Source organism: Peromyscus maniculatus, chromosome 20 (assembly GCF_049852395.1).
Source record: "Peromyscus maniculatus bairdii isolate BWxNUB_F1_BW_parent chromosome 20, HU_Pman_BW_mat_3.1, whole genome shotgun sequence".
Taxonomy (NCBI): domain Eukaryota; kingdom Metazoa; phylum Chordata; class Mammalia; order Rodentia; family Cricetidae; genus Peromyscus; species Peromyscus maniculatus.
The window spans coordinates 48,525,127-48,652,329 of NC_134871.1; the positions used below are offsets into that span (position 1 = coordinate 48,525,127).

Consider the following 127,203-nt stretch of genomic DNA (forward strand, 5'->3'; position numbering starts at 1 on the left):
GTGTGAGGCCCTGGCCTACATCTCCGCTTTAGTTCGGTGAGCGTGTGTTGTGACTCAGGCACACTTCACCCCACGCTCAGGGCTGTGTGAGACCCCTGGAGGACCACACACAGAAGGGGCTAAGGGCAGCATGGGCTGGGCTGACAGGGATAAAGGCAAGGCCTCTCCCGCTCTACCTTTAGCTCATTTGTGGGACAAATCAATCAGCTGTCCCAGGGAGTGCAAGGTGAGGGAGGGGCTTGAACAGTCCTCAATGAGGGACTCCAGACCACCCATGCCTCAGCCTACCTGTGATGAGATGTGTCTCTGGGCCTTGGCACATCTGTGGGAAAAGCCCCGGTCTAAAGGGCTTGGATTCAACATGGCCTCCAGTCTGCTCCATCTTTCTCAGGCTCATTTATCAATCAGGGACAAGACTTCAATTTTTTAAAAGTATATTGTTGTTTATGTTTAGTATAGTTATTGTCATATAGATTTTGTCTTTGTTTAAATTTTTAATTTTTTTTTAATTTATTTACATGTCTGTGGAGAGGGGCATCCATAGAGGGTGTATGAATGACTCTCTGGAGCTGGAGTTATAGGCAGCTGTGAGCTGCCCCACGTGGGTGCTGAAAACTGAACTCAGGGCCCCTGGAAAAGCAGGAGGCTCTCTTCCACACTAGCCACCTCTCCAGCCCTTGTTTTTTTTTTTTTTTTTTTTTTTTTTTTTTTTTTTTTTTTTTTTTTGGTTTTTTCGAGACAGGGTTTCTCTGTGTAGCTTTGCGCCTTTCCTGGAACTCGCTTTGGAGACCAGGCTGGCCTCGAACTCACAGAGATCCGCCTGCCTCTGCCTCCCGAGTGCTGGGATTAAAGGCTTGAGCCACCACCGCCCGGCCCTTGTTTTATTTTTAAGCCATCTATCTGATAGTCGAGTCCACTAAATTAGTGAAAAAATTCAAATGTACCACAACACAAACTCCACGAAGGTTAACATTTGACCTTGTCTGATCTATCTATATTGTCCTATCATTTTCTTTTCCATTCTTCTCTGTGCTCCTGTAAGACATGCACAAGCACACACACACTACACATGGGCACACACACTATACATCAAGAACACACACACTACACATCATGTACACACACACTACACATGCGCGCACACACAATATATATATATATATATATATATATATATATATATATATATATATATCACTATATATACATCATGCACATACACACTACACATCAAGGACATGTGCTGAAATAAATCTTCATTCCCCATGATTTGGCATCTTTCATTAAAGCAAGGCGCTCTTTTACCTAATTGCAATGTAATTATCCAATATCAGGAAATCAGCATTGCTGCTGGATAATCTACAGACCTCAGTTTTATTAGTCATCAGTTATCTTACTAACATCCTTTACAGCAATGCTGCTTGGACCTCGTGTGATGGTTGCCAGGGTTAAATAGATGTCCTTGACACGGAAGAGCCTATTCAGGACAGTGTTGACATTATGGCTCCTTGCTACCCTCCCTGTCTCCTCCATTCTTTCCCAGGGTCCCCACCATGCCTGTGGGCACTCCTAAGATCCAGACAGGACTGTGGCCATGCCCATCTCCCCCGACAGACATCAGACTCCTGAGGGTGAGGAGTGAGTGGCATTCTCCTCTGGGTTCCACCAGCTTAGCACAAACCTGACACCCGTGACTTTGATAAGTCCCCAGCCTGGCTAGGTGGCTGTTCCTCCTCATCTGGTTGCCGCTTCCTCATGTAGGATGTGGGTAGCTTCTAGAGTTGCTTCTAGCCCCCAAATATCCATGTCTCAAACCTGTGTCACCACCCCGCCCCTAGACAAGCCCCCACCACTTCCTGGCACATCAATGGCCTCACTGTTCTTGAATGATCCAGGCATGAAACTTTCGAATTCATCACCCTCATGGCTGGTCATCAGCCTCAACCGTTTTTTTCCCTCAAGCCATTGTTCATATCCACCAACCCCTTCCGAGGGCTCTGGTCCCCTCTTTCTTGGACTCTGTTTTGGTCTGAAGTCTGGAAGCTTCTGTCCACTTTCTAAACGGCCAACTCCAGCAGAGCACCAGGGGTCATACTGGGACCCACCGAGACGCACACAGCATTTTCCTGGCAGGAAGTGACTTAACATCCATGAGTGTTCCCACCCTCAACCACCTCTGAGCAAGGAACCTTGCTGCACCCTGGAGGCTGGGGCCCAGGAGAGGCCGGGGACACTGGCTCCTGGGATTAAACCTGGGAGAGGAGGAAGGAGCCCTAAGGGGCGTGTGCCGAGCACCACACGGAGCTTTGACCATTCAAGAATGCCCTTGCCTCCCAAGCTCATTCTCACCCACCATCAGCCATCACCACTGCTCACGCCCTCTGCCCACCTCCACTGGGCCCTGCCCTTGGTCAGACATGGGGTAAGGACCCAATGATGCCACACACTGACACCATCCACGCTGTGAACACACACAAGGGGCGGCAGGTGCCACTCTTCTGGGATCTGGAGCTTGGCAGAGGACAGTGGAGCTGAGCCTTGAAGAATGAGCAGGATTCTGCTCGGAGCCAGACCCGCCCGGGCAGGGGAAGCGGTGGGCACCGAGTTAGGGACTTGGAAGCGTCTAGGGGTGCTCAAGCTGGGAGAGGTGAGGTGGCCAGACTGGGGGACAGTGAAGCAAGGTTGAGAAAGGCTTGTGGACTAGGGGACTTCTGATCAGAGATATGTGGCCTCGGGGACCCTTATTGCCATCCACAGTTGCTGTCTTCTAAATGGGGTCAAGCTTCTCCAGTCTGGGATCCCGGAAAGCAAGAGGGTATGGGCTGAGCACTTGCCATTTTGCACAGAGCCACGGAAGAAAGGACTTTGGCCAGCGTGATCGTCTGTCTTTGGGGAGAAGCCAGGCGGGCCATTGCCCTGAGTCTAGGGGGTTGCGGCTGAGGGAGGAAGGGGTTCAAGCCCGGTGCCCCACGTTCCTTTGAGGAGGACGGGTTGGGTGATAGGGCTAGCTGCTGGGAATCCTGGGAAAGAGCCACAGTGCCCACGGGGCCTCGCCAAAGCAAACCAAGCTGTGCTGGCTGTGCCTCCCCTGTGCTGGAGGGTGGGGGGTAGGGGGGTGTCTGGCCCCGGGGGAACGGGAGGAACCGGGTGGCGGATTTGTGTTTCCACTTGATTTCCTCGGTTGTTTTCCAAGCGTGGTAGCGGTATCCTGAGGGGCGGGGTGGAGGCGGAGAAGCCACCGGAAGGCGCCATAGCCCCACGGCTGCCTGCCCCCCATGTGACTTGGCTGACGACAGTACTGCGTGGAAAGGCCTAGAGGCTTCCGTCCTGGGCTGCTGGACAAGTGGGTGGCGTTGACCGAGGCACTGGGCCCACACGGGCCGCGCCCCGCGTGATCCGTTGTCTCCAAGCAGGCTGCCCCCCCACTTGGGTCGACCCTTTGATCCCGTGAGTTCAGAGTGATCATGTTGGTGGCTGACCCCCAGTCTGTGTCATCCTGGGGGCCAGGTACCCAAACAGGCCTGGGGCGTACATAGCTGCCTTTGTCTCCCTCGCTTCCTCTTCCTGCTCCCGCTGCCGCTGGTTTGTGGGTCCACCGTTCTGGGCCTTGCTGCCTGCCCCCCCCCCCTCCGGACTCCCCATTCCAGTTGGTGCCTCTGTTGCCTTCTTGGGCTCCACGCCCTGGTCACTGCCTCAGCGGTGGCCTTACCCTTTCTACTCACCCCTGCTGGCTCTGACCTCCTCCCTCACCTCCGGATCTGCTCAGACACTGCCTGGTTGAGGGGTAGCCGACCAATCCCAGCCTCTGTGAGGTTTTCCGCTGCTCCGCTGAGCAGTGGGATCGTTCCAGAAGAACCAAGGACCTTCACCCCACCCCAGTGGGTTGGTGGGGTAGGGTGGGGAGAGGTGGCGGGGAAGGGCTGTCTCCTAATCCTAGCTAACAGTCCCCATGGTTACAGCAGCTGTGCAGCCTGGGACATTGCTCTGAGACTCAGTTTCTCCCTCTGGAAAATGAGAATGATAACAGTACTGGCTTCCTGGAGAGGTCGCATCAGTGAATCAGGATAAAAACCACAGATACTCCTGTCTCATATCCCAGGGAAGCACAGGCCACAGGCCGAATGGGAGCGTTAACAAAATCAAAACCACACTGAATTGTTTACTTATTTATTTACTTATTGAGACAGTGTCTTACTATGTGCCCCTGACTGGCCTGAAATTCTTGTGTAGACCAGGCTGGCCTCAAACTCACAGAGTTCTACCTGCCTCCACCTCCAGAGTGCTGGCATTAAAGGTGTGCTCCACCACACCTGGCTGGGTCATTTATTTTTAGTAGGAACTCCCAGCATCAGGCTCTGTAACTAAATTGAAGTTAATAATTAACTAAATTATTATTGTTGTTGTTATTTTGTAATGCCTCCTACATGCCAGGCCAGGGATTCACCGAGGGGCCATCCTCATCCCTGGAGTTTATTATTTTACTGGACAATCTATGAGAAAGGCACTAATATGGTCTTCATTCTACGGATGAGAAAATAAAAGACTTGGCGTGGTCAGGGCTTGCTCCAAGGCCTGTTTTAGTGAGAGGGTTTACATTAGAATGTAGACAAGAGTCTTCTTACTGCGCGGTCCTCCCTCTGCCGCTGTGAGTCCTCCCCTGCCCCCCAATCCCTGCTGCCCACCTGCCCCCCAAGTCCTTCTGTCTGCCGCTCTCCTGCCTCTGTCTCTCAGTGCCCCCTGCACAGCCTGTGTGGCAGGAATCCACCTGCTGGATTGTTGTGAATTGTGCGCATGCCTGGACCCCTTCTGTTTCCATCCGCAGCCTTCCCCCGCACGGGCTCTTCTCTTGATGCTATCCTGAGGGCTTGAAGTGGCTGCTACAGACAGATAAGGGTGCCGGGACCTGGGGCTGCCCAAGGGCCCATAACATGTCACATGTCACCTCTCTGCAGCTACTACCTATGGCTTCAGGCCCCCTGACTCATGGGCAGGGGCCTTGCAGCTTGCTGCTAATGCCCAGGCCTGGCCTGATCCCCCCACAGCTGTGTCTCAGCGAGCCGGGCCAGTAGGCTCGCTGAGTGATGCTGACCTCAGATGAATGACCTCTCTCTGCCCTCTGAGGAATGAATTCATATTCTCTCTCTCTCCCATCCCCTGCCAACCCTTTCGGAGACAGGGTTCTAGCTGTCCTGGAACTTACTATGTAGACCAGGGTGGCCTTGAACCCAGACACATCTTCCTGCCTCTGTCCCCCAAGTGCTGGGATCAAAGGCGTGTGTCACAATGCCTGGCTGGGTTCTCTTTTTTAATGTACCCACAAACCTGCTGAGTGGCTGAGACTGTATACATAGGAAAGCGAAGCTTCAGAAGGCCAGCGACCAGCCTGAGATTGATTGGAGGCCCAGCACTCAAGCTCTGCTTTTGTGGGCCATTTGTAGCGAGGTGCCATAGCCAACTGGGACTTGGGAGATGGGTGTCCTTAGAAACAGTTCAAGGGGCAGGGGGGTTTTCATGCTATGTAGCCAAAGCATTGTAGATGAGGTTGGCCCTCTAGAGGTGCCTGTCACCCACCCACCACCAGGGAGCTCACCTTACACACCTGATAGGAACAATTCCCACTCTTGACACTTAGTAGGCATTACATAAACATTAACTGCAAGAATTGGATGACCGCAGGACAGGCCTAAGGACGGGCCCTACACTCCAAAGGTGTGGCCTGGTCCTTTGAGGCCTCCAGTTTCTATGCTTGAGACCCCTGGGAAGCCTTACCCATGGACAGCCCAGACCACCCCTTCTCCAAACCCTGGTGGACCCGGACTTGTCCCCTTCCTTTAGCCCTCACAGCTGGGCTCCCGCCCCTCAGTGTCCGACCTCTGCTCCCTCATCTCCTTGGCTCTGTCTGCTCCTGCCCTGTTGGCTTCCTGCCTGCTCCTAAGCTCAGCAACACATTCCCTCTTGGGGCCCTGGCATGCGTTGATCTCTCTGTCTAGAACATTCCTGTCCTAAATATTCTTCCCTCTCTCATTCAGAATCTCAGCTCAATGTCATACTCTTTGAGTGGTGTCTGCTCCCTCTCTTCCTCTCCCCTTCTTCCTCCTCCTCCTCACCCTCCTCCCTCTCCTCCACCTTTTTCTTGACAGGGTCCGACACTTCTTCTGTAGCCCAGGCTGGTCTAGAACTTGAGATTCCCCTGCCTCATTGGAGTCCTGGGATCATAGGTGCACACTGTCACATCGGAAGGGACTCTGTTTCTCCCGTGACCCTCCCTCCCCGGTCGCCCTCTACCCTGCTTTATTTTTCACCACGGAGCTTAAGATACGCTGATATCGGCTCCTAGGTTTGCTTATTGCCCATCTCCCTCACAGGAACATGAGATTCGCAAGGGCAAAGGGCAGTCCATTTGTCCATGGCTAGAGCCGGAGGGCTGGAACGGGGCTGAGGACGCAGTAGTGTTCTGTCAACCTCTGAAGAAGAAAGGAAGGAGGGAGGGAGGCAAGGAAGGAGTGAAGGAGAGAGAGCAGGAACGGAGGAAGAAGGCGACGAGAAAAGGGAGGAGGGGAGAGGGAGGAAAAGGCCCTTTTGGTGTCCTGGCCCTGTTATCGGATGTGGCTTCGAGAAGCCTGGACACCAAGCCTAGTCCGTAGCAGGTGGGGTGGGAGGAACAAGCTGGGCTGGGAATAAAGAAATCCAATTAGCTCGGAAGAACTTTCTATAAGACAAAAAAAAAAAAAAGGCACAAAGATGGTTGTCACGGAGAGAGGCGTTTCCCCGCGGTGGGAAGCAGCCCCGAGTCCCAACAGCCTTGGAACTGGGTGGCCCTGCCGTGGGACCTGAACCCAGAAGATGGGAGGCATGGGGGGGCGTTTCCCCGGAGGTTGGGGGACCGGTGAGGCCCGGGGGGACGCGAAGGCCCTCATGGCTCATCCGGCTGGGGCCTAGGCAGGCAGAAGCCCGTCCGTGGCTCGTCCCCGGGCCGGAGGCGGCTGGGCCTGGGCCAAGCGGCCATGTTGGGAGCCGGGTTTGGGGCTCCGCGGAGCCGGGGCCTGGGAGGCCGCACGCACAGCTCGGTTCTTCTGGCCGCCTCTCCCCACCGCCCGCGGGGGGCCTCGGGGTCCCTGCGCCCGGCCCGCGCCCATGGGGTTAAAAATCTCTCCCCGTCTCCCTGGGCCCCGCGTTGTTTTCCCCGAGCCGGGGCAGAGAATGGGTCTCTTGTTACCAACATGGCTTCTGGGCATTGGGTAATGCGCTCCCTGGGCTCCCGCCCGGGTCACAAAGGGACCTTTTGTTCCTCTCCCGGCCCTTCTCTCTCCTCTCTCGGGCTCTCCTCTGCCCCCCACCCACCCCAGCTCCCTCCTCCCCACGCCTCCTGCCCGGCTCCGCGGCTCCCCGGGGGAGAAGGGCCCTCGGCGGCCATGGCGGCGGCCATTTTGAAAGCGGCCCTGCCCGGCTCCCCGCGGTCCCCCGGGCGAGCCTTAGGGCGCAAGGTGATGGTGTCCCGCGGGCCCCTGTCCGCCTCTCCCGGGCTTCCAGCCCCGGCAGCGGCGTCTCTGCACCGAGACACGTCTCAGGCAGCTGTCTCCATCTACACAGCAGCCTCCCGGAGGCCCGGAAGTTGCTGGCCCTGGGAGGGGGGAGACCGGGGCTCAAAGGGTGGACGTTGGCGTCCAGGCCTCGGGGTGCAGAGGCTGCGGTTGGGGCCGAGGTTCGGGCCGCTCGTCCCCCCAAGAACCTCCTCTAGAGGGAACAAGCAGCATGCACACCAGGTCTGGCCTCTAGAGAGGGCGCAAATTTCCCCGGAACTTTGCAAACTACAACCCAATGTGTCTGAGATGGGGACGCCAGGAAGCCAGGCAGACAATGGAGCCAGCGTCTGCTCTCTGAAAGTTTTTTGCCACGGTCCCCCTCCCTCAGCCACCCTGCCGCCATGGGCGGCAAAGGGCTGATGATATCACTGTTTAAATGAGGGAACTGAGTCACAGGGAAGCTACTCAGTCGGGTCTTGGCTCTCACCCCCACTGACTCCAGTTCTCTTGTTCTGTCTTCCAGGGCCACTGCCTGCCCACCCCAAAAGGGCCCAGAACCCGGAAGGAGATGGACAGAAACATTTAGGTGGATTATAGCCACCTGGCCACGTCTAGAATCACGGAGGCCATCGTTCTGAGGAGGCTGGACTCAGCCACCAGAGCACTCAATGACTGCTCCATCTCACCCACCCACGTGGACAGAGCACTACGCATTAGCACGTCCCATCACGGGCTGGGAGGATGTGGTCTCATCTCTCTCTGCTCTGCTGGGCCTGCATCCCCGGGAGGCAGAGGCAGATACCAACTTGAGGACTTGTGGATTGTGTGTGTGTGTCGGGGTAGGGGGTGCGTGGGAGAGTGGGGAGAGACTCTGAATTGAACAACTTCCCCTGTGGCCCTCAAAGAGAGGAGTCTCAGAAGCTGCAGGTCAGGGTGCCTGGACACATTGAGGGCTCTCCTACTTCTCTCTGGAAGCTGGGGGTAAAAGGCTTCCAGAGATTAGGTCCAAATGAAGTCTGAGGTAAAGAACACGGAGGAGCTGCTGCTGAGGAGAGGCAGGGAAGGAGATGGTGTGTGGGAGGGAAGAGCCCCATGGCCCAAGGGTGCTGAAGTGGGGTGTGGCGGGGAGAGCTGCTGTGTGAGCCCAGAGGGCTGAGGGTGGCTGTTGAGAAGACACATGGATCCTGAGGGCAGAGGAAGACCTAATGATCTGGTTTTTATTTATATTTATTGATTTATTTATGAGACAGAGTCTGTCTGTGGAGCCCTGGCTGCCCTGGAACTCTATATAGACCCGCCTGCCTCTGCCTAAGTGCTGGGATTAAAGGCGTGCGCCACCAGCCCCAACTACTCACTGAGTTTATAGAGTCAGATTTATTTTGTGTTCTAGGAAGATCTCTGCGCTGTTGGCTAGGTCTGTGCCAGCCAGCACCTAGCACAGTGCCCAGCTTATGGGAAAGGTTTTGAATCAGTGGGTGGTGCAGGCAGCAGCCATTGAGGCAGTGGTTCTCTCTAGCTGTGGCACTGAGGCCTCAGTCTCGTCATGGGTAAAATGGGGTGACAGGTGCCGGCCTTGTGGGCATGTGGCAGTGGTTGGAGAAACGTGGCAGGCTGACCTCCATGTCCTGTGGCAGGCCAGCACTCCGCTGTGGGGGGTCCTTCGGGGTAATGTGGAGGCACTCAGTTATCTAAGCAACAGAGATCATGACAACAGTCTTCAAGGCATAAAGGTCTTCACATGGCCCCCAGAACAAGCCATGAAGAAGGAAGGGCTGCTTTCTCTGTCCCCTCATCCAATGAGGCTCATGTGGGAACTCGGACCTGACCAAGGTCCCTCCACCTCTGAGTGGTGAGTGGAAATTCACTGGATGCCGGCTCATACCACGTGAGGATAGGGATGGGTAAGACTTGAAGACACAGTGCAGACCAGTGGACCAGATGGTGGGGGACAGACACAAGACGGGAGGTGTCGAGAGCAGCCCACCCCTCTGTTTTTGTAGATGGATCCATTTCACAGCGAGGCAGAAAGGTGTGGGTACTGTGAACATGTATGTGAGGAGATGCTATGAGGTCTGGGGGGCCTCACAGCTTGGGACTGGGAAAATAGTGGGGCAAGGTGAAGGCCCCCCATCCTAGAGCGAGGCCAGGGAGATGTGTGGAAAGGTGGCAGATCCCCTGGGCGTGGAGAGAGGAGAGGAGGAGGAGGATGCTGGCTTGCACTACTCCCACAGGGGGTCTTAGAGGTCAGGTGACCAGCAGTGTGGTCTGGAAAGACAGGAGAGGCCTTCAGAGAGACGGGCCTGGGCACTGGACCTTCCCCAGAGCAGAGGTGGGTGTATTGGGAAAGAGGACTTGCTGATGGTACCTGGGGCAGCACCAGCTCCCTTGGGCACGGGAGGGGGATATGGAGCCACAGTCTGGAAGCATCGTTCTCTACAGGGTGAGAAAAAGGAGGGATGAGGAAGGAGAGATACTGAAGGTGCAGGGGGAGGGGAGGGAGGGGAGGCTGACCATGGAGTGGCTTGGAAGGGAAGGGAGGGTCTGGAGGCAGGAGCCATTTGTTGGTGGGGGAGGGGAGGCTGGAGACTCTGTTCAGTGGCATTTCCACTCTACAGGTGGAGGCTGGGTGCATAGAGCTTGGGGTGCCCTAAGAGCTGCCATCTCCAGGTCTGGAGAGGGCAGGAGGGTACACGGAGCCTGGGGTACTCTGAGAGCTGGCATCTAGGGTCTAGAGAGGGCAGGAGGGTACATGGAGCCTGGGGTACTCGATGAGAGCTGGCATCTAGGGTCTAGAGAGGGCAGGGGGACGTATAGATAGAGCTTGGGGTACCCTGAGAGCTGGCATCTAGGGTCTAGGGAGGGCAGGAGGGTGCACGAAGCTGGGATGCCCTGGGAGCTGGCATCTCCAGGAGCTGCCAAGCTGCCCTTTTTCCTTCTTGGTGCTGGCCACATTCCTGGCCTGGGAGCAATGAACCTGTCTACACCTGTGCCATTCCGGACGGTCTTGCAGAGGTACCTCTCCTGGCCCTGGGTGGCTGTCATCACCCCACAGTGTGTATCAAGGGGAACAAGGGCTAGGCAGCTCCAGAGGGGTTGGGTGGTCTCCAGCCCCGTCCCTCCGTGTGAGCCTCCCCCTCTGCAAAGCTGTCGCCGCACAGCCTGGCACCAAAGCACGTAGCGGGACTTCAAGAACGTTTGCCCGGTGCTTGTCTGCTCTTGGCGGAGTTCAAAGCCCTGACCCCTGCCTACTCATGAGGCTACCTTACCCAACACCACATTCCTGTGAGGGAGAGAACAGGGCCCCCTGCTGGTCTGCAGGGGAGGGGGGTTTCCTCTGCTATCCAAACCAGACACTTCATCTCCAGGGAACCCCATGCGCCTCCCAGACCACTCAGACCTTGTCATAGACATCGGTCATCCTTGCTGCCCAGGTCCCAGGACTGGAGCAGCAGGACAGGCGACCGGTCAAGGTGCACAGGAGCAGGAGGGCCCAGGACCTGGCGGGTAGTCGTCGAGGTAATCTAAGTTGTCTCCACTTTGGCAGGTTTCCTTCACGAGGGGCCGCAGGGTCACCATATGACAGCCAGGACACACCTGCTGCCACTGCTGCCCAAAGGACCGTGTGCCAGCCCAGTCTCTGTGGTGACTTGGTTCCGGGGAGGCTGCACCTGACAACAGACCGTTAAAGAAATGTGTCTGTACAGATCTCTGCCCGAAGATGCCGTTGCAGTGTGTGTGTAACAACAAAAGCCTCTGGGACCTTACCACTCAGGAGCACAGGCCAATTATGTTCACACACACACACACACACACACACACACACACACACACACACACACACACACACACACAAAACCCATTATGGTGGTAAAAATGGCATTCATGCAGGATTTTTTTTTTTTTTTCAAACAGGGTTTCTCTGTGTAACAGTCCTGGCTGTCCTGGAACACACTTGTAGACCAGGCTGGCCTTGAACTCACTAAGATCCGCCTGCCTCTGCCTCTTGAGTGCTGGGATTAAAGGTGGGCGCCACCACCGCCTGGCTTCGTGCAGGATTTTAATGATGTGGGGAAGTGTCTATGGTGTCAGCTTACGTGAAACCATGGGACGTCAGCAGATACATGCATTCAGATAACTTCAATGGGGAGCAACGAGGTAAAAATCAGCAGTGTGCCCTGCGTGAATCAACTGCATTTAAACACGTGTAGAAAGAAAACAGGATGGGCGAGGAGAAAACAGGACAGGTGGGGGAGATACTCAGTGGGTAACGTGCTTGCCATGCAGATCTGAGGACCTGAGTTCGATTCCCCAAACCCACATGAGAAAGCCAGGCGCGCTATCACAGTGAGCCCCTGTCTCAAATATAAGGTGGACCGCACCCTGGACTGGCACCCCAAAGTTGTCCTCCAGCCTCCGTGTGCATGTGTGTACGAGTTCTCCGGGGAAGGTGGGGAGATTGCGTGCACATGCTCGCACACATGGAAACATTTCTCAGAATATAATAGAGGGCTGGAGGGATGGTTCGGTGGTTAAGAATTTGCTGCTCTTGCAGAGGACCAGAGTTTGATTTCCAGCACGTATGTTGGCAAGCTCCCGGCCACCTGTTACTCCAGTTCTGGGGCATCTGACCCCTCTCTGGTCTCTTTGGACACCCACACGCACATGTATAAACACTCATACACATAAACAAAAAAAAATTTTTAATTAAATCTGGAAAGACAACAGAAAAAAATTGAACCTTAATTATTCTTGGGATTGTGGAACTTAGTGAGTTGTTTATTTTACTGACTTACTATTTTTTTAGACAGGGTCCCACTATGTAGCTCTGGCCAGGCTGGAACTCTGTATAGACCAGACTGGCCCTGACCTTTTGGCAATCCTCCTGCCTCTGCCCCCTGAGTGCTAGGATTACAGTTGCATGCCACTATGCTCAGCTGAGTTATTTTTTAATTTGTAATTATTTTTAATTACATTTTATTCCATTCCTAGCCTGTGAGCCCCTTGAGAGTGATGAGCATGTCCACTTCTCCTTTGCTTCCCCGGCGCTGGTCCTAGCCTGGCATATGGAATAGGAAGTCACAGGACCATGGTCATGTTCCTGACAATGGAAGTCATACCTCAGTTTCCCCAAGAGCTGGGCATTCCCAGATCAGTTTTGAGGACCCACTTGTCCAGAAGATGGACATGGCTGGTGTGGGACAGCCTGGTGTGTGTGTGTGTGCGCGCACGTGCTGGTCATGGGATGCCGGTTCCTGCCACATCCTGGTAGCCCATGATGGTGGGGAACTGGTATCTGCAGGGCAGAGGAGATGGAGGGCTTTATCTGGGGCCTCAGCAAAGCAGACCTCACCAGAGATGATGGCCTGGTGTCCCCACTGTGTACAGTGACCTGATGGCAATTAAGGGCCAGCAGGGACTCCTCCCACCAAGAAGGATGGATGGGAAAGGGGAGGGGTTCCCCTGGGGCTATGAATGCTTAGATGCTGCCCCTGACAAGCCGGGCTCTCCTCAGTCCTGAGCACAATATGGTCATTAACCCCTGACCCTGGCCCCTACTTAGCCACTTCCTCTGCAGGAGGAGGGAGGGCAGGATTCCATCATGATGCTCTTTTCAGTGAAGTTTGGGGGTCACAGCGCGCTCTCTGTAGGCTCCTCTGGAGCTTGGCCCTCAGCCTCTCCAGCTCCATAGCTACTTCAGGTTTGAGCAGGAGAGAGCATCTTACACTTTGGCACCCTCAGGAGGGTTCATGGGGCAGAATGCTTCAAGCCAGAGCAGCGTGAGAGGAAGGATTGGAAAAGCCTGAGACAGAGACAGACAGGGAGACGGTAGATAAAGGCTGCTCTTGGCCCCTCTACAGTATGTTCAAAGGCAGGCAGAGAACAAGCCTGCTATGAAATGAGATGTCGGGTCATACTCAAACATTAAAACACTAACACTCCAAAATAGGTCTCAGCATCACAGATCCAGCGAGCCAGAAGGACATGCACACATCCTAGAAATTCGAGCCTGGCTTAATACTTGGAATCTGTCAACACAATTCATCATTGAATGAATGAATTCAGGAGCCGGTCCCATGGCCATCTTAGCCCTGGAGACACATTTCAGCAACTCCCTGGGATGAACTGTCTTAGACCCACAGGGTGGGGGCGGGGAAGGAGCCTCCGAGCTAAGAAAGATCATTGCTGAAGCCGCCCAGCACAGTTTCCAAAGGGGCAAGAGACCCATCCCTTCAGATCGGGCTCTCTGTATTCGCCACTCATCCAAGCGTCTGTCCAGTTTATATCCGAGCTCCTAGCCAAAGCAGTTGGCCTGTACAGTAAACTTCCAGAACAAAATAAAGTGTAAGGATTGAAAAGGAGGGTGCAGACTGACATTACAGAGCCACAGTTGCCTACACAAAACCCAAACCAGTCCACAGGAAAATGGCTACAAAATGAAATTTACCCAAGGGAAAACATCCGTTAGAGCACTACGAAAGACTGGCTGCTGGGCCAGTAAGACGGCTCAGCAGGTAAAGGCTCCTGCTTCAGAGCCCGATGACCTGAGTTCAACCCCAGAATCCGAATGGTAAGAGAACAGATTCCCATGGCTTACCCTTTGACCTCCATATCTGGGCCTGTGCACGCACAAGGGTGTGTGTGTGTGTGTGTGTGTTTAATTGTATGAGTGTGTTGCCTATGAATGTGTATTAAGCATGTGCCTGGTGCCCTCAGAGGCCAGAAGAGGGTATTGGATCCCTTGGGACTGGAGTTACAGATTGTTATGAGTCACGAGGGGGGTCCTGGAAATTGAACACTGGTAACTACTGAGCCATCCCTCCAGCCTGCTAATTTTCTTCTTTTAATTGCAAAGCCAAGTTTAGTTCAATCGAGTTGAGGGCAATCTCAGCACTCAAGAGGCAGAGGCAGGGGCTGGAGACATGGCTCAGGGGGGCTAAGAGCACTGGCCCCAGAGGACCCAAGTTTGATTCCCAGCACTGGTACAGGGGTTCACAACTGTCTTTAGCTTCGGTCCCAGGGTTCCGATGCCCTCTTCTGGCCTCCATTGACATTACACAGACATATAACAATGTGTGAGCAAAACACCCATACACATAAGGTTAAAAATGAAGGGGAAAAAAAAGAAGCATGAGGATTGTTGAAAGTTCTAGGATAGCCTGGTCTACATAGTTCTTCGCCAGACTGGGCTACATAGTGAGAGAATGTCTTTAAAAAAAAAAAAACCACACAAATAAAAAACAACAAAACCATGACCTTGCAGCATTTGAAAATATGCTCAATGAAGGAAGCCAGTTACATAAGTACATACATTAAATTATTCCAATTCTTTGAAATTCCACAACAGGTAAGCTATGAGGCCACAAGCAGAGAAAGACTGGGGAGAGCTGTGGAAAGAGGACCAGGAAGTGAATGTAGGTGGGTAAATGTTTTTTTTGGAGGGAGGAGTATGATAAAAATATTTTGGAATTAAACACTTGTGTAACCTTGCAAGGGCCCCAACAGCACTGGATGGGTGCAGTAGACATTAATGTGAATGTGTGTGGTGTGTGGATGGTATTCAAACTCAATCACTGCATCTAACATCAAAGGTAACAGAATAAAATTTCCCTCCTTCCTTCCCTCTTTGTTTTTTTTTTTTTTTTTTTTTTTTTTTTGAGACAGGGTCTTACTATGGAGTTCTAGCTATTCTAGAATTCACAAAGATCCCCCTGTCTCTGACTCCTGGGTGCTGGAATTAAAGATGCAAGTCACTATGGCTGGCTTGTTTTTATTTTGTATTTTGGTTTTTTGAGACAGGGTTTCTCTGTGTAGCCCTGACTGTCCTAGAACTTGCTTTGTAGACCAGGATGGCCTCGAACTCACAGAGTTCCTCCTGCCTCTGCCTCCTGAGTGCTGGGATTAAAGGTGTGTGCTACCACAGACTGGCTGACTTTTTTGAAATAGGGTTTCACTATGTAGTCCAGATGGACTTCACTCATGATCTTCCTGTCTCAGCCTCCTGAGAGTGGGGATTACAGGTGTATGTCTGCCTGGCTGGCTCTAAAAAAGATGATTTTTACAAAGCTTCCACTTATAATAACACAATTAAATATAATAAAAGATTTACGGTGTTGCTGAAAATTTGTTTAGTGGTTTCTTTTTAAAAATTCAAGCCGGGCGGTGGTGGTGCAAGCCTTTAATCCCAGCCCTCGGGAAGGCAGAGCCAGGCGGATCTTTGTGAGTTCGAGGCCAGCCTGGTCTACCAAGTGAGTTCCAGGAAAGGCGCAAAGCTTCACAGAGAAACCCTGTCTCAAAAAACAAAAACAAAAACAAACAAACAAAAAAATTCAAACCGTGGGGCTGGTGTGAGGGCTTGGTGGATAACAGCACTTGCCACCTGAGCTGGAGAACCTGAATGGGAACCCTGGGTACCACGGTGGAAGGAGATATCCTGTTCCTTAAAGCTGTTCCCTGACCTCCATGAGTGAGCCTGAACACATACACACACCACATTCAATTAAACTTTAAAAATAAGTAAGATAACAAAATATATTTACTGCAGGGTCCAGTGATAGCATCCCAGGCATCTGTCTGAAAGAAATGAACACATGGAACCACAGAACACCTTGTCCGTGATTGTCAGGAAAGTTAGTTGGAAAGGTTTAAAAGTGAATGCTGGAGTCTGGCACGGTGGCCCCATGCCTTTGATCTCAGCACTTGGGGAGGCAGAGGCAAATGGATCTCTGTGAGTTCAAGGCCAGCCTGGTCCACAGAGTGAGTTCCAGGACAGACAGGGCTATACAGAAAAATCCTGTCTTGGAAAAACACAACAAAAACAAAACAAAAAAGAAATGAAAGGGAAAGATACAAATCAGTGCCCGGAGGCAGCCATTAACTCCCAAGGAGAGTCAAGATTCCCACGTCTTCCCAAACTGCATCTATATTCAGTTCAACACAGTCGATTATGGGAATCAGCGAGAGCCCCAGATACCCGGCAGAGGAGAGGGGCCTGGAGTGCTGAGCACCAGTTAGGCCAGTGGGCTCCCTGCCGGACAGCTGGACCCTGAGACCAAGGTCGCACCCAGGGGACACTGCAGGACACATCTGTCTCCACCTGTCATCCTTGGAGCCTTCTTGCGAGGCTGCACTCACTCCTGCATCCCAAGCTACATGTCACTTGAGGTCACTGCCTGAGAGGGGGCCCAAGTCTTCTGGCTTCATCCTAGGCCCCTTCCAAAGTGAACCCCAAGCCAGATGGCTGATTCAGAATCTCCGGTGCACAGTGGGGTGCCTCGAATCCGCATGGGCAATAACTTCCCAGTGGAATTTGGAAGAGGAAGAGAGAGGGAGGAGGGAAGGAAGAGGGAGAGAAGACACAGAGGGAGGGGTGGGTAGGGAGGAGGGACTGTCTGAGACCTAGTCCTCAGTGGCCAGTAGGGATGGGGAACAATTAGACACTGTCTCTCTGCTCCCGCCCCCAGTCTTTCATCACTGACCTAACCCAGAGGGCAGAGTGCTGGGGGGGGGGGCAGGGGGCAGGGGCAAGTCAGAGGTCAGCCTTTGCCTGCTGAGCTGAGCCAGTGGTTGGAGGGACTTCGGGCCCCTCTGAGGTATACATCCCACTGCTGGCCTAGTCAGCTGACTGGAGACAGTGGCTGAGAAGAAAGGTTTGCCAAAGTGGTGGGATCACGACCGTTACTCATTTATCCAAACAGACCTGTGGGGAATGCTGGGCATGGACTTGCCACCTTGCTAGGAGTTGGGGATGGAGGGTGATTTGATTACAGTAGGCTGCAGACTTTGGGAGCTTACAATAGGGTAGAAGGTAGAGAGGAGAGAGATATATAGACATAGATAGATAGATGATAGATAGATAGATAGATAGATAGATAGATAGATAGATAGATAGATATAGATAGATAGAGACAGAGAGATTGAGAGCACTGGTCAGTAAGCAAATATATACACACAACCACAAACTGTCACATATGAACACACAGTGGCCCTGCTGGCCTCCTGAGCATCTCATGTCACCTCCCCAAATGTATTGGTGTGCATTTGCCGCAAGGACTCTCTGCTGGGGTCTCTGCCAGCTGCCTCCTCACTGGCATCTGCAGTGTCTCCCCAGAGATGGCAGGAATAGAGCCAGCCACCTTTCCCACCACGTCCATCTTGGAGTTAGCCTGTCTCCTCCCATCTTGCCGGCCAGTCCCACTGGCTCCTGAGAACTCGTCAGCAGTACGCCCCACTTGTCTGCCTCACTGGATGTCCTTCTGGCTGGAGTTGGCAAGTGCTCAATAAATATTTATAAAATGAGCTTAGGAATGAGTGCGTGGGTCAGACCCACCCCTGACTTCTTGACCTTCACGGTGACCTTCAATGCCTTGGAGAGGTCAAAGAGTGAGGAGTGTAGGCCTCGTGCTGGGTCACAGCAGCAGCTGAGGGGTAGAGGGCCGGGCACAGCCTGGCATTCGAATGACCAGCCTCACCCACAGCCCACACACTGCAGACTCCACAGACTGAGTCAGCAGGCTGTGACCCCGGGGAATGGCTATTTTGGCACTCCTAGGCGGCAGTGCTAAAATTAGCCACCAGGTGGCGGCACTTCCTCGGGAAAAGGATGTGGCTCTGGGGATTGAATCCGACCCAGGGAACCACAGAGGTACAAGCGGGGTGGACCCAGGCCTAGAAGGGGCTACAACTCGCACAGGGTCACAAGCTTTAAGTGGCAGGGCTGAGATAGAAGAGAGGTCGGCACCTGCTTGGAGAGAATGGGAAACGGGAGGCTTGTCCAAGAGGGAATGAACTGGAAAGCAGGGCCCGAGCTTGTCAGGGAACAACCTGAAATGTGCGGTTATCCTCACTCTGTTAGACCCCAGGAACACAGCTGCCCTTGATGAAGAGCCTAGAAGTCTCTATGAGATCTCTGCTGAACACTCTGCATATGGGGCTCACTCTGTGCTCCCATGAGACATGCATGGCAGCCTAGTCCTCCAGTCACTGTTCCCAGCTGTCTCTCCTGCCACATGGATTCTCTGAGGTCAGACACTGTATCCCCACAGCCTGCCTCTAGAAGCCTTCACCCTCCTCTCTTCCTCTGCACACCTCCTGTAGGACAGAGAGCCCCTTCCTCCAGGAAGCCTGCCCGGGTTAGAGCACTCCTCTGGACCCACACGGCATCCTGCTCTCCAGGGATGGAGAGGTCCCTGTTCAGGAGTGTTGGTGACCTGAACAGCCCTGTCCCATATGTAGACACTTCTGGGCTTCTGACATCTTTGGACAACACACACAGAATTGTGCCAACCTAGCCTGGTCTGAGAAGAGCTCAGGAATCCGAGTTCAGGACACTTCCCACATGAGTCACACACAGACACATACGTACTGTAAGGCCCTTTGGAGGCCCTGCCCTTTGAAATGGTTAGACATCATCATCATCATCATCATCATCATCATCATCATCATCATCATTATTATTTTGAGACAGGGTTTCTCTGTGTAGCCCTGGCTGTACTGGAACTCACTCTGTAGACCAGGCTGGCTTGAACTCACAGAGATCCGCCTGCCTCTGCCTCCCGAGTGCTGGGATTAAAGGAGTGCGCCACCACTGCCCATCGGACTTCATTGTTGTCCTGTGAAGCAACATGAAACCTCTGCCATCTGTGTGACAGAGATCACTCACAAAACACAGTCACATTTCATCCCCCTTTATTGGCCGTCTTGGGAGGATGGTCGATCTGCAGGCACCCAAGGCCTGTAGAAAAATGGTGATTGCCTAAGGTCCCCAGTGAGATGGTGGGACTTGGACTTTTGCTGTTTATCTGGGAGCTGGAAAGGTGAATTTGATGCAAATTCTGGGCTTGGAGGATGTTCCTTCACTGAGCCCGGTTCAGTACCTAACACTGGCCTGTGACTCCAGCATGATGGAGGAAACTCAGGCCACTGCTGCTGTCCTGGTCACTTCTCCCTGAAGATGTCCAGCCCTCTGGACCTCCTGAAGCCACGCCAATTGTCTTCTCATGGTCCCATAGAGAACCATATCAATTCTGCAAGCATTTGACTCCCAGCCAGATGTGTGCCAGTGACTTGCTCCAAATTCCCGCTCTAAAATGACAGAGCCTGAGTATGAACTAGGGTTGTGTGGGGGAGAAAAGCTGAGGGAGCCCTGAGTTGGATCCCCAGCTCCATATCAACTGGGCAAGCAGCCCTGAGGAGGAGGAGGAGGAGGAGGCAGGAGGTTAGAACTTTAAGGCCATTCTCAGGTAGTGAACTTGGGCAACACAAGATCTTATCTTCAACAAAACAAAAACAAATAAACAAAACCCCCCACTGGCCTGGAAGCAGAGCTTGGTGGAACCACACTCCTGCCACCGACCCCATGTAATAGAGGAAGACGCCTCTCAGAGCCCACTCCCCACTTGCACGGGGTGGCCGCCAGTACCTGTTCTGTCCTCACGGGGAGAAGATGGACTGGGATTCTCCGTCAGTGACCTGAGCTGCAGAGCAGTGGGCAGAGGGAAGGTGGCTGCCATGGTGGCATACAACACACTTGCTGAGACTCAGCTCAGCTCCCTGCAGGCGATGGGAAGGCCTCCGTAGGCTATGTGGATAACCATCCCGCACCCCTGCAGGGGTCTCTGTGAACACCCAGGCCAGCAGAGTGTCAACCCAAGAGAGGCAAGATGGCAGTTTGATTCAACATGACTCAGTAGTTGGTGTTGGTACAAACTTTTTTTTTTTCATTTATTTTTTTTTCTATTATCAGCTTGATAGGGTACAAATTCTTATCCTAATAGTGAAATTTTTCACTAAAGCTTGCAAAGTGATTGGGTAAAACCAAAACTTATTATAAACCACAGTCATCCCAGGGTCCCCCCTGCTATATAGCTTCCCTGGATCTGTGGGTTGCAGTCTGATTGTTCTTTGCTTTATATCTAGAATCCACTTATGAGTGAGTACATACCATGTTTGTCCTTCTGAGTCTGGGTTACCTTACTCAGGATGATATTTTCTAGTTCCATCCATTTGCTTGAAAATTTCATGCTGTCATTGTTTTTCTCTGCTGAGTAGTACTCCATTGTGTATATGTACCACATTTTCTTAATCCATTCTTCAGTTGACACTCATCTAAATTGTTTCCAAGTTCTGGCTATTACGAATAGTGGTGCAAACTTCTGAGTCTGCCCCTGAGGCATTATTTTGGGCTTATTTAAGCACAGTAAAAACATTTTTTCCGATAAAAAGTTTCCTGGTGATCATTGACTCAGTCATGTGCTCCGGACATGACTACACTGAAACTTTTTGTAAAGTACAAGTGATATCTTCCATAAAGATGGGTTCTATAGATTAACTGAGAAAGCAAGCTCAAGATGAGAATCTGGGGAAGTATCCAGTGTGGTCTCAGCCACGCAGATAGTGCAAAGATCACCAAGCAATTAACCACATCCATTCCCAGTCTTCTGGGCAGAAAATAGGTTATACATCTCTCCTTTGGAGAGACAACCCTGTGTTGTTAACATTCCTGGTTCCCCTAGTGCTAATCTGTGAGCACAAGGGACTTCGTGCCTCCTAGATGCACTCTCTAACAGCTGGGTAGGGACACTGGTCTCACTCTGCCTGGATGAGGTGGTTGCCAGCACTGTGGTCCTAGCAGGGCCATTCTCCTCCAGCAAATTTACTTGACATATCGTTGGCAGCAGGGGTCGTGGGCGGATGAGATTGGCCTTCCCAGCTGGGAAGCATTGATGGTGTTTGTTGAGCCTCGGGGGCATGAGGGCTGTATCTTCAGTAGGATTCCAGGTCCCTCAGCACTAAGGAAGGAGGTGGTGTGAAGGGTCTTTGCCCAATTACCACAGAAACATTTACTGAGTGCTAATAGTATGTATGTGGGGAAACTGAGGTACTTGCAGGAAAGACAAACCAAATCTGTCCTTTAAAAGCCCACTGAATAAAGCCAAATCTGTCCTTTAAAAGCCCACTGAGGGCTGGAGAGATGGCTCAGCGGTTAAGAGCACTGACTGTTCTTCCAGAGGTCCTGGGTTCAATTCCCAGCACCCACATGGTGGCTCACAACCATCTGTAATGAGATCTGGTGCCCTCTTCTGTATACATAATAAATAAATCTTAAAAAAAAAAAAAAGCCCAGTGAATATACCTCTTGTGGCTTCGAGTTTAGCGCAGATGTTAAAAGGACCCCAGACTGGCGGTAGGGGTTTCAGGACCAAGATCTGGATCTTATACCAACTGTAAGCATCTCTGAACAAAGTTACTCCCTCCCTCAGGTACTTAATTTCTTTCTTTGTGAGACTAAGATCTCGCGGGAACCTTCCGGCCCAGACGCTCTGTAGTAGAGGAAACACAGGCTTTCCATATAGGAAGCGGCACTGAAAATGGGAAAGCGAAGATCTTGAGGTTTGCAGTTCACCGAACTTCGCCCGGCCCCAGGATGCTTCCGTTGCCCTAGCAACCGCCAGGCTAGAGTGGTCCCCAGAGGGCAGCTAAGGAAGCCGGGAAGAGCCCCGCCCTCCCCAAGATGGCTGCACGGCCTGGGGCGGGCCCCGGGGCCGCCAGCAGGTCTGGACCTTTCCTTCCTTCCCCTGTCTTCTCACACTCACAGCGAACTTCCATCACACACTTGTTCTTTTTCCTGGTCCAGAGAGTCGGGGAGCGGAGAGAGACGGGTTGCCTTCAGGGATTGGGGCAAACACCCACCGGGGGAGGCGGGACTTCCGCGCCCCGCCGGAAGTGACGCGACAGTCGCGGTCGGCGCCAGGTGGAACGGCAGGTGGGTTCAGGTGCCAGCCTGGCCGGGGCCCGGCTGTGGGACCGACTCTCTCGGTGAGCGACCGAAGCGGCTCCCAAGGGTCTGGAGACCCTGGGGCGGACTCTGGAATCCGAGCCCATCGCCCTGGCCTGGGGTCCTCCCCGGTACCAAGTAAGAATCACCTGCCCCGGCTTCCAGCCCTAGGCTCCCCGCCCGGTCCCGAGCGGAGGGCTGGAGGCCCGCGCTGTCCCGGATGGGGCAGGGTCGGAGGGAGCTGGGGCTGACATCTGGGCACTTCAGTTCCCTGGAGCCCCGCGTTCTTTTTTTCTCCCAGACCCAGTTCCCCATTCCCCTCCCGAGCTGGGCAGTTAGCCTGTCGGCCCCAACTCTCGGAACCATGTTTGCGGACTTGGACTATGACATCGAGGAGGATAAATTGTGAGTGTTCCCCCCACACACACCCCAAGACCTGGGAGCTGAGGACCCAGGTCCCTCGTGTCCTTGGGTGTCTCAGCTCCACGCGTTTCTACTTCTCAGTGTATGGAAGCAGAAATGGATCCGAACATTCTAGTAGTTCTTCACTTGTTGGGGGCGGGGTGGGGGTGGGTGGGCTTGTGACAGGCTAACAGGTCATCACGATTCAGGCCCTGCGAGCCCCGATGGCATGATCCAGCCACAGCACAGCAAGTGGAGCGGTCCTGCTGGGGTGGCCTGGGAAGGTGTTCCAAAGGTGGCCACAGAGCCAGCTTGCAAGGGCTGCCTGGGAATATCACAGACCTTCTTCCCCAGCATAGATGATCAGTAAGGTAGACTTTGAAAAATTAGATTTGTCTGACCTTTAGAAAGTACTCCCAGAGTGAGGAGTAGATGTCATGGCCTTGTGTGTCGTTAGTCCTTAGTAAGGGGTGAGCAGCCGTTGGCTGTTAGCAAATCAGTCTTCAGTAACCAGGTTGACACCTGAGCCTGTTCAGCACAGGACACACCTAAGCTCATTGATAGTGAACGTCGCCGGGTGGTAACTGAGCAGTGTCATTGGAAGATGGCTGGGGATAGTTGACTAGCTTTATTCTAAAGGGAAGGTGGTTATAACATCCTGCGTGTGCCTGAGAAGGGGGCAAGGACGGAGCCTGGCTGAATCTTTGAGTGTGTTTCTTGGAGTTGCCTGCTCTGGACTAGGATGGGGTCCATGCACATTTCTTGTAAGGTCTCTGACCAGGGAGCCTCATTTCATGTTGGGGGTGAAGGAAAGAGAAGCAGAGGAAGTGCCTGACCTGAGTCCCAGAGCAGATTATGGCAGCTCTGGGCTTTGAACCTGCAGCTGCTTGACTCTTGACTCTTGAGCGTGTTCTGGTACCGATGCTCTTTCTGGCTCAGGAAGGAAGAGGTTATTTCCTGTGGCCTTCTCCTTCCAGTCATCCTTTCTCCAGATTCACCTCCACCTGCTTCTCTTTCCAGAGGAATCCCCACTGTGCCTGGGAAGGTCACCCTGCAGAAGGATGCTCAGAACTTGATTGGGATCAGCATTGGAGGAGGGGCCCAGTACTGTCCCTGTCTCTATATTGTCCAGGTATGAGGCACGCTTTGGGCGGGGGCAGGGGCCTGAGTGGAGTGAGTCCCCTCCCTTCTTGGGTGTGACAGAAGGAGGTTCTCATCTCTCCACTCTGGAAGAACTAGCTCCGGGCTGGGGCGGCTCAGCCGGGAGGATGCTTGCCGTGCAAGTTTGAGTAGCAGAGTTCAATCCCAAGCGCCTGAGTAAAACACTGATGGGACAGTACGCTCTTGTCACCATAGTGCCTGGGGGGTGGGGACAGGTGGGTCCCTGGCTTCACTGGCCAACTAGTGTAACCTAATAGGTGAGTTCCAGGCCACGGAGAGACACTGAGTTCCCCCCCCCAAAAAGTGGTTGATGCCCGAAGAATGAAAGCAAAGAGCGTCTGACTACCACACACCTGCGTGTGTAAACATACACACAGAGACAAAGGTCTGTCTTGTTTCTTTAAGATTTTACCATTGGTTTTTGCGTTTGGTGTGTGTGTGTGTGTGTGAGTATGGGTGCCCTCAAGTCATGGCGAACATATAGAGGGGACTACTGTGAGATCCCAAGTTGGAAATCAGGCTAGCAGGCTTGCGTAGTAAGTACTCTACCTGCTGAGGCATCTCACCAGCCTTCCGTGTTTCTGAGGTCTGTTCTTAGCCAGACTGGCCCCCGCTCTAAGAGGGGCTGCCCTGTTCCCTTTTCCACCTGCTCTTCGCTACAGCTGTCCTGATCTGGCTGTCTGGCAGGCTCTTGGCCTTACACCATGTGTGTTGGACTAAGTTAATGCTGGTCCGTGTCTAGCATGTAACAGACATTCAGTGAAGGTCTCTAATGAATCTGCTCGCCGACCGAAGTAGGAAGGCTATGAAATAGTAATGTCCTTGCTGGAGGAGGCAGCATGCACCTGTGATCCCTACACTTGGAGGTGGAGGCAGGGAGGATCAGCGATTCTGAGTCATGCCCAGTTGCACGCTGAAGGAGTTAGAGGCCAGTGTGGGCTACTCGAGACCTTCTAAGCAAACAAACAAAAGGAGGTAGTAGCCCAAGATTCACATGAATGTCCCCAATTACCAGTGAGTTTCTTATCCACTCTGGGTCTCAGTTTTCTGATCTGGAAAGTGGGGGTTTAAAATATGTAACCCAGGTTTGGTTCCCAGCACCCGTATCAGGCAGTTCACAAACCACCTGTAACTCAAGGTCCATGGGATCTGATGCGGCCTCCAGTCCCTTCACGCATATGGTGCACATACATCACACACATCACATGACATTTTTAAAATTAAGTAAATGTCCTGGGCTCCATGAGACCCTGTTTCAAAAGAAACAAAACCAAGGACATTAATGAGATAAAGGATGCAGGCACAAATGTCGTTGAGTTCTTGTGAAAATGAAGCCGAATGGCAGAGTGCAGGCCAGGCACTTAGGCAGCTCCTCTGAGTCACCGCTGCCCTGGTCTCTGACAGCTGTGCCTGTCTTCCTGCCCCAGCTGTCATGCTGGTGTTGGAGGGCAGCTTCATGGTTTCTGCTGAGGAGGCTGTCCTGGTGATGTGTCCACTGCGATGCACGGCTCCGGCAGCCGGTCATGAGGCCGCCTTCACCAGGTGCCTGAGCAGTCAGTGACATTCCTGTGGCCTTGGAGGGAAGGATCCAGACTGTACCCTGTTGGGACACCCAGCAGAGTAGGCCTCAGGGGCAGACGGCACTGAGTCTCTGGGAGGATCATCTGCTCTGACCTCTACCTTCAAGGGTGATTTGGTCTCTTCTGCCCCAGGAGACTGAAGGAGACCTTTCTGAGTCCCTCCTGACCATGTGCCTGCTCAGCCTCCCAGCCACTCCCCTTGGGCCCATCTGTTCAGGACCCCAAGGGCATGTGTGTTTGAATGAACTGCATCAGAACATGATGGGATTTGTTTTGTTTGCATATAGCAAGTGCACAAAGGCCTGTGTCTACCCGCAGTTCCTGCCCTCTCTGTCTCCTCCTCTTCAGCTACTGCTGCAGATAGGACTCCTACTTGCCTTGGTTTTACTATTACAAGTGAGTGTGTGTGTGTGTGTGTGTGTGTGTGTGTGTGTGTGTGTGTGTAGATGTCCATGCAGAACAGGCATTTGTGAGCTGCTTGCTTGACATGAGGGCTGGGGACTCAGGTCTTCTACAAGAACAGGATGCACTTTTTATTTATTTATTTGTTTGTTTGTTTGTTTATTTATTTGTTTGTTTTTTTTGAGACAGGGTTTCTCTGTGTAGCTTTGGAGCCTGTCCTGGAACTCACTCTGTAGCCCAGGCTGGCCTCGAACTCACAGAGATCCGCCTGCTTCTGCCTCCCGAGTGCTGGGATTAAAGGCGTGTGCTACCACTGCTGCCGCCGCCACCCCCCCACCCCACCCCCCGGCCAGGATGCACTCTTAATTGCTGAGCCTCCTCTCTAGCCCTCCTGGTTTTGTTTCCTTGATCACTTGTTCTTGGTTCAGGAGAAGGAGTTCAGCTCTTCGAAAACCACAAATCTCCCTCTTACCCCATCTTCCCATCACAGTCACTGTCTTGACTCAGTGTTAGCACCACAGGCAACGTTTGGGGAACAGTTTCCAAATCCTGGTCAGCTCTGGAGGCCAAGGAGACAGAGAAGGGACAAAGGCAAGGCCCCTTCTACAGCGCTTGTCTTGAACTTTCTGATGAACTGGTGTCTTCCATCCCCCCTCCCCCCTCCCCCCTCCTCCCTCCTTCCTTTCATTTATTGTATGTGTGTGGGTGTTTTACCTGCACGTGTGTCTGTGCACCACATCTATGCCTGGTGCCTGTGGAGGCCAGCAGAGGGCGTCAGATGCCCTGGGACTGGAGTTACAGACAGTTGTGAACCGCTATGTGGGTGCTGGGATTCAAACCCAGGTCCTTTGGAAGAGTGGCCTGTGCCCTTAACTGCCCAGCTGTCTCTTTAGTCTTGAATCGGTGACTTTTTTTTTTTTTTTTTTTTTGAGGCAGTCTCATGTAGCCTAGGCTGGCCTCAAATTCCCCATGTAGCTGAAGCTGGCCTTGAACTACTGATTCTGCAGCTACCTCACATGCTAGACTTAGAGGCATGTGCCCATGCTCAGCCCTGTTTTCTTCCTAGCAGAGCCTCTCAATGGTATTTCCTGCTCTTTGCCCGTGCGATCTTGCTTTCTCAGTAGACTTTCCCTCCTTGTCTGTCCTCAGTCTAACCCCTGGGGGCCTCTGCTCTTCATTCTCAGTCCCAGGGCCTTCTTTATGGCTTGGTCCCCATCCGGATGGAGCATGTCCTCTGGCTTTCTGAGGAGGGACAGGTGGACAGTATACAGTCTAGAGGACTTTTGTCTGTCACTGGCATTCCCTTATTTCTGAGAGATAACGTGAGCTCAAGTTCAGGAGTGAAGGTCAGAGGGCCAGGGTGGCTCCGTGGTAGGGCACGTGCCAAGAGTGACTGAGGCCCTGGGTCCGTCCCCAGCACTTAAAAAATAATACTAGGTTTGGAAATAGATTTCCTCCCGAACTTTGGATAGATTTATGTATTTTATTTTATGTATGTGAATGTTTGCCTGCACGTGTGTCTGTGCACCACATGCATGCCTGTGCCATGGAGGTCAGAAGAGGGCGTCAGGTCCCCTGGGACTGGAGTTGCAGATGGTTGTGAGCCACTGGATGGGTGCGGGGAACTGACCTCTGCAAGTGCAACAAGTACCCTGGACCACCGAGTCATCTTTCCAGCCCTCATTTATTTATTTTTTTCAAGTTTTTTGAGACAGGGTTTCTCTGTGTAGCCCTGGCTGTCCTGGAACTTGCTTTGTAGACCAAGCTGGTCTCGAACTCACAGAGATCATCTGCCCCTGCCTCCTGAGTGTTGGGATTAAAGGTGTGCACCATCACCGCCTGGTTTACATCCCCTAATTTTTATTCTGTAAGTGAATAAATAAAAATGTTTAAGGCTGGACTTGGTGGCCTACCAAGTATCCCAGTGCTAGAGAGGCAGAAGCAGGCAGGTTGCGAGTTCAGGGCCACCCTGGTCTACAAATAGTGAATTATAGGACAGCCAGGGCTATGTAGAGAGACTCCGTCTTAAACGATCAATTGATCAGCGAGGACTTTTAGGACCCACTTATTTAGTGGAGGGGCTCCTGTGTCATGGAACGTGTGCGGAGGTTGAAGTGCAACTTGTGGGAGTTGCTTCTCCTCCCACCGCCTAAGTCTTAGGGTTGAACTCGGGTCACCAGGCTTGGCAGCAAAGCCCCTTTTCCTACTGAGCATCTCACTGGATTTTTACCCCCCAGACAGGGTTTTTCTGTGTAGTTTTGGAGCCTGTCCTGGAACTCACTCTGTAGCCCAGGCTGGTCTTGAACTCACAGAGATCCACCTGGCTCTGCCTCCCGAGTGCTGGGGTCAAAGGCATGTGCCACCACCGCCCGGCCACTGTCTTTCTTATTGGGACTTTTACTTATGTGTGCCTTATTCTTATCTATCAAGCCTTTGGGGAACTGGTCATTCCTGCGTCTCAGGTGTCGGGGTGACAGCTGTAGGCACAGCCTTATTTGTGGCTGTGCTGGGTCCTCAGAAAGGGGCATCATCTGGGCCCCGGGAGTATATGAGCGTCTCATATATCACTCTTACATACACCCTGCCCTGTTTTCCAGTTGTCACAAACACACATCCCGCAGAACTTACCCACCTACCCATTCTCGGGCATTAAAATACACTCGCCACGTGGTGCAGCTGTCACCACTCTCCAGCCTTTAAAACTGACTGGAGATGGCCTCGCTGACTTCCCTCAGCCCCTGCAGTTCCCATCCTCCTCTCTGTCTCTGTGGCTTTGACTGTTCTAGGGACTCTTGTAAGTAGAACTAGGGATTTATTTTGCTTAGTGTGATGTTAGAGTTCATTGTATTGTAGTTTATTTTTTTTTCTTTTACTTTTTCTAATTTGCCCAGGCTGGCCTCAAACTTGTGATCCTCTTGCCTCCGCCTCCTTCAGCAAATCCTACCGGCGTGCGCCACCACAACCGGCTTATTGTAGTTTATTTTTAACTCAAAATGTTGAGTTACGTTTCTGTGTTCTTGCCATGGGTCCTGCGTTCTCCAGACTGACCTTTGTCCTTCCAATGTTCTTAGCACTCGTCAGTCACTTGTCTGTCTATGCAGGTTATTTCTAGATCTCTAGTCCAATGACTCTAGCTTTGTAGGAAAATTTGAAATCAAATGTGAGTCTCCCAGCTTTATTATTCTTTCTCAAGATTATGTTGGCCTTTCAAAGTTCCTCGATATTCTGTGAATCTTAGGTCTTTAGTCTTTCCATCTGTAAAAATGTCCCTGGGGTATTGTCAGGAGTTCACTGCGTCTGCAAATTGCTGCAGACAGTACTGCTGTCTTCCGTCACGTCTTCTCATCCACAAATGTGGACCATTGCTCTCACTTCTGTGTCCAGATACCCAAGGGGAACAGTTAGGGGAGGGATTTACCTTGGCTGGGTCACAGGTTTCTGTCTCTCAGTGCAGGGAGCTCGTGGCTGAGCAGTCACATCAGAGGATCCAGAGAACAGGAGCATGTGTGTACTGTGCAGGCCGCCTTTCCCCTTTCCTCCTCTCCTCCAGGCTCCAGCCTATGGGATGGTGCAGCCTGTGTTCACACACTCCTTAGGTAGTCTCTCTGCAAACATCCTCACAGACCCACATAAGGGTCCTTGGGGTTCCTAGGACACCATGTGACAGCAAGGTGCATTTCTCAAGTCCAGTCACTGGACTGTCAAGATCTTGTCAGCTTGACACCCACTTTAAACCACAGCATCCACCCTGGGTCCTGAAAGGTTCATATTCATCTTACATGCCAAATGTATCCAAATGTATTAGCTATCTTTAAAGATCCCCATAGTCAGGCCGGGCGGTGGTGGCGCACGCCTTTAATCCAGCACTCGGGAGGCAGAGCCAGGCGGATCTCTGTGAGTTCGAGGCCAGCCTGGGCTACCAAGTGAGCTCCAGGAAAGGCACAAAGCTACACAGAGAAACCCTGTCTTGAAAAACCAAAAAAAAAAAAAAAAAAAAAAAAGATCCCCATAGTCTTGTTTTTTTTTAAACATTTATTTGTTTGTTTATTATGTATACAGTGTTCTGCCTGCATGTATCCTTGCACACCAGAAGAGGGCACCAGATCTCATTACAGATGGTTGTGAGCCACCATGTGGTTGCTGGGAATTGAACTCAGGACCTCTGGAAGAGCAGCCAGGGCTCTTAACCTCTGAGCCACCTCTCCAGCCCCCCATAGTCTTGTTTGACATTAATCTGTTTTGACATTAATCTGTTTTGCATGTGTGTCTGTGCGTGTGTGCACACATGGCATGGCACATGAGTGGAAGGCAGAGGGCAGATTGTAGGAGTTGGCTCTCTTCCGCTACACCAGCTCTGCCCACTGGGATAAGTTTACCACATTATCTGGGGCTTCTCCAGCCTCACCGCCCAGCTTTCCTAAATGTCCTGTGCACACCAGGCTTCAGGACCACATGACTGTGCTGTCACAGCAGCGACCTCACCTCTTTAGTACCCATTTTCTGTGTTGGGCGTAATCCTTGCCGTGACAGCATACCTTTCAGAAATCTTCGAGGAAGCACTCAGTTTGGGTTCGTCGTATTCCGTGGCAGGAGCAGAGCAGCTCCCCTGCTGACGGCCTGAGAGCAGAGAGAGCGTCTGTGCTAGCAGCCTTTCCTCTAACCCTCTCTTGCTAGCCAGGCCTGTGGGGTGGCACTGCCCAGATTTCAGGCAGGCTTCCCCCCTCCCCACTCAGTTCATTCTCTTGGGGAAACATCTTCACTGACATTTCCAAGAGGTGCTTCACCAATCTGCATCTGCACACGGTGGCGGTCAAGTCCAGCATCGCTTCGGTCTGATTATGCCTGCTTCTCTCATCAGTGTTCCATAGTTCCTGTTGTCTCCTGGTCGCTTCCCCCCCCCCCAACCCCCCACCCCCCCACCCCCCCCACCCCCCCCCACCCCCGAGACAGGGTTTCTCTGTGTAGTTTTGTTGCCTGTCCTGGATCTTGCTCTGTAGACCAGGCTGGCCTCGAACGAACGCACAGAGATCTGCCTGGCTCTGCCTTCCGAGTGCTGGTATTAAAGGTGTGTGCCAGGCCGCCCTGGCTTCTTGGTGGCTTATTGTGATACTTGTAACATGATCTGAAGGCTGATAAATGTCTACCTTAGTTGCTTCATTTTTCCTTGTAACATTGTAAAACATATTACAAAGTATCCTTTAGACATGGCTTTTTCTTTTAGAAAATTTAGAAACTAAAGATAACACAGGAGCCAGATATGGTGGCTGGTATCCCTGTTACGAGGTAGAGGAAGGAAGTTTGCTAGTTCAAGGCCCATCTGGGCTACAAAGTTAGATCCTACCTATCTCAAAAACAAGTTTGAAGGTACAGAACCACTGCTGGCAAGTTTGATGTCTCTAGTTACTCTCTGGTCCAGTCTGTGCTCCTCCATCTGTGTGTGCCCCTGCGTCTGTATGTGCACACCATGTCTGTGTGCACACCATGTCTGTGTGTGTGTGCCCCTGCATCTGTGTGTGCCCCTGCGTCTGTGTGTGGACACCATGTCTGTGTGTGTGTGCCCCTGCATCTGTGTGTGCACACCATGTCTGTGTGTGTGTGCCCCTGTGTCTGTGTGTGCACACCATGTCTGTGTGTGCACACCATGTCTGTGTGTGCCCCTGTGTCTGTGTGTGCCCCTGTGTCTGTGTGTGCACACCATGTCTGTGTGTGTGTGCCCCTGCGTCTGTGTGTGCACACCATGTCTGTGTGTGTGTGCCCCTGCGTCTGTGTGTGGACACCATGTCTGTGTGTGTGTGCCCCTGCGTCTGTGTGTGGACACCATGTCTGTGTGTGTGTGCCCCTGCGTCTGTGTGTGCACACCATGTCTGTGTGTGTGTGCCCCTGCGTCTGTGTGTGGACACCATGTCTGTGTGTGTGTGCCCCTGCGTCTGTGTGTGGACACCATGTCTGTGTGTGTGTGCCCCTGCGTCTGTGTGTGGACACCATGTCTGTGTGCACACCATGTCTGTATGTGTGCACACCATGTCTGTGTGTGTGTGTGTGCCCCTGCGTCTGTGTGTGCACACCATGTCTGTGTGTGTCCCTGCATCTGTGTGTGTGGACACCATGTCTGTGTGTGTGCACACCATGTCTGTGTGTGTCCCTGCATCTGTGTGTGCACACCATGTCTGTGTGTGTGTGTGCCCCTGCGTCTGTGTGTGCACACCATGTCTGTGTGTGTCCCTGCATCTGTGTGTGGACACCATGTCTGTGTGTGCACACCATGTCTGTGTGTGTGCACACCATGTCTGTGTGTCCCTGCATCTGTGTGTGGACACCATGTCTGTGTGTGTGTGCCCTTGCGTCTGTGTATGCACACCATGTCTGTGTGTGTGTGCCCCTGCGTCTGTGTGTGGACACCATGTCTGTGTGCACACCATGTCTGTCTGTGTGCACACCATGTCTGTGTGTGTCCCTGCATCTGTGTGTGGACACCGTGTCTATGTGTGTGCACACCATGTCTGTGTGTGTGTGCCCTTGCGTCTGTGTGTGCACACCATGTCTGTGTGTGTGCCCCTGCGTCTGTGTGTGCACACCATGTCTGTGTGTGTCCCTGCATCTGTGTGTGGACACCATGTCTGTGTGTGCACACCATGTCTGTGTGTGCCCCTGCGTCTGTGTGTGGATACCATGTCTGTGTGCACACCATGTCTGTGTGTGTGCCCCTGTGTCTGTGTGTGCCCACCATGTCTGTGTGTGTGTACCCCTTGAATCTGTGTGTGCACACCATGTCTGTGTGCACACCATGTCTGTCTGTGTGCACACCATGTCTGTGTGTGTGCCCCTGCATTTGTGTGTGGACACCATGTCTGTGTGTGTGGACACCATGTCTGTGTGTATGCACACCATGTCTGTGTGTGTGCACACCATGTCTGTGTGTGTGCACACCATGTCTGTGTGTGTGTGCCCCTGCATCAGTGTGTGGACACCATGTCTGTGTGCACACCATGTCTGTCTGTGTGCACACCATGTCTGTGTGTGTGCCCCTGCATCTGTGTGGACACCATGTCTGTGTGTGTGCACACCATGTCTGTGTGTGTGCCCCTGCATCAGTGTGTGGACACCATGTCTGTGTGTGTGCACACCATGTCTGTGTGTGTGCACACCATGTCTGTGTGTGTGCACACCATGTCTCTGTGCACACCATGTCTGTGTGTGCACACTATGTCTGTGTGTGTGCACACCATGTCTCTGTGCACACCATGTCTGTGTGTGCACACCATGTCTGTGTGTGTGCACACCATGTCTCTGTGCACATCATGTCTGTGTGTGTGCACACCATGTCTGTGTGTGTGCACACCATGTCTCTGTGCACACCATGTCTGTGTGTGTGCACACCATGTCTGTGTGTGTCCCTTGAATCTGTATGTGGCCCCCATAGACAGCCATCTCCTTACTGTTACCAGTAAACAGCTGGTCTTTGACGGAACACCTCCTGACCGCCAGTGAGCACAAGTCCTGTTGAAGGGTGGGCCTGGGAAAGGGCTCCCGGGCATAGGGCCCTTGCTCAGCCAGAGGAGCTGTGCAATTGTTAAGAAGTGCTTTGGCTGCCGACAGCATTGTTGGAAAAGCCGTGGAAGGTAGTGACTGCAGAGCAGGTGTGAGGGCCGTGAGGGCCAGTGTATTTGCTGTATAGACAACAGTCTGAGTGCTGGGCCCCACAGCCTGCTTCTCCCCCCTTCCCAAGAATGGGGAGCTTTCCTCTCGTCTTCCCTGGCACTTCCTGAGTAGAGGGAGGGCCTGCCTCGGTCCCCGGTCCCCCTCATTGTCCTCCACTTCCTTCACATGACAGGTATTTGACAACACACCTGCAGCCTTGGACGGCACGGTGGCGGCTGGGGATGAGATCACCGGGGTCAATGGCAGGTCTATCAAAGGGAAAACCAAAGTCGAGGTGGCGAAGATGATCCAGGAGGTGAAGGTGAGACCCTGCCGGAGCAGCAGGGAGGAGCTCGCTCTGGAGTGGGAGGCGGAGCCTGTCAGGTTCCTGCTGAGCTACCCAGGCTGCCAGGGGCCTAGCCGGCTTAGGGTCACCGTCTGCTTCTTGTATCGCAGTATGAGGGACACATTGGAGTCTCCTGGACCCCGTAAGCTCCAGAAGGCTAAACACTCAGATGAGCTGTGATGTCCCTGGTTAGAGCTCAGAGGCAGCTAGATGCCGACAGTGACCTCCCTGGGTCAGTGAACTCCAGTGACCACAGCTGGGCCATGTTTGCCCTAGAGTTTTGTTGTGGGAACTGCTTCCTGAGTTTCCCGGGGACTTGAGGCTGTGGGGAGCCCTAAGTTCAGGCATTTCCAGTCCAGATGTAGCCCGCATCCCTTCCCTCCTGCTAGTTCCCCACCCAAGATGTTCCACTGAGACCCTTGCTCTGCAGTGTCCATTCGGTCAGGACAAACACGGCCTTTCTGCCGCTCCCCAGCAGTTCAGCACTGGGGAGCCTTGGGAACTGTAGTGAGCGAGCTCCCTGACGAGTGCAAAGTCACAGATGACAGGCAGTCCCGGCGTCCAGGGTGGGGTCCAGCTTGTGTAGACTTGGGCCCTGAGGCCCCAAACCCCAGCCAGGCCAGTGCCTTCCCCTTCCTATGCCGTCCTCCAAGGCTCCAGACCAGCCCTACTACCTCTACTTTCAAAAATATTTTTATTGGATTTATTTTATTTTTATTTATTTATTTATTTATTTAAAAGATTTATTTATCTTGTATACAATGTTCTGCCTGCACACCAGAAGAGGGCACCAGATCTCATTACAGATGCTTGTGAGCCACCATGTGGTTGCTGGGACTTGAACTCAGGACCTCTGGAAGAGCAATCAGTGCTCTTAACTTCTGAGCCATCTCTCCAGCCCCTTATTTTATTTTATGTACACAGTGGCTACAAGTACGTGTGTGCACCACATTTGTACCGGAAAGTCGGAGGGCGTCAGCCCCCTGGCGTTGGAGTGACCATGGCTGTGAGCCACCATGTGGGTGCTGAGACCTGAACCATCTCTTCAGCTCCCACTGTCCCTTCTTGCTTCCACTCAGGCACACACCACCCCGGCTTCCTCTGGTCCCGTACCCGAGTCACATTGGTACTTAGTCCTCACGAAAGAGAGGATGACCTCTGTAGCTCTTCCTAGTACCCCTTCAGGCATCGGGCAGACCAAGGAGGGGCTCAGGGCCATGTCAGTCCCCAGGGAGCCCTTCACAGCCTGCCCCTAACTGACGGCATCGGTTCACTTCGTCTGTGCTGTGGGTGTGAGTTTTCAGTCCAAGTGGGATGTGAGCAGATTCAGCCCGTCTCAGAGGCCTTAGGACTGCAGAGACTAGAGTGACCACGGTGGCCGCCTGTGGTCGGACGCCCTCCCCTGTCCGAGTCACTCAACCTCTCCTGCTGGATGGAGTCCCCAAAGTCCTGCTCCTCCCCTTCTGGTTGGTGGTCTAGGGCGGGTTGCAGACGATAGTCTGGGGGGGAGGGGAGGGCCGGAAGTCCACCACCGCCCTGACTGACTGCTGCTCTTGCAGGGGGAGGTGACCATCCATTACAACAAGCTGCAGGCGGACCCCAAGCAGGGCATGTCCCTGGACATCGGTAAGCCAGGCCAGAGCAGCCATGTGCCGTGGGCTCTGGCTTTTTCTGTCCAAGCTGATCCAGAAGGCTCGGAGGAGCCAGGTGCCCCCCTTGTAGCATTCCCAGGCCCCGGCCCTGCATTCCCACCACCCTGTATCACACCCCCCCCCTCCCACGCCTCCTCTGTGGCCTCTCCTGCACTGTACTTCCAGGAAGACTAGGGTGCACACTAGACCTTAGGGTGTGCTATTTGGAAGTTGCCTGTGCCTAGAAGGGCAGGACCTTGCTTCTGTAGAAGCCTTGAAACAGCAATAATTAGCTGCCACTTCCTCTGGATCAGCCACGTGACAACGGTGGGAGGCAGAGTCTCCTGGCAGAAGACCCAGGTCAACCCACGCTCACGTACCGCCCACAGCCCTGGGGGAGAGAGGCTAAGGGCAGACGAGCTCACCAGTGGTTTCTTTGAGTAGCCCTGGCTGTCCTGGAACTTGTTCTGTAGACCAGGCTAGCCTCGAACTCAGAGATCCGCCTGCCTCTGCCTGCCAAGTACTGGGATTAAAGGCGTGCGCCACCACGCCTGGTCTGACATTCCTACCCTCTTGAGCCCCGTGACTCCAGCCCAGGACCCTTCTGAGACCTTAGCTGGGTATATGCAGTGACCGGCGGCCAGTGGCAGTCATGATGCCCACTACTATGATGTAATCAGCTTAAGAACCCCTCCAGAGCCTTGCCGTGCCACAAGCCATCTCACGTGTTGGCTGGAAGAAAGAAGGGACGAGGCCTCTCTGGCTGGCCTGTCAGCCCTTGCTTAGCACGGACAAGCTCTGGGCTCTCAGTGACCAGCGGCAGATAGCAGGGCTCAGTCCTTGTGCCGAGCGCTCCGTGTTCACCTGTTTGGCTCCTCCGATCAGCGCTGTGTGGGACAGGTAGCTCAGGACACTCTGCTGAGAGCCACGGCTTCCCGACCACTCCACACACCAGACCCTGGGCCATCTCCCCCGCCCGCAGGCACGGCCTGCTCAGCAGCAGTCTCACTGGCCTTTTCTCTCCGCCCCAGTGTTGAAGAAGGTCAAGCACCGCCTGGTGGAAAACATGAGTTCAGGCACAGCTGACGCCCTGGGCCTAAGCCGAGCCATCCTGTGCAATGGTAAGTGCCCCTTCCGCCAGCCTGGCGGCCGGCTCTCCGTCAAGCTGCTGGGTCTGATAGCCCTTCGCTGCCTCAGTGAGGACAGCCAAGTCACACCTCTGTATCCCTGGGGACCCCAAGAGCTACTACAGCTGCCAGCTGTGGGCTCTAGGTCACTGTGGGGGTGGGGGTGGAGGGCAGCACAGACCTGGGAGGGCGGGTGCTCCCTTCCAGCAGGGATGCCTGAGCAGAGTGAGTCCCTCTCCACCGCATGCACACCCCTGCACGCCCATGCACGCCCCTGCACGCCCCTGCCCCTGCACAGCTACACTGTCCTGCCCGTCCTGTCCGCCTCAGTCCTGCCCTTGACCAGGAGGTGGCGCTGCCGCCCTTGGCGCCTCTACCTGTGCTCAGAGGAGCCATGTGCGGCCGGCACTCTACACACACTCAGACACGCGCACTGGATGTCTCCCCAGGAGGCCGACGGAACCCGTGGTCCCTGCCACCGCCAGCCCAGGCTTATAAATAGCAGTGCTATGCATGTACTCGGGGAGGATAAAAATACCCATGTAAACCGTGGGCTCAGCTGGGCACACGGGCCTTATTGGCTGGGAGAGTGGGGGTGGGGCCTGAGCATGTTCCAAATGGGGTACAAAGTGGCGGCTGCTATTTTCAGCCCCGTGGTGCCTATAAATCCTTGTTACTGTAGTCACCGTGCATTGAGATGAAATTAGAATGGGTTGTTGTCTCCCCCGAACCTTGCAATTTCCCTCGCTGTAAATAGGATTTCTAAAATTGAAGCTGTCATGATGTCCCATGACCCAGCTAAAAACAACCGGGCCTGCTGGCCACGTGCTCATGCTCTAGGGAGCCAGGACCTGGAGGCCGTGGGCCACCACAGCCTCCCGAAGACCTCTGCGGTGTCCACCCTCCCCCATTCTCCCACTCAAGGCCTTTCCCACAGCCGGCTTTCCTGTCCAGGGAAGAGCTTCAGTCTGTGCCGTGTCCCTGTCCTCCAGCTCAAAGCCCCTGACTGAGTAAATTCCACCCCAAAGCCAGGAGAGGCAGGACCTGCCCAGATAGGCATGGCTGCATGACTTGAGGCACTTAGCCTGCCACTCAGCCCTCAGCTTCCTCTGTAGAAGAGGTTAAGCGGTCCCTGCCCACAGGGCCAGGCTGGAGAAAGCCGGGGTTGTCAGGGGCTTTCAGTGTTCTGCAGGTGCTTCCAGGCCTAGTCAGGGCCCAGAAGCCCTCACCGGGTCATGAGAGGTATGTGACTCCACCCCCACAGGTGGGGGACATATCCAGAGGTGGGGAGCCCAAGGAGGCCCATGCTTCCTGCACTCCCAGGCCTGTCTGTAATGCTTTCCACCCCTGCCAGTCAGCCTCCTCCCAGTTCCAGCCCGGCTGGCCACCCGAGCTGAGGTGACCGTTCCCTCCCCATCCTGTTCCTCACTGGCTGCTGGCTGAGCGCCTCTGCTGGGCTTGGAGCCCAAGGGCAGGACCTGGATCTTCGGTTTACCACAGTCACTCCCAGACCTAGTGTGGTCTTGCGTGACCACACTCCTTCCTTTCTTTCTTTCTTTCTTTCTTTCCTTGCGAAGGCAAACATTTCATGGGGGGGGGGGGGCACTTGCAGTCAGAGGTTCAGTCCATGATCATCTTGTCAGGACAGGGCAGCAGGCAGACAGACATGGCGCCGGGGAAGGAGCTGAGAGTTCCACATCTTTTTATTTTTATTTTTCCATTTAACTTCTTTATTGATTCTTTGGGAGTGTCACATCATGCACCCCAATTCTGCTCACCCCGTCCCCCCATATTCTCCCCTTGTCCCTGCCACACTCCCTCCCAAAAGACCACGAAACAAAGTAAGCATGTGAGTCAGCAAAGCCACAAACCCAAACCGAGACATCAGCAACAAACCCCTTCACTTCTCCTTCCCCGCCTCTCCGGCACCTCCCCATCCGTCCTGGTGACGTTGGGGACCTCGGTGTGTCACCCGGCGTCTATACCCTGTGTCACCCATCAGCTTTACTGGCACATGCTGATTGCAGTGAGTCACTGGTCTGGTCAGGGCCTCAGGTTTCGGACACACCGTCCTCACTGGATCCTCACCAGAACTCCTCTGGGGTGCCCTGTGGCCGCCCCAAGTCGTGGAGAGCCCGTGGGCGTCATTCCCCAGGACCAGTCCTTTCAGGAGCCCCGTCAGGTCCTGGAGGGGGAGATGCTAGGGAGGGCCAACCACAGCCGACTGCGGGCCTGGGCGGTGGCCGAGCTGGTGACAGAACGCTGCCGTGAGGGGCCACAGCACAGTCTGCTCACCCCAGAGGGGGCCACGCAGACCCAAGTCCCACTGGGCGGACCAGGGGGTTTTAGTGGGGCCGCTCCCAGGAGTGCAGGGAGGGGTCGCTCAGGAGTGTGTGTGGGGAGCTCAGGAGTGTGGGGGGGGCCGCTCCCAGGAGTGTGGGGAGGGGTCGCCCACAGGAGCAGAAATGACTCAGACAGCTGCATCCCCAGCGCTCACCCCAACCCCGGGGACAGCTCACACAGCTGGGAACCTGGAGCTCACTGCACAGCCTGGCTCCACGGGGCGGGGGGTGGGGGGGGGTGGTCCTTTCCAGGGGCCTCAGTTGTCCAAGCCTCTTCCAGGCAGCGCGGCTGGTTTCTACTTCTCCAGCAGCTGCTCTGGTCCCTGTCTTCTGCAGCTTAGCTCGGTCTGAGAGGGACTCAGCTTTCCTTGCATTCTCTGGCAGTGAGGGGTGGAGTGAATCTGGTCAGTCTGAGGGAGAAATGGGCACTTACTCTATACCTGTTGGGCTATTGGCTGTGATCAGCAAATTCTAGTGTGAGCCCTTCCTCTGAGCCCTTCCGAAGCTCTTCCCCCATACCCTAGCCCGTCCTGTGCAGTTGTCCCACCAGCCCTGGCCATGCTCAGAAGGCTCTCCTCCACTCTGGCTGCTAGCCCGCCCAGCCAGGGTCTGCCTTCTGGGCCTATGGGAAGCCGCCCTGGGGCCTGCCTAGGGAATACCACCCTCAAACCCCCCTGCTTTGGGAAGAGCCTGTACTGGAAGAGCGTCAGCCCCTGGGCTGCCCCAGGGCCTGGCAGGACTCCTGAGCCAGCTCTGCTGTCTCTTACCTCTCTGGGTTTGCTGGGGAGTTGATGAGTAAACCCTGAGGCCCAAACTCCACCCGAGACCTGTTTTTGGCAGAGGCTAGCCTCTACCTTTGCCTGGCCTCTGCTGGGCTGGTGCCCCCGGCTTGCTGAGGCTACAGCCCCCTGTTCTTGACCTCCACAGATGGGTTGGTAAAGCGCCTGGAGGAGCTGGAACACACTGCTGAGCTGTACAAGGGTAGGTCGGCCGGGAAGTGCCTACTGCCGCTGTCTGTCCTGGGGACCCTGTCCTAGAGAGTGTCAGTGGGCCAGGGGAGCTACCTAGAGAGTTTGGGGAGCAGTAAATGTAACAGACGCCCCTCCAATTCCTACACTCCCAGAGAGATCCCCGAGGAGACTGTCATACATAATCCCAGCTGCTGGTCACATGGGATCCCCATAGAGGGCCAACTCAGCCTTCATCCCCAGGCCTTGGGGAAAAGCCTGGGGACCTAATGCCCAGTGAGGACCTCAGGTGGACTGTGAGGCTGGGGGGCCAATGTGATCCCTGGTTTCGGTCTCCATCTTCTGTCACTTGGGTCTCTTCCGACAGGGATGACGGAACACACCAAGAATCTCCTCCGGGCCTTTTATGAGTTGTCACAGACGCACCGGGGTAATGGCATCCCCAGATACATCACGTGACCCTGCAAACCCCTGTCCCTCGGGGCTTAATTACACCGAACAGTGCGGTGTGGCTTGTTCCTCTCTGGGGCCCTTCTCATCCCTATGCCAAGGCCAGCGCCCAGTTCTGACCTCTAACCTTATACCAGGTGGCAGTGACCATGGGGCATCTGGTCCAGCTGACCTTTGGGGGACGCCACGTACCTCACTGCTACTCACAGTGCAGGCAGCTTCTCTTCTTCATTCTGGTCTCTTCGGTCCCATGTGGGCAGGAAAGACAACCTTCTACTATCCAGGAAAGGAAGCCCAGACAGGAAGTGGGCCCAGAGCTCATGGTGGCAGAGCTGGCATCCAAACCCAGGCGTCCAGATTCTCGGCCTGGTGCTCTGCTCTTGCCTAGCTTGACCACCTAGATTTTCACTTAGCCTTTTGTCTGGTCACCTGGGGGACAAAGGCTAGCTCCCCTGGGAGCCTAGGCCCAGAATGAGGATGCAGCTCCTTGGCAGTACGGTGCAGGCCTCTTGAAAATGTACCTCCTTGGGATGTAGACCTTTCGAGCAGACCGTGGCTCTCTGCTTGTCAGGCCCCTGTCCTGCTGCCCAGCAAGCCCCTGGCTTCTCCATTAGGGGTCAAGTCGGGGCTTCAAAGCAAACTTGTCATGCAGCCTTTGGGGACGTGTTCTCTGTGATTGGGGTGCGGGAGCCGCAGCCAGCAGCAAGTGAGGCATTCGTGAAGTTTGCTGATGCACACCGCAGCATTGAGAAGTTTGGCATTCGGCTACTGAAAACCATCAAACCGGTGGGTCCCTCGGCAGGCAGCATGCCCACTGGTCAGAGCAGGAGGGACAGCTTAGCACAGGAGGAGTTCTGGGCTGGAGTCAGGTGCCATGCAGACACTAGGTTGGTGTCACCTCTATGGCCGGCCATCAGTCCCTCTGCCTCCCTGGGTCCCTGTTGACCTTAAGACACTGCAGGGTCACAATGTGCCCTTGGCCTGACATAGTCTTCTAACCTTGACACAATGCCCTTTGGCTGATGCCCAAGTCCACTGGGAGGGATGATACATGTGTGCCATTTGTCACCCAACCTCTTAGATGCTGACAGACTTGAACACGTACCTCAACAAAGCCATCCCTGATACGCGCCTCACCATCAAGAAATACCTGGATGTGAAGTTCGAGTACTTGGTGAGTTGGGTGGTCTGCAGTGTGTGGCCAGCTGGGGTGAGCCCACCCTGAGGCCAGCCTAGGCAAGCAGGCAGGGTGGGGCCAGACCCACTCTGTTGAGTCAGGAGTATGGGATTAAAGCCTGACTAATCAGAAGCAGCCTAGACTGCATTCCTACACACTGCATTCCTCCTATTCCAAGGAGCGCTGAGTTACCCAGAGCCTGGTGAGCAGGAGAGTCCTCATTCTCTGTCATTGCTGTTCCTGGGACTTGTCACCTTTAGCAGCAGCTCAGACTAGGTCTAGGATTCTTCCAAGGACCTTCAGAGTCCTAAATGATAATCTGATTGTCAAAGAAGCCAGACAGTGATCTGTTAAGTGTTCAGGTTTCTTGCTGCTCACCTCTCAGGGCCTTAACTAGGCTTGTGCGCAGCATGTCTTCAAGGAGCCCCGAGCTATTTTGCTCCACCAGCAGTACCACCACACGCAGGACCTTTTGGTTTTGGTTTGGGATCTTTGCTATTCTGGAGATAGAACCCCAGGCCTTATGCATGCTAGGCAAGTGCTGTACCACGGAGCCACACCCTCCAGTCCCCAGAGCATCTCCTAAGACTTGAATTTGGTCCCTTTTGGATGTCTCCAGCCTTCAGGCCTTGACACCCTCCCAGAGGAGTGCCTCATCGCTCTGCTGCCCCTTTCCTGGGCCTCTGTCCATGTCGGCTTCCAGCCTTTCCCGGGTGGTCCAGGGCTAGGTGGCCTATGTGGTCACTGCTCTCTTGGTGTGTCCAGGTTCCCAGGTGACCTGAGGGATAGGGAGGCATGACAGGTGGGGCTAGAATCATGAGGGTGGGAGTCCAGGAAGTTTGGCTACTGACTTCCTGGCCTCACCCATCCCATCCCATCCCATCCAGTCCTACTGTCTAAAGGTGAAGGAGATGGATGACGAGGAATACAGCTGCATTGTGAGTACCGAAGGGGCCCCGGCTGGTAGTGGGAAGGCGTGGGGTGCCCACACTTCCTCTTTAGAAGGCCCTGGGTCTGCCAGAGGTTCTGGGTGGTGTCAGGCACCCTGGGGTCTTAATTGCTGGAGTTTGGGGCTGTCCGCCCATTCTACCAGCTCCTCTGGCTTGGAGTACCAGCTAGTGTGCCATGAAGTGACTCCTCTAGGCCAGGTGCCCCAAGGTTGTGAGGCTCCTCTAAGAAAAAGCTGACTGATTTCACTTCTGACCTATGCTTTGATTTAAAAAAAAAAAAAAGTTGGTGTTTTTTACTTTTATATATATATATATATATGTGTTTTGCGTGTGTGTGTGTGTGTGTGTGTGTGTGTGTGTGTGTGTGTGTGTGTGTCCGTTCGCATGGCTGGTGCCTGTGGAGGTCATAAGGGGGTGTTGGATCTAAAATTACACAGTTGTGAGCGATCGTGTGGGGCCGGGAACTGAACCCGGGTCTCTGCGAGAGCAGTGAGTGTTCTTACCCACTGAGCCGCTCTCCACGCCTGGTTGTTGTTTGTTGTTGTTGTTGTTTCTGATTTGTGATTTGTTTGCAGTCAGGGTCCCTCTTTTAACCAGTATTCATCTATTTCATGTGAGCTGTATTCGTGTTTCTGTGGCTGATTTTTCTCCCTCCAAAGTTACTGTTTTGAGCTTCTGTCCGTCACTGGCGTCTGGAAGCCCATTGTGGTAGAGCTGTGAGCTGGGCCAGCCCTGCAGCCTTCCAGCCCCATCTGTCCCCGGGAGGCCCAGGTCCACCCAAGAGAGCTGACAAGCTTGCCTGCCCCAGGCTCTAGGAGAACCCCTCTACCGAGTGAGCACAGGCAACTATGAGTACCGCCTGATCCTGCGCTGCCGCCAAGAGGCTCGGGCCCGCTTCTCGCAGATGCGCAAGGATGTGCTAGAGAAGATGGAGCTGCTGGACCAGAAACACGGTGAGGGAATCTCGAGCCTGTGCACCCCCTGACTCGGTCCTCTCCTGGCGCTGAGCCCCAGGGTGGTGCCGTTCTCTCCCTAGATCAGAAATGAGGCCTAGAGAGGGTAGTCTCCCCGAGGCCTCAGGACCAGGCCCTGGTAGGAGTCCACTCAGAACCTGGCTGGGTTGGGGCCCATGATCACTCACTCAGGCTGCCTTCTCTGTTTCCTGAGCTAGGAGTTTGGAGGACTAGGTGGCCAACTAGGCAGGGCCAGGCAGCCTTGGGCTGTGCCACCCTTCCTGAGGCCTGGGGCCCAGGAAGTGTCCCAGCAGGAAGAACAGGCCAGCTCCAGGTCTTCCCTAGGAGGAGGCAGCTGTAGCCACTGGGCCTGTCTGCTCACCTCCTGCCCCAGTCCAGGACATCGTGTTCCAGCTGCAGCGCTTCGTGTCCACCATGTCCAAGTACTACAATGACTGCTATGCGGTGCTGCGGGACGCCGACGTCTTCCCCATCGAGGTGGACCTGGCACACACCACTCTAGCCTACGGCCCTAACCAGAGTGGCTTCACTGATGGAGAGGATGAGGACGAGGAGGAGGAGGACGGGGCAGCTAGGGAAGTGTCCAAGAATGCACGTGGGGCCACTGGGCCCATGGACAAGGGCGGAAGCTGGTGTGACTCCTGAGTGCCCTCAAGTGGACCTGGGGCAGGGCAGTGGGGAGGACCGCAGCGGGGCGGGGCGGGGCCGCTGTAGGGCAGCGGAGGCATGTGGTGGCGCATAAAGGCCTGCTGGCTCGGCGCCTGCCTCCCTGCTCCTCTGTCCTCGCACAGTGAACCCGGGCTGCAGCCTGGGACCTGGACTCTGGCCCCCATCCTTCCTTCCCACCTCCCAGCGAGGGAGAGCTGGGCCTTGGACAGAAAAGAGGAGGGGCTGGAGCAGGCAGAGCGCAGGACCTGTCCCCATGAGTACCTCGGTGGTGCCAAGTCTGCAGGGAACGGGAGCTGGGTGGACATCCGAGGCTGGGGCCAGCGTACCAGGCTGGCCCTGAGTCCGTGTGCACACCTCAGCAGCCTATATTTATTTGTTCCTGACTTAGCCTCAAGGGCTGGATGCTGGGCCTGTATTGAATAAACAGAAACCCAGACAGAACGGATGGGCTCCTTGCAATGGCTCAGACCCTCCCCTGCAACCAGATCTCAGCTGCTTCCTGGGTCGTGAGGGAGGGTGGGACAAAGGCTTAGGCAGTTCTCTGTGTCCACTGCTCATGTCGCAACACCCGCAGGAGCAGTTTTCTCCCATAGCCTCTGGGGTGAGAGGCGCAGGGTGGCATCTTGCTCATGAGTACACGTGGGAACACTGGGCGCTGATCTAGACTGTCACCTGCTCCCACTGCTTCTGGCATCATTGAGCATTCTCCCTTCAACCCTTCAGTGTTTCTGGCTGTGAAATAAACCGTTGTTTGGGCAAGGGGGCAGAAGAGGTACTGGTCAGGGTGATGCAAGGCTAGGAAGACTACTCCAGGAGCGCCTGTTCAGTTCAGGGCCAAGGGGGCGCTAGGGAGATGCTGCCACCCGTAGGCAGTAGTCTGTCTGCTCCCTACCGGGCTGGGTGTGGTACACACCTGCAAAGCTTTTACTCTGAAGGCCCTTTAGGACAGGATATGGCCATCTGGGGAGCAGAGCAGGCAAGGAGTGTGCAAGGTGGTAGGCAGGGTCCAAAATGGAAAAACACTTTTGCTTGGTAGCTTTGAGCTCTGCTGTCCTGCAGAAACTCAGGTGGGATTCTCAGGCTGGAGCTGGAGCTGGAGGGAGATAGCCTGTCACCATCCATCCACATGGGACCCAACAGAGCCGTCTGGCCACACTGCATCTCTGAAGAGACATCCAGTTTTGATGGTCAAGGGCACAAAACCTACAGCTTGAAGCCGGGCATGGTGGTTCATGTCTTTAATCCCAGCACTTGAGAGGTAGAAGCAGGTGGATCTCTGTGAGTTCAAGGCCAGCCTGGTCTACAGAGTTCCAGGACAGCCAGGGCTACACAGAGAACCCTGTCTCAAACAAAACAAAACAAAAAACTACAGCTCGGGATCCAATAATGGCCTCTGTAACCCTGGGCTGATTTCTGCCCTCCCTGTGCATGTTGCCCTGTCTGAAGTGTGGATAAATTCTACCTCATTGGGTTGTTAGGAGAATCAATACACCAACATTCATGAAGGGCTTAGACTACTGCTTGGCCAAGTAAGCACTCTTAGGTAAATGCTTAGATAAAATGCTGTCGCATCAGGAGTCTGAGAGCCACACAGGAATGTAAGTCAACCGAGCATTGCCTGGGTTCCCCAAACCTTGGATGGAAAATGAGGCACAGCTGGGGCCAGTAGGTGAGAAGGGGCCATTTGTGGGAGGGACTCTGCTGAGCTCTAGCTAGAGTTGGGAGTGAGACAGGCAGGTCGTCAGTCACAGGTCAAAGTGCAAGCGTTGGGTGTAGGAGGACATGGGCCGTCCTAGCACTTGGGTGGCTGGATAGAATCTCTGGTTGAGAGAGGTCATGGCCCACAAGTCCCTGTGGTAGAGAGCAGGTGCTCACAAAGCCACAACAGTCTCCTCAGGAACAGGGTTCTGACCACAAGTGACGGGTCACTAGAATGTACCCTCAAGAGGGGTGGCAGCTCAGGGCAGTGAGGGGACATGCACACCTCGAGGGCCTCTGGGTTTTGCTCCTGACCACCTGGCTCCCATGCTCTTTGGAACTGACTGAAGCCTACATGTGAAGAAGACCCTGACCTTGGACCTTGTGCTTCTGTGCAGATGGCGGCCAAATGTGCTTCAGCATACAGCATCCCCACCAGCCCCCAGTGTCTCTAGCTGGGGTGCCCCCCACTGTTCCTGCTGAGCTCCAACGGCTCAGAGGACTTCATGGGGATCCTTCCGACTCTCCCTGGCCCTCCCCAGCTCAGGTGGCCCGAGCCCTGGCAGAGGTACAGGAGCAGAATGTATCTTTCAGTAGGCTTTTTATCAGCTTGTGCTCATCAGTTCACAACAGCTTCACTGGGAACGGCCTGGCCGATGGGGTACCCAAGGGGTCACCCCAGGCTGCCTCCCCATGTACCAGGCCCTCAAAGGGAAAGCCATGTTTTCATGCCTGCTGGCCACCTGCCTGATGTCTACACAGACTCATGACCCAGCCCAGGCACTGCCTCCACCTCTGGTTCTGGTCCTGGGGACCCAGCCCGGGGTCTCAGCACCTCCAGAGTCTCAAGGCTGCCAGGCTCCTCGGTGCTGGCAGGCATTGGCTCCGAGTCCCTCTCAGCCTCCACATCCTCGGTGTCACTGGTTCCTCCTGCAGCAGCTGGGCCTGATGGGGCGTCCTTACCGCGCAGGCAGCAGTAGGTGACCACTGCCATGAAGACTCCGGCCAAGGCCACCTCAGAGCCAGCAAGGTAGAAGATGATCTCATAGTTCTTCAGGGCATCCACCAGGCGGCCTGGGGGTGGGGGTGTCACAACCTGTCAGGGTTCCCTCTACACTAATTAGATGGGGCTTACTGGTGACACATGTTCTTTGTTTATAAATGCAAAACTCCACATGAACCCTTGCTTTTGAGACCCCAAATTCACGTCCTCTCCCTGAACCTCAGTCTAATGCTTCTGAGGACACTGTTTTTATAACGTACAGGGTCCCCCCTCCACATCAGTGCAAGCCCACTTTTGGGTGTTAGGGTCCAGTGGGGCTGGACCCAGCTCAGGGGGCTAGGACTGAGGACTCCCCAACTCTCTCTACATAATCTGCTCTATATGGATTTGGCTCAGCATCCTCATCAGGAGCTACCAGCCATCCGAACCGAGCTGGTGAGGTGCCTCAGCACAGGCTGGGGGGTGGGCTCTGCCTGTGCTCCAGGAAAGAGGGCTCATTTCCTTCCATTGCCCAGGTCCCTTTCCTGGGCACAGTATTTCCATGTGTGGGGAAATCTCTAGTTGTATTGTGGGCGACTGAACCCAGGGCGTCACACATGCTAAGTATGTGATCTGCCACAGTTACATCCTAGTCTCCACTGTGCTTGCTTCCATGGGCTTCACTCTAGAGTGTTCCTGTGTCCACACCAGGCTGTGGCCTTCAGGAAGTTTCCTGATGACCATCACTTCACCCTATCTAAATGTCTCTGTCCCTTCCCTGTCTCTGGCTATACTCAGCTTTGGAGTGCCCTTCACTTTCTCGCCGGGTCTGCCTTCTTTCCCTATTAGATCCACTTGGGCTTCCAGGTGGGTCAGCTTTGAGGCTTTTTGGGTGGCGGGCTTGAGAGAGGGTACCCACACACTGGCTCGGGGGCTTTGCCTTTCTTATTGGGTGAAGCAGGCAGACAGAGCTTGCTCAGAACACTGCCATGTGGCTGGCTCAGAAGGAAAGGTGGTAGCTTACTCCACCTCTGCTGCAGCCTGGGCTCCATCCAGGCTTCCTCCCGCTATGCATTCCCGAAGCCTGACTATGGCCTCTCTCACTTAAGGTTGCCTGGCTCCCTGATGCCTCAGGATAATCAGACAACTCAGGAAGATCTCGGTGTCCCCATCTCCGCCTTTCCGATCTTAGCCCAGGCCTCGCTTGCACGGTGACACTTTCCCAAGCAACCCCCAGCCCTTCGCACTCGCCGGCACCTGCAGAGCTATGCCAGGATGAGCAGAAGGCCTAGCAGTCTGCGCATGCGCGGGGGGGGGGGGTCACCAGCACCTCTCCTCTCCAGCACCCCTTCTCTGCTCCTAGCCAGGGCTGGTTCCCTGTTCTGCCTTACAGGCTGGGGACTGAAGCATCCACACACATTCGGTCCAGGTTAGCTCTCCGCAGGGGCAGATCCGGGCCCACAACTCAGGCTAAGCTTCCGGATCTAACCCCCTCCCGGCTCTACCTCTCATGCACAACACCTTCTAACTAACTAACCGCGGTTATCATGCATGCTAACTGAGAAGGCCGACATGCCCAACACGGCTGGCTAGACGGTTATTTGTGTGTTTCTCCTTGAGACTGACCTCTAGCTTTTCCATCCTCACCCCCCGGGGTGGTCCCTGATTTGGGGAGGAGCTACCTGGCCATAAAGGAGTCCACCAACCAGGCTTTTCAGCAAAGGGGCCTGACTTCCCCTCCTCCCTGGGAGTTCTGTCTAAAGGGTTGCCCTTACACTAACAGGCCTCAGGGTTAGGCACCCTTCCTACGGTGCGCACCGGCAGAGGGCGGTCCAATGAGCACAGCCACGGCCTCCACGAGCAGGACCAGGCCCAGCGCACTGGGGAAGCGGGGCGCACCCACGGTCGCCATGAGCACCTCAAACTGCAGCGCGCCCACCATGCCGTAGGAGAGGCCGAAGGCGATGCAGAAAGCCACGAGGGTGCCATAAGTGCGCGCACGCGCGCTGATCAGGTCCGTGAGCCCGTTGGCCAGCAAGGCCAGGCTGAAGAGGTAGGGGACGTGGGGTCGCAGGCGCGCCAGACCCGCCAGGGCACCGCACGCCGGCCGCGCCACGATGTCCACGAAACCCACGATGGACAACAAGAAGGCGGCCTCGGCGTCGGGCACGCCCGCGTCCTTGGCGTAGTTCACCAGCAGGATGGCGGGCACGAAGAGCCCAAGCGCCATCAGGAACTTGGTGACCACGTACACCACGAAGGCGCGGTCGGTGCACACCGCCACGTCCAGCAGGCGGCGGCGAGCCCGGCCACCGGAGGGCGCACGGTGGTCCTCGGCGGGGTCTGGGCGCGGTGGGGGCGGCGGCCCCGGGGGCGGCCGCATGACCGCCCCGCAGGCACAGCAGTGCAGCAGGAGGCCACCGAACAGCAGGAAGCCGCCGCGCCAGCCGAAACGCTCCCCCAGCAGCTGGCCGAGCGGCGACAGCGTGGACAGAAACACCGGGCTGCCCGCCGCTGCCAGCCCGTTGGCCAGGGGCCGGCGCCGCTCGAAGTAGAGCCCCAGCATGATGAGCGACGGCTGGAAGTTGAGGGCCAGGCCCAGGCCTGCGGGCGAGGCGACGCGGCTGGCTGGGGTGCCCCTTCTGGCCCCAGCAGCTGGGCCAGGCTGGCCCGGGACCCGGAGGATAAGCCCGAACCCGGGATGCCGAGCCAGATGACTCGAGGGCCGCCCCTTTGGGGGAAACTGGGAACTGAGAGACTTGCAGTAGGGACTCCCGACCCGCACCCACATCCCTGCCGGGGAGAGACATGGGTGCCCTCACCTGTGAGCACCCCAGCTGTCAGGTACAGCTCCAGGAGGCGTGAGGCAAAGGAAGCCAGGATCATGCCCGCGGACGCCAGGAGCCCACCAGCCAGCATCACCCGGCGACAGCCAAAGCGCGTCACGAGGATGCTGGACAAGGGGCCTGTGGGCAGAGCAGGGTCACTGTCGAGGTTAGACCAACCTCCCCTCCAGAAAATGCGCCAAGCCTTGTACCTCTGAGGTCGGAAGGACCTTGACGGGGTATTTACTCCCCACTCCCGCCCCTTCAGAGATGAAAGAGGGCAATGTCTGGTTGAGGTGTAGTCCCACAGCTGGACTGGGCAGACAAGGTGGAGTGGGGGGAGCGTGGCCACCCATCCCTAACCCCCTCGAGGACCCAGACCCAAAGTAGGAAGGATGGCTTCCACTCTCCATCTCCGCGTCCCACCAGACTGCCATCCTCCTGAAGGTTCCCACCCTCTCACAACTCCAGCGTTAGGGCTGTGGGGAGCTGGAATGCTGCTTCTCCAGCTTCACGAAGCCCAGTGTGGGTTTGTTGATGGAATGAACCCAGTCCCTCCAGGCCAGCAGAAAGGAGCAGGTTTCCATTTCGATCTATGTGCCCTACCCACTCTTTCCTAGGGCCGGGGGTCCGGGGTGGGGGATGGGGGCGGCACGGGGCTTCTTTGGGCTCTAGATGCCCAACCCCAGATGCTGGACCCCCGGAGGCTCTGGGGGAAGTGCTGACCCGTGCCGTAGAGCATGGCGAGCATGATGGAGGACACCCACGCTGTGTCGCTGTAACCTGCACCGAAGTCCTGCTTGAGCTCTCGGAAGAAGACGCTCACGGCCTTGGGGAAGCCATAGGCGAAGCCAGTGATCACGAAGCAGGCGCCGAGTACCACCCAGCCCCAGCCACCATCTGGGGGACCTGCACCCCGTCGCGGGCCGCCAGCGCCCATTGCCTCTACCTTTGCTGGGGAAGAGGGGGACAAAAGGCAGTGGTGGGTGCTGTAGAGGAGTCAATGGAGACCTGCAAGGAGAAACAGCCCCAGGCCGCCCACTGAGCCCTTTGAGGTTTATAAAGCCAGCGAGGTAGGAAGGTCACCCCAAGTCTTGCCTCCTTCCTGCAAAGGCCTGTGAAGGGTGAATGGAGACTTGACTTCAAGGATTCCTCACTAGGGCTCCTCTCCTCCGGGGACCTAGGGGAAGGGGTGCAGTGAGTGCCAGCGCCCAGCAGCCACTGTGGACCCAGAGGGTGTGTGTGTGTGTGGGGGGGGGTGTGCGCGCGTGCATGTGCACGCGCGCGCATGTGCGTGCATGCGCACACGGGGGTACTGTCAGTGTCCGCCATGAATACATGTAGGTTTGTGGGCAAATGGGCCAGTCACCCAGTGGGCAGATGCCAGCCGCAGTGACCCTGCACCTTGTTCCTAACTTTTCTCAGTGACCAGGAATAACTCATGACTAAAACCACAGGGGATCCTGGCCTCGTCTCAGCAGCCTTTGGTCCAGCTTGCGCCAGTTCTGGAAGGAGTTTGCCCTGTAACTTGGACAAGCCTCCTCTCCAGTTCTCCTCACCAGTAGGATGGCTGATGTACACCAGCTGGAAACCTTGGGGAGGAAGGAGAGGTCTGGACCTCATGGGGAGGTGGCGACCTTGGAAGGGGCTCTGGAAGAGAGACCCGAGCCACAGCAGTTCATAACCTAGGCCCTCCATCCCTAGGCAGGGGTTCCAAAGTCCTACTGCACCCTCCAACGAAGAGGAGGGTGGGAAGCCCTAAAGGCCCTGGGCTCTCCCTCCAGGACCTCTCCCCGGGGACACCTGGGACTCTGCCCTCCCCCAGTTCCAGGTTCTGACTTTCCTTGCCTGCCCGCCCCCCACCCAGCATGACTATGAACACAGGGACGAGAAGCTGGCCCCTGGCAGCCCCCACCACACACTCACCTGGACCTGAGTCTGGATTTAGGGTCCAGCCTCACATCTCCCGAGGCCTTCAGGGAGGGGCCAGCAGACACCAACAGCCTTGGCTACTGTGGCCGCGCTGCTGCGGACTCAATCCTTCCCCAGGCCTGGGGCTTAGCGTCCCTCATCCCACCCCTGCTAAGAGGCTTTTACCAGTAAGGGAGTCGGGCACAAGGGACCATGAGCCAGCGGGGCGGACATAGTGGGACAAGGGGCAAGGAGACCCCCCTTTACTTCCTGGGTCCTTCTGACTGGCACACAGCCCTGCCTTGAGGTGGGTTGTAATCTGGGGCTGGGGGGCACAGTGGTGCCCTGGAGAGACCCAGGCTGCCAAGTCAGTTCTGTACACCATTGTCCCACCCCAGCCCCAGGCCACATTCCAGGAGGGGCTCCTGGCTTCCCTTGGATAAGGCTAATCCAGGCCTGAGCCTGGCTCTGAGAAGGTGGAGGGCCGCTGGAACAAAGGGAGCTGTGTCCCAGCTGAGGGGACAGGCACCATTCCTTGGGGTGCCATTTGGAGATGGGGGGATGAAGGTGAGAGCCTCAGTACAGCCTTAAAGACTTCAAAAGAAGAGTCCTGAGGGGCTGGCGGGGGGGGGGGGCAGATCCGAGACTCCATTCACCCTAGAGGATCCCCACCTCCAAGGCCCTTACCCTGTCCCCAAATCAGACACCCTGGCTCTCACTGTGCCCACTTCCTTTATTTTTTTAATCAGTTACAAAAGTTAAGCAGGGATGTATATGGGGCAGGGATGGAAGAGGAGGCACAGGCGGGAAGATGGGAGGCGAGAGGCTGGGTCCTGGGGAGAGACTTGGGGTCCCACAAAGCAACAAGTCGCTCTGTGCCCCACCACCCCCTTGCTCCCGGCTCCATGTGGCAGGCCCAGCCCTCGGTGAGCTCCTGGGCTGCGGGCAGAGGGTTGAGGACGGTCCCCTGGGTATCAGCGCCTGGCATCTGGGGTCCGCGGCTGCTGCTGTTGACCGGAAGAGCCCTGGGCAAGCGTGCTGGGCCACCTCAGGCCCCGGTGGAGGACATGGCCTCAGCGGATGAGGGGTGCTGAGCGGTCGTTGGTGACGGTGGGACGCAGCTTCACGGTGGCAAAGGGATTTGTACCCCTGTGGGGAACAGGCCGGCGTGAGGGGGGCAGAGACCCCCTGTCTGTGCGCCTAGGGAGAGCGGCCAGGCAGCTGGCCAAGCGTCTGCTTCTCGCCGCCCGCCTGTTTCAAGTCACCTGCTACCCTCTGGCTTCCTGCCCACTGGGACTCACCGTGGAAAGAGCTCTGGGGGGTGCTGTTCCCAGGACATAAGTTTCTGCACGAAGGGAGGGCAGGTTCAGGGGTGAAGGGAAGACGGGGGTCCCACCCCTCGCCCCAAGAGAGCACAGGACTGGGAGGTCTAGGCCTTGCAGGGTCAGATCCGAGGACACTGTGCAGCCCAAAGTCCAGTTTCAGAGAAAGCTCCAGGCTTTGCACAGTGCCACGGCCTGGGGCCGGCTGCCCCTGCAAGGTAGGGCTGGTAACCCCGTGGCCCCAGCCCACTCCTTCCCCGCCACTCCCACCCCGGATCCCCAGCCGAAGAGTGGCCAAGGTCTCCCTTGCTGGGCTACTCCATAGGTCGGGCCAGGCTGAGGACAGGTGGGGCTGACCTTGACGTCGGTGGCTGCCCCCATGCTGCCCACACTGCTCCGCCTGCTGCTGGGCAAGGGTGTGGGTGCGGGGCTGGGGGCGCGGCTGGGGACGCGGCTCGGGGTCCGGGAGCGGGATTGGCTATCCCAGTAGTCTGATGAGGCTGCGGGGTTGCCTGGCCTGTCCAAGAGGTCATCAAGGCTGTGGCTGCCCCGGAGGGGGTAGGACCTGAGTCAGAGAAAGCAGCCAGACCTGGTGCTCCCTCCCACCTGCTGGGCCTGAGGCTGGGGACAGGGAGGGACTGTGAAGGGGCCCTGACGGGAGGCACCCCGCACCCTTCATTAGGAGGTGGGAAATCTGGGCCACAGCTCTCCAGAGGCCGAAGAGGCCAGACCCATTAGATTATCTCATAGATGCCTCCTGGAGGGAGGGAGGGACCAGAACACCCTTGGGGCCCCACCCCACCCCACCCCACCAACTAAGGTACCTGGAAGGCAGTTCATTCATTGGGCTCATGGGGGCCATGGAGTTCATGGGCGTGACTGGGTTCATGGAGTTCACTGGTATCTCCTCCAAAGGTTTCACATAGGCCTCAGGGAACCAGCCACTTCTGTAGGGCAGACAGACATCAATGGCCCCTTAAGCAGGGCGGCAGCCAGGCTGGCTCTCAAGACACTACAGACTGTGGCCTGGCCCACCCCACCAACATGGCTTTCCTGGCAGTCAAGGCCTAACAGTACCACTTAACTTCATGTCCCCCCAGGGGCCGAGGCACCCAGGAGAGGAGTTGGCAACTAAGTCAGCAAGCAGGCTGTTCCGGGACATGCAGAGATGGATGCCCTTCAACCACAGGCCCTCTGGTCCTGTCTCCGTTTCACAGTGCTCGGCACCCGTTTGGAGTTGGCCCAGGCCGGTGAGCGGCACAGTTATGGGCGTCCCCAGCCACCAGGCTTGGTACCCCCCTTAATCTTCCAGAAAGCCCACGGGGGATGGGCAGTAGATGCTGGGAGAATATTCTCCCAAGAGCATCCCTCATCCAAAAGGGACTGACATAACAATCCGTGCCCAGTGAGGAGACACTTTCCCCGACCTCCGCCCTGCTGGCGGGTGGACAGTTGTATCTAGTCGGCTTCCTGTCGGGGCTCTGTAAGCTGTCTGTGGTGTGGCGTGGGTCTGCATGGCGGCCGCTGCATGCCTACAGCTCAGGCTGTCTGTCAGTCACCTCTGCTCCTGGTTCACGGGGCACTGACTTCCACCTTAACTAGACGCACATTACCTCCCTCAGGTCCCACCTCTGCTCACCCACCCATAACTCACCTGGGCAGCCACCCATGGCCGCTTCCAGGGCATCCACTGGGGCACTGGTCACCCATCAGTCCATCCCCCATCTACTCAGTCCCACTCAGGACATGAGGTGCTCACACCCCACATCCTCCTCTGTCCCCACCACCTGGTTCCCCTGTCTTCTACTCCTGCATACTTCCGCCTGGACCCCCAGACCACCCCATCCACTCCCTGTCCATCATTGACCACCCCCGAGTCTTCTGTGGGAGGGTTCCTAGCTGTCGCTCTTGGCCCTCCAGGGTTCTATCTACTCTTCCTCTGAGTCCTGGGAGAGTTGCAGGCTGAGTCATACCCTGCCCTCCCCTTCCCCAGAGCCCTGTACACTCCCTAGAGGCCACCAGTCTCATTTGTGTGGACACTCAGGGGTGTCTGGCTCTCCCCACTCCCCACTGGGGTGCAGACCAGCCCGTGTAAGTTCCTGGGGGCTGTGAGCTGTACAGTGCCTGCAGGGCGCGCGCGGGGGGGGGGGGGCGCTTTCCCTCCACCTCCGTCTCAGCTCCAGCACAGGAGGACGCGGGGGGGGGGGGCACACAGAAGGCAGTGGGGTTTGCCCAGTCCCTCCTTTCTGAGAGCCCGCTGCCCATCCCATCTGTCCCCCTTCTCCAAGGTCCCTACTCGGCTCTCTCAGCCCCCGGAGCGGCTGAGTAGACGGAGGCGGGGCGGAGATTGGAGAAAAGGGAGTCGGAGGCCTGGAAACCTCGGTGGAGCGCAGACCCTGGGGCTCCACTCACGCGGACGAGCCTTCCAGCTTGCCGTAGAGCCAGCCATTCTGAGCTTCGGGCACCAGCACCTCAACGATGTCTCCAGCCGAGAAGCGCAGCAGCGTGTGGTTGGCACCTTCCGAGTGGGAGACCAGGGCGCGGACTCTCCTGGCACCCGCGCCGCCCAGGCGCTCGCCGAAGGAATTGGACCGTGAGCGCTGGGTGCTGCTGGCGTAGAGCGAGGCTGCGGGGATGAGTGGAAGTTCTCCCAGCAGTCCATCCTCCTTCCCTCCTGCTGCAGCCCCGGCCCCAGCCCCTTCCCGGCCCGCCCCCTGCACCTCTGTGCGCGGGGTACCCACAGGCCGACGGTGTCCGGGGCAGTGATCGGCGATCTAGCTCCAACTGGGACGCGGACCTCGCCTCGGCGGGCTCGGGGCCGTAGGAGCTGGAGCCTTGCCGGCTGCGGGGGGAGCCATACTCTCCCAGGGACCTCGGGGGCTGCGAGGGGAGAGGGCAGGGGGGTGGGGCGGGAGGGGCGGAGCCTCGCTAGCCCCGCCCCCAGCCCCAGTCCCAAGCGTCGGCGTAAGGGTTGGGGACCCGGTGGGGCCACCACGGGGGTGCAGAGGCGAGCCCCCGGCGCCAGGGCGCGAGGGGTGCAGCGTAGAGCGGGGGCGCGAGGGGCGGCGGGCTCCAGGCGCAGGGCGGCGGTGCCCAGGGCCCAGCGAAGGGCGGCGGGGGCGCGAAGGGCGGCGGGGGCGGCCAGGGCCTCACCATGTCCAGCCGGGTGGGCGTCAGGCGGCCCGAGGGGTAGGGCGGCCCCAGTGTCGGGCCCAGCAGCCCCGGGGAGTGGGCACGCGACGGGCTGCGGCTGGCCTCCGACTGCTCCTTCCACAGCAGCACGCGGTTCTGTAGCATCCCCCGGGCCTGGCCGGAGACACTGGGTCAAGTGTGGCCCGCCGACTCTGGGGTCCCACAGGTGTCACATCTTGGAGATTAGTGCTAAAGACACCACTCCTTATCTGCGATCCTGACTTTCGTGTGCAAGGGCCCGCACACCAGCCTCTTGCAGTGAACGGCTGGCACACGGGCCCTGCCTGTCTAGTTTAGAGGGACCTTTCCCGAGGTTGAGAGGCCTTCGCCAGGCCTAAAACACCAAGGCTGGCCTGGCATCGCTTACTTCCCCCAGTTCTGCCCAGTCCTGCTAACCAGCACCCAGGGAGAGGCAGGGTGGGATTCCAAAGCCAGGGAAGACACCTTGAGAGAAACTAAAAGTACAGAGGTGGGTGGAAAGGGATTCTCGGATGGTGGGAGGAGACGGCTCAGAGGGCAAAGGAGCCTCACGACCCAAGGAGGAAGCCTGATGCTCAACACTCCTGCAGCGAGATGGGAGGTGGCGACGGGAGACTCTCAGGTCAGCTGGACTAGGGTACACAGTGCACCAGCAGCAGTGACCCCGTCTGGACAAGGTGGAAGGCAAGAACCCACAGACCACACATTCACTGTGGCATGTGTATGTATACACACAAATAGATAATTAAAAAAAGAAAAAGAAAAAGTTGCCAGGTGGCGGCGGCTCACGCCTTGAATCCCAGCGCTTAGGAGGCAGAGGCAGGTGGATCTCTGAGTTTGAGGCCAGCCTGGTCTACAGAGTGAGTTCCAGGATAGCCAGGGATACACAGAGAAACCCTGTCTCAAAAAAACAAAACAATAACAACAAAAACCCAAACAAATGAAAGAAAAAAAAAAAACAAATCAGGGCTGGGGGTGTCATTCAGTTGGTGGAGTATTAGCCTAGCATGCACGAAGCCTTGTGTTCCGTCCCTGAACTACATAAACCAAGCATGATGGGGAGTGTTTTAAGCGCGGCACTGGGGAGGTGGAGGCAGGAGGATCAGGAATTTAAAGTCAGGGGCGGGGATAGTCTACCATGGTGGTCGCTGCTCTCCTATAATCTCAGCACTCAGGAGGCAGAGGCAGGAGGATGGCTGCAAGTCTGAGGCTATCCTGGGCTGCATAGCAAGTTCCAAGCTAGCCTGGGCTATTACATAGTCTTGGGTCAGCACCAGGGGTTCTCCAGAACATGGGAAGTGTCTGCTGGTGGGCTGGGACCCAGCTCCAGGGCAGGCAGGCACCCAGCATGCACCAGATCCTGTGCTCCACCCCTGCATTGCCAGGAATCAACACGAGGACCCGGGAGCTGGCTCAGGGGATAAAGCGCTGAGGATGGGAGTTTGAACTCCCCAGAACCCCTAAAAACTTGGAGGTCATAGGTCCCCTCTCAAGCTGGCTAGCTAGCCTGGCCAAACCAGCTCCAGTGAGTTCTGGGTTCAGCAAGAGACCTGGTCCTCGAGACTGACAGGAAGCTACCAGAGGTCAGCCTTAGTCTCTACTGCATACATGCATGGGCATGAACAACACATGGAAATGAAACAGTTTATAAATTAATAAGCACCATGGAAGAAAAGATTGTGCTGTATCCCAGCGAAGAAAAAGGACTCTGAAAATGGAAGAAATGCCAATCTCACTTATGAAACTCATACCTCTGAGGGGACAATCCACAGAGAGGTTGTTTTACTCTCTGATTAGCCAGGATTAAAGAAGCAGCCCCCAGGCTATCATTGAGGGGCCAGACACGAGTGTCCCATGTACTGTGGGCGGAAGTACACGTCAGTGCGGTGAAGCCCGTGCCCTCGGGCTCACCCACTCCATCTGCATCTGGAGACGGTGTGCTGGCTGTCACACAGAGGAGCTGGGTGAGGTCGGAGAAAGGCCTGACCAGCAGAGAGATGGGACAGACAGTCTCCAGGGTCCAGGCCCTTTTACTTTTCTTCACATCTTGCTCTATGCTTTCTGCTCCTTTATTGTAGTACAATATGGTGGGTAACATATGGCCAACAGCCTTAGGTCATGAGGAATCGAGGCGGGCTACACTGGGCAAGAGCCCCAAACCGTAAGGAATCGCTTGGCCCCAGCCTTCCCACGCTGCTTCACCCCTAAGAAACAATACGCACGGGTACAGAAAACAACCCGGCTCCCGGTCAAACCACACAAACCAGCTGTAACTTCCTGGCAGCTATGACCAGATATCTATAGGTGCCCCCAGCCCCTCTAAATGCCTGTGGGAGTGTGGGTTCCTCACTGTTCCAATAAAGCGGCCTCAGTCCGAGTGCTTCTCTGCTTCATTCTTACATCTGGTGCTGAAAGCCAGGACCCTCTTAGGGTCTTCTGGGCAGAAAGTTCCCTCCCCATTCCCCCAGGGTCATTCCTTTGGAAGCACAGACATCCTCTATGCTCACTATACAGGCATACAGTCACCGGTCCAACCTGAGACCTCTGGTCTTTGTGGCCTCTGTCCCCATGAGTAATGTAAGTCCCGTGGACAGAACCTCAGTTCTGACCTCAATGCTCTGCTCTCCTCTGAATCTTCCCATCCATCTTCATCTGCCTTTTCTCCTAGACCCACAGCTGCCAGCCATGCACCCAGATTCTTTCTTTTTTGTTGTTGTTGTTTTGTTTGTTTGTTTATTTGGTTTTTTTTTAGTTTTTAGTTTTTCCAGACAGGGTTTCTCTCTGTAGTTTTGGTGCCTGTCCTGGATCTTGCTCTGTAGCCCAGGCTGGCCTGGAACTCACAGAGATCCACCTGGCTCTGCCTCCCGAGTGCTGGGATTAAGGGCGTGCACCACCACCACCACCACCACCACCACCACCACCACCACCACCACCGCCTAGCCATGCACCCAAATTCTACAGGACAAGGTAACTCAGAGGTGCTCTGACTAGACACCAGGGGCTTCCTATTCCTCCAAATCACAGAAGCTCAGAGGTTCTGGGAATCCCCCACATGTAACTCTGTGATTGCCCCACGTCTCAGTGGGGATGCCCCCTCCTAATACTTGGATCTTTTAATCCCAGCACTTGGGAGGCGGAAGCAGGTGGATCTCTGTGAGTTCAAGGCTAGCCTGGTCTACAGAGTGAGATCCAGGACAGTCAGGGCTACACAGAGAAAACCTGTCTCAAAATAAAAGAAAGGAAGAAAGAAAGAAAGAGAGAAAGGAAGAAAGAGAGAAAGGAAGGAAGGAAGAAAGAAAGGAAGGAAGGAAGGAAGGAAGGAAGAAAGAAAGAAAGAAAGAAAGAAAGAAAGAAGAAAGAAATTGGAGGACAGCAAGACAGCTCTTTGTAAAGGAGACTGCGGCAAAAGCCTGACTGATGATCCGAGTTGAGTCCTGGAAGCAGGTAAAGGTTAAAAGAGAGAACCAACTCTGACCCATAAATACATGCCCTGCATATGAAGGAACAAATCATGAGTCAGTAATATCCGCAAATGAACACAGAAACAGAGTTGTGAGGTTGATTTCGACTCAGATGAAGAAAGGACAGGAAGAGAGAAGGAAGGAGCTATGGGCAGGAAGGAGCCTGCTTCCTGCCCACAGCTGGCTCAGGAGGGCAGAGCTTGCTGCCCCCAGCCCCACTCACCCGGCCCAAGAACTGCAGGAAGGTGCTGGACAGCAGCAGGTGCTTCTCAGCCAGGAAGCGGTAGCGACGCTTCTCTTCCAGCTCGGCTGCGCGCTTGCTCTCGGACACGAAGGCCTGCATCTGTGCGTGCAGCCGGTTCACGCTCTCCTGGGGGTGGAGGGAGAGGGTTCTAGCCGGAGGCCTGAGCCCTGTCCTCAGAGGCCCCCTCTCCAGGCCTCGCCTGAATGCATGGTTTGCGCCTGCAGCCTGTGTCCCTGCATCTCTGCTATCCTGCACAGGGCGAGTGCAGAGGTGGCCCAGAGTCTGAGGCAGGGATGGCAGCCGGGAGTGCCCCGGCAGGGACTGGGTGCCTCTTTTCAGGCAGGCTGGGGGTGGACCCATTTTTGCTACCCATTCAAGAGCACAGGACCAATGGTCCCCTTTTCTCAGTGAGCCTGAGGAAGAGAGAGGTGTTGAGGGTGGCCCTTGGTGACTCTCCTCTGCTGTGCTCCCCACAGCTGGGATCATTTTGGGTGGAGGAGCTCACCAGGGGGTTAGGGTTTCCCCAGAGACCCGAGCCCAGCCCCTGGGCCTTCACACCTTCATCTCCCGGGCATTCTTGTCCCTCTTGCGTTCCATGCGCCACAGCTCAGACATGCACTTCTCCAGGTTGGCCGCGCGGTGGCGATACTCAATCTCATAGTGCTGGCAGCTCTCCTGGGGGAGGACAGACAGACATGGGGGCCGGGGGTGAGGTGGGGTGGGTCCCACAACAAAGAGGCCAGGGCTCAGAGTAGTGGACAAGGAACCAAGGGGCCCAGAGGGGACTGTACAACCTGGGGCAGGTGGATGCTTGGGGCTGGCCCAGCTGGCCCTCTCCTGCAAGGTGTGTGTGTGTGTGTGTGTGTGTGTGTGTGTGTGTGTGTGTGTGTGTGTGTGTGTGTGTGTCCTGTCTGGGAGGGGCTGGGCAGAGGGACAGACTCACTTTGATGAACTGCATGTCCAGCTTGGTATTCTTCTCCATGTGCTGAAGCAGGTCTCCGTGGAATGTCTGCACCTGAGTGGAGCACAAGTTGGGGGTGACCAGGGTGCCCTTGGACCCCAACAATGCTGCCCACCTTATTCCTAACACACCAGGCCCCGGCCCACATAACAGATAAACGGGGATGGTAAGGTCCCGTGGCTGGAGGGAGGCTTGCATAGTTGACCAGGTGGTTTCCGGCTTGGAATCCTTCAGTGAATGTGTTGAAGGCTCCTGGGCCTTGTGCATTCTGTCCCCTCAGCCTGTGGTTTCTGATCCATCTCCAAATGCTGCTTTCCTGCCCCTCTGCTGAGAACCCTTCCTGCCTCCCCAGGCGGAATCCACAGTCCTCCTTTGTTTCTAGAACGCACACACATTCCTTTGCTCTTCCAGCCACGGGGAAGAATTTACTGCAGTTCCCTGTCCACAGGCCACTGGAGCTGCAGTGAGTGTGAGGAAGTGCAGCTCTGGTCCCCAAGGCATTGCAGGGCCTGCCCTGCAGAAGGGTCCAGAGCTGCAGAGGCCTGGGAAGGCGGAGGAATGTGGGGAGCCCCTCAGAAGCATCTCCTGGGAGGCAGGAGAAAGCGGCTGAACTGAAGTCCAAAAGAGCTGCCTATCAGCCCTATTCTGCTTCCGACGTGCTTTGTGACTTTGGGTTAGGTGCCGTTCCTCTCTGGGCCTCGGTTTCCCCGGGGCTTGGTCTGATGCTCTCTAGGAATCTGAGGAGTTCTGATGCTGTGGGCTGGGTAGGGCTAAACCCTGTGTCAGCTTCCCTGAAGCCTCCTGACGCTGGGAGGAGTCAATGGAGGAGCCATTGGGTGTGAGCTGCCTGGGAACAAGATTACCTCCGCCCCCCTGACATGCTCACTTCTGCCAGCTCTGAGTGCCTTTCCTGTATCCATTCTTCACCTGTGGGAGGCTTCCTGCTGCCCTGGGCCCTTTCCATGGGGCTAAGGTACCACACACAAAAAAGGAATGCTGGGAACTTCCCCATGCGCAGAGAGTTAGTATACTAGAACATTCTTAAAGTTCTCCCACGGTTGTTCCTAAGAACTTGTTAGTGGCTGGTCTGCCGGGAACCTTGAGGTTCCTTTTTGTACAAGTCAAACCACAGCCACTGTCACCAGCCTGTGCCTGGGGATGCTTATAAAAACCGCAAACAGAAATGGGGATCATTCTAGAACATAAGGTGAGTGTTCCTACTGGATGGGACCACTGGATAGGTGTGGCCTCACAGCGCTCTGTTTACATCTGACATCCTTGTCCACCCTGCCCTCTTCATGATGCTCACTCACACCAAAGAGACAGTCCAGGATTTCCATGCAGACACATCCGTGTGTTCCCCAAAACCCCCATCTTCTACACAATCTGCCAATATAAACCGGAGCCTGGGGAAGGCGTGGGGCTCCGCCCATCCTCAATCAAACCCAGCCACTCTGTGACCAGAGCATCGGTAAAGACAATGAACGGTAGTTATGTAGTGATAGCCTTGAACCCCCACGGAAAGCTATAGCACATTCTAAGTGTACCAAACCAACAGACCGGACACACTCGGAATGCTTCGACTGGGAGAGCCTGCCTGTGGAGACCGTGACCTAGAGGACCCAGAACTTCAGGGCGGGCATGGGAAGTAGAGCGGCCTGCCCTGACGGCTGTGCAGCTGAATGCCCTTGGCATTTCCCTCAGGCACAGCCTGCAGAGCTCTCCAAGGCAGAGGCGAGGCTGAGGGTCTTTGCTGCCCATGTGGGCTTTCCCTGTCCTCCTGTCTCGGCTTCTGTGGGGGGCAATATGGTTCCCGCTGTCTTCTGTCCTGTGTGAACTGAGGCACACATGCCATGGACAAAGACAACAGGACAGGACAGCCACATCTCAGTCTCCCCCACGCTGAGCATGGCTGGGATGGCCAACTGCAGCAGAAGACACAGGCTAACTCCTCAGGTGGGGGTCAAGGGTCACAAGGGAAAGTCTCCCTCAAGCTGAAGTGGTCCTAGAGCCTGAACTGAAGCAAAGGTCTCGCTGCAGAGAAACCAGAGGAATGCCTGTGATCAGCAGGTGGCTTAGGCCACAAGGACGTCGCCAACCCCAGGGAAGGCTAAGGGACCCCCTCTTGCTGTTGTTACGGGGCATAAAAGGACCCTGTGAGGTCCTGGATACAGACACAGGAAACCGAGGCCAGCCGCACAGTGCAGATCGCGAAGCCCTGGGAGGGGCCGGCAGCCCAGAGAACCCTCTTGCCATGTAGGCCAGGACTCGCTCTGCCTCTCGTTGCAGCGCTGAGTGTCAAACCCAGGGCCTAGCTCTACCACTGAGCTGCAGCCTCGGCTGCACGAGGAGCCTCCTGAAAGCTGCCTCGACGGAACGACCCTCGCTCCTGCCCCCTCAGCCCCCGGCCCAGCCATCCTGCCAATAACAGCGCTTTTCCAACTCACCGATGACAACGACCCCACACCACCACACCACTCCATTCCGTGCCAGCCTGGGACTCCTCACCCCACACGACTGGCACTCACTCCTCCCCAGGTGCCTTCCCTCAGCTTTGCAGCTGAGCCCGACCTTTACTCTTCTTCCTCCCCCTGACCCCTCAGGGTGGCCTCCTGACCCCGGAAGGGCAAACTCTGCTCCGGCCGCACCTTGGTAAGCTCCTCAATGCTCAGGTTGATAATCGACAGGTGCACAGCCCAGGCCCCACCCCACCTGACTGACTTCCCAGACCTCTGATTCCTGGCTACAAAGCACCTCGGATGAGAGCAACCGTGTAGGTCTAGTCTGGTGGTTCTCAAACTGTGGGTCGTGACCCCTTGGCGTCGCAGATCAGATATTTACGATTCATAACTGTAGCAAAATCAGAGTTAGGAAGGAGCAATGGAAATAATTTTACGTTGGGGGGTCACCACACCTTGAGGAACTGTATTAAAGGGTCGCAGCATTAGGAAGGTGGAGAAGCACTGGTCTAGTTGATAGCCTGGATGGCATCCCACCTTCTTCCTCCATCTCTCAGAAAATCCCTCATCTTCTGCCCTCCATCTCCCTAAGTCTGATTTCTTCCCTGTACCACCACCACCACCCGGCCACCTCTTCCCCAGCCACATCACCCTTCCCAAGAGACTGCAGCCACCTCCGGCTGGTCTCCCGACTTCTGCCCTTCTTCCCTGTACTGAAGCCTCTTACTATGGGAGCAATACTCATCCTATGAGAATATAAGCCAAGCAATGAACACCCGGGTTGTTCTGTTTTGCTTTGTTTCTCTTTTTTTTTTTTTTTTTCATTTAAAAAATATTTATTTGTGCTTCAGGATGGAAAAGGAAATTTCCTGATCCTCTGGGACACCTTGCATGGACATTTTTCCTTACACAGCTCAGAGCTGCTATGGATGCCAGATCTCATTTTTTTTTTTTGTGATATATATTTTTTATGTTACAATACCATTCAGTTCTACATATCAGCCATGGGTTCCCCTATTCTCCCCCCTCCCACGCCCTCCCCTTACCCCCAGCCCACCCTCCATTCCCATCTCCTCCAGGACAAGTCCTCCCCCGAGGACTGTGATCGACTTGGTAGACTCAGTCCAGGGAGGTCCAGTCCCTTCCTCCCAGACTGAGCCAAGTGTCCCTGCATAAGTTCCTGGTTTCAAACTTGCTTTGTTTCTCTTGAGGTAGGGCCTCACTACACAGCCCTGGCTGGCCTGGCACTTGCTATGTGGACTGGAGTAGAATTTATTCACAGAGATCCTCCTGCCTCTGTCTCTCAAGTACTGGGAATAAGGTGGGACATACAGCATCTTTTTTTTTTTTTAAGGTTTATTTGTCTTGTATACAGTGTTCCGTCAGCATGTACACCTGCAGGCCAGAAGAGGGCACCAGATCTCATTACAGATGGTTGTGAGCCACCACGTGGTTGCTGGGAACTGAACTCAGGACCTCTGGAAGAGCAGTCAGTGACCCCAACCTCTGAGCCATCTCTCCAGGCCACAACTGAGGTTTTATTGAGACAGGGTCTTGCTACACAGAAACCCTGTCTCAAAAACTCAAAATAATAATAATAATAATAACAACAATAATAATAATAAAATAACAGATAGATGATAGATAGATAGATAGATAGATAGATAGATAGATGATGGATAGATAGATAGGTAGATAGATAGATGATGGATAGATAGATAGACAGACAGACAGACAGACAGATAGATAGACAGATAGATAGGTAGAAAGATGGAAAGGGGTCTCAGCAGGCAAATGATCTCAACAATGAGAAGAGACATTCTTAGCCCGCCTGGTCTGAGAACTCACCCTCAACTATGTGGGGGATGGCATGGGACCAGCCTATGGACAGAAAGTCAGCAGGGAACAGAGCAAGAGCCCAGACATGCTCCCCGCTCCGGGTGCCACTAGTCAGTTTCCAGCCAAGACTCGTGTCTGTCAATGATTGAGGAAAACTTTCTCCAGTGGTGTTGGGATATCTGATTAGCTATGGTGTGTGTGTGTATGTGTGTGTGTGTGTGTGTGTGTATGCTTCTCTACATACAAGGGCGGACTTTTTGTTTGTTTTTGTTTTTCAAGACAGGGTTTCTCTGTGTAGCTTTGCGCCTTTCCTGGAACTCACTCTGTAGACCAGGCTGGCCTCGAACTCACAGAGATCCGCCTGGCTCTGCCTCCTGAGTGCTGGGTGCTGAGTGCCACCACTGCCCGGCTCCAAGGGCAGACTTGTGAAGGATCAGAAACAGATGTAAGGCCTGGAAGACAGAGTTTCCAGAAGAAAACAGAGCAACACCTTTGCCATGGGGCAGCAAACGTTTCTTAGACTAGATGTAAGCACAAACAGTTACAAAAATTGAGAATCCCTGCTCATCAAAGACTGGTCAGGCTGGAGAGGTGGTGTGGGGGTAAAAGTGCTGGCTGATCTTGCTGAAGACCTGAGTTCAGTTCCCAGCACCCACATAGTGGTTCATAATAATCTAGAACTCCAGTTTTAGGGGATGAGACACCTTCTTTTGACCTCCACGGACACTGCATACAAGTACACATATAGGCAAACACTCATACACATAAAATGAATAATTTTTAAAAAGACTACACTATATGTATATAATTTCTTGTTAGAGGATTTCTCTGTGTATCCCTGACTGGTCTGAAACTCACTCTGTAGACCAGGCTGGCCTTGAACTCAGAGATCCTCCTGCCTCTGCCTCCAGAGTGCTGGGATTATAGGAATGTTCTACCATACCTGACCTAGTGGACAGAGGAACTGGAGAGATGACTCAGTGGTTAAAAGTACTGGTTGCTCTTCCAGAAGACCTAGGTTCAATCCCCAGCACCCACATGGTGGTCCACAGCCATCTCTAACTCTGGATATCTGACACCTTCCTCTGGTTTCCATGCTGACAAAACACTCATACAGATAAAATAAAATAAAATAAAATGAATAGATATTCAGTTATGGCACCAATAAACCATAACATCAACCAGCCTGGCACGCTAGCTAGCCCTAAGGGTTCAGTAGCGGCGTGCATACATTGGTGGTAACCAACAGCTCTTTAAGATCTGCTCAACAAGAGGAAAATGGTGCCTGGGACTGGAAACCTAACCAGCTACTCAGTGCTAGTGACGTCATGGATCTTGGAGGAGCACCTGCAACCACTTTAAACCAGCAGAATCCCTAACTACACTCTAAACATTTGTCCTTGGACCCACAGATAAGTGTGGTCCTCACCCCTCATCAAGGAGACTTCCCTTTGCAATGGAGACCAATACAGAAAACCACACAGAAAACCACAACCAACGCAGAGTTGTGGAGCCCAGCACCAACGGATTCATCTCTCAAACAATCCCGCACCCAAGACTCAAGTGTTCACCGAACACCGTGGAAGAGGGCTCTGGGAGATTGCAAGAGCCAGGGGAACGGGGAGTTTGCGGTGAGATTGTGTCTCCGCGTAACATCAGAAGCTTCGCCCATGCTCTCCCCAACATGGTTCTCCAAACGTTAGCTGAACAAAGAGGACACCAACAGACACGTCAGTGTGGGCAGGGGGAACCCATGAGGCCTCCCCACCACACAAAGAACCACTGGCCACTGCCAAGAGTGGGAGAAACAGTCTTTCCTGGGGAAGAGCGCCAGCTGTTTACCCAGCACCGAAGGGTCAGCCCTGAAAACGTACATATGAGGAACATTATACAGACCTAGCCGGTCATAACTAGAAATATATACGTACGTACATACATACATATGTGCGTAATTAATGAAAATTATTTATGCAAATAATTAATGAGGCCATGAACTTTAAAGAAAGCAAGGAGGAGTATTTGGAAGGATCTGGAGGGAGGGAAGGGAGGAGGGGATGATGTAATCTCAAAAATAAAAGAAATAAGAAAAAAGGAAATAGAAAGAAAACAGACAGACGGTTAGACAGCTGGGCACGGGGTTAGTGTCCGGAATTTGCACACATAAGGCTAAAACAGGGAGACTGATGTGAAGTCAAGGTCAGCCTGGGCTACACAGTGAGACATTGTCTAAAAGGTCCATAGAAAGAAAAAGAAAAGACAAACAGACAAGCTGAGACTGGGGAAAAGTAGTCACTGAGTATGTACATCTGACAAAGGGCTTATGTTTTGATTATACAAAGAACTCCTATAGGCTGGGCATGGTGGCATTTTCCTGTCATCTTAGCACTTGGGAGAAAGAGGCAGGCAGAGGTCTGTGAGTTTGAGTCCAGCCAGGGCTACATAGTGAGACCCTGTCTCAAAGAAATGTCATCAATAAGTACAGCCCAGTAAAAAGGACAAACACTAAACGAATGCTCGCAGGAGACCACACACAGATGTCCAGCGAGCCCATGGAAGTCACATCCATCCAGGGTGTACGAGACAGCTACAGTGAGGAGCATTCCATGACCAAAAGAGGGCAAAACAAAATACCGTTGACCACGCAAGGGTGCTGCCAACGAGCTGAGAAGTGTTTGCCCGTCATGGTGGGAACTCAGAGGTCACAAGCTCCAGAAATGTCTTTGGAGTCCCTTCCAAGACCAAACATATGTCAGTTCTCTGACCCGAAGATTCCACTCCCAGCTGTTCAACAGAACTGAAATCACAGACCCACAAAGGACTTCCACACATTCTCAGAGCTAACAGCTGTCGGCCGGAAAGAACCACCTGGCGACATGGGGCTGGAGAGGCAAGCTGTGGGCACACACAGCCAAGTCACTAGGCACTAAGACAGATGGAGCATCGGCACACACAACACGCGAAATGATAAGAGGTATAAAGTAGACACAAAATAACAGCAATAATAACATAGAACTGGGTGGCCTGGGCTATGACTGTAACCTACCAAGCTCCCCTTATTAAACCAACATGTTCCCTCGCCGGTGGTGGGGCACGCCTTTAATCCCAGCACTCAGGAGGCAGAGGCAGGAAGATCTCTGTGAGTTCAAGGCCAGCCTGGTCTACAGAGTGAGTTCCAGGACAGCCAGGGTTACACAGAGAAACCCTGTCTCAAAAAACCAAAAAACCCAAAACAATAACAACAACAAAAACAAAGAACAAACACCCCCCCCCAAAAAAAAAACCAACAGAAAGTGCCAAAAACCCAGGAAGAAAAGACTAATTTTTTAAGATAGGCTATAAAGGTCTAGTGTACAGATAACAGGAGCCCCTGAAGAAACAGTGAAAAATAACTCCAAAAATGTAACTCAAGGCAACTGCTTGAAGTTAAAAAATAAACTTGAAGGTCTGGGGAGACAGAACACTGCCTGTTCTCCTAGAGGACCCAGGTTCAAATTCCCAGCACCCACATGGCAGCTCACAACTGTAACTCCAGTTCCAGGGGATCAACACCCTCACACAGACATAGAAGCAGGCAAAACACCAATGCATATACAAAATAAGAACAAATAAATCATTAAAAAATAAACCTGAAATGACATATTTAATAAGCAGGGGTCTGAAGAGATGCTCAGCACTTGCTCTCTAAACATGAGGACTGAGTTCAAATCCCTGTGTGTCTGTAACCCCAGCATGGCGGGTGGACAGAGGCAGGTTCCATGAGCAAACTGTCCAGCCAGCCTGGCCAAAACCTTGAGTTTCTGGCTCAGTGAGAGACCCGTCTCTAGGTGCTAAGAGAGCAATAGATGCGGACAGTGACATCGTGCTCTGGCCTTTTGTCCAGGAGCATGCATTATGCATAGAGCCCAAACCAAGAGACGTCAGAGAAGATGAGGATGAGCAGGACGAGGAAGAGGCCTACAGAGGTGGCTCAGCAGATAAGAGCACTTACTGGTCCAGTAGAGGACCTGAGTTTGGTTCCTAGCATCCACACGGAAGCTCCTGTCTCTAACTCCAGGTCCAGAGGATGCCCTCTTCTGGCCTCCATGGGCACTGCACACACATGGTGTGCAGACATGCATGCAGGCAAAACACCCAGATGCATACAATAAAATAAAAATAATTTTTGAAGAATTACACCTCAAGCCTGGGTAGGTGGCTCCGTGGTAACATGCCTGCTGCTTAAATATGAGGGCCTGAGCTTGGATACCCAACACCCACATAAAACATTGGGCATGACGGTATGCTCCTATAACCCTGGTACTGGGGGATGGAGGCAGATGGATCCCTGGTACTCACTAGCCTCCCAGTCTAGCTGACTTGGTACACTCCAGGTTCAGTGAGAGACTGTGCTTCAGAAACTAAGGTGAAGAGAGATAGAAGTTACTGATGTTGACCTTTGGTCCACTCACATATGAGCACACACATGCACATGTACACACACACACACACACACACACACACACACACACACACACAGAAAGAAAGAAGTACATCACATAATTAATTGAAAATAACCCAGACTGGTCAATCTCAAAATGTATTGTCGAAAAAAATATTAGTTTTTAGAAAATGAAAAAGGGAGAAAATCACACATCTAGGCAAAAAAAGAACAAGTGAAAAACTGGATAGTCAGACTTTTCTATAGCAGAGCTCAGAGTTCTGGTCCAAAAGAAGAACACTCAAGCTATTCCAAGAACAAGAAGAGAGGGGAGAGGGAGGAAACGGAGGGAGTAGGGGGTGGAGCAAGAAAGGATGGGGGGAGGGGGCAAAATGGTCTTTTTACTGTAACAAGAATAAACGCCACCCAGCAGCAAGAACTCAGAGAACATTGTCCCAGGATCCCCTTCCTGTGGGAGCTGTTGAAGGATGGCCAACATGACTGGAGTCACACTGCCTGGTGGGCGCTGCCTGGCCACAGCAGGAAGATGAACTCGGAGAAAGCTGCGGCAGGTGTGGCACGCTCTGCTGATGGTGCAACTGCTCTCAGGATGCTGCAGACTGCACACAGCAGGGACACAGCCCATTTCAGCTGCTCTCAGGATGCTGCAGACTGCACACAGCAGGGACACAGCCCATTTCAGCTGCTCTCAGGATGACAGAGACTGCACACAGCAGGGACACAGCCCATTTCAGCTGCTCTCCAGAATGGCAGTCAGCATCGCTGTTCCAAGGCTGCCGTGTGGAATGTGGGATGCAGCGGGTGTGTGTGTGTGTGTGTGTGTGTGTGTGTGTGTGTGTGTGTGTGTGTGTGTGTGTGTGTGTGTGTGCTGCAGGACATTCTAATGTTCATTCTCCACATGCTCAAGAAGAGGGACCCTTGATGGGGGAGGAAGGAGACAGGAGTGTGATGGAGAAGCTGGTGGAGCACTCTGGCTGAACTGGAAGCTCCAGGCATTTTATCCTGAGGTCGATGTGTGTCTGTGTATAGCTATGTGTATCTACATGCATGCAGATATGAATGTGTGACTCTCCATGTGCTTATGTATAGCACAGGCCACTGAGAGAGACCAGAACCAATGATGAGTTTTAGAGCATTCAATGCTCCCAGTGCCCAGATTATGGTCTCAAACTACCACTTGCCACAAAACTTAAAAACATCAGAGCCAAAACAACATCGGGGCTGTGTGGAGAAACAGCTAAGTCCACATCTAAAGCAGGAGCAAAGGAAGAGGTAAGGCCAGAGTCCTGGAGCCCACAGACTTCTATGATCCTGTCTAAAGGGCACAGAAGCTGGAAACCCAGGCTTCCCTGGCTAAAGATCTTCCACAGAGAAAACCACTGCTCAGGAGCAAACAATGCACGAGAGGCTGAAACCACTGCCGCCAACAGCAGCAGGAGACACAGCAATAACGGTGTAGGAGAAAAACATCAAGTCAGGAACGGGGTGGTTAATGCTTGCTGCTCTTGTCAGAGTCTGGCGAGTTTGGTTCCCAGCACTCACATGGGGTGGCTCACCACCCCCTCTAACTCCAGCCCCAAGGGATCTGACACTGTTTTCTGACCTCCAGAGGCACCCGCATACCTGTGGCATACACACATAAATAAAAGTAAAAATAAATCTTTCTTTTTTTTTTTTTTTTTTTTTTTTTGGTTTTCCGAGACAGGGTTTCTCTTGTGTAGCTTTGCGCCTTTCCTGGATCTCACTTGGTAGCCCAGGCTGGCCTCGAACTCACAGAGATCCGCCTGCCTCTGCCTCCCGAGTGCTGGGATTAAAGGCGTGCGCCACCACCGCCCGGCTAATAAATCTTTCTTAAAAATCAAATTAAAACTGGAGAGATGGCTCAACCTTTAAGAGCACATACTGCTCTTGCAGAGTACTAGAGTTCGGTTCCCAGCATCCACACTGAGCGGCTCTCAAGTGCCTCTAACTCCAACATCAGGGACTCTGATGCCCTCCTCTGGCCTTCACGGGCAACTTCATGCACATGAATATACCCCACTCAGACATACACTCATGTACTTTAATAATTGGGTCATCTTCAGAGGAAGATGGGGGAGGGACTCATTGTCTTGAGACCCGAGGGGAGGGGAGGGCAGCGAGGTGTTCTTCTGCCTTCTGCAATGTGAGGCACATGGTGGGTAGACATAGAGAGAGGAAGCATCTCTCTATAGACATTGTGGTGGTGTGAATAGGATGGCCCCACAGACTCATGTGTTTGAATGCTTGGCCCATAGGGAGTGGCACTGTTAGGAGGTGTGGTCTTGTTGGAGTAGGTGTGGCCTTGTTGGAGGAAGTGTGTCACTGTGGAGGTGGGCTTTGAGGTCTCATATGTTCAAGCCACACCCAGTGCAGGACACACGGTTCACTTCCTGTTGCCTGTGGATCAAGACGTGGAACTCTCAGCTCCTTCTCCAGCACCATGTCTGCCTGCACACCACCATGAAGATAATGGACTAAACCCCTGAAACTGTGAGCCAGCACCAATGAAATGTTTGCCTTTGTAAGAGTTGCTGTGGTCACGGTGTCTCTTCATAGTAATAGTGGCCCCAACTAAGACAGACATATTCAGGTAGCCATGCCCCCCCAGAGAACTGGCAGTGCTAGGGAACCCCATTCATTCATAAATGGCTCTACACAGCAGGGTGCCCCCAACAGAAGGACCCAGATCAAGCCTAGGGTGAAAGACCCAAAGCCAGAAGAATCCACCAGACTGAGCCAGGAGCACGTCAGAGACCCCCCAGGAGTTAGGGGGCCAGACCAACGGGCCCAGGCGTTCATCAGCCAAAGGAAATAAAGGATACAAATGGAGAGGAGTCAGCAGGTTTAAAAAAGGCCTGAAGAAATCTCACCGAAGGCTGGGTGAGGTGGCGAATGCCTTTAATCCTGGCACCCAGGAGGCAGAGGCAGAAAGATCTTTGCGAGTTCAAGGATAGCCAGGACTATGCAGAGAGACCCTGTCTTTACAAAGAACAACCTCACATTCTAGGTCTTGGGATCGAATTTGGGGGACAAACTAGGAAGAAGTGCCAGCTTAGACACCCACTACTGTGAGGGTAAGGGGGGTGGAGGCTGTGAATTTGATGGTACACAAGAGGGGCCCCCCAGGGCTGGGGTTTAGGGACAGACTGCGTTCTAGACCTGGGAGCTAATGCTGACGCTGGGCTGGGCCATCTTATCACGAGACGTTCCGTACTAACATGTCTGGTGTGATATGCTGTACTTAGTTTTACTTTTGAAATTTTAAAAAGTTTTTAAAGAAATTTAAGCCAGAGCCTGTGAGCCTGTCTCTTTTTCACCCAAGAGCCGCTGACGGTGCCCCTTCCCGAGAGCAACGGCCACCACGGCCCTGCTACTGGCTGATCTGCTGGCTCCTGATGCCTGCAGGAGCCTGGGTCCCTTGCCCCTGGGGGGCTTCCACAGCTCTCCCAGGCTCTCCTCAACCCCCCCCCTCAGCATGGCTTCCTTTGCAGCCCCTCAGACACTCCCTGCCCTGTACCCTTTTTCTCTAGCACGAAGTGCGGATTTACTGTGGGACACCCAGGGTCCCTGGCCAAGCCGTTTGGTCTCGCCCCTCTGTGGGAGGGCGAGATTTCAGTCTGTGTCCCAGCCACCTCAACAGTGCCCAGGATCCGTAGGGACCGGAGCACCAAAGAGTCAGCTTGTGGTGCTGCTCTACTTGGTGTGGTTCTGGCTGGGGGCCCTGCCCAGTTATCACAGCCAAGATGTTGGTACCTGGAGAGGCAGCTCTCCTTACAGAGTGGGCCTGGGTGACACTTGTCCCTGCCCAGCCCGGGTGAAGCACAGAGACACCCAGAGCCAAGGTCCATAACCGACGACAAGTCCAAGCATGTGCTGGGGGCTGAAGGCTGTGCTACCAAGTGTCCATGAAGTCCTGGTGCCACAAGTGCTATTCCGCCATGCATAGTACCGTAGATATTTCCCACCGGGAAAACTGATCTCTGTGTCAAACAGAGCCCCAAAGAACATCCTAACATGCAGTCCCCCACAAGACGGAAAGCAGGGACTGCCAGTCTAGATCCCCTTCTGAGTCTTCCGAGGCCTCGTCACCATCAGGGCACACCCACCTCTCCACTCTGCCTGGCTTCCAGACTCAGGTCTGCTTCTGCCTGCTGCTGTGCCCTCTGGGAAGCTCTCTCCATCTCTCTTCCACCTAGCAAGCTCCACTCCCTTCCCAAGGTCCCCTCTCCCTCCACACCGGGGGGAAGCCCTACCTAGAGCCCACAGGACCTGGAGCCACAGAGCAAAGCAGATCCCTGCCTTTGCGGGTCCTGAAGCGGAGAGGAGCAGACATAGGCAAATTAAGATCTCATTAGCCCACAGCCCGGCTCAGGAACCCAGGGCTCTCTCACCCTGCCAGAAAAAATGGTTTCTTAAGACAGGGTCTGGCCTGGCGGTGGTGGCGCATGCCTTTAATCCCAGTACTTGGGAGGCAGAGCCAGGCGGATCTCCGCGAGTTCAAGGCCAGCCTGGGCTACCAAGTGAGTTCCAGAAAGGCGCAAAACTGTACAGGGAAACCCTGTCTCAAAAAACAAACAAACAAAAAAAGGACAGGGTCTCACACTATGCAGCCGGGCATGACCTTGAATTTCTGATCCTTCTGCCTCTACTTCACAGGTGCTGGGATTCTAGGTCTACCCCACCATGCCCATTTTATGTAGTGCTGGGATTGAACCCGGGGTTTCATGTGCGCTAGGCAAGAGCTCTACCATCTGAGCTACGTCCCCAGGCCTAGGAAACAGCTTCACCTTGATTCACTCTACCTCCTCCTCTTCCAGAGAACCCTATCAGGAAATGTGATTATCTCCATTTTTTTTTTAAGGTAGGTAAATTGAGGTCCAGAGTCCAGGGGCACCAAAGCCAGCCAGTGCTGGAGCCAGGCTCTGAGCCTGAACCAGCTTCCTGCCTTCACTTTCATGTGCTAGGGAGCAAACAGAGGCATCTGCTGGCACCAGGAAGGGAGGGTGGATGGCACCTGCTGGGGGAAGGGACACCCGTGCCAGGCCGCAGGAGGAAGGGCTGACAGTCCCAGGCCACGAGACCAGCAGGACAGCAACCATGACCACACGTGCAGAGGGCCGGCTGCTCAGGGTAGCAGCGCCGGGACTCCGGAGTGGACAGGGCTGCTGGGTGTGCCGGGCCTGAGGCCTTTGCTGAGGTGCCTGTATTTGCTCTTGATGGCGAGGGAGGCGTGGTGGCTCCTATACTTGGGATGTCATAGTCAGAACCCCACGGCTGCAACTAGGGAGGTCGAGGGAGGAGCTGGGGTGGGGAGGGACTATGCCCTGGGCCTGGTGCAGTCGACCTTTCTCTTCCCAGCTCCTCTGCTCATTCTAGAGTTGTGGGCAAGGACACCTAGACCCCGAGACTCAGCTCCTTGATACAACAGGACAGAAAAGGTGGCGGCAGCTGGGCTTGCTGAGGCTTGACCAGGCCAACTTGTCTCCATGTTGTCAAGGGCCAGTGGAGCCTAAGAGGTCGTCCCTAGATCTCTCTCTCTCTCTCCCTCCCTGGTGTATGCATGCGCAGGTTTGTATGTGTCTATATGTGGGGGGCATGTGCACGTGTGTGTGCATGCATGCGAAGCTACAGAGTGACAGCCGGTGTCGTCCTTCATGGCTTGCCACCCTGCAGGGTCTCTCGCTAACTTACAGCCCGCTGACTCACAAGACGATCTGGCCAGCAAGCCCCAGAATTTTCCGGTCTTATCTCCCCGGTGCTGAGATTACAGGCGTGTGCCACAACGCTTGGACTTCTCCATCGGTACTGGGGGTCTGACCTGAGGCCCTCGGGCTTGCCCAGCCAGCTCTTTTCCACCAGAGCCTATCTCCTCGGCCTCTGGGCCCTCATTCTCGAAGCGCAGCCCATCTGCTTGAGTGATTCTGGCCTCGGGGCCTGATACTCACCACCACCTCCAGGTCTGAGTTCAAGTGCCGCTGAGTGTCCGACATCTGAACCAAGATCTCACCTGGAGGCAAGAAGGGCTGCCTTTAGTGTGGAGAGCCTGCTCCATCTGCCTTCCTCCTGCCAGAAGCCAGTCAGGACATTCCTGGCTGGACTGGGAACCCAAGTCCAAGGATTTCACACATGGCTCTGACTCAGGACTTGGTAACTCTGGTCTATAGGGACGGATAGGGAAGGACTGGGGTACATGCAGGAGAGATGGGGCTCTGAGCACTGGCCACAGGCCTGTGGTGAGGTGGGGGCTTCTAGGAAGGCACATGGGCAGAAGGAGGCCCCAGAGTGCGGGCCACATTGGTCTAGACCTGAAGAGACAATAAGAACACAGGTAAACCATGTGTGGTGGCACATGCCTTTAATCCCAGCACTTGGGATGCAGAGGCAGGCGGATCTTTAAGTCCGAGGCCAGCCTGGTCTACAGAGAGAGTTCCACAATAGCCATGACTACACAGAGAAATCTTATCTCAAAAAACAAAAACAAAAACCAACAATCACAGGTAAAGGACCCTGGGCTGGAACAGTAGGCAGAGGCTGGGGGGTGGGGGTGGGGGTGGGGTCAAGAGGACAGAGACTCACCCAGGATCTGCGATGTGGAGCTCTGCAGGGCCTGCTCCCCAATCTTCTGGATGGCGCTGAAATACACCTCAGCCGCCTCGGAGAGAGCTGCAGGAGAGGCGAGAGTTCAGGCCCAGCGCTCAATCTGTGCTACCCTGATGGTGCGGAGGGCACGCTGGGCTGTGGTGGGATGGGGAGAGGTGCCCTCGGGTGATGTGTGAAGCTTGAGACTGCCAGAGAACAGAGAGGCGCCTGCCCTGTCTGCTGCTGAGGAAGACCTTCCTGTGCATCCCGTGGGAGGGAAGGAGGGTGGCGGGCACCTGTGTGCTCAGGGAGGAGCGGGTGGGTGTACTGGAAAGCTAAGGGCAGAGCGCCTAGCGAGGAGCGGGCTGTGTGCAAAGGGTCTAGGAGTGTGTGGAACGCAGGTGGGTTGTAGCACTGAGGGCTGAGGGTGAGCCCGGCAGCCAAGAAGGAGTGCTAAGCAGTGGGATGCAGCCTCAGTGACAGCAGGGGCTGAGTCCCAGGGTGGACACTCACCGTGGAAGGCTCGGAGGTAGTTGTTACCCAGGTACACGAGATTCTCCAGTGCAGGGTTAAACTGCTCCATGATGCTCTGGACCCGAGGGCAAGGGATGCAGGCCATAGTGGTGGAAAGGAGAGATGAACCTAAGTACCTAGCCCTAGGAAGCCCACCTTGACCTCTGAGGCCACCAGAACCCTGGCTCCCTCCTACAGATGCCTCAGTCCTGTGCCAGGAGTCCCTTGCAGACAGCTTCTGTCACACGCCTGCCCCAGGGAGGCTTGCTCCCGCCTGACACGACCAACCTCAGAGTTCTCTTGGTCTCACTGGCTGAAGGAAGCCTGTCTATCGGCTGCCACCCCGCTGGGCACAGCTCAGCCCGTCCTGTGCCCCGGCCTCACCAGAATAGATTCTGGGGCTGCTGACATCACCTTGCACACTGCCTTTTTCAAAAAAAGACCCCTGGGGTCGATGATGGGGTCGGGTCCCCACCCGGGCCGTTGCCAGCTGGGAAACACCCTGGGCAGTGGAGGCAAGCCTGCCGCTTTGAACTGGGCTTTGACTCCAATCCCAGCGGTGCGTCTCGCTGACCTCGAACAAGCTCTCTAACCTCTGTGGGCTCGGTTTCTCATCTCTCCAGCAGGCTGGCTGTTTCCTACCTCACAGGGGAGGGTGTGCCAGGTGTGCATGGGAAGGGTCCTAGAGACAAATCCCAAGGATCCACACTCCCACACCTATAGCTTAGCCCAGCCTAGGCTCTCTCCCTCTGCCCTGGAGCCAGCCTGGCCTCTCCATGCTGGCCACGGCCCATGGGCTCACCTTGTAGATGGCCATGGTAGACCTGTAGAACTGGTCCATTTCGGGAGCCATGGAAGGTGGCGCTGGCACCGAGGAGGCGGGTGGCCCTGGCAGGGCTGGAGTCAGTCTCTCCCGGTGCCCCGTGCTGTGCCTCCCGGGCAGTGGGCAGCAAGGAAGCTGGAGAGTGGGACCTGCAGATGGAGTCCTGGCTGGAAGAAGGTGGCTGCTTAATTATTCACCAGCCGGGGGGGATGTCAATGTGATCTGGGGCGTAACCAGACCCTGTAGGGAAGGCATCCTGTGACGCAGGCAGGCTCCTGTGACCTGCCCTTCAATTATTTACCCTCTGGGCGTGGACTGGTGGGCATGCGTGGATGAGCCACTTTCCCAGGTCACCTCCGGGAGCCCCCAGGCCTTCATCTGTCTTTATATAGCCCTGCCCACCCTATAGGTCTGGACCACACACCCTCCTGCCAGAGCAAGCTGAGGCACCCTGGAGGTAAACCCATGTGGAGGACTTGTCTGTTCTGACAGGCTTCTGCTCTGCTTGGGACCCGACGCCTTGGGGGGGACCCTGGCCCCCGTGCCAGGGATGGACCACAGCCTCATATATACCGGGCAAGTACTTCACCACTGAGTTCCCCGCCCCTAGCCCTAATTCCCCACCTCCTAACGCCAGAGGAGGGATGACATGAACCCCAGTCCCACAGACCTGTGGCAGAAGTGTGATCCTCTTCTCCCACCACCCAGCCCTTTGTCCAGACCTTCTGCCCCTGCCAAGTCTCAAATGAGGCTCCCACAGGCTCACCTGGGCAGGTGGGCCTGGCACTAACTCTGCCTACTCTATTGGCCTGTTATCAGGGCCAGAGGAGAGGTTGTACCGATCATGTCTGAAGGAGCAGGGTTGGGGACAGGCCACACGCACACTATGGCACACACTGCACAGGTGGACTTGGGTCTAAACCCGTTTATTTCACAGCTGAGGCGGCCCCAGCCCCTCCCCTCTCTCCTTGCAGAGAAGAGAGCACGCACAGGATCGACCTTTGGGAGCTGGGAGGGCTGAATTAAGGTGGGGTGGCTGGCAGGTGCAGAGGGGCAAAGTCGAACAGGGCTGGATTTCAATAGCCTGGACTTCACCAGATGATGAGGTGGAATCCCGTTTCTCTAGTCTCTGACTTCAGGAAGTGGGAAGAAGGGGTGGGCTGCAGTGGCCAGGGAACTTGGGAGGACCCTCTGGGCACACTGGGCACCTTAGTGTTGGTCTCACGTGTATCTTATATGTGGGGCAGTTGACGGAGCTGGTTTGTCCTTCACAGTCGGCTAAAGGGGCTGAGGGAACTCCAGGCTTTCAGCCTCGAGTGGCAAAGTGCAGAAGGGTCAGGAGAGGTGCCTTGTGGGGAACCTGTCTGTGCTCTGAGGCCAGTCCTCAGGTGGACACGGAGCTAGCTGCCCGGCCCCGCTTGGCCCTCAGTGTGCTGGTGCATCCCTGGCAGCAGGGCCTGGGCTCAGGGCGACAGCAGCAGCTGGACAAGCTTCTGGAACTCCTCCCGGTGCTCGTAGATGTAGACCTCTGTCTCCCAGAGGGCGTTGACCAGCACCGCGTCACTGACCTCGTCCAGCATGATGTCTGATCCTAGTTGGGGGTTCAGTCTGTCGGGAGGAAGGAGGAGAGGGTTACCCAGGAGGCTCAGCCTGGGTGGGGACAAGAGCCTGGGCTGGGGAGGGCCTGGGGAACAGAGTACTGTCCTGGTGCTGGGAAAGACCACATCAAGGGCTGGCGGGCATGTGTGTCAATGAGTCTCAGGTCGTACCTGAGGGGCAGGGACCTCTGTTGGTGAGATGGGGTAGGTGAGGCTCACCAGGCCTGGGGGGGGGTCAGGCCATACGGAACCTTACCTGAAGTACTGGATGCCGACCATCTCGCACCAGGCCCGGGCCCGGTCCACGGCCCGACCATCTGGATCTGTGCACTGAGGGAAGCAGTCCCCATAAGGCCAGGCCACAGTGCCCTGCTACCCACCCTCCGAGATCCCTGGGTTCTAGCCATTTATTAGCGGAGTGACTCTGAACAGGTCTGTCTGGGCCTCAGTGCCTGGCCTCGCTGGGCAGAATCCATTCAGGATCTCTGAATGGCAATGAGTGTAGTGACCGAGGGCCACCCCCTCCTCCCAGTTACAGATTTCGTCCATATGCATTCTGGCCTTCCACATGGCTGTGTGGAGACAGAGATGATAGTCAAAGAACGTTTGAAAACCCGGTGGGACCCGGTCAGCCTGGAGACTGAGTCTGGGCTGTCTCCAGAGGAGACAGGGACAGGGACGACACAGCCGTGCGGAGGCGTTGGCCAGAGGTAGAGACCCTGAGGGAACAGGGCCCAGGAAAGGATAGTGACTCACACAGTCCACCACCATCTTGCCCAGTTCCTTGGCTCCAAAAACGGTCTTGGCTAGTTCCCAGGGGTTGCTGGGGCGGAAGACATCTACACAGGTGACAGGCACTTGAGGGGACCTTCCTGTCCCCAGAGAGACGACTATGGAGAGTTTCTTCACCTTGTTGCCCTGGCCCTGTGATGAGCAGGACAAAGGTAGTCAGAGGGAATTTCCACGGGTAGGAATCGGTGGGTCAGAGAGAGGCCAAGGCCAGGTGCAAGGCTGTGAGGGGCAGAGACTAGGCCGTGAGCAAGAGCACCCCAGATTTGAATCCTGGACGGCCCCTGCAGCCGCTCCCTGGGCCAGCTGGTGTAGGCATGACAACCACCCCATCAGGACAGAAGAGGTGGGGGAGGTGCTGAGGCTGAGCTGATGGAGGCCGCCTTGGACTTGCTCAACCATGCTGGGTGACCCTGATGGAATTCCTTCTCACTCAGGGACCCCGACTCCTCATCCTTCATAGGCCCTGACTTCTACTGGACGTGCCTGAGACTGCCTGATCTCCTGCGGGAACCCACTCTATCTGCCGGGGGTGCATATCAGTGCTCCGGGGCTGCGCTGGGACTTCCGGGACTGGAAGGCGGCACTGGACACCTGGCTAGGTGCCCTTTGAGCATCACACAGACCACGGCATCCCGAGTCCCCAGGGCATTCCGACAGGCACCGCTACCAGCTGAAGGTCGGGAAACTGAGGCAGCATCGGCGCAGCCATGGTACTACTCTACCTCCCTTGGCACACGGGCCTTGTTACTCTGTTCTAACAACTTGGGTAAGGGCCACGGCCTGCCCTTGGATCACTGCCTCTGCACTGCCCTGGGCCTCAGGATGGGTGCCCAGTTCAGGAGTCCTTCCCCAGACCTCCGTCCTCCCCCACGGTCCTCCTCCTGCCTCTGCAGGGTGCTCTCCCAGAACTGACACATACAGGAGACTCTCCAACAGGATTGTAAGCGCTGCAAGGCGAGTGTGTCCTGGCTGGGTGGTGGCAGATGTACACTGCCCTCCCCACTAACATCGGGTGCGGGCCACTGATCACAGCCTTCTCTGTGCTCAGAGTGGATGGGACCACAAGTCTCCCAGCACAGACACTGCCCGTCAGATAGGCTCTGTGTGAGATATGATTGCTGCCAGAGTGTTGTACGAACGGGCGAGGACACGTATCGAAGCAGTGTATGGTCACGTCCAAACTGACCTGAGAGGGTTCTCACCTTGCGGATCAAGTCTTGATTGTACTCATGGATTTCAGTCATGGCATCCAGTGTGGGATTGTTGGCCAGCAGCCCACCGTCCAGGAAGCGCCCATTGGGCCGGAAGTAGGTTGGGGCTGCCCCACTGCTCCGGGCTGCCCGCCATACCAGCTGGTCTAGGGGTGGGAAAAGAGGGGGGCTCAATGACATCAGACCTGTCCCTTCAGATCTCAGGTGCAGGGGGGAGTACAGGAAGAGGGGGACTAGGAAGTCTCTAGAAACAGGACCCATAGGGCCTTGCTGCTGGGTCTTGCCATCCTGATGAAAGGTTGTCTGTCACTGTGGATTCCAGGGGCCTCTTGAACTCTCCGAGGCCTAACGGCCTCCAGCAACGCTTGCCCTTAGCCAACCAAGACCTGGGCAGTGATGCGGGTGGGGAGGGCGTCCAGTGTCTGGTCTGTGACCCCCCATCCCCACCAGCCTCGGCTAGCTCTTCTCACAGACACATCAGATACACGGCTCTGACCTGCGGGCTGAGTTGGGGGCTTCAGGTTAATGTTTTGGTTGAAGCGAGGTTCCCGAATGGCCTCTGGAGCATCGTAATTCCGGAAGAGGTGGAGCTCCGCTGGCTGCCGGTCAGACAGTGTTCCCGTCAGCATCACCCTGTAGGGAGGACAGAGGAGAGCTGGCCCAGACACCCATCATCTCCTCGCCAGGTTATGCCCTGGACCCCTGCTCTAAGTGGGCTTCTCCTTGTCCTCCTACAGACATCTCCCGTGGACCTGGGTGGCTTCACGGAGGGACTTTGGCGTTTCCCTCTCTCCAATAACCCATTCTGGAAATCCACCCCAGGTCACCAGGGCAGGAGACAGGCCACACAGCCACCAATGGCAGCACCCGTTATTAGATGACTGGGACAACGTCACTGTCCATCGGCAAGCCAGCTGCCATAAAGCGTCACTCCTGACTCCGAGGGTGGCATGGCACTGAAGAACAACTGAGGTGGCACTTACTGGGGGCAGGAGTGCCAAGACACAGGGTACACAAGGGAAGTAAGGCTCAGGGCAGGGCCTCCAGCACCCTGTCAGCTGTTAAAACAACAGGTGTGGGGGGCTGGAGAGATGGCTCAGAGGTTAAGAGCACTGCTTGTTCTTCCAAAGGTCCTGAGTTCAATTCCCAGCACCCACATGGTGGCTCACAACCATCTGTAGTGAGATCTGGTGCCCTCTTCTGGCCTGCAGGGGTACATGCAGACAGAACACTGTATACATAATAAATAAATAAATCTTAAAAAAAAAACACACACAACAGGTGTGACTGCTCCCCTCTGAAGGGCCCCTGAGAGCAGTGAGCAGACTGCAGCTCCAGGACATTGCGTGGGGGTGGAGTGGGGGGTGTGTCCCCACTGTGACCTTTGACACCTTCCTTTCATTTCTTCTGTCATTCCAACAGCCCATTATAAAAGGCCTCCCCTCACCCAGGATGTGTGTATGGGGTGGGGGGGCTGGAGAAACAGCTCAGCAGTTAAGGGCACCTGCTGCTCTTTCAGAGAACCTGAGTTCGATTCCCAGAACCGACAGGACGGCTCACAACCATCTAGAACTTTAGGCGCAGGGGATCTGATGCCCTCTGCTGGCCTTTGCAGGCACCAGGCACGTAAGTGGTGCACAGACACACGTGCAGGACAAACATTCACACACACAAAATAACAAGGAAGAAGGCTCCTCCTAATCCTGGGACACAAAGGGGCAGACACCCTTACAAACTAGAGTGCGTTCAGATCTTTGCACAGCCCTGGTCCCGGGAGCTCCAGCCGGAGAGGAAGTTCATCCTGCAGGAGCTCTCAGCGGTGACGGCGGCGGCAGCTAATCGCCCTGTACAGCTTGTTACAGAGGCGATCTAACCGCAAGAGCAGCACACTGTGTCAGTGAATGAGGAGAATTGAACCTAGGTCCTCTGGAAGACCGCTGACTCGTCCCTCCAGCCCCCGGTTTTGATCGTAAAAGCCTAAGAGGAGCTGAGAAGAAGGCTCAGTGGTTAAGAGTGCTTCCTGTTTTTACAGAGGACCCAGGTTTGGTTCTCAGGAGCCATGTCAGGAGGCTCATAACTGCCTGTAACTCCAGCACCAGGGAGGCACCCCCACACATGGGCATACACCACATACACAGTGAAAAATAAACACTGTTCAAAAGGACAGGGCAGCTGACAATAAAGGAGGGCAAAAGCCCACCAAAGATGAGGTCGAACGGGGACTCTTGCTATATTGGGTTGGGACTCCAAAAGGTTATACTCCCAGGATAAAAACAGGCCAGACACAAACGCGCCCCTTTGTTTAAAAAACTTATTATTTTTAGCCAGGTGGTGCACACCTTTAATTGCAGCACTTGGGAGGCAGAGGCAAGTGGATCTCTGTGAGTTCGAGGCCAGCCTGGTCTACAGAGTGAGTTCCAGGACAGGCACCAAAACTACACAGAGAAACCCTGTCTCTAAACAAACAAACAACCTAATTATTTTTCTTTCTTCTGTGTGTGGTGTTTCTCCTGCATGCATGTCTGTGCACATGTGTGTCACCACCTACAGAGAACCAGAGAGGACATCGGAGCCTCTAGGACCGCAGTTACAAATGGCTGGGAGCGGCCAAGTGGGTTCTGGGAATCACACACCCAGGTCCTCCACAAGAGCAGCCCATGCTCTTAACTCCTGAGCCATCTCTCCAGCCCCAGCATGCACCTTCCTTACCCTGGAGGTCACAGGGAAAAGAAACCCTAGAATGGACCAAGGATGGAGAATGTGCGGCTGGCCTGCCTGAGAACTTCCAGTTGGTGCTCACATCATCTGGGCAAAATCACAACGCTTTCATGACAACAATCCCATGCAGGTGGCAGAGACGGTGACAAGTCTGCACACCTGGGGGACGGCACGAAGCCCTCTGTAGGAAGGGGCTATTCCTACAGAGTTTTAAAGAATCTCATTTTCAACACCAAGAACAGTGCAGACAGTAAACAGAGAAATAGGGCAGGGCACACAGGAGAAGTCACCACGAGAGCTGGGACAGAGCTCAGTGACGGAAGACCCCCCCTGAGTCAAGGCAGACTAGAGACCGCCAAACCCCCGCCCAGGCTGCAGCAGACCCAGCGCAGCTATGTGCGGGACAGCTAACAACAAATGCAGGCTGGTAACAGCCTTGCTGTCTGCCATGCTGGAGGCACACTGAGCAAGCACTGGCGCTGAGCAGGGACTGCGGAGCAAGCCCTGGGATATTTCCAGGGGACAGAGGTTATTGGTAATGACCCTGAAGACCAAAGAGTGTTTCAGGAGCAAGAGTATACACACACCCATCTGTCTATGTTCGTGAACATTCTTTAAAAAATCAACAGAGAGGCTAAATAATAAAGCAACAGAGAGATTAGTGGACTGAAAAACAGGTAAGACATTCTCCCGATGGCAACACAAGGAGATCGAACAGCAGAAAGCAGGTATAGCAGCGCACGTGGGAGGCAGAGGCAGGTGGATCTCTGTGAGTTCGAGTCCAGTCTGCCAGGAAAGCCAGGGTTATATAAAGAACTCTGTCTCAAAGAAAAAGAAAACAGGGGGAAAATTTTTGAGAGAGGGCTGGTTGGTTAGCTCTCAGCAGGTAAAGGCATTGGCTGCAAGTCCTGACGACCTGAGACCGAGCCTCTGAACCAACGTGGTGGAAGGAGAGCATCCTGAAAGTTGTTCTCTGACCTCTGTTCTCTCTGCCTGTCTCTCTCTGTCTGTCTGTCTCTGCCTGTCTCTAAAAGCAATGTTAACAATTTTAAAAAGAAAATGCAAGAGAAGTTAAAAGATCTAGAGGAGATAAGCATGCATTTAATATGGGCTTAACTTATGTGCAGAGGAAACGCACACACAAGGAGAGAGACGGGCGATGGGGGACGAACTAGAGAGGCAAAAGTCAGAACGATGACTCCGGATTCTAAAACCAAAGAAAGAGGCTGGCAGACACCACCCAGGCCCACCAGAAGAACCAGGTGGTACATGTGAGCATCTAACGCTGGGCAGCAACATCCAGCAGGCAGGCACCCGGCAGAACCACACAGAAGAGACCCAACGCCTCCAGGGGAGCCACAGACAGCAGTTGTGTGCCAATATTAGAGCCCCCAACTTCATAAAACAGACGCTGAAAGACATAAAAGGCCACATAGGTCCTGAAATAGTAATATAGTGGGCGCTGCAGCGTTCCACTCTCATAGGGAGGTCTTCCAAACTCAAACAAATGAACTCCAGAATTCAATATACTATGTGTCTTAGTGAAGGTTTCTATTGCTGTGATAAACACCATGACCAAAAGCGACTTGGGGAGGAAGGAGTTTATTTCAGCTTACAGCTCTCAGGGAAGTCAGGGAGGAACCTGGAGCAGGAGCTGAAGCAGAGAACATGGAGGAACGCGGCTTACTGACTTGCTCAGACTGCTTTCTCATGTAACTCAACACCACCTTCCTGGAGGGGCTGTGCCCCTCTACATCAGCCATTAATCAAGACAATACCCCACAGCCAGAGCTATGCAACAGAGCCCGTCTCAAAAAAACCAAAAAGAAAGAAGGAAGAAACAAGCCCCCTGCTGGAAAAAAACAAACCCTAGGCTGCTGGGCCTTGCCTACACTCCACTTCCTCCAGGCAGTCCCCTTTCTCTTGCTCCTAGTCACTCAGGAGGGTGACAGACACTGTTCAGTGGCCTGTCTGCGTTAGAGGCCAGGGCTGCAGAGAACAAGGCTGGCACACTCCTGTCTTTTTAAGCTCATAGCCTGGCCAAGAATATGGGCGTGCTGCAGGCACATGTCTTCAGAGCTGCAGCATGCTGCAGGCCCATGTCTTCAGAGCTGCAGCATGCTGCAGGCACATGTCTTCAGAGCTGCAGCATGCTGCAGGCACATGTCTTCAGAGCTGCAGCATGCTGCAGGCACATGTCTTCAGAGCTGCAGCATGCTGCAAGCCCGTCTTCACAGCTGCAGCATGCTGCAGGCTCTTCTGCGGCCTCTTCAGCAGCTTCCCTGCCCGCTGCGGTCTAGCTTACTTCTCTCCAGCCTTTCTGGAGAGGTGCTCCTCCTCCTGCCCCTCCACGGGCACTGCGGAGCTGGTCCAGCAGAGATGCCAGGTGACAGAACAGGGAACAAGCATGGACGGGGTGACAATGCCCACGGAAGGTTAAGGAGTCCCTAGGCCTGCCAAAGCTGTCCGGCTGGCCTGGAGAAGGCAGGCCTGCTCTCTCCAGGAAGCTCCAGCCACCAGCTCTGCCCTCCCACTCTCCTCTCCATGCACGCACACAGTCCCCCATGTTCTCAGGAGAAGCCTCTCATCTACACGGGACGAGGGGCTGTCCTGCTCCCCAGATTTGGGCAGGCCGGGAACATGGCTTACTTGGGTTTTTTGACATCTGTCATCTTGGTGTGCTCCCCAAACTCCCGCTTCAGGAACTCCTCCAGGGGCCCCGACTCATAGGGCCGTGAGCCCCGAAACACCTCATCCTTCATACGGAAGTACACGCCACGCATGTAGGCCATGGACTTACCTACGAAGAGAAGATGAGAGCTGGGGAGACCCCACGTGGTGTGCAAGGCCCCTGTGGGATGGCAGCATGCTACACAGCTGCAAGCCTCAGGAGGCACGGGTGGGTTTGGGGGTGCAGGAGGTGGTGAAGGGTACACCTGCCAAAGGGCCAATGGAACACGAACTTCCGGGCCCTTCTATAAAACCTACCCACATGGGCAGAAAGCCCCTTTTCAGGGTTCTCTACCTAAATCTGTATTACTAAAAAGAGCTCTGAGGACATAAAATTGTACAAAAACTAGTCCCATTTCCCTGTCATAGTAAAAGCGGAACAGCACTATCTCTGAGCCTGCAGGCCAGACAGGCTATGGGGAGGAGGTGCCAGCCACCTCCCAAGCTCCTCAAGGTGTGCAAGCAGGGGGCCTGCTGAAGCAGGACTTGTGCCTGTCTGAGGCTAAACTGGGCAGTTTCTCATTTCCTGCCACAGCTCCTCCAACCTGAAGATGGGCTGGCACCTCTGCCTGTTCTGCAGGAGGAAGACCCCCCATGCACTGTGGGTAGAGCAGGTCCTGAGGCAGCTCTCTCCTTTCACAGGCCAGGGGGGACTCGGGGGAGAGCTGGGCTGACTCCTTGGAGCCCGCCCCCGGCTCTGGTCTGATGTACAGCAGGACTTCCCGGTCATCAGATTCCCTGTGGCTGACCCCACGGAACTATGGTGAGCATCATCACATCAATGAAGCATTTGCCAATAGATCACCGCTGATGACCAAATACCAGCAGCTCCCAACAGTAGAAGACTATCTTCTCAGAGCCCCACAGGAAATGGCTGCCGACAGCTCCCTGGGATGGCTGTGCCCATATTCCTGAAAGTCCCTAGATTGACCCCATGGCCTCACCCCAGTGCCCAGCAGATGCCCAGGTGCCTGTATCCCTATCTCATCAGGAGCTTTCTGAAGTCAAGACTCAGTTCCACATCCTCAGAGTCCATGAGCTCTCATGGTGCCTACTCTTAGGGTGGAGGGAGGTGTCCTCTTCTGGTGCCTCCAGGGCTTTGGGTTACTAGGATCCTGATTTTGACAGGTACTTCAGCAAAAAGAGATTCTGACCAACAGCCAGGCAAGGTGTACCACTTGGGGAGGTGGAGACCAGGGACAAGGCCTATAGGGATGCAGCTGAGCCCTCCTCTGGGAATGTCTAGTCAGCCAGCAGTAACAGCTAGTCACTCCCAGGCCACTCGAATGGTAACACTAACCCTATGTGGCAGCCTCCAGGTAGACAAATGCCTGTACTTCTGCAAGGCCAGACCAAAGGAGGCAGGCCAACGGCCTGTGAGGTGATGGACTGAGAGTCTAGGGGAATGCTTTGGCCTGGGTACTCCCACAGTTGTGCTATCCAAGCAGCCCAGGGCTCTGGCCTCCTGTGACTCACGCGTTATCCCCAAACGCCCATGCCACCCTCAAAGGCGTGTCTACTGGCAGCAGCTGGCGGGGTCTGTGCGGTTGTCTTGCGGGAGTGTGGGGGTTGACGAGGACCACTAATACATAATACCCTCCTAAACCAGCTCTGTACTCTGCCTGCCCTGCCCACCCCACCATGCCCCAGAGGCTGTGCTCACTGTGCAGAATGGCCAAGGCCAGGATGCCCCCGGTGCTGGTTCCTGCCACCCAGTCGAAGAGGTCCTTGGTGGCCACACCCGAGGCCTTCTCGATGGCGATGAGGAGTTGGATGATAACCAGGCCTTTCACGCCCCCTCCGTCCAGGCAGAGCAGGTGGTCATGGCTGCAGTGAGGAGAGCAGTGACCTAAGGGTCTCATGAGGGCACTCTTGGCCCGTCCCCTGAGCTTCTGCACAGCAGGGGACGCAGGAACAAAGCTACAGGGCCTGCCTTGGAGCCTACTTGCTATTGCGTATGGAGCCAGAAGGGCAGGAAAGGGGCGAAGGCTGGGAACAAGGTAGAGGTCAGGGTAGGGATCAGGGTGAGGAACAGGAGGGCAAGTGGGATGAGAAGTGGGGTGGGGAGCAGGGTCGGGGCTCTGTGACCACAGCAGTGATTCAGCTCAGCAGGTCAGCTCCAGGCCTGACCCAGTCTGTTGGAAGTAAACATGGAAGGGGAGGAAGGGTTGGTTTCCTCCAGCTGGGTCAGTGTGTGGTAAGGGGCCAGGGACCGCTCCTCAAGGGAGGATCAGGGGAGGAGGTGGGAGGGAGAAAGGAAAGTCTGTGCTGGGACTGGGGAAGGGTAGGCAGCATTAGCTCACCTCACTGGCCCAAGCCCCTCTGAGGAGGCTCCTCTCTACTGTCTTTATTATCGTTATCTTGGAAAGGGGCTCAGAAGTGAAGAGGATGGCATGAAGTCCCATGCTTGCCTTCTGAGTCAAACACTCTAGCAGGCTTGGCCAAGCTGCAGCCTGGGAGCTGTACGTGGCTGAGGACAGCTATGAGTGTAATCATAAACGGACTCATAGCATAAGATATGTGTGTGTGTGTGCGTGCGTGTGTGTGTGCGCATGTGTAATTTTGCTGTTATAATACAATTACAATACAATCTTGTGTGTGAACTCTGTAGGTGACAATGTCATGTCTCAGTGTTATTAAGGTTGTACACTCCTGCCCAGCCTAGCCTAGTCTCAAAGATGGCAGAAAACACAAGTAGCCAGGCCTCCATGGCCATGCCCTGGCATGATTGCAGTCTATGCTCAACCCTCCCTTCTAGGCTCATTTTCCCTCGGTTTTATGATTTTGTTATGTTTTTTGGTGTTGTGAGACAAGAGTCTCACACTAGCTCAGGCTGGCTTGAATTCACAATCCTCCTTCCACAGTCTCTAGAGTTGAGATTTACAAACAGGTGCCACCATGCCTGGCTTCTTCTCAGCTTTAATAACTTCCTGTAAGGACGCCATTGTGATTACTGGCTTTAACTGTCAGCTTGACACAACTGAGAATCACCTGAGAAGCGTCTTGGTGAGAGACTGCCTACACTGGGTTGCCTGTTCAAGTCTGCAGGGGAGGAAGAGCCCAGGCCACTGTGGGCAGCGCCATTCCCTAGGCAGCGAGTCCCAACCGCTGTACAAGCAGAGGATCGAGCTGAGCACAAACAAGCAAGTGAGCATGCGCACACCAATTTCTCTCTGCTCTCGAATGCAGATGTGATGTGACTAGTTGTTTGAAATTCCTACTCTGACTTCCCACGGTGATGGGCTGTCACCTGGGATATTAAGATGAAACAAACTCCTTTTCCCCTCAAGCTGCCTTCTGCCTGCTGCTCTATTACAGTAGCAGAAATTAAACTAGGAGGGCCACCCAGTGGCAGCAGGATCAGCTGGAACAGCTGCCCCAGGCCCTAACTCCCTGTGGTGGCCCTGAAGCAGCCATTCTTTGCTCACACTCCACCTCTGGACGACAAGCTCTGATTTCTGTCTCTGCTCCGTCTCTCTGGCCTACCTCCTACGATGGGCCTGGGAAACAGTGAGTCTGAGGAGGGAGGAAGGCAGGTTGGGAGGCCAGCAGCGAAGGGAAGCACATTGCAGGCATCTCTCCAGAAGGGGTTCAAGCAACCTTCTCCCCACAAATCATGAAGTCAAGGAAAAAGACAATGAGACTACACTGCATGAGTCCAAGCTCGAGCCCGATGCACGGCCCTGACCTGGTCTCTGGAGGGGCATCATCTGTCACGAATGAGCTGGCATAGGCTCCCAAGACTTGGTCTCTGCCATGACTGTGCACACTGGCTGATAAAGCTAGGAGAGGGCCCCCCAGCACACGGTGGGCATGAGGAACAAGCCCACTGAGGCACAGGAAGACCCACATCCCGGCCTGGCCCTCACTCTACTCACGTCCGCTTCTCATCCCTCATGGAGCTCAGGATGAACGCTGGCTTCCGGGCTCGGGAGATGGGCATGAGGTCCTGGAGCTCTGTGGGGACAGGGCAGGACACTCTGGGGCCAGCAGGTCTCTCCCAGGCCCCATGGGTCTCTAGAGCAAACAGAACTGCACCCCATCCTGCTATATATCTCCCCACGGCTGAACTCACACTCCACTCCTCCCACGGTCCCCCTCCCGCCCCAGGAGGGGCTCTCTGCTCCCGGATAAAGCTGAGCTAGACGCCCTGGGCCTGCTAGGCAAAGGTGAGCTGGGATGAGGAGGGAGTCCGCTGCTTTGGGAAGGGCTTCCCATCGTCCAGCTAGCTCCCAGAAGCTCCTTCACCCCTCCTACAAGCCTGAAGTTGACCTCCGGGTGTGTGCTGTGCTGTGTCAGAGCCAACGCTGCTGACAGCACCCATGCCTCGACCGCAGTCCTTTAGCTAAAAGAGCTTTATCCTGGGGACACGGATCAGGGCCAACTCCGCAAATGAATGGAAACATCCCAGCCACCCCTCAGACCACCCTTGTCCTTGTCCCAGGTCTAAACTTCCTCCATGCCTCTGGGCTCAGATCTGCCCCTCTGCTCCATCTAGTCTAGTCTTCCTCTGTGCACTAGCCCCCCCCACCCCCCCAGTCACCCTGCATGACTGGGTTGACAGCCACTGTGCAGCGAGGCTAAAGGCAGCAAGGTGCGTGGGTACCGGCATGCCTCCCTCAGCAGGCACATGCCACGGAGCAGGCAAGGTACACATGCAGGAGACGGGCTGGCAAGACAGCAGACGGTGCCAGGGACAGGGTGCAGGGCAGTGCCTATGCCTGGGTGTGCAGCTTGAGAAGGGGGTGGGGTTTAGAGCTCTAGCTATGGGGGGGGGGCAGGCTCAGCGCTTCTTTAGGCTCAGGCATTACCCATTCACTGCCGCACCCCAGGCCTACCATCCAGCCTGGTTTGAGTGACTGCCTGCCTGTAGATGGAGAGAGAAAGATGGGGTGCTGAGGGATTTCGGCTTTTCTGCCCTCCAGAGCTCCAGGCCTGGCTAGGTTGGCAGGAGGGGCTGGGCTTGGGGTTTCTATATCCGCAGTTAGAGAGGTGTGGCTGGCTAAGACTCAGTTCTGTTTACGGAATCTAGCTCCCCAACATCCCAGGTCCCTGCGTGGTCCAGAACACAGAAGGCCCTAACAGGGTCCCCATCTACTCTGGGACTGTCTCCAAGGGCATCAGTGAGGCCCTGCTGCAAATGCTGCCTTCTTGGCCACCTCAAAAGCCTGTAGGTGATCCAAGGAGCCAGCAGGGGGCATATCAAGTCTCGTGCTAGACAGAGGCAAACAATGAGAGTTGAAGCCAGGTGGCCGAGCAGCACCTTACCATCCACCCTTCCCTCCCAGGGAGCCAGAGCTGTGGCAGTGCCCACCTGAGAGGTACCGTAGGAAATGGCCACCCTGAGCCCATGTCCAGGGCATTCTCTCAGGGACAGTAGACCACGGGACCAGGTAGGCCTCAGGGATCTGTGGGTCATTTGGTGGCCTACACTGGCTGATAAAGCTTGGCTCTCCCAGCTTCAACTACTTCTGCCCTGAAGCCTTGTTCCTTTTAGCGGGGACTGCTGGGATTTGAGGGCCCAGAGAGAGCTGGGGAGAGGGGGGACGCAGTGGCCTACCTAGGCTGTTTAAGCTGATCTCTGGGGGCTGAGTTTTGTCCAGGGAGAAGAGGGGGTGAGGTGTTGTTGCAGAGCTCTGGTCCGTGGGGACCCCCTGGATGAGCGGGAAGCGGTAGTCGGCCCCCACAGTTCTCAGCAGACTCAAGAGCGCCTTCCTGGTAATCACTTGTCAGTTTGGGAAGGAGAGATGGCAGAGGGTAGACATGGTGTCAACTAGCAAGTCAGACCCCCTCTTTGCACATGGTCCCCATCTAGCAGGTGACCTGGCTGTGTGGGGCAACTACCCTGACTGGCAGCAGTCTCCTGGTACCAGGGAAGGGCCGAGGAGGACTGTGGGATATGGCAAGAGGAGGCCAGACTCATCCTAGTTCCTGTGGGCATTCCATCTCTCCTTCCACACCAGCTGTGATGCAAAGCAACTAACTCCATGGTTATCAGTTCTCAAAACCGACAAAGGCTGTCTGTCCCTGCAGAGTCCTGGAGGGATGAGCCAGCCAGTGGCACCAATCCCGGTGAACAGCGGCCACAGGGATAGGACACCATGACTAGCACTTTTGCCTGCTTCTACCTTGGGCTCCATGTCTTTTTCTGTAGGGTTGGCTCTAAACCCAGGGCTGGGCAAAGCTGGAGAGAGGAGAAAGGGGGGTAGAGGGGGAGGGGGAGGGAGGAGGAAAGGGGCCCACCTAGGTTGTTTAGGCAGATGGTGGGGCTGAGCTCTCTGCTGGGAGAAGAGGTCAAACCATCAGGGCCACACCCGTGCTAACCCACACTCCTGCAAGCCCTCCAGAGGGATGTAGGCTTCTGTGAAGGGAAGCTGCCTCCTGTACCTCTGGAGCTAAGCAGAGTGGACGGGGCGGCAATGCACATGCGCGTCTATGCATGCATCCAGCACGTTGAAGAAGCATGGGTGTATGTGGACAAGCATGGCACATGCAATGACCCTATGCTGGCTCTGCTGCTGTGGACCTGGTCCCGCCCCCACTGGGACCGGAACACCCTCACCCTGAGGTGAGGACCATGCTCAGCAAAGCCCCTGGTGGGCCTGCATCTACTGTTCCCTGTCTTTGGGGAAGGAGGCTCCCTTTGAGCTGCATCTGCTCCTGGCCACTCAGCAGGGAGCAGCTGGGCCAGTCTGATACCTTACAGCTGGGACTTCCCCCTTCAGTCCCTAAGCCCCCCCCCCCAACTCTGGTCCCAGATTGCAGAGCACATACGTTTGCTGATCTTGGAGGCTATGAATGCAGGAGTCTCCCCAAAGTCATTTGGGGTGTCCACTTCTGCCCCAAATACAATGAGGGCTTTGATCATCTCCAAGTTATCTTTCTGTTGGGAATAGGAGGTGAGAAAATAAGCAATGGTCCAAGACCCCACCCACCAACATGCTCACAGGGCCTCTCAGCAGCATGAGGAGACACTGGGGTCCCCTGACATGACAAAGAATGCTGCTTGAAGACCAGTGCCTCCACCAGTGACTTCAGAGCATCCCTCAGTGAGGGCTTAAGAAGTGTTTGAAGAGCCGGGCGGTGGTGGCGCACGCCTTTATGTGGTGGTATTGTGTTCCCCAAAATATTGTGTACTCTAATAAATTTATCTGGGGTCAGAGAACAGACAGCCACTAGATACAAAGGCTAGAAAATGGTGGCACTCACACCTCTAATCCTAGCATTCCAGAGATAGAAATCCCTCTGGATCTCTGTGAGTTCAAGGCCACATTGGAAATAGCCAAGCATGGTGACACACGCCTTTAATCCCAGAAAGCCAGCCTTTAATCCCAGGGAGTGGTGGTAGAAAGCAGAAAGATATATAAGGCGTGAGGACCAGAAACTAGAAGCATTTGACTGGTTAAGCTTTCAGGCTATGGAGCAACACAGTTCAGCTGAGACCCATTCCGGATGAGGACTCAGAGGCCTCCAGTCTGAGGAGACAAAACCAGCTGAGGATCCGGCGAGGTGAGATAGCTGTGGCTTGTTCTGTCTCTCTGACCTTCCAGTGTTCACCCCAATACCTGGCTCTCAGGTTTGATTTTATTAATAAGAACTTTTAAGATTACTGCTACACCTTTAATCCCAGCACTCGGGAGGCAGAGGCAGGCGGATCTCTGTGAGTTCGAGGCCAGCCTGGGCTACCAAGTGAGCTCCAGGAAAGGTGCAAAGGTACACAGAGAAACCCTGTCTCGAAAAACCAAAAGAAGAAGAAGAAGAAGAAGAAGAAGAAGAAGAAGAAGAAGAAGAAGAAGAAGAAGAAGAAGAAGAAGAAGAAGAAGAAGAAGAAGAAGAAGAAGAGGTGTTTGAAGAACCCTGGAGCAGATGAAGTCCTGAGCAGATGTGTATTACTGACATGGGCATAGCACCAAGGACCCTAAGGCCTCAGGCCCACGGGGATGTCAAAGCCTTTCCAAGTTCGGCTCCGAATTGGCAGTCTTTCTGTAGTTTGCAGATGTTGACAGTGCGTGCAGGAACGAGCAAACACAGCTTCCTCTTCCCAGCTGACGGCAAGCCGAGACCACGCCCCAGAGCGACCCCCAGGGGAACTGGCTAAGCTCCTCCTTGTGCTGCACGACTAAGTAAGCAGGGCTTCCGAGCTGTGCAGCGGTGCTGCTGGCCCAGCAGAGCCAGCCCGGCCAGCTTTCCTGTGGGTCTATCTGCTGTTTCTTCATTCCCGCATCGCCCCAGGCAAGTTCAAGGACCAGCTGTCCAGGATTTGGCACAGAAAGATTAACCCTAGCTCTTCCTCACAGGAAGCAATGTACTTGGGCTGACAACCCAGGAGCCATGGTGTGGTGGTCTGAACAAGAATGGCCCCCACAGGCTCAGATATTTGAATGCTTAGTCACCAGGGAGTGGAACTCTTTATAGGATTAGAAGGATTAGGAGTAGGCGTGGCCTTGTTGAAGGAGGTGTGTCACTGGGAGTAGGTTCTGAGGTTTCAAAAGCCCATGCTAGGCTCAGGTCTGTCTGTCTGTCTGTCTGTCTCCCTCCTTGCTCTCAGTTGCTTCTCCAGCCTGCTGCCATGCTCTCTGCCATGATGAGGATAGACCAAGCCCCTGAAACTGTAAGCCAGGCCCAATTAAATGCTTTCTTTTATAAGAGTTGCCTTAGTCACGGTGTCTTTTCAAAGCAACAGAACAGTAAGGCACCTGGGGACATGGAAGGGTCAAACGCTGACAACACTCAGGAGCAATACAGGAAGCATGAAGACTGAGGACGCCATCTTACCTGTCCACTCCAGGCAACCTTGCACAGACCCTCCCCAGTGGCAGCCTTTAAGGGAGTAGCTTCCTGCCCCAGAATGCCATGCAGCTAAACCTTGGGTAGGCAAGCACAAACTAAAGTACTGGCTGCCTAAAAACCTAGGCTCTGGTCTAAGAGCCTGATTTCCCTGCCAAAAATGCAGTGGTGCATCTAGAATGTTCTTTTCTAAGCAGTTCATGTTCTATTGAATTTACATGGACATAGGCAAATGTGTGTGTTCTGGTCACCCAAGGCTTTCTTTTTGGGGTTTTTAACATATGCACTTTTAGCATATGCACTTCCAAATAAATTTAAGTGTGTTTGAAAATAAACCAGCTGAGTGTGGCAGTGCACACCTAATCCTGGCACTTGGGGGGTTGAGTTAGGGGGGCTACCACAATTTCAAGGCTAGTCTGGGTTGTAAAGCAAGACCTTGTTTTGGGGGAAAAAGAATAAACTCACTTGAAGAAGTGATTCAATATATAACTGTCAGAATGGTCAGTGATTTACCAAAAACTGGGAAAATGGCACAAATGTGACAGTCCAGGGAACAAAAACACACCAACAGTTCTCAGAGTGAGACCTGGGCCCATAAGTCTAGGAGAACAGACAGTCTAGGAGGTCACCGCTGTTTTCACAAGAACGCCAAGAAGTGATATGCCTGTGAACCATGTTGACACAAGATGGTTCAGAAACAATGATGGGTGGAACTGCCAGTGTCTCAGAACTGACCGCAACACTAATCAAGTTCACAGCCAGCAGACGTTTGTTCTTCACAACTACATGCACTCTCTCAAAAAATAAAATAAAAGGAAGGGAGGGAGGGAGGGAGGGAGGGAGGGAAGGAGGAAGAAAGAGGCCAGCCCCACTGAAGAACGCATCAGTAAGAATTAGACAGCTGTGTGAGTTACCAGCTCAACTAACTGCTTTGGTTGATGATAGGTAGCAAAGACCGCCAAATAAACTAGCAGTGTTTAGTCTTAGCCACCAAGTATACATAATGGAGACAATGTCAGGCATGGTGGTGCACACCTTTAATCCCAGCACTTGAGAGACAGAGGCAGGCGGATCTCTGAGACTGAGGCCAGCCTGGTCTATATATCAAGTTCCAGATCAACCAGAGATACATAGTGAACTCTTGTTTCAAACAAAACAAAGCAAAAAAAAAAAAAAAAAAAAAAAGAATGAATGCAGTGAGCCTGTTGCTGTGAATATGTGTTGATCTGATTGGTTGATAAATAAAACGCTGATTGGCCAATAGCCAGGCAGGAAGTATAGGCATGGCAAACAGACGAGGAGAATTCTGGGAAGAAAAAGGGCTGAGTCAGGAGTCCCCAGCCAGACACAGAGGAAGCAAGATAACAAGGCAGAACTAAGAAAAGGTACCAAGCCATGTGGCTAAACATAGATAAGAATTAGGGATTAATTTAAGTGTAGAGCTAGTCAGTAATAAGCCTGAGCTAATGGCCATACAGTTCATAATTAATATAAGCCTCTGTGTATTTATTTGGGTCTGAGTGGCTGCAGATTGGGGGGGCGGGGAACAGAAAACTTCCAACTACAGGTTAGTAGTGGTGCATGTCTTTAATCCCAGCACTTGGGAAGTAGGCAGATCTCTGTGAGTTTGAGGCCAGCCTGGTCTACAGAGCAAGTTCCAGGACAGCCAGGGCTACACAGAGAAATCCTGTCTTGGGTGGGGGGATTCAAACTTAAAAAAAAAAATCACAATTTTCCCATATTTGCCTATGCTGTGATGGGCTTAATCACTTCCTCACATTGAAAGGCTTTCCTGCTACACATTCACTGCACCAGTATTTTCCAATGTCAACATGAAGTCATGCATGTATAAGGGGATCCCTGCAAAATACAAGAGGAGCCAGGTGGTGGTGTTGCACACCTTTAATCTCAGCACTCGGGAGGCTGAGTTCAAGGCCAGCCTGGGCTACAGAATGAGTTCCAGAAAAGGCTCCAAAAGCTACACAGAGAAACTGTCTCAAAAAAAAAAAAAAAGTACAAGAGGAGGAGCCAGGGGCAGTGGGGTGACAACATTCAGGGAAATGGCTTCAGAGTGGCCCACGCAGTTAGCATGTCAGAGTTCTGGCATGACCAATTCTGGCACAGCATCAAAGCAATTCAGCAAGCAGCTAAAAAGGTGTGCACTTCCCATCCATTGGTGGAGGGCAGGAAGGGGGCTCTAGAGCTTCCTAAGTGCTTTAACATGCCCCAAGAGACATGAGGATTCATGTGATTTCTGCATAAAAAGATTCATAAAAGTTTCACAATGTGTAAAACAGTGCCACGTGTTTTACTCATTAATTTTATTTTGGTTTGGAAAATAAAGTTTTCCACAGAAATGTTACTGATAGCCAGGTGTGGTGACATACACGTTTGATCCCAGCACTTGGGAGGCAGAGGCAGGACCTCTGAGTTTGAGGCCAGCCTGGTCTACAGAGCCAGGGCTACGCAGAGAAACCCTGTCTTGAAAAAACAAAACAACAAACAACAACAAAAAGGGAAGAAAGGAAGAAAACGAAGAGCAAGACATGTCCCTGACGTGGGTGGCTGTGCTACCTCCCTGGTCTTACCAGCATTTAGCCTCTTGGGCAATGTACCCACTGCAGTCATGGAACAAAACAGGCTGTCCTTGACTGCGGCTGACTGCTTCCCTCAGAGTCTCATCCGAGACTAGATGGATAGCAGATGGTACTCTTCCTGCCACGGGCCAAGCAGGCTCACACTCTTGTCTCAGCACACTAGAGACACTTTCAGGCTGACGTCTATTTCCTAACAACCCAGGCCCTTTGGGCTAAGGGAGGAGGCACGTCTGATGATGTAGCAACTGAGGAAAGGGGGAGAGCGAGCTGAGGCACAGGTGCCTCTCTTGTTCCTCCCACACCCCCACCACGGCTGGCAGGGCCGGCACAGGGAGGCCATGGGCCCCAGGCTCACCGACATGGCCAGGTGCAGCGGCGTGTTCCCGTTCTCTCCTCGGAAACCTGCGTTGGCCCCGTAGGTCAGCAGCACCATGACGCAGTCAAAGCGGTTGCGCATCACCGCCACGTGCAGGGCCGTGTTCCCCGCAGTACTTGTGCTGTCCACGTCACAGCCCCGCTTCAGCAGCATGCGGGCCATCTGGGGACACAGACCAGGTGGGCACTCAGGGGGCAGCCTCCCTGGGCACTCCTCCAGTATAAGCAAAGGAAGAGAAGTCCAGAGGCAGGCCCCACTTCTGCAAGTGACCCTCGACCTTCACCCACACACACCAGTTCCCCAGGAACTAGGTGACAAATGGGTGAAGACAAACAGACTGATTCCAGAAGCTTCTGGAGCTACAAAGGGTTCTCTGGGCTGGGTCCCACAGCACTGACTCTATGAGGTCCTCCAAGGGATATGTCCCAGGGGTCTTTGCATGGTATCCGGGCTCACTTTGAACTGTGGGGAGGACAGTGCTGAGTCTAAAGCCCCACCAGCCCTTCCTGCCGCCTGAGCCTGGACCTGTCACTGCCCTTCCAGCCCTTCAGTCCTGACATGGGACACACTTTCATGCCTCACACATATGGCAAGGAAGAAACATGTCTGAACAAGGCGGTGGCCCACAAAGGCAGCAGCCTAGCCCACTTGCCCGTCACATGCAAGTACAGGTCAGGGTGTTGGTGGCCCACAGATGTTGCCAAACTAGGCTACCTGGGCATCCTCTCAGGAGGGCTTCAGGAGAGACCTCAGCCTGGGTGGCCACCAGGCTTCTCTGTGGGGGCCGCTGTGCCCAATGGCCACATCACCATCGCCCCCTTCTACATGTGAGGCAAAATTTTTCATGCACTGCCTTGCTAACTTCTTAGCACCTCCAAAGTCAGACAGCAGGACCCCCAGTCATGGTCGAAGAAATCAAGGCCACCAGCCAGTGAGCAGCAGGGCAGTGGTAGGACCTCAACTGTTCGTGGGCATGTCTGCCCCATGCACCCTTGTGAGACTTGTTGCCAGGTGCCACTGTCAGCCTCTCAGGAGTCTCCTCTGGACCTACCCTGCCCCTCACCCGCCGACTCTGCCCACCTCGGCATTCTTGGCCCAGTGCAGCGGGCTGGCTCCATAGCGAGGATCCTTGCTGTGGATCTGGTTGCTGTCTATGCTGATGATCATTTCAGCACACCTGGGAGAGAGAGAGCCGCAGGACAGTGAGGGGCACCACAGCAGCCAGGACTTCCGCTTCTGCTATGGTGAGGGAGGAGGAGCTGGCCTGACGATGGCAATGTGAATCAACAGAACTCTGTTAAACTCCAGACTGACACACAGCAAATGAAATGAGCAACAAGGTGAAAAGACAACCTATATGCTGGGGTGAAAAGTGAAAACTAAGGGGAAGCGTGGTTGGGATGACATTTGCAACCCCAACACTCAGGATGCTGAGGCAGGAGGATTCAAGATTCCAGGCCAGGCTGGACTACATAGCATAGGGTGTGTGGGGGTGGGGCACAGAATGATTCAGCAGGTAAAAATGCTTGCTGCTATGCCTGAGGACCTGAGTTCAATTCCTGGGATACACATGAACAAATAAATAAATGTAAGAGAACAGCAACAATAACTTTTCCCCCCCAGAGACAGGGTTTCTCTGTGTAGCTTTGGAGCCTGTCCTGGAACTCACTTTGTAGACCAGGCTGGCCTCAGACTCACAGAGATCCACCTGCCTCTGCCTCCCGAGTGCTGGGATTAAAGGTGTGTGCCACCACTGCCCGGCTCAACAATAACTTTTAAAAAGTAAGCCATGGGACTGGAAAGCTGGCTCAGAGCTTAAGAACACTGGCTGCTGTTCTTCCAGAGGACCTGGGTTCGATTCCCAGCACCCATGTGGTGGCTCACAACAGTAATTCTCATTTCAGGGTATCTGAGGCCCTCTTCTGGCCTCTGTGGGCACTGCATTCACAGTGGTGCAGAGACATATAAGAAAGCAAAACACTCACATGCATAAAATAAAATTAAAAAGTAAACATTTTTTAAGCAAATCATTTATCAGGTATGGCCTGGAATGTTACGGGAAGCTTACAGCCAGGTTGGGAAGTCTCTGCCATGGTTTATCTGCTAATAGTGACATTCTTAGTTTGGGGTTGGTTGGAAGCTAGTGGCCTGCTAAGAGTTTTACCTGATAGACACAGAGAAGGGCATGAAGCTGTTAAGGGGACTAAAGAACATCCAATATGCCATCAAGTGTGGTGACACATGACTAATCTCAGCACAGGGAAGGCAGAGACAGGAGGGTCAGGAATTCAAGGGCGGCCTGGTTTGGTTTTGTTGTTGTTGTTTGTTTTGTTTTTTAAGACTGCCCAAGAGAACTCTGCTTTGGATCTCAGAATTCTGCCTGCACAATCAAGACACTCTACTTCATTACACAGCCTTGTAGAATCCCCAACATAGGCAAGGCTTTCCCTGCCCTGGGAACTTCACTTTATAGACCCAAAAAGACATTTCCCCAAAGAAGATATAAAAATGGCCAGCGGGTCTATGGCAAGCTGTTCAGCCTCAGTGGTCAACAGGAAAATGCAAATCAAAACCACTGAGATCCCATCTCTTAGCTGTGAGGAAGTTATTACCAAAACATAATTGGACACAATGCTGGCGAGGGTGTGAGAGAGGGAGCACTCCCACACTGAGCAGAGGATCTCCATCCTGGAGACTCACAGAGATTAAACAGTTCACTACTGGATGATTAGTAGATCAATGAGAAAAATCCAGAAGAAAAAATTCCTGGAACTAAATGAAGAACACAACACAAAACCTCTGGGACACATTAAAGGCAGTCTCAGGAGGAAAGTTTATAGTTCTAAGTGCTTACATTGAAAAATCAGAAAGAGCACTAATAAATCACTCAATGATACAACTCAAGAACTTGAAAAAACAAGCAAGCTAAACCCAAATCGAGTGGGTGGCAAGAAACAGTAAAAATGAGAGCAGAAAAATAAACTAGAGACAAAGAAAACAACACAGAGTCCCCACGCTCCTCTGCACAGGTCTCCCTTAGACTGTGACTCCAGACACACCGAGGTTGACGGGGGGGGGGGGGGGGGGGGGGGGGGGGGTGGGTGGGTGGGGCACCAAGGAGGGGTCCCACAGGCAGTGACCAGCTATTGCACAGTGCCTGAGGCAGGTGGGCAGCCTGTGTCCCCGGTGTCACTCATGACCTGTCACTATCCACCTGTCTGCTTCCCACCCCTGCACTACAGGACACTGGAGCCCAGCACCATGAGGGAGGCTGGAGTCAGTCCTGCGCCATGGCCAGGCCTCCTCTCATTCGTTTCTCAAGTCAGTGCTCAGCACAGGAGTCAGGAAAGGCCAGCTGACCCCATTCATTCACTCACTCCAGACCTTGTTCTGGCTGGGCAGCATTTCCCAGGAAGATACCTCTTTGGTTCTCCTCCAACACAAACAGAGAACTTCTTGGGACCTGAGAACTTGTAGGGTTTATGGGAAAGCGAGAGAGTGGTCTTGGACCCCTAAGGCAAGAGCCTGGTACCTGGCTCCTGCAGCGCTGTGAGCTGGGAAGAGGCAATGCACTAGACACACCGGGCCTTGGACAGCCAGGGCTAGCATCCCTGGCCGTTGGCACACAGGAGCTGAGAGCTGCAGACCCTCCACGCCTCAGGGTTGCAGCAGACTTGAGAACTGGCACGTAAGCACAGGGGAGTAAAGGCTCAGAAAACTGGGTGCATTAGTGCAAAACTACAGGGTCTATTCCTTGTGCGGCAGTTTGTGGACTCGGGTGTCCAGCTCCCACATAAGAGCATCAAGCGCTTTCTTGAGGCCGGTACCCTTGGCTGGTTACCTGATGAGGCTGGAAGAACCTGCAGGGGAGTGGGGTCATGTGATGGCGAGGCTTACCCCTTCTGGGAGAACTTCATGGCTGTGTGGATGGGGAAGCCACCGGGTCCCATGATGTTGCAGCGGGCATTGCAGAGCAGCAGGACGCGCACCATCTCCTGCTTGCCCATCTGGCAGGCCAGGTGCAGCGGGGTCAGTCCCTGGTTGTTGACCTGGTTCAGGCCGGCCGAGGCGTTCTTTCCTAGGAGCTGACAGGACAAGACAGGGAAGCCACCTGGCACTGCCCTCTCTAGCATTCCAGGGGCCATCTTCCTCTGGACACCAAAAGGGAAGGGACACTTGACTCCCCGAGGACGAAGAGGAGCCACAGTAATGAATGGTGCTCTAGAGAAGATAAGACAGCCTGACAGTGAGTTCGGTGTGTGTGTGTGGGGTGTGGATCTGGCCTGACTTGGGCTCATCTCAACACTTGTGAAGAATCTTAACCAAGGTGTGGTAGCACGTGCCTGTAATGCCAACACTAGAGAGACTGAGGCAGGTCAAGTTCAAAGCCAGTCTAGACTACACAGTGAGTTCCAGGCCAGTCTGAGCTACAGGAGACTGTATAAAAAGAACAAAAGGAACCTTCAGTTTTCTAGGTGGAACGGTTCTTGCTTCCCAGCAGATGTCCTTCTGTCCTGACTAGTTGTGTCTAGAGTCCTGTGAGAGGAGAGGCCTCAGCTGAGGAGTGGTCTGGGTCTTGTCAGCCTGTGGGCATGCCTGTGAGGGGCTGTCTTGATTATTAATTAATTGATGTAGGAGGGCCCAGCCCACTGTGGGTGGTACCATCTTCAGGCAGGTGATCTTCCACCTAGCTAGGCCAAGCATGAGGAGCAAGTAAGCAAGCCAGAGAGCAGCAGTCCTTCATGGTTCCTGCTTGAGCTCTGGCTTGAGTTCCTGCCCTGACTTTCCTAATGACAGATTGTGGTCGGAATGTTCTGTTACAGCAAGAGAAAGGTCATCGGGACACTGTCAGTCCTGCTGAGTATCTTTCTGCTTGCAGGTATTACGTTTTCAATAAAGAATTCAACGTGGCCTAGTGGTAGAATGCTTACCTGGCATGCACAAGGTTCTGAGTCCAATCCCTGCTACCGCCTGCCCCTTCCTGCCCACCCAAAAATCCTCAAGTACTGGAATCTTTCGTATGGATTGGTCATTTTGCAAAGAACCTGCACATACCCTCCCATGTACTTTGTTCTATGGGATCCACTCTGGTGCCATGGCTGGCCTGGGACTGCCCTGGCATCCTAGTCAGCTGGGATTACATTCTGTATACCCCCATAGTACTTGTGATCATCCCTAGATGACTCCTATAACCTAATACAATGGAAATACTAAATGAATAGTTGGTTTTTTGGTTTGGTTTGGTTTTTTTGAGATAAGGTTTCTCTATGTAACACCATTAACTGTCCTGGAACTCACTCTGTAGACCAGGCTGGCCTCAAACTCACAGAGATCTGCCCACCTCTGATTAAAGGTGCCAGGCTAGACGAGCAGTTGTTTATGCTGTGGTTTTTAGGAAATGACAATGAGGAAAAATTGTCTGTACACATACGTAATTTTCCTCCAGATATGAAACCCACCCACAGACACCAAGAGTGACTGTGCTATCGGGAAGCTGGAAGGATTCTGTCCTCCCGTTTGGGGCTCAATGTCATCTCCCTGGTGTTAGTTATGACCACTGGGTACAGCTGAGACACAAGGAAGGCTGGAGACCCAGGAGGGCAAGGCGCTGGCAACCTGGGGGAAGTCTAGGCCAGCCTGCCCCATCCCCAGGTTGGTGGCCCTCAGTGGCCACATTTCTTGCTTCTGCTGAGCCTTAGTTTCTCGTATGAGGAAAAGGCCACAGTACTCCAACCCAGGAGGGCATTTTGAGAACTGACTAGAACACATGATGCAGGAACAAGCCAGCGACAGTCAGGGAAGAGAGGTGCGATGATGCATGCCCACTGGCCAGGCACACCATCGCTCCTCCTCCAGGCAGTACTAGTCATGCCTTGCCTTGGACTGCTATGCATGAGACACAGATCTGTGTTTTCTAGAACAATCCAGGTGCCAAGCATAGAGGACAGAACCTGCAGACTGGCCTGCTCATTCTAGACAATAAAACACAAGCTCAGATCTGTCTTTCCTTTCAACTTAACAGTGGCTTCTCACCACACCAGCCCATCTACTTAACCACGACTATGGCTCAGTGGGCGAGCATACTGGCTGCTCTTCCAGAGGGCACAGGTTTGAATCCACACCCACAGAGCAGCTCACAGCATCTGTGACTTCAGCCTCAGGAGATTCATCACCCTCTTCTGGCCTGAGGGCACTGCACACATGGTGTGCACAGGCCTACATACAGGCAAAGCATCTATACACACAAAAATGCATTGAAAAACACTTAAAATATCATCTGTCCTGGTACTTAGGGAATTGACGGGAGTGCCCCTGGCACAAATGCCCATAGGTGCTGGGCAGTCGGCTTGGTTTGAGTACCCATAAATTGGTCAAGTCCCAGTGTACCTTGAGCCCTCCAGTCAGGGGCTGACCTGATGCAGCCGGCCCAGCAGCTGGCTCGGGGCAGCTACTGAGCTCCATGCCTGACTGGAGTTTCCAGAGTTCAGCTCACTGAGTTGGAGAACTCCCAAGGCTAAAGATATGTCTCCCTCTAAGTGTCACGGGGGTGGGAGTGGTGGGGGTGGTGATGAAGGAACTTAGGCCTCAAGCATCAAGGATGGGTGAATGAGAAGCCTCAGAGGGACCCATGAACCTAAGGCCCCAAAGCAAGTTTCGGGCACAAGGAGGTGCTTGGCTGCGGCCCACCACCCAGCACTCACCTGCAGCACCTGGGAATTTTCCCCTTGCACAGCGTAATGGAAGGCGGTCTCTCCTTTGTTGTCAGTGACGTCCATCTGGGCGTGGCAGTACTGTACCAGCTCCACCAGGATCTCACTGTCACCCTTGCGGCAGGCCAGATGTAACGGGGTGCAGCCCTCCTCATTCTCCGTACTGTTGGCGCAGCTGTTGGGGTTGGGGGGCAGTGACAGATAAGTGATGAGATGGGGACCCCGAAGGCAAGGTGCTGAGAAGCCCAACTGCAGAAGCAGGACCCAGGCTAAATTTGGGGGTTCTGGGGTGACTCAAGTCCAGCTCAGTCTGAGCCACTGCATCATGTCTGCTGAGCTGTGCCAGGTTGCGGTGCATTCTGCTCACCCGTGGGGAGAGGTACCACCGGGCTACGCCAGCACGAGGTGGTAAAGGATGACACAGAAAAGGGTCACATGATACAGAAACTGGTTGAACCTCTGTACTTCAGGAGCTCTGTGAGATGGGACACCATGGTGTCCAAGCTCATCCCTGGGAGCTGGAGAGCTCAGAGAGGGTTTTGGTTTTGGTTTTGAAATAAGGTCTTACTCTGTAGACCAGGCTGGCCTCAAACTCACAGAGATCTGCTTGCCTCTGCCTCCCGAGTGCTGGGACTAAAGGCATGTATCACTATGTCCCGCTTGGTGAGGTTTCAGCTAGAACCCAGGCATTGAACCGAGAAGTACGGGGCGGCCAGCCAGTAACTTGCAAGGGCATCCAAGGTGACCTCTTCAGGGAACTTGCTGACACAGCCTTGACTAAATGGATATAAAACAGGCCATCCAAGCTTCCAGGAAAACGGCAGGGCTTGGGAAGGAGACTATGATCTGAGCCCCTACTAAGCCCTCTCCTGCTGAAAAGCTGTGCCCTGGTCCCAGAGCCTCTCTTTGAGATGCCAGAGTAGCTGGAGAGCTGGGTGTCTGCTTTTCCTTCTGATTTGAATCGGGGCTCTCAGTTATCAGCCAGGGTGGTGCTGTTCCTCTCTACTCAAGCCATGGAAAGAAGAGAGCACTCGAGCATGCTGCGTGTGTGCTCCACAGGGCTGAGCGCCATCCAACGCCACACTCCAGCGGCCCCAGCCCCCATGCAGCACGCATGCCCAGGCCCGGCTGCCCACCTGATGATGCGGCTGTGATGGAAGCACTCCCGAATGCCCAGCTCCACCGCCAGGTGCGTCACCGTCCAGCTGGGGTGGTTGCGGATGAGGTCAGACAGGTGCTGCAGCACCTCCGTGTGCAGGACCTGCACGGAGCTCTCGTAGAAGGGGGGCAGCTGGGAAGAGTACTGCTGGAAGTTCAGGAGGGCGTCGGCCTCCGACTCCAGTTGGAAGAGGCTGCCGCCAAGGAAGAGAGGCCACGGGGTGAGTCATGGGCACAGAGGCTGGCCAGCTGAGGGCAGTGCCCAGCATAAACAGACCGTAGTAAATGCCGCAAACAAGCCACCCTGTGGCCCAGGCTGCAGTGGGCTCTCCTTGCTCCAACCACTCTCAAAAGTGGAGTTTACTTAGGACTTCATTGTGCTTGAAGTCTCTCATCTGGTGATTTTATGCCTTATTTAATGAAAGCTATGTCGTATTCTCCTCTAATTTGATGGTCACAACCAGGAGCCTCAGTCTCAAACTCTGGCTCTTGGTGTGTGGTCAGAATTAAGTAAGTGGTACCTAGATGGACAGCCACAGAATACCATGTGAGGTGTGGCTCATTATCTGTGCAGTGGGTAATATACAGCCATTAAAATGGTTTAATGTCATAGGGAGGGGCTGGAAAATAACCCAGTGGGTAAAGGCATCCACTACCAAGTCTAACTGGGTTTAATCCCAAGGACCCACATGGAAGAAGGAAGCAGACTTCCAAAAGTTGCCTCTGACCTCCACTGCACACTATGACATCACCTGCACACTACACTATGACATCGCCTCCACACCACACTATGACATCACCTCCGCACCACACTATGACATCACCTCCACTGCACACTATGACATCACCTCCACTGCACACTATGACATCACCTCCATTCCACACTATGACATCACCTCCACTCCACACTATGACATCACCTCCACTCTACACTATGACATCACCTCCATGCCACACTATGACATCGCCTCCACTGCACACTATGACAGCACCTCCACTCCACACTATGACATCACCTCCACTCCACACTATATCACCTCCACTCCACACTATGACATCACCTCCACTGCACACTATGACAGCACCTCCACTCCACACTATGACATCACCTCCACTCCACACTATATCACCTCCACTCCACACTATGACATCACCTCCACTGCACACTATGACATCACCTCCACTCCACACTATATCACCTCCACTGCACACTATGACATCACCTCCACTGCACACTATGACATCACCTCCATTCCACACTGACATCACCTCCACTCCACACTATGACATCACCTCCACTCCGCACTATGACATCACCTCCACTCCACACTATGACATCACCTCCACTCTACACTATGACATCACCTCCACTGAACACTATGACATCACCTCCACTCTACACTATGACATCACCTCCACTGAACACTATGACATCACCTCCACTCTACTACTATGACATCACCTCCACTGCACACTATGACATCACCTCCACTCCACACTATGACATCACCTCCACTCCACACTATGACATCACCTCCACTGCACACTATGACATCACCTCCACTCTACACTATGACATTGAGCTCTGCTCAGATCCCAGACTTTTGGGATAAATGAATCAGTACTGTTTTGGGCCACTGCTTTCTGGGGTGCTTTGTTACATAGCAATAACTGGCCACGAGACACTGTTCAACACAAGACAGCAGAAACTGACTAGGGCACAGCTGCAAGGAGGTGAGTAAATGGCAGAGGGTAACCACAGTGTGACAGCTGGCCTGTCAACACGGAAGCCAAGGACAACACAGTGACAGCTCCACAGAGCCAAAGGAAAATAAATCTTGGGAGAAGAGTCGGCACAGCAAACCCCCAGACAAACAAAGAACAACCCGAGGAGGCTGGAGAGATGGCTTAGCCTTAAAGAGTCCTTTGTGGCCAGGCAGTGGCAGCGCACGCCTTTAATCCCAGCACTCGGGAGGCAGAGCCAGGCGGATCTCTGTGAGTTCGAGGCCAGCCTGGGCTACAGAGTGAGTTCCAGGAAAGGTGCAAAGCTACACAGAGAAACCCTGTCTCAAAAAACCAAAAAACAAAAAAGAGTCCTTTGTGTTCTTGAAGAGGACCAGAGTTCAGTTCCCAGCATCCATGTAGGGTGGATCACAAATGCCTGTAACTCCAGCTCTGAGGGAAGGCGATACCATCTTTTGGTCTCTAGAGGTGTACACACACACACCCTGCCTCAACATCAGCCAGGCCCAGGGCTCCTGTGAACAGGTGGATGATGGGATAGCCAGGCAGAAGAGTAAGCAGAGAGAGCATTGGTAACACACACACACACACACACACACACACACACACACACACACACACACACACAAGACCAAGAAGTCCCAACATGCCTAGTGCCAGCCCTTACATACCCGCTGTCCAAACTCTGACCCTACACAGTCACGGACTGTTGATCCAGTGGAAGGCCACCCCAGTGGGTCTTCTCAGCTTCCCGATCCTTCCTTCTTCCCACTATCTACAGGAGTGAAGACTCCGGAAAGGCCCCACTGTTTTCTCCTCCTGGCCCCTCCCTCCAGTAATACATCTTTTAGGCAGAGCTCCAGAGGCCACATCCATACGTCCCCAAAAGCTGAGGACGAAGGGAAAGAAAGGAGAGTTGATGGCCCTGACCATCGCCTACCGGTAGCCGCTCTGTGGGCTCCTAGGGCTGACCAGGATGCAGTCCCAGGTGCGATTGGAAACATTATGGAAGAGGATCAGCTGCCCTTCCTCTCGAATACGGTCACTCGAGGCATAGTCAGCCACGGACACCTCCTTCACCCGGAACGGGTTTGAGAACAGGTTGGTGACACTGCTGAGGGTGTTGACAAGGCGCCCGAAGAACTGCATCCTCCGTGGGGCAGGTGGGGGGCCCGGCCTGCCCCCTGGCTCTGGAAGAAGATAAGGTCTCTGGTCAGGTGGACGCAGTCTCTCATGCCCACCTCACTGGTGTCCTGCACGGGCACTCCATCATCCCTACCAGCTCTGTGCCCTGATTCTGGACCAGTAGGAACCCGAAGAGGAGAGAAATGGCCCTGAGTGGAACAACAGGTCTGATGGAAAGTTCCAGAACCCTCAGGCCAGGCCAAGGACCACTCTGACAGAGGATTGGTGCCGACAGTAAGAATAGTGGGCATGAATGTGCTGTCTGTGGCAAGAAAGGCCTGGCCAAGTGGACAGCTTATCACCTCACAAGTCGAAGATGGCATTCTAGAGATGCCTGGCAAAGCCTGGCATGGGCATGCCAATTCTACAAGCAAAGCCCCTCACCACACACACCAGACTGCACCACACCTCTAGGAAGGGAGTGGGGAGTGACTGTTCCTCTGCACCCTGACCCTGGTTTCACACAGAGCTCTGAAAGCAGCCAGAGATGGGTCTCCTCCTTCAACACAGGGACAGCCACATGTGTCCGTCCACACCTGGAATCCCAGCCCTCGGGAGGCAATGCAGGTGGCCAGCCTGGGCTCCACAGCACATCCCAGACCAGTTTCGACTGTATAGAAAGACCCTGTCTTGACAAATCAAAGTAGCAGGGGCTGGAGAGATGGCTCAGAGGTTAGGAGCACTGGGCTGCTCTTCCAGAGGATCTGGATGTGGTTCCCAGCACCCACATGGCAGCTCACAACCATCTGAAACTCCAGTTCCAGGGGATCTGGCACCCTCTTCTGCCTCCACAGATACCAGGTATTCACATGGTACAGACATACACGCAGGCAAAATAAACAAATATACATAAAATAAAAATAAATAAATCTTAAAAACACAAGGCTTGATAAAATACTAAGAAAAATTTACATGAGCTCACTTATATGTGGGACTAAATTCAAATAAAAAATAGAATGATGGCTCCTGGGTCAGGAAATAGAACAATATAGATCAAAGGTCACAGCTGGGCATTGTGGAATATTCCTTTACACTGTGTGAATATATATCACTGTGATTGGTTTAATAAAGAAGCTGACTGACCAATAGCTGAACAGGGTAAGATGATGGGAGAATTTCCACAGAGTTACAGCCAGTGTGACTCTGGAGCGTTGCACCCAGCTTTGATCTACCCTTTGTGATTGCTAACTTTTGTCTCCATACCTCCTGTTGGAAGTCTGATCTGAGAGTTTTCCTAGGGGATCAAAGCCTATGCAAACTTGGTTAGGGACAACCCAGAACACTGTGGTATTCCTTTACTGAGAATTTGCATTTGGCACTGTCCCTTTGGGGGGCTTAAAGGTTTGGGTATAGGAATTGACTTGCTAAAGGTGGGAACTGTATAATAATAAAAGGGCCCTTTGCTAAACTAGAGTGGTTCAGTCTGGAGAGATAAATCCACCTTGCAGCTGGGAAAGGTGCCTCCTGGTCTTGATTCCACGGACCTGCATGAACCTACATCCACACCCAATATATAACAACAATAAGGTCAGGCAGGAGAGCCAAACTGAGAATGCTGGGAGGAAGAAGGGCAGAGTCAGGGTCCTCAGCAGGTGCAAAGAGAAGCAAGATGAGCCTGCCGTACTGAGAAAAGGTACAGAGCCACATGGCAAAGCTTAAATAAGAAATATAGGTTAATTTAAATGTAAGAGTTAGCTATTAACAAGCCTGAGCTATTGGCCCAGCATTTAGTATTAAGTTTCTGAGTGATTATTTGGGAGTGGCTGCCAGCACAGGAAAACACTGCCTACAGGGTGTGATGGCACAGGCCTTTAATCCCAGCACTTGGGAGGCAGAGGCAGGTGGATCTCAGTGAGTTTAAGGCCAGCCTGGTCTACATAGCGAGTTCCAGAACAGCCAGGGCTACAAAGAGAGACTCTTAAAGAAAGAAAGAAAGAAAGAAAGAAAGAAAGAAAGAAAGAAAGAAAGAAAGAAAGAAAGAGAGAGAGAGAGAGAGAGAGAGAGAGAAAGAAAGGAAGGAAAAAAGAAAGAAAGAAAGAAAGAAAGAAAGAAAGAAAGAAAGAAAGGAAGGAAGGAAGGAAGAAAGAAAGAAAGAAAGAAAGAAAGAAAGAAAGAAAGAAAGAAAGAAAGAAAGAAAGAAAGAAAGAAAGAAAGAAAGAAAGAAAGAAAGAAAGGAAGAAAGGAAGAAAGAAAGAAAAGTTCAAAGAGCACAAAATAGTAGATACGGAGGATGAATGGGTCTGGACAGACAACATGAGGTTATGATTAAAAATAAGACTGCCAGGGTGACAAGGTGGCTTGTCACATTAAGGCACTTGCAGCCAAGCCTGACATCCTATGTTGATCCTTCAGACTCACAGGTAGAAGGAAAGAACAGACTTACGTTGTCCTCTGGCCTCCACATATGCAACATAACACACACACACACACACACACACACACACACAAATGAATACATAAACATAAAAGTGCATGTGTGTGTGTGTGTATAAGACAGTGGCTGGAACAACTGTGCTATACCACCTACATCCTTCCATCATGTGGGTCCCAAGAATCAAACTCAAGTTGTAAGGCTTAGCAGCAAATGCCTTTACCCACTGAGGTATTTTGCTGGCTCCCCAACACTTTTCAAGAAAAAAAAAAATCTTACAAGGCATGATGGCTCACACTTAGCATCCCAGTCCATGGGAAGCTAAAGCTGTTGGATCACCGTGGGTTCAAGGCCAGTCTGATCTCACAGTGAGCTCTGGACAGAATGGACTACCAAATGACACTTTGTCTCAAGTAACAACAAAAATCTCTCCTGTTACACCCCTGTGTGTAGTTCTGTGTGTGGTATTGGTGTATGTGCATGTTCAGTTCCACATGCATGTGTGTGTGTGTGTGTGTGTGTGTGTGTGTGTGTGTGTATGTGCACAGGCGCCAGAGGTTATATCCTCCTGTGCCATCCCCCAGGAGCCATTGCCTTCTTTTCAGACAAGGTCTCTCATTGGCTCCTGGGGTTAACCAGTTAGAATGGTTGGCATGCAAGTTCCAGGACCTCTCCAGCTCCAGAACTGCAAGCACACGCCACCACTGGGGATCGAACTCAGGTCCTCATGCTTGTGAGGTGGCCACTTTACCGACTGAACCATCCCCCCAGCATATTCTAAGGGACTGTCATGTTGGGCATGCCCGAGGCCTCCCTGGGCCCCATCCTGGAAATCTACACATGTTCATCACTTCTGCACAGCTACCCTCCAACACAGTTGTCCTCACTTTACATAGGAGGACACCAAGGATCAGCAAGGTGGAGTGACAAACCCGAAGCCACACAGCTGACAGGGAAAGGCATGACTGCTGCGTCCCTTTGTGAGCAGCTCCAAGGTCTCTCCACCCCTGCAGAGAAGGTCTCTCACCCCTACAAAGGTCTCTCACTCCTGCAAAGGTCTCTCACCCATACAGAGAAGGTCTCTCACCCCTACAAAGGTCTCTCACTCCTGCAGAGAAGGTCTCTCACCCCTACAGAGAAGGTTTCTCACCCCTGCAGAGAAGGTCTCTCACCTCTATAGAGAAGGTCTCTCACCCCTACAGAGAAGGTTTCTCACCCCTGCAGAGAAGGTCTCTCACCTCTACAGAGAAGGTCTCTCATCCCTACAAAGGTCTCTCACTCCTGTACAAAGTATAGCTTGATTCAAGTTTTTCTTTTTCTTTCTTTCTTTCTTTTTTTTTTTTTTTAGACAGGGTTTCTCTGTGTAGTTCTGGCTGTCCTGGAACTTGCTCTGTAGACAAGGCTAGCCTCCAACTCAGAGATCCACCTGCCTCTGCCTCCCAATGCTGAGATTAAAGGCTGCACCACCACCACCCAGCTCAAGTTTCTTATGACAAAATTTAACTGAGTATATATTTTGCACATTTTTTTAAAGGACTGGCAGGATGGCCCAGTGGGTAAAGGCAGTTACTGTGCAAGCCTGGAAACCTTAGTTCAATCCCGAGAACCCAGGTTAAGGTGGAAGGAGCGAACCAACGCCACAAAGTTGACCTCTGACCTCCACACGTCCACCATTGCACTCACTCTACCCACACACACATATAAAAAAGTAAATTAAAGACAATAGATAAAATAAATGTACCCGGATATCTGGAGGTGAAGGTCCTGGTTTCGTGGGCAATACTGTGGCTGTTCTTGATTTTCCAACTGGTACACGAAATTACTATGGCTTTACAGAAAGCAGGTGTGCAGGCTGAGCCTGGCTGTGTCAGGCCTTGCTCAGAAGAGCTAGAGCTTCGTGCAGATTTGCCAGAGGCCAGGCCAGATGCCGGGAAGTGCTCCAGCGATGGAGGAGGGCTTCAAGAACACCCAAGAGCCCCGCTGGTTTAACCCACTTGCCAGTGGGACCAGCAGCCTCACTTAGAGGAAGGTCCCCACCCCAGCACCTCCCATGTGTTGAAAGACCTGGCCTCCATCCAGCTGGGGCCAGTGTGACACAATGACCTAACTAAGGAAAAGGCCAGGATGGCAGCCCACGGTGACACTCTAACGGCAGCCATTGTTCTCATCGGAAGGAAGAGAGGAAATGAACTCTACGGACCCGTGGGTCACATCCTGGAACAAGCATGGCATGCACAGCCAGGGATGCAGAAGGCCAAGAGAAGGCATGTGTGCCTACCTCTTGCCACCCTGTCCCTGCCACCTCAGGGCCCAGCTGGGTCCTTCCAGTCTAGCTACAGGGCACCATTCAGGCTCCGAACAAGCTGCTACCACAGCCTGTAAGAGATCTTCCACTTAGGGCCTCCCCCCCCCACCTCTTGGGTCTGCCTCTTACAGCTTCTATGTTCCTCTAAGGTTCCTTTTCTACGACTGACCCTTCTGCTCCATGCCAGAGCCGGCTCCTTGATGGGATCATCTGACGCAACTGCCTGTTTCCAGGCGTAAGGACCACAAGTGAACAGGGACAAGCCCAAACCATCCATGGTGCCGGGGCCGATGGTGACTGCTGACTCCAGCGTAAGGTCGGGCTCTGTGGCCTCTCCCCATGTCTCTGTCACCCACTTCTGGTCAGGGGCCCAGTGGACCTGCTGGGTTTCTTTCTGGAAGACAATGTCTGTGGGCTCTAAGCCTCTCCTGGAGGGACTGAAGACTCAAGCAGAGATAGGGAGGTTACATCCAGGGAGGGTTCAAAAGACAAGGGAATCCATCTGGCCACCAAAACGAAAACCAAACAAAAACCCTGAAGGTTTTACTGGAAGAGTCGACTGGGCCCATGAGGGCCAGCCAGGCCCAGGCTCTGCTCAGAGTGCATGGTCCCTGGGTTAGGAAAGACAGAAGGCACCCAAGCATGTACAGTAGAGGGAACCAGTGGGAAGACAGAGGCCTCAATGGCCACCATGGACCAGCAAGCCATCTGGCCTGGCTGAGGGAGGTCTGCATCTGCCTCAGTGATGAAGATCCTTGGGCAGGTCTCAGGGGAGACAGGAGCTGTGCCCACTCTTTGGGGTCACTCTTCTTCCAAAGCTGCCTGGCTGTTTGTCTTTCTGCTGTGGGATGGTCTTTATGCATACTGTGAATATATGTTGTTCCCATTGGTTAATAAATAAAGCTGCTTTGGCCTATGGAAAGGCAGGATAAAAGCCAGGCAGGAAATCCAAGCAGAGATATAGGGAGACACCATCCAGTCACCCAAGGAGCAAGATGTCCACAGACTGGTAACACCACGGCCATGTGGCAAAATACAGATTAATAGAAATGAGTTATTTTAAGATGTAAGAGCTAGCTAAGAATAAGCCTGAGCCACAGACCAGTTTCCTAAGCCATAGATCAAACAGTTTGTAATTAATATTAAGCCTCTGAATGACTATTTTATAAGCAGCTGTGGGACCACGGGACTGGGCAGGACAGAGAAAGACTTCGGGTTACAGCTCCCCTCCTCACTCTTGGATGGTTTCGGGGAGAAGCTGCTAGATGGGAGCCATGAGCCATCCAGTTCATTTTATAGGACCTAGAATGTCCTCCCTGCTTATTTATGCCAGGTCCCCGCTTCGCCATTTGGGGTCCTCTGTCGCTCCAAAGGCAAAGCAAGCACTGGACTGGCCCCTTCCTACCAGCTGGCATTCAAGACAGTTCTAAATGGAGGTGTGGGAAGTCCAGGTCCTGCTCCAATCTCACTCACACGGCTCCTCTGTGCCTATCTAGTATGTAGACTACAAATTGAATGACCACACCTCCCCGCTGATCCTGCATGTCCCGTGGATCTTCAACACTTCAGAGAAAGCCCAAACTCCAGAGGACATGTCAGGGTCCCCAGAAGAGGGCCAGCCTGCACTCCAGCTCACTCACCAGACTCTAGTTAGCCAGCATTATCTCCCAGGCATGTCACCTTTGTGCCAGTGTGCCCAGGCGCTCCGACACCTTCCTTACCCCTGCCCCACTTAACCTCTCTCTCCTGACAGATAAGCGTGAGCGGTGGTGGCACACGCCTTTAATCCCAGCACTTGGGAAACAGAGGCAGGTGGGTCTCTGTGAGTTCCAGGCCAACCTGATCTACAGAGCAAGTTCCAGGACAGGTTCCAAAACTACACAAAGAAACCCTGTCTCAAAAAAACAAACAAACAAACCACAGATAAGAAGCATGTACTCAAATAAACCTTTCCTTTCTTGTCTCTCAAGACCCAGTTTGGGGGCTACCTCTTCCAGAAGCCCTCTTTCCCTCAGCCTTTCTCCTCTGCAACCCCAAGCCATGGGATCCTTCACAAAGGGACCATGATACTGCTTTTATTCCTCCATCAAGGGCATGGTACCCATTTCCAGCAGCTGTTTGATAAACATCAAGTTTATCATTAACTTAACAAATCAGTGGATGGATGGGAACAAACAAATGTCTGTGAGCCACCAGCGGGTGTCCCTGAGGCAAGAGACAAACAGATCCCACCTTCCTCTATACATCAGGCTCTGCTCTCCACAAGAAAGGCAGGAGAATCCAGTCTCCTGCTTTCCTCCAAGGACCACCTCCCCCCACTCCTCCCCCGACCAGGAGACCCTTCCTCCAGCACTTCTGGGTCTTAGGAGTGCCAGTGGGTGCTGGACTGCTTCCTCCTGGAAAAATCACCTCCCGGCAGGGTTCCAACAACCAAGCTTGTTTCTAGCCTGTCATGAAAGCTGTCTAGTGATGGGGGGGGGGGCTGCCTCCACCTGACCCAGACAACCACAGAGGGAGAGGGAACAGGTCAAAACATCTGAGCAGATCTCAGAGGTCGGCTGCAGGGGCTTCGGGGAGCACACCCAAACACACAGAGCTAACTGCCTGTTGATCCCCACAGGGTATCTCATGATGGGAACGCCGGGGTGCCACCCTCCTGAGCAGCTGATGCCCCCCTCCTGTCCACCGCATCCCACCCCCATGGCTGCAGGCTGAGGACCTGAGGACCGATCCAGGCATGATCTCGATTTCCTTCCTGCAGCTTTCATATGTGTACACAATGCCCGGGAGTGTATGCCCTCCACACAGGCCACACTTACTTGTGTGCACACCCAGGGCAGTAAAGTGCAGAAGAACACACACATAGGCACACAGTGTTTAGGCAGTTCCTTTCACTGTGTCTTGGTGATAACACTTTGCTGGGCAAATAGGAAATCCCCTCTTTTTTTTTTTTTTTTTTTTTTTTTAATGATTTTTCCAGACAGGGTTTCTCTGTGTAGCTTTAGAGCCTGTCCTGGAACTCATTCTGTAGACCAGGCTGGCCTCGAACTCACAGAGATCCACCTGCCTCTACCTCCCAAGTGCTAAGATTAAACTCGTGCATCACCACTGCCCGGATGGAAATCCCCTCTTAAGCATGCTACCATAATCACATTTAACAAGAAATGTAACCCTTGGAAGGGTGGGGAAATGCCCTAAGCACTGAGCCAACAGTAGGAACCTTTATACAACATGACAGTCACATGGCTGGTGTCACACTGTGGGGCACAGATCCTCTGACTTCCAACAGGACACAGGAGGAAAAGTAGGGAAGCCATCTGCCCTATGAGCAATGTGATTCAGTAACACGGTACACTGAACAGCGTCTGCCATTTTCCCTTGGGTACCATAGCCGCCTGGGCGTGGGTCACTGCAACTGCCCAAGTCACATGACACTGGATCAGAAACAAAATTCAAAGTACAGTCTCTACTAAATGCAGACCTCTTCATAACATTGTCAACTCCAGAAATCCAGTCCATCTATTAGAAACTGGGAACCCTCAGAGCTGGAGAGGTGGCTCAGAAGAGCACTTGCTGCTCTTGAAGAGGATCAGGGTTCAATTTCCAGCACCCACATGGCAATTCACAACCTTCTACAACAACTCCAGTTCCACATGACCCAGCCCCTTCTTCTGCCGAGAACATACATACACACCAGGCACACACGCAGTGCACTTAAACAGATGCAGGCAAAACACACGCATAAAGTAAGAATAAATAAATCTCTTTTAAAAACAATAAATTAGGGACCCTCCACACTGAAAATCCAGCTCCATGCTCATTAGCATGGCCCTGGCAAGGGAGGTCACTGGCCTCCCTTTCTCATGCTAAGTAGGAACAGCACTGGCTACATCAATATTTGCTCAGTGGAAAATGAATGAATAGTAAGGGTAACATGATAAAAGAGCCTGTCTGACAGGGGTGATTAATAAACACTGAAAACACGGACAAAAGGAAACGTACTTGCGCTCCTCTCTCTCCCTGTCTCTGGTCCCTTTCCCTTTCCATCCTGCCTGTGACACAATAGCAAAGCCATGCACTGTACAGGGCCACACTTCTACCTCTTCTCATTCAAATACTGAGCCTCACAGCAGCCATAGCGGGCAGGGAATACAGTGCCCTCTGGCACAGTGAGAAAGCTGAAACCTGGACAGAACATCGCCTCCAAGCTCCAGAAACATAAAGGCTGAGACAAGAACAAAACACTGGACTCGCCCAAGGGTGGAGCTTCAAACGATGCCAATCCAAACCTGCCCAATCCTGTTGGGCTGGCGAAAGGGCAGGTGAGGGAACCTTAGCGGAAGGGTTAGTATTTGTTTGGGATCATGTGAGTAGCCCCATTAAAAATATAGGCACAGATCCATAAGCCCTCCCTGTCTCACACCCAATCCCTGGCCCAGTCACACAGTCACCTGGGTCACAGGCTCCCTGTCACCAGCTTCCAGGTCATCTGTGGGGAGCTGGAGGTGAACCCAGAATCGGAGGCTAGAAAACTGGGAAGAACACATGTGGGAGCAGATGAAAATCGGAGGCACAAGAGAAGATAAGCAGGGAGTTAGAAATGGGGGTGGGGGGGGGCGCACAACGGGAGGGACACAGGAGGCGTGGGGGAAACAGGGCGATCATTTACTGAGGCGGAAAACCAGGAGCACTTACAGGCGCACAGGGAGGAGCTGGGGACGGTGGGCAGTCTGGAGTGAAAGCTGGGGCAGTGAGTGGGGAGGAGGGTCAACTTAGGAAGTTAGGGAAACGACAGGAGGCAACCGAGGAGAATGCAGGTCACCGGATGGGAGTTGGGGGCGCCAGGGGATCAAAGGCCACCAGCCGGGAGCACTCGGGGGGCGGGGCCAGACAAGAGTCAACGGAGGACGAGCCTCACGGTCGGAGACACGAGGACAGTCCTAAGCGGGGGTCCAGGTGGCGACATCCGAGACCGGGGAACCGAGAAGTTTAGGGAAGGGCCGCCAGGCTCCGCCCCCGCCGCACCGTCACTCACCTCGGCTTACTCAGCACTTCTCCGCCCTCCTACTTCCGCAAACAAACGCGCCGCGACCACGTGACGCCCCCCTACGGCTTCTCCACCAATCGACGGCGCCCGTGCGCCAGGCAGGCTGTGGCCCCGCCCCCAAGCGCGGCCTCACCCGCGGTCCGGCGCCGCCATCTTCTGTAACCGCCCAATGGAAGCCGCGTCTGTTGCCAGGGGGGGCGGTCGGGATTCCCACTGGAGCCAATCCTGCGTGGCTGATGGCGGCCATGTCTGCAGCGGGCGGAAGGTCCTCCTGACGCCAGTTTGGCAGACATCTTGGTGAGGGGCGGGCGGCCGTCCCGGGCTCGCTCTGACCTCCAGCAAGCGGGGCTGGCCCCGAACTTTTCATTCGTGACAGCTCGTGGAGATAATTAGAAAGCCACAGGACATAACCGGGAAGAACCTGATTTGATTTTGCCGGGTTCTCCCCACGCCAGGCTGCAAATCAAAATATGGGACTTCCGGTGAGATCGACTCAAGACCAAACAAAAATGTTAATGTTTGCAAGTGCGCACGTGCGTGTGGAAGCCAGGGGTCAACGTTGGATGATTTTTCCAACCACTCTTCACTTTATTTTAATTAATTAATTAATTAATTAATTAATTAATTAATTTTAGGCAGTCTCTCGCTGAGCTTGGAGCTCACCCACTGGGCTAGCCACTGAGCCCTAGGAGTCCTCGTCTTCTTCACAGCTTTGAGGTTACAAACACACATTTAGCTTTTTCAGTGGATGCTGGGGATTGAACTCCAGTCATCATGACAGCTTAGCAAGCACTTTCCAACTGAGCAATCCACTCAGCACCTAAACAAACTGTGAGTGTTCAGTGATAAAATTTTATTTGTTGTCTGGCAACCCTACTTCAAGATGTCAAGGAGCCGGGCAGTGGTGGCGCACGACTTTAATCCCAGCACTTGGGAGGCAGAGGCAGGTGGATCTTTGTGAGTTCGAGGCCAGCCTGGTCTACAGAGCGAGTTCCAGGAAAGGCACAAAGCTACACGGAGAAATCCTGTCTCGAAAAACCAAAAAAAAGTAAAGTCAAGAAATGCTGTGTGTGGTAATTACATACTTGTAATCCCAACGCTTAGATGCTGGAGACTGGAAGATCAGGAGTTCAAACTCAACCTCAACTAGTTCAGTGGAAACCCAACCTGACACTGTCTCTAAATAAATAAATCAATGTCTGGAAATAGCTTAGCACTTTTAGTCGGAATTTAGTCAAATGACCTCTGTGAAGCTGAGAAGTGACATCTGGGGGTAGGTGACAGTCACTGAGAAGACTCAACCCTCGTGCCTGTCTATAGTGGGATTTCAATAAGTGGCAATTAGGATTAATAATGCTGATATTGAGGACTCCGGAGAAAAGCCGGGAGACTGGATTTGGAGACTCATTTGCTTCTGACTAAGCAGGTCTCTCCCCCTTCTTCAGCCCACCAGATTCAGTAGATTTCTTATTTTCTCTAATGAGCCTTGAGCCAGAGGGCTAGCTAGATCTCTCAGACTGCTCTCTGTCCAAATGGAAAGTGTAGTTGCTGGTGCTCTTCTAGACCCTCCCTGGATGCCCAGCTGTGGGGCGGCCAGCGCAACCACTCTTCTATGTTTAGTTAAGAACCTACACAGGGTGCCAGGGGCATTGGCACACACCTGTAATGCTGACACCTGTAATGCTGCCGCTTGAGAGGGGAAGGAACAGTTCCACAAATCCAAGGCCAGCCTGGGCTACATAGCAAAACTTTATCTCAAAAGTATAAGTAAGATGTAATGAGTCTTTCTCTGTCCCTCTAGCCAGCTCCCAAATATCGACACAGAGACTTCTTATTAATTATGAAAGCTCAGCCTATAGCTTAGGCTTGTTTTTAACTAGCTCTTATATCTTAAATTAATTCATATTTTAAAATCTATGTTCTACCACATGGCTTTTTACCTTTCTTTCATTTTGCACCTCCTGTTTCTTCTCCATGTCTCCTGGCATCTCCCACATGCTTAGATTCCTCCTCCCACTTCCTCTCTCTACCCAGAAGTCCCACCTATACCTCCTGCCTAGTTATTGGCCATTTAGCTTTTTATTACACCTCACAGCAATACACTGTCACACAGTGTACAAATATCCCATAACAGTAAAAGAATAAATAAAAGAATTTACACAGGTTAGTAAAACCAGCTGTAGCTGGGCAGTGGTGGCACACACTTCTAATCCCAGTACTCGGGAGGCAGAGGCAGGCAGGTCTCTGTGAGTTCGAGGCCAGCATGGTCTACAGAGTGAGTTCCAGGACAGCCAGGGCTACACAGAGAAACCCTGTCTCGAAAAACAAAAATAAATAAATAAAAACAACTATAGTTACTAATAACTGCATAGTGTTTTACTGATTAAAGCATGGGTTCAATACCATCATCTGTGGGTAGTAAAACTGTTCCTTTAAGCTAAGATTGAAATTTTTCTCGAGTTTTAAATTTGATCTGAAAAAAAAAAAAAGGATGAAGATTTTCTCCGTGAAAACACTTTGCCCTCCATGCCCCCCAAAATGAAGTCAGGATGATAGCTATCAGGAAGCTTGAAAAAGACAGGTACCCTGCCCGGTACCAGAAAGGTTGACAGGGTAAGTTCCATATAAGCAAGCAGCCACCCTGTGTACAGAATGGCAGGCTTGACAACACCGCCACACAACCGAATCTGAACCATAGCAACGGGCAAGGAGCCTGGGTCAGTGGGGCTGGAGACTCTTAAAGGCTCACGGAAACATCAACAAAGAGCAGAACTTCAGTGGAAGACAAAGCAACATGTCCTTCCTGTCAGTGCTTCTGGCTAAGGAATATGAGAGGGAATGTGGATCCTTTGGAAGCAGCAAATGAGCACGCCACAAAAGGGAAGGGTGGGGCAGCTCGAGGTAGCTCGCTCCAACTTATTTCTGCAGCATCTTTTTTTTTTTTTTTTTTTTTTTTTTTTTTTTTTTTTTTTTTTTTGAGACAGGGTTTCTCTGTAGCTTTGGAGCCTGTCCTGGACTAGCTCTGTAGACCAGGCTGACCTCGAACTCACAGAGATCCACCTGCCTCTGCCTCCCGAGTGCTGGGATTACAAGCCTGCGCCACCACCGCCCGGCTTCTGCAGCATCTTGAATGGGAGATGTCAGGACTGCCAATCAAAGGGCGTCTCCTGGGGCTGGAGACAGAGCACAGTCAGTGAGGGTACTTGCTGCTCTTGCAGAGGACCAGAGTTCTGTTCCCCCGCACACATGTCAGGTGGTTCATAACTGTAAGCAGTTCCAGGGGATCCAGCACCCCCTCTTCTGACCTCTACAAGCACAGCCACACATGTGCACACACATCCTCCACCCACAGACACATAAGCAGAAAATAAAATAAATCTTAAAAAGAAAAAGAAGAACCGAGGCCGTGGTGGAGCACACCTTTAATCCCAGCACCTAGGAGGCAGAGGCAGGCGGATCTCTGTGAGTCTGAGGCCAGCCTGGTCTACAGAGTGAGTTCCAGGACAGCCAGGGCTACACAGAGAAACCCTGTCTCGAAAAAAGACAAAACAAAACAAACAAAGAAAAGAAAAGAAATTCTCCTAAGGGCTGTACTCAGCCCTACAGCTACAGATACCACAGAGTTTCCCAGGAGTCCAGAGAGTTACAGTAGACCGCTCCCCTCCCTCAGAGAAGGAGACAGAAATTAACCCTGCATTAATACAGCAAGCTTACACTTAGTGATTCCCCCCTTATGACAACATTGAGGAGTAATGCTATCACCCCCACTTTGTAGACAGAGAAAGTGAAGAAATGAATCCCAGAGCTGCATGTCAGTGAGAAGCAGAAGCAGACCTGTCTTATCTTTTCATCCACCATATGCCAGACAACGTTCTTGGTGCTGACAAAACTGCAGTTGATAAAACCAACCATGTCCAAGTCCTTGTGGTGTTGGCATCCTCGCCGGCAAAGACAAATGTTCTGGTTTGCTTTTCTGTGGCTGTGATAAAACACTGACCAAAAAGAACTTGGGGGAAAAAAGGGCTTATTTGGCTTATAGCCCTCAGGCCACACTCCATCACTGAGAGAAGCCAGGGCAGGAACCTGGGGACAGGAACCTGGGGACAGGAACCTGGGGACAGGAACTGAGGCAGAGGCCATGGAGGAATGCTGCTTACTGGCTCCCTTGGTCTGCTTCCTTATACAGCCCAGGCCCAGGACCACTCACAGTGGGCTGGGCCCTCCCACATCAATCATTAATCAAGAAAAACGCCTCCGCAGACTTGCCTGCAGGCCAATCTGATGGAGTAGTTTCTCAGTTGAGGTTCTTTTTCTCCCAAATGACTCCAGCTTTTGTCAAGTTACAAACACCGGTCATCACAGCCGGCAACAAGCAAGATGCAGTAGCGAAAGGCAATGTGGTGTTTAAAGTCTTTGCTCAGAGTGTCCTGGGGTCAGCAGCTTCCTGTTAACATGGCAGTGACTGTGGGGCAGGCCACCCTGGGAGTCACCTGCAGCGACCTGAGGAATGTTCTTTAGGGTGGGGGCACACTAGCAACGGGAAAGCGAAGCCGAGTGTGGTAGCACGCACCTTTAGTCCCAGCAAAGGTAAGTGGAACCTGGTGAGTTTGAGGCCAGCCTGGTCTAGATGGCGTTCCAGGTCATTCAGTGCTACATAGTGAGGCCATGGAGAGAGAGAGAGAGAGAGAGAGAGAGAGAGAGAGAGAGAGAGAGAGAGAGAGAGAGAGAGAGAGAGAAGGGGGGGAGAAGAAAGGACAGTGTATACACACATATGAGTATGACTTCTCAAGGAGGAGCTGCACCCAAGCGTCCTGACATACATGTTTTCCTGTGTGTGAGTGAGCCTGAGTGTCTGCACAGGCATGCCTGTGCAGGAATGTAGAGGTCAGAGGGCAACCTTTGCTGTCAATCCTTGATTTCCACTTTACAACACCTCAGGGCTGGAGAGATGGCGCACCTCAGCAGGTAAGGGCTCATACCAAGTGACCAAAGGCCCAAACGTGATTCCCAGCACCCAAGACACACTCCTCACAATCACCTCTAACTCCAGCTCCAGGGGAATCCCACCCTTGTGTCCTCTGCAGGTACCTGTACTCATGTTCTCATACCTACACACAGATGGACACATATACCCATTAAAAAGAACACAAATCCTTTTCTTAAAGATTTCTTTGTCACTTTCCACCAGGCTAGCTGGCCTGTGAGTGCTCAAAGAATTCCGGGGCTCCTCCTCAAACCACAGTATAGGAAGGCTGGGATAGACCAGTTTTAAATGATTCAAGGGACCCGAACTCAGTTCCTCATGCCACTGAGGTCTCCCTCTTGATTTGATTCCTTCTTGATTACTGGGATCATAGGATGGCTCTGTAGGACCCTTGGATAGGCTTGCAACCCCCTAAACTAAAACCATGGGTCAAAGGCTGTGCGAGAGTTTTTGTGAGAGTCCATATTCTGTCATGTACCTTAAGCTTTAAGCAGGATTCATTGCTATTTCAACAATATTATTTAAAGTATCTTGTTGGAAGGAAAAGGCATATTGTCTCTGTTATTTATTAAGCAGTGCAATGTTATTCATTAAGCGCTGTTTACCGTGAGAGAAAAGCTACAAGGTACAACAAAGCCCACTATAAGAGTTTATTAAGGGAAGGGAACAGAAGGGGTGCTTAGGCCTATGGGAAGATCATGCAGGAAGAGAGAGGAAGGCTAGGCTTTTTATAGGTTCCCCCTGCACATGCGCATAAGGGCTTATGTAGCCACGCCACACATGCTCATAGATTATGTAGGACGGAAGGCCCTGAGATGACAAAGCCTCTTGCCTGGCTACTGGACAGCGCATGTGCGGTCATGTAGCTGGGGGAGTGGCCAGGAACCCTAACAGTCTCTGTAGACAAACATCTCAGCAACCTTTGTAGATTATGCTGGAATTGCTGATCCTCGGGTAACAAGAGACATCTTCCACATTTTGCCTCTGTTTTCCTAGTCTTTCTATCCTGTCTCAATCAGACCCCACATATAGGCTCTAAGGCTGTGAGCGTGTCGGGAACACCAGGCTATAAGGGCTGGTTTAATACTTAAGGCAGCGTGGAAGTGATGTGGATATCAGGTATGAGTCAACGAAAACATGGCTGACCCCAGATGTGGTGCGTGGGTGGGGGTATGAGTCAGCACAAAATGGCTGACAGCGAATGTCTAGGGAGCCTCAGAGTGAACGGTGATATAATCTGTTATATAATTATTCCTGGCAGAGTGCCTCTTGTGTGATTTTGTATAAACATGCCCTTAAGGTCAGGGCCCTTGTTAGCCCTCCGCTTGGGTCTTGGCCAGCCTGCCTGTGTGTATTTGCTTCTTAGGTCTGTGTGCCTCGCTCTGTGCAGGCCGTGTGCTGGTCTGCGCGTGCTGGCACACGCCTTGGTGCCTGCCGACAGTTGCCTGCCTAATGACTTTGACCTGTAGTGAATGAATTGCCTTCTCTGCCTGTGGTTCCTCACAGTCCCTTCAGCCTCTTGATTCCTGGGACTCTCCTCTTTGCCTGGCATGGGGGCATGGACCTCACATCATGCTGTGGGCATTAGCCTTCCACCTGCTGTGCATTTGAATACTTTTATATCTATACAAAAAGTTGGTCGGCCAGATGTGATGCTCCCTACTTTTAGTTCCAGCACTCGGGAGGCAGAGGCAGGAAGGTTGAACATCCGAGACCAGCCTGGGCCACATAGTGAGACCTTACCGTTGCTATTTTATCTTTCATTTATTTATTTATTTATTTATTTTCAGTTTTTTTAATTTTCAGGGTTTCTCTGTGTAACAGCTCTGGTTGTCCTGGACCTCGCTTTGTAGACCAGGCTTGCTGTATGTTATTTTGTTTGTGTTCTGACACATAAAGCTTGCCTGGAGAACAGAGTGCAGAGCTAGCCACGAGTGAACCATAGAGGCCAGGCCGTGGTGGTGCACACCTTTAATCCCGGCACTCGGGAGGCAGAGCCAGGCGGATCTCTGTGAGTTCGAGGCCAGCCTGGTCTACAGAGTGAGATCCAGGACAGGCACCAAAACTACACAGAGAAACTCTGTCTCTGAAAAACCAAAGAGAGAGAGAGAGAGAGAGAGAGAGAGAGAGAGAGAGAGAGAAAGAGAAGCAAGCAAAGAGGCCTCTGCAGAGTGAGCCAGAGCGGGTGTAGGGGGAAAGGGGTAGAAGGGAGTAGGGGCGCATGAGGTGACAGGACCCATAAGTCATAGAGCAGCTTGAGACTGGTTTTCACTCCCAAGGAATACAGAGGAAGCCATGGGAGGATTCATAGCAGGAGAGTGGCTGGATTGGATTTACATTTTAAGTGAGCAGATCTGTTCTGAGAGAATCGGCTGTAAAGGCAAGGCAGAAGCCAGGAGGCTGGGGTGGAGACAGTGGCATCACTGTAGTCCTGGTTGGTATCGGGATAAAAGCTGTGAGGCGAAGGAAGCCATAGTTTGAAGGCTTGGACTCTTCCTGAGGGGAGCTCTGTGAGGTACCCCATGAGCAGGAGTGGGCATGCCGTCCCACTACCCCCTGCTTCTGCCAAGTTTGACCAGACCCAGCCACACCAACTGTTTACGTATGTCTATTCTTTCCAAGGGCAGACTTGAGGAGTCATGTCGAAAAGCCACCTGGCCGACAAAGCCTAAGGTATTTCTAGGTTGGCCCTTGATTGGGAGAAAAACAAAACAAAAATGACCCTATTCGTTTGTTTTAATAAATTTATTTATTTATTTGTTTGTTTTACATCCCAGCCGAAGTTTCCCCTCCCTCCTCTCCTCCCAGCCCCACCCCCACTCTGTCCCCCACCCCCACCCCACCCCACCCACCCCCGATCTACTCCTCTGTTTGTTTAGGAAAGGGCAGGTCTCCCATGAGGATCAACAAGACATGGCCTATCAAGTTGCAGTAAGACTGAGTACGTCCTTGTGTATTAAGGCTGGGCAAGGTGACCCAGTATGAGGAGCAGGGTCCCAAAAGCCAGTAAAAGAGTTGGAGACAGTCCCTGTTCTCGCTGTTAGGAGTCCCACAGGAGGACCAAGTACACAACTGTAACATATATGCAGAAGGCCTAGGTTAGTCCCATGCAGGCTCCTGGTTGTCACTTCAGGCTCTGTGAGCCCCCATGAGCCCAGGTTAGTTGATTCTGTGAGTTTTCTTGTGGTAAGATTGACCCTGTTCTTAAATCGGGGTTTCAAAGACTAAATATAACTTCGACAGCTGGATTAAGAAAGTAAGAACATTCTAGGTGGCAGGAACCATGGGGGAGGAGAGGGGAGGTCCACATCTTGAAATGACATGGACTGGGATGAGATTACATGGAGTGCGTGTTGCTGGAAGCTGGTGTGTGAGTTCGTGAGCAGACCACGGAGGTCAGCTGGGGTCCAGAGTTCTGGGCTGTGGCTGGGCCCTGTTCTGAGGCAGTAAGATTTCTTTTGCAGAGAAGCGGTGTGTAAAACCCTTCTCCTGTACGGAAGACGACAGCAGGGGGAGGCCAGAGGCAGCTGT

General features: G+C 53.8%; 5 protein-coding genes across 19 annotated transcripts; 2 read left to right on the forward strand and 3 right to left on the reverse strand.

Annotated features, from left to right (window-relative positions):
• The first annotated feature begins 6,870 nt into the window (after positions 1-6,870).
• On the forward strand, positions 6,871-8,873 carry LOC143269783 (uncharacterized). 2 transcript variants are annotated; one of them, XR_013046502.1, is made up of 2 exons: positions 6,871-7,238; positions 8,047-8,873. XR_013046502.1 is itself a non-coding variant. In XM_076556322.1 (2 exons), the coding sequence occupies exons 1-2, from the start codon at positions 7,005-7,007 to the stop codon at positions 8,107-8,109; spliced, it is 543 nt and encodes a 180-aa protein (XP_076412437.1). In that variant the 5' UTR covers positions 6,881-7,004; the 3' UTR covers positions 8,110-8,873. The 2 variants fall into 2 exon arrangements, 1 of the variants encoding a protein (XP_076412437.1); XM_076556322.1 differs by having other exon boundaries at positions 6,881-7,484.
• Positions 8,874-22,023: 13,150 nt separating this feature from the next.
• Positions 22,024-44,554, forward strand: Pick1 (protein interacting with PRKCA 1). 2 transcript variants are annotated; one of them, XM_042264690.2, is made up of 13 exons: positions 22,024-22,284; positions 22,598-22,701; positions 23,719-23,830; positions 33,673-33,801; positions 35,385-35,451; positions 36,488-36,577; positions 39,853-39,906; positions 40,261-40,323; positions 40,996-41,129; positions 41,425-41,517; positions 42,408-42,458; positions 43,279-43,423; positions 43,818-44,554. In XM_042264690.2, the coding sequence occupies exons 2-13, from the start codon at positions 22,661-22,663 to the stop codon at positions 44,087-44,089; spliced, it is 1,251 nt and encodes a 416-aa protein (XP_042120624.1). In that variant the 5' UTR covers positions 22,024-22,284; positions 22,598-22,660; the 3' UTR covers positions 44,090-44,554. The 2 variants fall into 2 exon arrangements, with proteins under 2 accessions (XP_042120624.1, XP_006979199.1); XM_006979137.4 differs by having other exon boundaries at positions 22,252-22,434.
• A 1,878-nt stretch (positions 44,555-46,432) lies between these two features.
• On the reverse strand, positions 46,433-50,656 carry Slc16a8 (solute carrier family 16 member 8). The gene is made up of 4 exons (XM_015997821.3): positions 50,345-50,656; positions 49,616-49,759; positions 48,612-49,397; positions 46,433-46,885 (listed from the first exon to the last, which is right to left on the reverse strand). The coding sequence occupies exons 1-4, from the start codon at positions 50,556-50,558 to the stop codon at positions 46,566-46,568; spliced, it is 1,464 nt and encodes a 487-aa protein (XP_015853307.1). The 5' UTR covers positions 50,559-50,656; the 3' UTR covers positions 46,433-46,565.
• Positions 50,657-52,460: 1,804 nt separating this feature from the next.
• Baiap2l2 (BAR/IMD domain containing adaptor protein 2 like 2) lies at positions 52,461-77,963 on the reverse strand. 2 transcript variants are annotated; one of them, XM_006979141.4, is made up of 14 exons: positions 77,340-77,955; positions 76,538-76,613; positions 76,022-76,108; positions 75,391-75,452; positions 60,671-60,742; positions 60,286-60,402; positions 59,707-59,853; positions 56,005-56,157; positions 55,593-55,731; positions 55,264-55,477; positions 53,676-53,798; positions 53,209-53,416; positions 52,831-52,874; positions 52,461-52,678 (listed from the first exon to the last, which is right to left on the reverse strand). In XM_006979141.4, the coding sequence occupies exons 1-14, from the start codon at positions 77,388-77,390 to the stop codon at positions 52,603-52,605; spliced, it is 1,569 nt and encodes a 522-aa protein (XP_006979203.1). In that variant the 5' UTR covers positions 77,391-77,955; the 3' UTR covers positions 52,461-52,602. The 2 variants fall into 2 exon arrangements, with proteins under 2 accessions (XP_006979203.1, XP_076412443.1); XM_076556328.1 differs by lacking the exon at positions 53,209-53,416 and having other exon boundaries at positions 52,514-52,678; positions 77,340-77,963.
• A 302-nt stretch (positions 77,964-78,265) lies between these two features.
• Positions 78,266-118,861, reverse strand: Pla2g6 (phospholipase A2 group VI). 12 transcript variants are annotated; one of them, XM_015997814.3, is made up of 18 exons: positions 118,677-118,843; positions 118,093-118,173; positions 108,721-108,970; positions 106,016-106,231; positions 104,871-105,054; positions 102,067-102,254; positions 99,250-99,346; positions 98,149-98,331; positions 93,184-93,292; positions 91,970-92,134; positions 90,288-90,366; positions 88,073-88,236; positions 86,329-86,479; positions 81,458-81,594; positions 80,953-81,107; positions 79,715-79,882; positions 79,215-79,288; positions 78,266-78,968 (listed from the first exon to the last, which is right to left on the reverse strand). In XM_015997814.3, the coding sequence occupies exons 3-18, from the start codon at positions 108,927-108,929 to the stop codon at positions 78,824-78,826; spliced, it is 2,424 nt and encodes an 807-aa protein (XP_015853300.1). In that variant the 5' UTR covers positions 108,930-108,970; positions 118,093-118,173; positions 118,677-118,843; the 3' UTR covers positions 78,266-78,823. The 12 variants fall into 12 exon arrangements, with proteins under 12 accessions (XP_015853300.1, XP_006979205.1, XP_015853298.1 ...); XM_006979143.4 differs by having other exon boundaries at positions 118,337-118,684; XM_015997812.3 differs by having other exon boundaries at positions 118,560-118,683.
• Between the last annotated feature and the right edge of the window lie 8,342 nt (positions 118,862-127,203).

Excerpts from the sequence above, each read along its gene's own strand:
- LOC143269783 (XM_076556322.1), top strand. The coding sequence starts at position 7,005 with ATGTTGGGAGCCGGGTTTGGGGCTCCGCGGAGCCGGGGCCTGGGAGGC. Across the intron at positions 7,485-8,046 it reads GGCGAGCCTTAGGGCGCAAG|GGCCACTGCCTGCCCACCCC; the intron begins GTGATGGTGTCC and ends TCTGTCTTCCAG.
- Slc16a8 (XM_015997821.3), bottom strand. The coding sequence starts at position 50,558 with ATGGGCGCTGGCGGCCCGCGACGGGGTGCAGGTCCCCCAGATGGTGGC. Across the intron at positions 49,760-50,344 it reads CGCCATGCTCTACGGCACGG|GCCCCTTGTCCAGCATCCTC; the intron begins GTCAGCACTTCC and ends CTCTGCCCACAG. Across the intron at positions 46,886-48,611 it reads CATTGGACCGCCCTCTGCCG|GCCGCCTGGTGGATGCCCTG; the intron begins GTGCGCACCGTA and ends CCCCACCCCCAG.
- Pla2g6 (XM_015997816.3), bottom strand. The coding sequence starts at position 108,929 with ATGCAGTTCTTCGGGCGCCTTGTCAACACCCTCAGCAGTGTCACCAAC. Across the intron at positions 105,055-106,015 it reads CATCACAGCCGCATCATCAG|CTGCGCCAACAGTACGGAGA; the intron begins GTGGGCAGCCGG and ends CAACCCCAACAG. Across the intron at positions 102,255-104,870 it reads AAAATTCCCAGGTGCTGCAG|CTCCTAGGAAAGAACGCCTC; the intron begins GTGAGTGCTGGG and ends TTGTCCTGTCAG.
- Baiap2l2 (XM_006979141.4), bottom strand. The coding sequence starts at position 77,390 with ATGGCTCCCGAAATGGACCAGTTCTACAGGTCTACCATGGCCATCTAC. Across the intron at positions 76,614-77,339 it reads CTACCATGGCCATCTACAAG|AGCATCATGGAGCAGTTTAA; the intron begins GTGAGCCCATGG and ends CCTCGGGTCCAG. Across the intron at positions 60,403-60,670 it reads TGGACATGCAGTTCATCAAA|GAGAGCTGCCAGCACTATGA; the intron begins GTGAGTCTGTCC and ends GTCCTCCCCCAG.
- Pick1 (XM_042264690.2), top strand. The coding sequence starts at position 22,661 with ATGTTTGCGGACTTGGACTATGACATCGAGGAGGATAAATT. Across the intron at positions 22,702-23,718 it reads GACATCGAGGAGGATAAATT|AGGAATCCCCACTGTGCCTG; the intron begins GTGAGTGTTCCC and ends TTCTCTTTCCAG. Across the intron at positions 41,518-42,407 it reads ATGTGAAGTTCGAGTACTTG|TCCTACTGTCTAAAGGTGAA; the intron begins GTGAGTTGGGTG and ends CATCCCATCCAG.